The following is a 134,996-nucleotide window of genomic DNA, read 5'->3' as shown; positions in this document are numbered from 1 at the left end:
TGAAAGCTTCTGCGCTGCGCCCATCAATTACTTCAACGTCGCCATGAAAAGGAGATAAATTATTCTCGACGCCTGGTCGGTAGGAACCGCGATGATAGGCATGATCCTGTGTGAAAGCACTCAGCTGCAGCCCGTTCACGGTAGATTTAATCATTCCAGAATATTCATATTTTATGCAAAATCGTAACTATGATACTAAAAACATGAGTCGTCTATTTCTTATACTTGTTTATAAATTTTCCGAGTACTTCTTCTTAGTAATGTCAATAAATCAGCCGTACTACATTTCGAAAATGTCGAGTAACACTTTTATGAAACACTATTTTTTGCCTGCCTTACGTTACTAGTCTTTCTAAAAAGCATTATTTTTAAAATTAGTTTTCAGTTTGCTAACCCGTTCAGAAAAAATTTATCAGTGCGGAACTGTCCACATTGCACAAAACTCGAAATCTTCATCTTAGCTTCTGGTATACGGCATTTGGTAGGAGTGATTTCGTGAATGGAACGGAAGTCGCGTGGAACGGAAATGTGTAGCCACGGGGCTACCATCTGTGGCGGATGATGCGAACCAAAGTTCACAAAGCCAAAGGTAAATTTTATGGTATTATCTATTTAATGTATTTTAACACAAGTAGGGCAGTATTTTAATAAAATTCCGTGTTGAAAATTAGGTCGGAAGCAGAGTTTTATTTTTTTTTTTCGCTTTTATTGGAACTGTTGAATTAATAGTTTAAAATTTTGGTCTGCAAATGGAATGATTCGATAGTCGACGTAGCTGCTCCGGCAGCGAATTCTAGAGGCGGGTGGAGAAACTACTTGTGATTCGCGTCCATAAATTTAGTTGATAACAAAATTTGCGTATATTTATCATGCTCGGCATTATTTTAAAGATATCTTCATTAAATTTCTTGTCCGAGGTTCGTATCATAAATGTGTTTGCGACATGAGAACACATGGTTTCTCTCGTTACCTAGGTTATATGTTACACATCTCTGGCAAGTTCTGAAAGATTCGTTCAGTTTTATTTTAATTGTTATAACTAACTTGTGTAAATTTGAATTTTTTTCACTTTATTTTCGTCAAGTTAATCGTCTGTTTTGCGCTCGTTATCATATGCCAACGCAGTTAAATTAATATTTTTAAATTTTAAGTCTATCAGCACTTAAACCAAGTGAGATGTAAAACGCATACTGATATAACTGATAACCTTTTGGTATGAAATACTCATAATAAAACCTCTGATTACTAAACAAAACCAGAGTTGCACTTAACGCACCCACGTGCAAGAATTTGGACGTAAATATAGACTACGTGTGGCAGAAGTTTTGTGGACTACATGTTTGCTAGATCCGATTTTTGAAATTTATGTTGCGAGGATACTAGAGACGAGGCAACGGGCAGGCCAGTCGGCCCGACGCGCGGGAGGTCCAGAAGAGGCCCCACCTCCCAGGCAGATAACAAAAAACATGCTATAATTGTAGTTAGGGGCTGGGTCGCCGGGCGGTAGTTTCCCCTGGTCCCCGTGGAAACCGAACAACCAAGTTTCGAGAAATTTCGCGCTCTCCACCTGGGATGGACTACCCTTCAGGAATCCTTCCTGGGTGAACCTCAGGGGATTTCCGAGCCAACACCCAAATAAATAAGTAAATTTTAATAGAATTATAGGAAAGTCAAATGTTCTTGGCAGAATAAAGATGATATAAGGTTTCAATAACTTAAGGATGGTGATTTTTTTAAAATTATTTTGATATTGCTAATATGTGACCAAATAATAGGTCTAGAATATAATTTAACCCCAGTAGGGCCTTCGGTCTAGGATGAGTTTTCAGGATATATATATACACACTAGTTTATGTCCCTCTCGAGTTCTCGGCACGTTCCCAGAGCCCTGTCCACGTGTTGTGGTGTAACTAGGGTGCCACTGCTCTCGCAACACTTCGAAGGCCTTCCAGACCTTTCCGGGGCTGAGAGGTGTGTAAACGAGGTGGACCTGCGGATAGGGGCTGGCCGACAGCCCGGTGAGAAAACGATAAAGCCACCCCCGAAAGAAAAAAAAACAGCCACCGCCCAAAACCAATGCGGACAGCAATGTCCAAGTTCCCGCCCCTTGCTCATAATGGTCTCTTTCTGCCTCGACAAACTCTTCCTCCTGAACCATCCTTCTTTTTTCCTGTAACCAACCTGCTCGCTAAATGCATGGTTTTCGCACCCCCGCGTGAAAGATCCCAGTGTTTTCCCGGAGTCCATGCATAGAGACCGGACAAATTCGCGGGTTCAATGACCTCCAGGATAAACTCCAATATCCTCTACACACTCGGGTAAATACCAACTGTTCGTTGGCTGCTGACTTGTGAGTCGTCTCGACTGGGTGGCCTGTGATTCGATACTTCAATGAGTGAGGGTCTCTAATTGGTCCTTAGTCCTCCAGATTAACAGTGGACCAATGGCAGAAGCAGCGCTAAGGTATAATTATTTGAATTTTAGCATAACACGAAATGAACCCGCGAATTTTTCAGGTCTCTATCCATGCGGGTTTGACCTGGGCCCAACTTATCTAGTTTCAGCTGGCCTAATCCCCTCCAATCACGTGATGCATGCTACCCCTCCTGCATTAGGCTTCGAGTCTTTCCCTATCAAGACCCCCTCCCAAACACAATTAGTTTTAATTAAGGTTAGGAGGCGGGGGGCGATACCGGCGGATTTTTGGAGCGACTTGTGAGAGCAGTGGAGTGAAGATGGTTAGTGACACCTCGGCGAGCGATAGCGGGCGACGAGAGAGTTTCGTGTGCGAGGATCGGAGCATCGAGGAGGGAGACTCGGCGCGGGCCAGTGGGTCGTGCGAAGGACCGAGGTGCGCGGTAGGAGACGAGCAGTAGAGAGAGTCACTGTCGGGGGACGCACCACAACGCCGAAATACCACGACGCCGAAATACATTAACGCCGAAAAATGTCATTGCAGGACTGCAACAAAGGTTAGGTTAGGTAAGTTTAGGTTAGGTTAGGTTAGGCTAGCCTAGGTTAGGTTAGGTTGTAGTACATTCTTCGGCGTTACTGTATTCCGGCGTTGTGGTACACAGCAGTTTTCTAGCTGTCGGCGTTGAGGTCAATTTGGTATTCGGCGTTATTGTACGTTCGGCGTTGTGGTATTTCGGCGTTGTGGTAACGACCCCCACTGTCGAACCGACTTCCAGTGGGGAGAGTGAATAGTGGACTTATGAAAGTGTAATTAATTTGTGGACGGAAACATTGGTATTGTGGCAATTTAACGAATATTGTAAATATTAAGTAATATGAAACAAAAACTACCACATAACTTACGTCATTTCCTAGTACATAATTCGTGGCGCCTTACTGTTTGCTCAGAAATATATATCTGACAACATATAGGTTTCAATTTGACAAGCTGGTCAGAGTGAATTTTTTTGGTTAAAGATTGTATTTTAATGTCTTCCTCGGTGCGATATAGTTTACACAATCTCAACTTGATACTCACAGTATCTACTGGAATTTGATTTTTTTTCTGAAAAATTGTTATGACTTTAGAACCTGGAAGTATTTCAAAAACAATGCAGCTGTGTTCATCTTCTGTGAATGGACTTGCATCGCGACTTATGTGTCGGCAGTTTCTCACGCAGACAAGAGCCAATACTGAAGCAAGACTACGAGTGTGCTTATGAAATACAGAAACACGGCATAAACCAGAGCATTTTCACCTAATATCATGGCTTCGGCAGTTGCGGAGTTGTATGTATTCTTGATGAAGTCGGGTATCTTACTGAACAGAAAGAACACAAATTCATAAGATCTATTTCACTTGCGTTTTATTTCAAAGAAAACACTCGATACATCACAAAAGCAATCCGAAGAAAAAGAAGAAGAAAAAAAATTTATTACAGAGTTGCGTCACGCTGTTGTGCAAATGGGCCTAAACAACTCAAGACGGTGGTATTTCAAGTTTTCAGTGCATCACTAAACACTTCGATATCGAGCTCATGCTGATAATTAATTAATATGAATCTTGCTGGGAGTAAGCATGTAACTATAAAGATTTGCTCTGCTGTATAAACGAGATGAACTCTACCATTTCTTGGGCCTGTTTCTGCAAAACGATACTTTCTTCCATACTTATTATTTCTTACAGCAGGGCGAAGTGTAGGATTTCATTTCGCGGGTATTTCGTGACGTCTGCCAAAGATCCATGATAGATTTTGTGTTTTTTTTTCATACCAAAAAAAAAAGTGTTATTTTACGTGTAATACACGAATTAAAAAATTAAGAATTTTAAGTGCGATTAGATAAGTAAAAATTACCCTTTTCACAGTATTTTGGAAAAGGCAGAAGGGGTGGGAAGATAAAAAGAGAGGCTTTTTTTGCACGGTCAATCAAATATGTATTATACCACTTTATAGTGTTAGACCACTGGTTTAAAATTGAAAGACTAATAAGTGCCATTTCACGTACACTCAGGGCCGGTGCAAGGGAAATTAGCGCCCTAGGCGAAAAACCTTAATCCCCCCCCCTCCCGGGCCGGACACCCCAAAAAAATTTTCCTTGCCTCAGTAAACAGGCTGTGTTTTATTTTTTTTTTACTTTTTTACTTATTGTAAATCATAAACAGGTCACCGTGGACTTTAAATAATTACTTATATCAATATAAACATTCCAAACTGTTACAAAAATCCATTTTCATCTAGTTTCAATAATCGTTAAACATATTATATCAGCTGTTATGTGTCGTGCTGCGCCGCCCCCAGCTACTTGGCGCCCTAGGCGGTTGCCTAGTTCGCCTAAATGGACGCGCCGGCCCTGCGGTACACTATAATCTAATACAAACAAAACCTACTGCAAATATTAAGTATAGTAATTGAAGACGACTACAAAAGCAGAAAGTATTTTTCGGCGGATATCCACGCAGGAGCGGGTAAATACGCCGCAAACCCTCCCTGCCACGTATCAGACGCCGGTGTTGGGCGAAGGCGAAGGCGACGTCACAGGAAGTAGCCCCTGGACGCGAACTGCGGCTCGCCGGCACCGATCACAGACACGTGCAGGGGGCGGGGCTTCTTGCGCATGCGCAGTCGAGACGAGGGCCGCATGCGCAGGTACAGTCGCAGCGTGAAGAAGTAGAGCAGCTCCACGGCGCTCATCATGCTGCAGCCCAGGAACAGGCTGAAGATGCCGCCCAGCGAGGCTGCCGAAACACCCACAACGCCCGCGCTCACTCCCTTGTGGTTCACGTCTGTGATGGGTTAATCCCCGCAGTATGGAACTGTCTTAACGGTAGAGGCAGGTATGTCGTGCGAGAAGGATGCCCACGCTAATGGTTTCTTCCTGTGATTGGGGGCCGTCTGCAAGAGACACAATTGCCTTGTTTGGCCGAGCCATTTAGGACGCGCCTTCTTCGCACTGAATGGCTGTGATTCGTGTACTGATAGTAGAAATTCAACCGATCATGAAACATAGCCGACGCTATAGTGTTTTAAAACACAGCTAGTCTATAAATATTTTCGCGAGAAATACTTGCCCTAATTACTACCCAATTCTTCGAGTACATATTTGTTTTTCATCCAAAGATAGAATTTTGGAATAGAATTCTGAAAATCATCCCCGCAGATAATATAAATTTAACATTACCTGCCTTACACTAGTCCCGACTGAAAAACATATATAGGAAAATATTTTTGTATATTAACGGCTTCTTTTGTGAAAAATTACAATTCTACAGCGTTCAGAGTAACTAGAATGAGCTTCATTTTTTTTTATCCCAACGGCAAGATGAGAAACTCGTGTATTTCGCAAGAATGTTTCGTGAAAATATATTTCTCAAAACACTGTATCTTTTCCTTAATGTTTAACGTGACGTAGCTATTTTCAGGCCAACCATCAAAGTGCAGTAGCACAGTTACGACTACGTTACACCAGACATCACACATTAAGAGATTTTTAAAGACCACAACACAGTGTATCCTGACAGAATTGCTACAGTTATAGTCAACGCCCCCTTCCCAAAAAAAAATTCAATATTAAACACTAGTGACTTCATAGGGGAAACTATCTTGTGGCATTCCAATGAATTATAAACTACCGTAAAACGGTGTGAATAGAAACAGTTTGCTCAAATAATTATTATTTATAGTATTTTTTTTCAATATTTTTTATATTTTGTTAGTAATTTCCAATATTATTAAAATTATTCTGATTGAAGGGTTTCGTTTCTAAGTTCCTTTGAATATACTGTTTCTTTTCAACTCGTTGCTGGGGTATACTTAAGGGGGTGCCTCCCATTTCAGGTCAAGATTTTATATTTACAGTAATTACAGATAAACTTGTAGACTTTTTCAATTGTTTAACTTTCACGAAAGGAAAAATATATACAGCGCATACATTTTGCATAATTAGCTGCCAAAGTTACATTTTTAACGTTTTTGGGTTGTACAAACAAGGAGAATTTAATTTATTGAAAAAAATGTAACTTTTTAGGTTTAACTGCAATGCCACTGGCTATTTCAAAAATTGGTTTTAATTTCTTTCAGAAAATATTAATTATTTTTGCCTGTCATTTCAAAATTCTCAAATTTGTTACGATTTTGACAGCCAAAAAAAAAATTAAATGATTTTTTGTGATAGAAATGCAAACAATATCATGAAGTAGCCAGTGGCATTGCAGTTAAACCTAAAAAGTTTCAGTTCTGCTATAAATTAAATTCTCCGAATTTGTACAACCCAAAAACGTCTAAAATGTAACTTTGGCAGCTAATTATGCAAAAAGTATGCACTGAATAAATTTTTCATTTCGTGAAAGTTAAACAAATTGAAAAAGTCTAAAAGTTTATCATTGATTAATACAAATATAAAATCATAACCTGAAACGGGAGGCACCCACTTAAAGGCAGCCTAATGGAAACTGCTGAAAGCAAGATGGCGCCCGTGCGTGCTGGGACCGCGCGGGGCGCGCCTGGCGGCAGGAGCGGGCGACTCACACAGCAGGTCGTTCCAGCTGTTGACGACGTCGCGCCGGGTGCGCAGCGACACGTGCGTGCCCAGGTAGAAGTGGAACAGCGCGCGGTCCGTCACGTTCGCCCCCTGGCTGCGCACGAGAGCCCGCCGCGCCGTCAGTCGTGGCTTAGCAACACTTAGCACAAGTTGCAAACACTCAACTAATAACCGCGTCATAACTTACACACCACTAACAATCGTATCATAACTTACAAACACGCGTATTATGCATGTAATCTACACTAATATTATAAAGCTGAAGAGTTTGTTTGTTTGTTTGTTTGAACGCGCTAATATCAGGAACCACTGGTCCGATTTGAAAATTTATTTCAGTGTTGGATAGTACATTTATCGAGGAAGGCTATATGCTATATTATATTATCAATAACATTAGGGATCCTTACTAAAAGTCCAATTTAGAATCAAATGAGTTGGAGGGGGTTAGATACAACCTGCAGTACACGTACGAAGTGTGTGTTGACAATGCCGCAGGCGCTAGAAGTTTATTAAGCGAAATACCACTCACTGACTCACTCATCACGAGATCTCTAAAACTATATACCCGCTTGACTTGAAATTTAGCATAGTTACTCATTTTGTGATGTAGACGCTCACTAAGAACGGATTCTGCGGAAATCCGATCCCAAGGGGAGTTTCGGGGGCGTAATATATCAAAATTTCCAGTTTTTGGTATGAAATCACCATGGCAACGGCTGTTGCTTTGTTGATGCTTCATTCGTCTCTATGGCAACGACTATTTCATTGTTAGTGCAGTCCTCATCACCGTTGAAATTTTGCGGGTACTTTAAATATCAAAAACTGCCCTTTTTTTCAAGTAGGTATATATATTTTACAGACTTGAAACTTCACATTAATGTTCCTTATGTTACGCAGGATGACATTTTCCGAAAATTAGATCCCATGGGTGGTTAAAACCAGGCAACAGTGGGTACTTTGTCTGCATGAAAACAGGATTTTGCATTGTTCATGCTTTCTGCGTCTCCATGGCAACGGGCATCGCGCGGCAGTGGCGTACCCACAAGGAGGGGCATGTATAATGAGCGGCGCAAGAGTGATCTGCCTGTAGACTGCCGTAGCGAAGTACGGGTACATCAGTTGTACGTTGCGTGCACGAGTCGGGAAACCATCGGTGCTATTCATTTTCTCTCCGGTACATTATACAGCATTGTAATAAATTTTCACTGATTTTTTTTATTTATCATTACTGTAAATGGGAGATACGGCTTAATTTTTTTCCATTAGTATAGCCGTGCGAAGCCGGGTCGGGCAGCTAGTAAATAAGAAACCCGTAGCTTATAAACACATTCAACATAGAAACGTCGCAACTTAGAAACACATTTTCTAACGACATCTCATTTTTTTTTTTTTTTTTTTTTTTTTTGCTAAAACCCACTGATAGTGAATGTTCAGCTGGCAGACACATTACACCTGTTTTCGCCAATAGGGCTTTTTAACTGTGTTTTGTTACACAATAACGAAAATATAAATTTGTTTATACAGGATGAGTCTGAATTCAACCGACAAACATCGAATGCAGGTTCCTCACGAACAAATAAGTTGAAAACCTTTATATGAGTAATAACTGGTCTAAAATGCTTTCCAAGGCTGGTATACGTCTTTGAAGTAGGAGCTGAAAAATAATTTTATTGTATATGTATATAAAGGAAGTATTGAAGATGGAACACTGAACGTCTGGATTGTGTTTAGTTTAATTAAGTTCTACAACCATCTCAAATGGTTTTTTTTTTCTGTAGCAAATTTAGTTAATTGAAATAAGTGCGTGAAGTAACACATAAAAAAAATATTATGTGAAAAATAAAGTTGGCATTCAGAATTATTTTAATAAAATAATTTTGCTACAACGACAAAAATCGCGTTGTTGTAGAACATCGTTCCGTTTATAACAATCCCGACGAGACTCAGAAGCCACTCAGGTAACCGTGCTACATGCTCCTCCCGGTACCGCGCCAGCACGACAGCACGACAGCAGGACAGCGCAATGCTACCGCCATCGATCCGCCATGCTACCGTCCGGGGCAGTCAGTGTGTGACCGAGGTTACTATGATTCGTGTTATCTTTAAAAGATTTGTGCAATGGGAGTGCATGACTTGATGCAAGTTTTTGGACATACGCCATTGCTAAGAACTTTTTCTGTTGAAGAAAAACTAATAAATAAAATAAATAAAAATACACAAGAAAGACAAAAAAAAACACAAATGATGACAATGCAAAAATATTTAAACCAAAATAATTCAGCACAACAGTTGAAACGAGACAAAAACACGACAAAACGAAAAGACAAAAAAAAATACAATAGTTTTACCAAAACAGAAACAAGCGACGTTTCGGGAACTGCTATCTGCTCCCGTCCTCAGGCAGAGACGCACATGGTACGGAAACACACACTTGTTTCTAATGAGTCGCACTTGTGTTTCCGTACCATGTGCGTCTCTGCCTGAGGACGGGAGCAGAGAGCAGTTCCCGAAACGTCACTTGTTTCTGTTTTGGTAAAACTTTTGTATTTTTTTTTTTTGTCTTTTCGTTTTGTCGTGTTTTTGTCTCGTTTCAACTGTTGTGCTGAATTATTTTGGTTTAAATATTTTTGCGTTGTCATCATTTGTGTTTTTTTTTGTTCACTTAGTACTTTTTCTTTGTTTTTTCTTTGTTTGTTGACCATATTTCTGTTTCGGAATATTTTGTGGTGTTTATATTCTTGTTGACAACAGCAATTGTTTGCTTAATTTTGTGTGTTTTTTGTCTTTCTTGTGTATTTTTATTTATTTTATTAATTAGTTTTTCTTCAACAGAAAAAGTTCTTAGCAATGGCGTATGTCCAAAAACTTGCATCAAGTTACTATGATTCGCCTAGTGCATTGTAACTCAGGCGCACCCCACACTTCTGTGGAATCACTTGGGGCGTGTCTCACGGGCCTGTGTGCGCGCATCACGTTTACGTGTCGTCGTACGGGGGGAGGGGGGGGGAGGCAGGGTGTCCACAGTTAGTAATTTCGTACTAGATCTAGTACTTTTATGTTTTTTAGTGGTCTAGTACATTTACGCTCAGATCTAGTACTTTTTTCCTTTAATATAATAATATTACAGTAACACCAATATGTTTTATTATTAAGCCTGATTGTTTTTAAAAACTATGGAATGTATGTGTGTGTGGTGTGATATTTATGTTAGAGCGTTGCAATGTCATAATAACTTCCTAAATTGTTAAAACCATACAAATTATAATTTAGTAATTTTTTTTTCAAATCTAGTACTTTTTTCTCGCCTAAATTGGTACGATAATATTTTTACCTTGTGGACACCCTGTGGGGAGGGGAAGGGGGTCAGCTCCCCACCAATCAGGTCGGCCAACTGGCGTGATGCGGTGTGTAAGCGTGCTGGAATTTCAAAACAAAACACGGGCGTGGCGTGCAGTGTGAAGCTGTGCGAGCCGCTCCAACGAGACCCCAAGAACACGTGACATGCATGGGCACGCTGTGCGACAGCAATACATCGCGTCTCAATCAAAATAACAGATCACAGCCACCAATGTTTGCATAAGGTTTTATAATCGACTTTTTTTTCCTTCAGGCGAACTAGTTTAACTTATCATAAACCAATTGAAGAGAATTTTTTTTTAACAAATACATTTAATAAAAAAAAGCGCGAATAGTAATGCGACCGTCTAACCGTCTTTCAGAAACAAAATTCCGACTTGAAACCTGTGTACTGTCGCGTGTGACACGTATGTGCAAGCTTTGAATATATATACTGTATAGAAGTCGCCAGCCCAGGTTAAAATTTCTAATACGGTTTTGAGGTAGTTGGTTAATTCACCGCCGCAATCGACACCATCTCTAGGACATCGACTTGTGGTGGTCCCTAGCACACAAGTGTCGAACTCTTCAAAACCCCTTCCCCCTCCCGTTGAGCGACCTTGAGCTGCAGTGAATGATAGATGGGTGGTGCGGGGAATGACAGCGGGCGACAGGGCTGCGCTCTAACGTATAAATAACAACTAAGACGATACAGGGCGTTACGGCAGCGCACTTCAGCGGTGAAGTTCCCAAGCTGCTCATCATACGCTTCTGAAAAACGTAGAGTAAATCTTATCCACTCGCGACTTCTATACAGTATATATATATTCAAAGGTGCAAACGACAGGTCGAGGAAGTGTCCCGCTGGTAACTGGTGCGGGGAGTAGCGCTGGTAGCTGGTGCGGGGAGTAGCGCCGGCAGCTGGTGCGGGGAGTAGCGCTGGCAGCTGGTGCGGGGAGTAGCGCTGGTAGCTGGTGCGGGGAGTAGCGCTGGCAGCTGGTGCGGGGAGTAGCGCTGGTAGCTGGTGCGGGGAGTAGCGCTGGCAGCTGGTGCGGGGAGTAGCGCTGGTAGCTGGTGCGGGGAGTAGCGCTGGTAGCTGGTGCGGGGAGTAGCGCTGGTAGCTGGTGCGGGGAGTAGCGCCGGTAGCTGGTGCGGGGAGTAGCGCCGGTAGCTGGTGCGGGGAGTAGCGCTGGCAGCTGGTGCGGGGAGTAGCGCTGGTAGCTGGTGCGGGGAGTAGCGCTGGTAGCTGGTGCGGGGAGTAGCGCTGGTAGCTGGTGCGGGGAGTAGCGCTGGTAGCTGGTGCGGGGAGTAGCGCTGGTAGCTGGTGCGGGGAGTAGCGCTGGTAGCTGGTGCGGGGAGTAGCGCCGGCAGCTGGTGCGGGGAGTAGCGCTGGCAGCTGGTGCGGGGAGTAGCGCCGGCAGCTGGTGCGGGGAGTAGCGCTGGCAGCTGGTGCGGGGAGTAGCGCCGGTAGCTGGTGCGGGGAGTAGCGCCGGCAGCTGGTGCTGGGGGTAGCGCCGGTAGCTGGTGCGGGGAGTAGCGCCGGTAGCTGGTGCGGGGAGTAGCGCTGGTAGCTGGTGCGGGGAGTAGCGCTGGTAGCTGGTGCGGGGAGTAGCGCTGGTAGCTGGTGCGGGGAGTGGCGCTGGTAGCTGGTGCGTGGAGTAGCGCTGGTAGCTGGTGCGTGGAGTAGCGCTGGTAGCTGGTGCGTGGAGTAGCGCTGGTAGCTGGTGCGGGGAGTGGCGCTAGTAGCTGGTGCGTGGAGTAGCGCTGGCAGCTGGTGCGGGGAGTAGCGCTGGTAGCTGGTGCGTGGAGTGGCGCCGGCAGCTGGTGCGGGGAGTAGCGCTGGTAGCTGGTGCGTGGAGTAGCGCTGGTAGCTGGTGCGGGGAGTGGCGCTGGTAGCTGGTGCGTGGAGTAGCGCCGGCAGCTGGTGCGGGGAGTAGCGCCGGCAGTTGGTGCGGGGAGTAGCGCTGGTAGCTGGTGCGGGGAGCAGCGCCGGCAGCTGGCGCGAGGCACGCACAAGAAGGGCGAGTGCTGGAAGCGGTTGGCCCGGAAGTCGCCCGACGACGCCTGCACGTCGTAGGAGACGTCGCTGCAGAGGTCCGGGCAGTCGCAGTCTGCGCCGCGCCGCACCGCCTCTGCGCAGAACACGGCAACACACGGCCGTCACCCGTCGACCCTTTCACGGGGCGAGGCCGACCCGCTGCCTCTGCAACTCCGAGAACTGCGCGGGCTGCAGAGGCAACTCAATTACCTGCAAGTCGTAAACTTTTAGAATAAAAAATTGGTTGTCTGTAAAGTCGGTTTACGGACGATAGTTTAACGTGACGTCATAACAAAACATTGATGAAATTATTGCATACTTTTGTGAATAAAATTTAATCATTTTTATTGAATTATCACCATTTTGTATGGATAAAAAGGAGTGAAATGAAATCTACAATTTAATTGATAAATTTACATTTATTTACACTAATTAATTCAAATATGTTTATTACTTTAACGAACAGATTATTTTAACCATAACTTTTATACATGTTTGCTATTTAACTTCTTCCAATCTGTGTTATTCTGTTAAGGATAGGACGATGATAGGAAAAGTAGGAAACGAATGGGAGTGCTTCATGTTTAATGTGCCTCGAAAAAGTCAAATCGATGGTTGTTCCAATCGAGTGGAAGAGCGATAGATGCGGCGCAAGCGTACAATGAGCGTATCGGGACACAGCGTAACGGGACAATGTGCGTTACGGGACACACTTTTCGTGCGTACAGCCGGCGTTCATCGATTTATTATACGTCACGTCAAAAAAAACATTGGCAACCATGAATTTTTTTTTTTTATTTGTGATCCTTCTTTGCTGGGAATATTCACCATAACTGTTCAAGGTTTTTTTTTTTGCTTTACTTAACAACCAAAGTACTATGTTAAAATAATCTATCTCTTGTTTAAAAAAATTAAAAACTGCATAGCTGTAAAGTATGAGTGACTCAGCAGGATTATCGTAGCTCTAGCTATAGAACTGTATCAAGCCTTTGTCACAACATTGATGATTGGTGTCGGCAAACAGTAACACAAAACTCTGGCTATTTTCATAAAAGTCACAATAAGTTGCATATAATTTGAGGAAAATTTTATTTTTCAAAAATCCTTGTGTATTTGTAATTTTTTTTGTTGAGAGAAAATAAACCATACATCTGAAAGAAGCATAACATACTTAAGAAATTATATACTTAATAATATAACGTACTGACATCGGCTAAGTTCGATATTGCACACAGGATGTGAGGGCTTCACCCGCCATTTTGAACTATTATATTTTTAAGTCATTCTTTTGGTTCTAGAACCATTTCAATGGATATTTCATAAGAATTACACATTATTTTTTGTTGCAAACTTTGTTCTCGATGTAGCGTTTTCTGTTACCTGTAAGAAGACTGGTATGCATTCGTAGTAACATTTTTGGCTTGACTGATGCATTATGGTTACCTACTATAGAATCATGTTCTGTATCTCCACAGGTGGGAAAAGTATATAACTTATTTTACGAAATACATTTTTCGAATACTCTTCTTAATAATTTGTAATTAACACACAAACAATAAGTGAACATATGAGCAGCTACAATATAATAAGTGAAATTTGGCACGTCGCTTATTGCTTATTACCACACAGTGACCATTCAGGACATAATTTTTTTAATACGCTTTTGAATTTAGATTTTAGCTGCTTACCATATTGCTTGTTCAAGCATGGGATGTCCCTGAGATCGCATAGTCTGTCATCATCTGAAATCATAAAAATATAACAAAGATTTCTCAGATATTCACTTGCACGAACTTTCCTTACAATGCTATAGAAATATTTGAGAAATTTTAAGATAGTTTATATCATAATTATTTACCTATTCTAATTTTGGATAAAATTTTGACTATATGTATACACATTTCAAAGTACCTAGCATAATTTTAAAAAAAATCGTGTTATATTTCTAACACTTCTTTTTAATTAATAGTTACAAAAAATATCAAAATTGGTTACACAAATTTAGTAACGGAAGAAATAAGCAAGAAGCAGTTCAGAGTCACTTATTAAATTGATGTAACCTTTCATAAACAATAAAAGGTTTTTTTTAATATGAACTAGTTTTAAGGCGCCTAAGGTGCCCTTTGAAAAATAATGAATATAACAAACACTTTAATCTAATATACACAATATTTATTAACAATTATACTTATTTTGATATTTAATTATTCTTGATCAAATTTCGCCATTGCATTGATAAGTCATCGTTTATCCGATCTCTATTAAATTTTGCAAGCTTGACCTTTGAAACCATGGAGGGATAGTCTATGGAGTGGTTGTCTGCTCTTAAGTTTAAGTCAGTTGGTAAGCAATTATATAGCAAAACAAATCGTAGCTGTATAACGAATAATATGCATAATGTGTTTAATAGCTTGAAAACAACTCCCTAGGAATAATAGCAAAGCTATCATCGTGTAATGAATATCACTAAACAAACATAGTACAAACACATCTGCAAGAATTTAGCATTAAACTTCATTAGAACCAAAAATTGTTTTGCTATGCAGAAGGAAAAAAAAGGGGGGTGGGTTAGTGGTCGTTCTCATTTTGACTTAAAGTATTAACATGGCAAAGATTGCATACACCAACTATGTTACTTCTTACCTACATGTTTAAAACACGAAGATGGTCACTGTTTAGGTGAAATTTCGATAAAACCAGCCCTTAAAACACAAATTAAGGTGGCGCGCGAATAGTACCGGATGGTTATCAGTACGTATTTCAAGTCAGTTCCTCTTTCCTGTGGTCCGAATTATAATGATGGCATGCGAGTCGAGAGAGATACATATAGAAAGATAAAGAGAGATAACTACAAAGATAGAGAGAGATGAAAAAATAAAGAGACAGAGAGTGACGGAAGGAGATAGAGAGGGATATAGAGATATATAGAGAGTGAAACATATAGATGTATAGATAAAGATATATACATAGAGGAGATATATATATATAAAGATTTATTAATAAAGAAAAAATATATAGACATAGACCGATATATAGAGATAAGTAGAGAAATAAAAAGATACTATATATAGATATGGATGCATAATGAGATATAGATATATGTAGATAGAGAGTTCGGGAGAGATGGGGTGATATGGAGAGATGAATAGAAAGAGATATAGATATTTTAAGAGATATATAAATACATAGTTACAAAGAGATGAAGAGAGATAAGTATAGATAGATGCTTTGGATGTGTATACAAACTTAAAAAAAAAAAAGTACATAAAACCATTAAAAAGGCATTGCAAGGCATGCCAGGGATTAGCTTGTGTATGTATACCAGTATTAAATAATAAAAAAAGTATTAGAAAACCAAATGGTTGTTAACGAAGAGCTCGTTGTTGATGGGTGCGGAGGCCTAGCAGAACAGGGCGGTGCAGGAGGCAGGCTGAAGGGAGGGGAGCTGACCGCCGCGGGGGTAGACTGCCTCGCCAGAAGACGCCGGGGACTCGGCAGCAGAGCAGGGCGGTGCATGAGGCGGCTGAAGGGAGGGGAGCTGACCGCCGCGGGGGTAGACTGCCTCGCCAGAACACGCCGGGGACTCGGCAGCAGAGCAGGGCGGTGCAGGAGGCGGGCTGAAGGGAGGGGAGCTGACCGCCGCGGGGGTAGACTGCCTCGCCAGAACACGCCGGGGACTCGGCAGCAGAGCAGGGCGGTGCATGAGGCGGGCTGAAGGGAGGGGAGCTGACCGCCGCGGGGGTAGACTGCCTCGCCAGAACACGCCGGGGACTCGGCAGCAGAGCAGGGCGGTGCAGGAGGCGGGCTGAAGGGAGGGGAGCTGACCGCCGCGGGGGTAGACTGCCTCGCCAGAACACGCCGGGGACTCGGCAGCAGAGCCGTGAGGTGCAGGAGGCGGGCTGAAGGGAGGGGAGCTGACCGCCGCGGGGGTAGACTGCCTCGCCAGAACACGCCGGGGACTCGGCAGCAGAGCAGGGCGGTGCAGGAGGCAGGCTGAAGGGAGGGGAGCTGACCGCCGCGGGGGTAGACTGCCTCGCCAGAACACGCCGGGGACTCGGCAGCAGAGCAGGGAGGTGCAGGAGGCGGGCTGAAGGGAGGGGAGCTGACCGCCGCGGGGGTAGACTGCCTCGCCAGAACACGCCGGGGACTCGGCAGCAGAGCAGGGCGGTGCATGAGGCGGGCTGAAGGGAGGGGAGCTGACCGCCGCGGGGGTAGACTGCCTCGCCAGAACACGCCGGGGACTCGGCAGCAGAGCAGGGCGGTGCAGGAGGCGGGCTGAAGGGAGGGGAGCTGACCGCCGCGGGGGTAGACTGCCTCGCCAGAACACGCCGGGGACTCGGCAGCAGAGCAGGGCGGTGCATGAGGCGGGCTGAAGGGAGGGGAGCTGACCGCCGCGGGGGTAGACTGCCTCGCCAGAACACGCCGGGGACTCGGCAGCAGAGCAGGGCGGTGCATGAGGCGGCTGAAGGGAGGGGAGCTGACCGCCGCGGGGGTAGACTGCCTCGCCAGAACACGCCGGGGACTCGGCAGCAGAGCAGGGCGGTGCATGAGGCGGCTGAAGGGAGGGGAGCTGACCGCCGCGGGGGTAGACTGCCTCGCCAGAACACGCCGGGGACTCGGCAGCAGAGCAGGGCGGTGCAGGAGGCGGCTGAAGGGAGGGGAGCTGACCGCCGCGGGGGTAGACTGCCTCGCCAGAACACGCCGGGGACTCGGCAGCAGAGCAGGGCGGTGCATGAGGCGGCTGAAGGGAGGGGAGCTGACCGCCGCGGGGGTAGACTGCCTCGCCAGAACACGCCGGGGACTCGGCAGCAGAGCAGGGCGGTGCATGAGGCGGGCTGAAGGGAGGGGAGCTGACCGCCGCGGGGGTAGACTGCCTCGCCAGAACACGCCGGGGACTCGGCAGCAGAGCCGTGAGGTGCAGGAGGCGGGCTGAAGGGAGGGGAGCTGACCGCCGCGGGGGTAGACTGCCTCGCCAGAACACGCCGGGGACTCGGCAGCAGAGCAGGGCGGTGCAGGAGGCGGGCTGAAGGGAGGGGAGCTGACCGCCGCGGGGGTAGACTGCCTCGCCAGAACACGCCGGGGACTCGGCAGCAGAGCCGTGAGGTGCAGGAGGCGGGCTGAAGGGAGGGGAGCTGACCGCCGCGGGGGTAGACTGCCTCGCCAGAACACACCGGGGACTCGGCAGCAGAGCAGGGCGGTGCAGGAGGCGGGCTGAAGGGAGGGGAGCTGACCGCCGCGGGGGTAGACTGCCTCGCCAGAACACGCCGGGGACTCGGCAGCAGAGCCGTGAGGTGCAGGAGGCGGGCTGAAGGGAGGGGAGCTGACCGCCGCGGGGGTAGACTGCCTCGCCAGAACACGCCGGGGACTCGGCAGCAGAGCAGGGCGGTGCAGGAGGCGGGCTGAAGGGAGGGGAGCTGACCGCCGCGGGGGTAGACTGCCTCGCCAGAACACGCCGGGGACTCGGCAGCAGAGCCGTGAGGTGCAGGAGGCGGGCTGAAGGGAGGGGAGCTGACCGCCGCGGGGGTAGACTGCCTCGCCAGAACACGCCGGGGACTCGGCAGCAGAGCAGGGCGGTGCAGGAGGCGGGCTGAAGGGAGGGGAGCTGACCGCCGCGGGGGTAGACGGGCGGCACGCAGCCGCACAGCCGCAGCGAGCGGGCGACGCGGCACTCGGCGCGGCAGTTGGCGGGGCTGTAGCCGGGGAACAGCTGCAGCCGGCGCTCCCCGGGGAAGACGCAGGAGCGGGCGGCCGCCGGCACACCGCGCACCGGGTCGTCGCAGTAGCTGGACGAGGCCGTGACCCGCAGCAGCAGCTCGCGGCCGGCGGGCAGCAGCAGCTCCAGCGCCGCGTCGTCCGGGTAGTCGCGGGGCCCGTGCACCAGCGCCTGTCACCACAGCACCCTCCACTCCCTCCACTCCCAACACTCCCTCCACTCGCTCCACTCCCTCCACTCCCTCCACACCCTCCACACCCTCCACTACAGGTCGTGCTCATGGGAGACAGGTCGTGCGCGTGGGAGACAGTTCGTGTGCATGGGAGACAGGTCGTGCGCGTGGGAGACAGTTCGTGGGCATGGGAGACAGGTCGTGTGCGTGGGAGACAGGTTGTGTGCGTGGGAGACAGGTCGTGTGCGTGGGAGACAGGTCGTGCTCATGGGAGACAGGTCGTGCGCGTGGGAGACAGGTCGTGTGCATGGGAGACAGGTCGTGCGCGTGGGAGACAGGTCGTGTGCGTGGGAGACAGGTCGTGTGCGTGGGAGACAGTTCGTGGGCATGAGAGACAGTTCGTGGGCATGGGAGACAGGTCGTGCTCATGGGAGACAGGTCGTGCGCGTGGGAGACAGGTCGTGCTCATGGGAGACAGGTCGTGCTCATGGGAGACAGGTCGTGCGCGTGGGAGACAGGTCGTGCGCATGGGAGACAGGTCGTGCTCATGGGAGACAGGTCGTGCGCATGGGAGACAGGTCGTGCGCATGGGAGACAGGTCGTGCTCATGGGAGACAGGTCGTGCTCATGGGAGACAGGTCATGCGCATGGGAGACAGGTCGTGCGCGTGGGAGACAGGTCGTGTGCATGGGAGACAGGTCGTGTGCACGGGAGACAGGTCGTGTGCATGGGAGACAGGTCGTGTGCACGGGAGACAGGTCGTGTGCATGGGAGACAGGTCGTGTGCGTGGGAGACAGGTCGTGTGCGTGGGAGACAGTTCGTGGGCATGAGAGACAGTTCGTGGGCATGGGAGACAGGTCGTGCTCATGGGAGACAGGTCGTGCGCGTGGGAGACAGGTCGTGCTCATGGGAGACAGGTCGTGCTCATGGGAGACAGGTCGTGCGCGTGGGAGACAGGTCGTGCGCATGGGAGACAGGTCGTGCTCATGGGAGACAGGTCGTGCGCATGGGAGACAGGTCGTGCGCATGGGAGACAGGTCATGCGCATGGGAGACAGGTCGTGCGCATGGGAGACAGGTCATGCGCATGGGAGACAGGTCGTGCTCATGGGAGACAGGTCGTGCGCATGGGAGACAGGTCGTGCGCATGGGAGACAGGTCATGCGCATGGGAGACAGGTCGTGCGCATGGGAGACAGGTCATGCGCATGGGAGACAGGTCGTGCGCATGGGAGACAGGTCGTGCTCATGGGAGACAGGTCGTGCTCATGGGAGACAGGTCATGCGCATGGGAGACAGGTCGTGCGCGTGGGAGACAGGTCGTGTGCATGGGAGACAGGTCGTGTGCACGGGAGACAGGTCGTGTGCATGGGAGACAGGTCGTGTGCACGGGAGACAGGTCGTGTGCATGGGAGACAGGTCGTGTGCACGGGAGACAGGTCGTGGGCATGGGAGACAGGTCGTGTGCGTGGGAGCAGGTCGTGTGCATGAGAAACAGGTCGTTCTCATGGGAGACAGGTCTTGCGCATGGCGCAACAACCAATGCGAGTTGAGTAGGAAGCCATTTTGTGCGGGACTAGAGAACTGTTGACATTTGTCAAACATATCGTGTCAAGAAATTTTCGAGATATTACAATGCTCAGGTGAAATTCCTTTTTTAAAAAAAATAATAAAGCCATTACTTATACGTCACTAGCAATAATTATAAATTTAAAAATATATATGCTGTGGTTATAATGGTTAACAAGAATATTTTATATAACCTTTTTTTAATTTATGTATTCGAAATTTGTTGGCAGTGTTAGTTAGTAACTATGTTAACCACCAAATTATTATCCCGTGATATTTGACCAGCGATTTGTGATCTCAGTTTTTCAACACATAAATGAAACAGTAAGATATCCGTTGCGGGCCGACTTGAGGCAGGTCGCAGTGCATCCAGCATCGGGGCGCGGGGCCAAGGGCGGGGAGACTCACCCTGGCGCCCTCGGAGAAGCCCCCGGACAGCAGGTAGTCGTGCAGCCGCGGGTACAGCAGCACGGAGAGGCCCATGCGGTGGCTGTAGTAGGGCGTGCGCACGACGGCCGGGTCGCTGAGACAAGCCAGGGCCCCGCTGTGGCTGGAGGGAGCGCCACTTCACCCCCCTCTCCCGGGACCAGCATCCTTGCTGGGACGTGTTCCAGAGCGCGTCCAAGCATTAGAACCATGAACGGTGCCCTGCGCGAGGCTGGAAACTGGTTTCAACGGGGACGCACCACAACGCCGAAATACCACAACGCCGAACGTACAATAACGCCGAATGCCAAATTGACTACAACGCCGACAAAATAATTCGCGAAATTTCCCACTCTCTACCCATTGTAGGTAAATGCGATGAATTTTGATGCTCACCTTCCTCCATTGCAATTGTGGGTTGATATCTCAAGGAGCCCGCCTACCCGGGTACACACACGGTGTGCAGAGCTTCAGAAGAAACCACCGAGTTGTGTCTGTTTACATTTTAAAAAAAAATCAGTTAAGAATACGCTGAGGGTGCATGAGTAGTTCTGTATCCGTATTTAGTTTATAAACTATTATATTAGGAGAAAGTGAAAAGGGCTAAAGCGCGTGTTTTAGGAATAATTTTTAAACATGAAATTTCTGGTACAGATTTGAAAGCATTTAAGGGCCTTTCATATCTCCGTAATATAATGTTATGGTTACCGCTTAAAACCTCATAGATTTCCTATGCACGAAGAAACGACTGCGTGCCAGTTCGGAGCCTTGCGCGTAGAGGCGATACCGCGCTAGAAGCACCAGCGAGCGTCACACTTATCAACCCGCCTCTTCAACACAGATAAGTTCCTGACTAGGTGAGCCCCTTAAAGTTTGGTTGTCGTGCCTATTGCACAGCGCGCTTGTACAGTCTGTCGCAAAGAGTCAGAAAAAAAATACCTATGAACTACGTCAAGACTGTTTTGTTTAGTCACTAACAACTACTTCAATTATTTTTTTGAGTACCCAGAGATTATTATATATACCGTTCATCGTTCAAAATGGCATTTAATTTTTTTGATGCGAAGTATTTATTTCACTCGTATAGAACACGGGAACTTTTTTTTTACTAAATCCACGAAATAATTTTCCACGCAAAAGTGAAAAACCTATTCTTGTGAAAGTATGTAATAGCCTGAAATACCACTTCCCATACATTACCTCTCTACGAGTTCACGCCCAATTGAGGTAAGAGTTGCTTTGTTTTTTTTTTTCCTTGGGAGGGGTGGGGTTTAGAAAGAAGAATGGGGAGGAAGCACGGACAATAAACCCAGGAAACAGAGCGTAAATGTTTATTGAGTTATTGTTGAACAGAGAGCGCAGGATGTGAAGCTGGTTCAGACCTAACCACACACGGAGGGGGATCGATAACAACTGAAATCACGTCACCAGGCACACCAACACGTTATTTTCTAGGAAAATATCTATTCCGGACATCTGGACGGCGCGTCGCTACTTGTGGCACGAACACTTCAGTAGATGTGATGATTGGACTACCGTTTGAGTGTAACGTCATTTGGAACCCTGAGCAGATTCCAATCACTTGGCAGTGTTTCGATCGAGTCCTGAAAGTTCCAGCTCAGCGGAAGTAGCATGAGATGAGATCTCTCACGAACAACTCAAGTAAAATAAATTCTAATCTACACTGGATCTTGCCGTCTACCCGGATACCAAATATATTCATAAACAGTATATTTTTGATAGTCAGGATTACTGAAAATGTCGAATTATTGGTCGGTATTTTCTGCGATCGCTAAACGCTAAGTTGTAGAGCAAACACATCTATCTATTAACATTTTTGTGCAGCAAATATTCACTAGCAAGAACATAAGGATAAAATTTAAACCAAAATTAAGAGCTTAAATTACATACTTAAGGCCCGTATTTACACTTCCGAACGATTTCAAACCGCGCCAAGAGCTTCCAACCACCACTTATGAACGTACTGTTCTTAAAAGCGTTTTCGATCTAAGCTAAAATTCTAGTTTTTAACCTTAAGTTCGCTTGGTTGTCTTAAGTCTTTACATTCCTCACGGAATGTACATTCCTTTGCGTCTCACGGCTATGCTCAGAGGTGCACGACAACGAGTCCTTTATTGACTTACACCTACGTCTCAGTTCAACAGGAATATGTTGTTCACGCCAAATATTGAGAGTACGGTTTTGAGTCTCGCCAAATGAACTCTCCGTCTTCGAGTGCTGGACGCACGTGGCATTGAAGACGAACAATTTTTAATCATTTACTTTATCGAATGGCGTTATACAGACGTGGTGATTTTCCGTGGACATTTTCGTGTGGCGACATTTCTTAACGTGCTCCAACTAAGGACCGGAGATTTTAAAACATCCAGTTCTATGCTTTTTTGGACCAAAGTCCTTTATTCATTGGCCACTCACTTGAGATAGTGCTATTCTGGGTTGCCAATAATTCACTACTTCTTTTCAAGGGGGTTTACCATTGGCCCAGAATCCTTCACATTAACTATGGGTCAAACATGTGTATAAACAGTTCAAAGGGAAAACTGTTTGAATTCTAGTCTACTGGAAATAGGTTTGCGAAATGTTCCAACTCTAACTATGACTTTTTTCTGGCTTGCATTGCCGTATAAAGTGTTCACACAGAGATGAGTGTTCCTCGTATTTATCATAAAGCAGTCATAAATTCTAACAAGAAGAGACCCGAAAATTTAAAAAAAAATTATTTTGGCAGAGATAGGAACAGGCAGACGCCATTTTCGTTTCAATATTTTTTAGGCCGGCTATCATAATTTTTCATCGGGTAGTATTGCAAATCTTTTCGTTAAAGCAGATATTACACCGTAAGAAAATTTCTGAAATATAAAATTGTGTATATTGACAACATCATTACGCTTGAAGTAATTCTAAAAATTAAAAATAAAAAAACGCTAATGTATTCGCAGGGAAAACTATTTGTAACTGCTTGTCGGGGGTTGTCGCTATTAATTTTAGGCATTCCAGTAAATAATGAAATTTGCTTGAATAAAGCCAAACATCAAATATTAAACTATAAAAAATATGGTCTGAAACTTTTTAAATCCAGATAGTTTCTAATCGGCTCTATCTCCTCCTCCCACAAAAATAAAACATTAAACTTCACACTAATTTCAATACTCAAGTAACCTACACTGCGTTCATTGGCTGATACAGCAATGATTCGTTAACTTAGTTTACAATAGTGCCTGCAAATCACCTGATTATTTTTTTTTTCATTATTAATACTTGTCAGCCAAATAAACTTTTTATCAACTTTCGTCATATTCTAATGTGCCACTGATATTGTTCGGGTGTTTACATACTCTATACCTAGAGACCGGAAAAATTCCAATATCCTCTACACACTTGGGCAAATACCAACTGTTCGTTGGCTGCTGACTTGTGAGTCGTCTCGACTGGGTAGCCTGTGATTCGACACTTCTATGAGTGAGGGTCTCTAATTGGCCCTCAGTCCTCCAGATTAACAGTGAACCAACGACAGAAGCAGCACTAAGGTATAATTATTTGAATTTTAGCATAACACGAAATGAACCAGCGAATTTTTCAGGTCTATATATATACCTTCTCCTTGCTATCTTCGTACTGTAGTTATCAAATTTCAAATATTTTATTTTTTTTGTTGTTGTCCCGTCGCAAACCTGCCGCGGGTGCGAGAGCGGCGCGACCTGGGTACAGAACAGACCTGGGTCCACCCTCGCGGTAGTTGAAGGAGCAGCAGAAGCCCAGGCAGGACCACGTGGTCGCGAACAGCTGCGAGCAGTTCCTCCTCTGCCCCTCCCACATGCATCTCTCCAGCATCTCCGAGCACGGCTGGCCCATCTGCAGCAGCGCCGGCGCGCACAACACCCTTCCTTCCAACCTCCCTGTGGGAACCAGTTGACAGCAAACAAGAAAACAACATATTGTATGTTTGTGGTTATTTTTTTTAATCTATGTTGTACGTTTCGGGAAACAAAACCAGGGGCGTAGCCAGGTGGGGTTTTTAGGGATTCAAACACACACCCCCCCCCCTTAGCACCAAATCTTTAATTAATGTTTTATTCATCACTCAAACAAATTTCATATTAAAATTAATAAAAATTTTACCATTACAATATTTTAATTTAAGTACCGAAAACTGCTAAATTAGCACTATTTTACACCTTAAAATCCAAATTTTCGCGGGGGAGGACCCCCGGACCCCCCGCTGTAATACGGGGGGAGGGGGGAGCCCATGCTTCTTAACACCCCCCATACACAAATCCTGACTACGCCACTGAACAAAACTGATTATTTCTTGTCTCGCTTACGAAAATTAGAGCATAATAATAAATTTTAATTCATGTTATAATGCATTTTCAAACAATGGAAAAATAATCAAATATTCTAACTTTGGACTTTATTTTGTTTTAATTATGCTTATTAATATTCGTAGTAAATACTGGAAAGCTATACAGGCAACGTTTTACAAATAACTTTATGCTCGTGAAAGAATCCGAACCCAGGATTACTGCGAAAATATTGCGTAGTCACGCAATTCTTTTCATGTAACTGTACAAATATATGTAAATTTACGTGAATATTTTACTTTAAAGAAGTATTGTCAAATCAATATCAATAAAACTGAAAAAATAAAATTATCTATTTGTGATTCCCGAGTTATTGCACATTAAATATTTATTCGTTTAGTAAATTATATAAATAAACCATGTTTAAGGAATGACAGTAAGTCTGTACGTCAGCGAAAAATTGCAAGATGACACTGACTAGATTATTCACACGGTTTATAAAATAATAATGGCGATATATTTTAAGTTTTCATTTTATTGTGATGTTTTTATAAGTTCCCAATTTCCATTCACGCACGTGATTACATTTGCGCAGTCTTAATTTTATCTCCTGTAAAAGACAGTGAAATGCTCATCAGGAAGATGATATAGCCGGCGGCTCGCGGGGAGAGAACAGCGTGAGCCTCGATGAGAGGGCAGTAGGCAGACCTCGCTTTCTCTCTGCTGGCCGCTGCACTCACCTCCAGCATGAGGCCCCGCACAGACTTGTTGTTGGACTCGATGATGTCCTGGAACCTCTGCAGACTGGCCTCGGAGAGCATGTCGTCGCTCCTGCGCACTTCCGGCTGGATGAGCTCTACCAGCAGCTCCGCCAGCTCGTCCACCTCGGAGCGGTTCATGCCCGGTGGAAGAGTCCTGCGCACCGGGGCAACAGTGGCCCTGAGGCTACAGGCCCAATCACTTGGTGACCTGCTGCTAGATGAGCTCCACCAGTAGCTCCGCCAGCTCGTGCACCTCGGAGCGGTTCATGCCCGGGGGAAGAGTCCTGCGCACCGGGTCAACAGTGGCCCTGAGGCTACAGGCCCAAACACTTGGTGACCTGCTGCTAGATGAGCTCCACCAGTAGCTCCGCCAGCTCGTGCACCTCGGAGCGGTTCATGCCCGGTGGAAGAGTCCTGCGCACCGGGGCAACAGTGGCCCTGAGGCTACAGGCCCAATCACTTGGTGACCTGCTGCTAGATGAGCTCCACCAGTAGCTCCGCCAGCTCGTGCACCTCGGAGCGGTTCATGCCCGGGGGAAGAGTCCTGCGCACCGGGTCAACAGTGGCCCTGAGGCTACAGGCCCAATCACTTGGTGACCTGCTGCTAGATGAGCTCCACCAGTAGCTCCGCCAGCTCGTGCACCTCGGAGCGGTTCATGCCCGGGGGAAGAGTCCTGCGCACCGGGTCAACAGTGGCCCTGAGGCTACAGGCCCAATCACTTGGTGACCTGCTGCTAGATGAGCTCCACCAGTAGCTCCGCCAGCTCGTGCACCTCGGAGCGGTTCATGCCCGGTGGAAGAGTCCTGCGCACCGGGTCAACAGTGGCCCTGAGGCTACAGGCCCAATCACTTGGTGACCTGCTGCTAGATGAGCTCTACCAGCAGCTCCGCCAGCTCGTCCACCTCGGAGCGGTTCATGCCCGGTGGAAGAGTCCTGCGCACCGGGTCAACAGTGGCCCTGAGGCTACAGGCCCAAACACTTGGTGACCTGCTGCTAGATGAGCTCTACCAGTAGCTCCGCCAGCTCGTGCACCTCGGAGCGGTTCATGCCCGGTGGAAGAGTCCTGCGCACCGGGTCAACAGTGGCCCTGAGGCTACAGGCCCAATCACTTGGTGACCTGCTGCTAGATGAGCTCCACCAGTAGCTCCGCCAGCTCGTGCACCTCGGAGCGGTTCATGCCCGGTGGAAGAGTCCTGCGCACCGGGTCAACAGTGGCCCTGAGGCTACAGGCCCAATCACTTGGTGACCTGCTGCTAGATGAGCTCTACCAGTAGCTCCGCCAGCTCGTGCACCTCGGAGCGGTTCATGCCCGGGGGAAGAGTCCTGCGCACCGGGTCAACAGTGGCCCTGAGGCTACAGGCCCAATCACTTGGTGACCTGCTGCTAGATGAGCTCTACCAGTAGCTCCGCCAGCTCGTGCACCTCGGAGCGGTTCATGCCCGGGGGAAGAGTCCTGCGCACCGGGTCAACAGTGGCCCTGAGGCTACAGGCCCAATCACTTGGTGACCTGCTGCTAGATGAGCTCCACCAGTAGCTCCGCCAGCTCGTGCACCTCGGAGCGGTTCATGCCCGGGGGAAGAGTCCTGCGCACCGGGTCAACAGTGGCCCTGAGGCTACAGGCCCAATCACTTGGTGACCTGCTGCTAGATGAGCTCTACCAGTAGCTCCGCCAGCTCGTGCACCTCGGAGCGGTTCATGCCCGGGGGAAGAGTCCTGCGCACCGGGGCAACAGTGGCCCTGAGGCTACAGGCCCAATCACTTGGTGACCTGCTGCTAGATGAGCTCCACCAGTAGCTCCGCCAGCTCGTGCACCTCGGAGCGGTTCATGCCCGGGGGAAGAGTCCTGCGCACCGGGTCAACAGTGGCCCTGAGGCTACAGGCCCAAACACTTGGTGACCTGCTGCTAGATGAGCTCCACCAGTAGCTCCGCCAGCTCGTGCACCTCGGAGCGGTTCATGCCCGGGGGAAGAGTCCTGCGCACCGGGGCAACAGTGGCCCTGAGGCTACAGGCCCAATCACTTGGTGACCTGCTGCTAGATGAGCTCCACCAGTAGCTCCGCCAGCTCGTGCACCTCGGAGCGGTTCATGCCCGGGGGAAGAGTCCTGCGCACCGGGTCAACAGTGGCCCTGAGGCTACAGGCCCAAACACTTGGTGACCTGCTGCTAGATGAGCTCCACCAGTAGCTCCGCCAGCTCGTGCACCTCGGAGCGGTTCATGCCCGGTGGAAGAGTCCTGCGCACCGGGTCAACAGTGGCCCTGAGGCTACAGGCCCAAACACTTGGTGACCTGCTGCTAGATGAGCTCCACCAGTAGCTCCGCCAGCTCGTGCACCTCGGAGCGGTTCATGCCCGGTGGAAGAGTCCTGCGCACCGGGTCAACAGCGGCCCTGAGGCTACAGGCCCAATCACTTGACCACCAATTAGAAGGTAACAATCGCTTTCATGGTCATACCTTACTGCGTTTTTATGTGCGATCATATTGTTTTTAGAAAAATACGTGCTTCTATTATAAATTTTTAATAAAAATTATATTTTATTAAACTGAAATAAACTCTTTTAACAGTTACTAAATAGTTAATAGATTTAAAAATTTTTAATAGGCGCATTTTTCAGCAACATAAATCCTTAAAATAAACCAAATGAGCCCTAACTCGATAGGTTCACTGGTAGCCTTTGAAGAGTTCCACTATTCACCTCCTGGCGCCATCATCAGATCAGTTCGATGCTACCAAATATTTATATTTTCATTGTATTACATATAGTTGCAAAGTTTCAAAGCGATACGAAAATTAGAAGTAGGTTGAAAGCAACTTCCAATATTTCTTCACACAGTTCTTTAGTTACAAGTGAAGCTAATAGAAACTGTTACAAAGGATACTAGTCTGCATTAATACTGGATGGAACTTCAATTGTATATTTTTATTCGGATTTGATTGAAAATTTTAGTTAATTAAGCTTAAAAGGCTGACTTAATTTTTAATTTTGAGTAATTGTGTTTTCTCTAAAATAAATATATACGAAACTGTGATGTGTTGTTGCCTGTATTTTTTTAATAACGGTATTTTTAATTGTAACGAAAAAAAATTTAATTTAATAATTATGTAATTTGTTATGGGTTAAAACGATTATTTTTCAAATATTTTCTTTCCAAAATTAAATATTGAGATTACGACTTAGGTCACGTTAGTATATATATTTTTTTGCAATATAAAAGTTGTAACACAAATGTTTACCTTTTTTTTACTTTTGGTCACTAAAACTTGTTTAATCGTTCACAGCTAACTACTACTACTTCAATCCCCGACTGCTGCACAGTTAATAAAAATCTACGTAGTACTAAATGTACCGTAAAATTCTCGTTTCAGTTAGGCCCGTTCTGTAATGGCACGCAGAGACGGACCTCCCGCAACATTCCACTATCGCTTCTCTGCTGCTTCCACAATGCACGGAAACTTAAAAATGGCCAACAATCAATTTGAATTTCAAGGTTACGAAATAATACTTATTTAAAATACATATATATATATATATATATTACGCTTCAAGACCATAGCACGGGCAGAATTTACATTTATAATAAAAATAAACCACACAGTCAAAACAGAACATCAGATATGATTGTACTTGAAACCATTGTTAAAGTATTATGAAAGTAAAGAAACATGGCTGCCACCACGGCATAGTATTCGGCTTCTATTGGTCGCACGGAGCAACGCAAACGGAAGAGTCTGCGTACCGTTGTGGAAACACTGTCTGCGTTCCCGTGTCACTGCAGAACGGCCTAGCCGGAGCTGTGCGCTGTGCTGTGTTGTGGTTGGCTGTGGGAACCACTCATAACATAGAAACACACAACTTAGAACAGTCATAACTTAGAAACTTTGAAAAAAAATCCACGTAACTTAGAGCTGTCGTAAGTTAGAACGATCATAGTTTAGAAACACGTAAATTAGAAACACGCAACGCCAAGCTACGTACCTTAGAATATCATAACTTAGAAACACACAACTTAGAACAGGCATAACTTAGACGATTCTACCTAGTGTATTTCTAAGTCGTGTGTTTCTAAGTTGTGTGTTTCTAAGTTGTATGTTTCTGAGTTGTATTTTTCTAAGTTGTGTATTTCTAAGTTGTGTGTTTCTAAGTCGTGTGTTTCTAATTTGTTCGTTTCTAAGTTGTGTGTTTCTAAGTCTTGTGTCTCTAAGTTGTGTTATTCTAAGTTGTATGTTTATAAGTTGTGTGTTTCTAAGTTGTGTTTTTCTAAGTTGTGTGTTTCTGAGTTGTATGTTTATAAGTTGTGTGTTTCTAAGTTGTATATTTCTAAGTTTTGTGTCTCTACGTTGTATGTTTATAAGTTGTGTGTTTCTAAGTTGTATATTTCTAAGTTTTGTGTCTCTAAGTTGTGTGTCTCTAAGTTGCGTGTCTCTAAGTTGCGTGTCTCTAAGTCGTAACGGCACCCCGTGTGCAGGTGCGGACGCACAGCTGGTCGGAGAGGCGGCGCGCCCCGGAGCGGAACACGCGGTTGGTGTTGCAGACGGTGAGCGCGGGGAAGGGCAGCAGGCGGGTGGGGTAGTGGCTGGTCTCCACGCTGGCGCGGGTCGGGCTGCCGGAGTAGCGGGCCCAGAAGGTGCTGACCATGAGGCCGGCGCCCACCAGCCCCGCCGCGACCACGGCCAGCCACGCCAGCCTGCGGCACGAGCATACATAGTCGCGACTCGACCTCTCATTGACGTGACAACGTCTAATAAATCGATGAACGCCGTCTGCGCGCACGAAAAAGTGTCCCGTTACGCCATGTTCCGTTACGCTCATTGTACGCTTGCGCCGCATCTATCTCTCTTCCACTCAATTGGCCTATGAATCTATTATATTAAATAGGTTAAGGCGGGCTTTTCAAAAGTAGCTTTTAAATTTAGTACTTTAACTAAACTATCATTTCATCACTGTTTTGTTATGACGTTGTCACGTTAAACTATCGTCCGTAAACCAACTTTACAGACAACCATTTTTTTATTTGACAATTAGCCAACTGTGCGGTATTCATCGGCAGCCTGACAACCCAAATGTCGTTAACTTTCCCAAAGAAAATGTTGGCGACCTTGATTAAATTTATTTTTGTCTTTAGTTTCAGGGAATACTTACCATGAATGTTCCATATTATCTATTTTCCAGTGTGTAACAACCAAAAAATTACGTTAAAGTGCTTTATCTTTTTTTTAAACTTAAAAATTGCATAGCCGCAAAAGTATGAGTATTTAAAATCATAATTTCAGTTTCAATTGCAAATAAAAAAATTACACACATTGTCAAACATTTTTTTTACAAAGTATAATTATTATTTGCGATTATACCCAATACGCCATTCCGTCAATACACCATTCCATGAATTCCGAACCAGGAATGTTTGTAAAATTACCTTCGAAGTGAAACTTCTTGGCCGACGGGACTACAGTTTTCGAGCGTTACGAAAATACCGATCGCATGAGGGGAATAGTTAGATTCGTAGTGGAGGAACCGGTAGAGGAGGAGTCGGCAAGGGCTGAGGTATAGAAATGACGCAGCATACTCGTACACTTGCATACTTGCGCAATAGCATAATTAACGCTCGCATAATTATGTGTATATATACACAACCACAGCCAAATATAACAATGTTGGCATTTTTCCCGAATAAAGCTGAACGCCTGTTAGACTGCAACGAGGTATACCTACGCGCACCAGCGGTTTCTTCCTTGTGATTGGCGGCCGTCTGGGAGAGAAGTGGCTGCCTTGTTCGGCTGAGCCACTCAGGACGCATTTGCTTCGGCAATGAATTACTGTGATTGGTGTTTTAACAAAACTCGCCCAATCCCGAAACACAGACGATGCTACAATGTTTTAACTTTCAGCTTGCCTCGGAATCTTTTCGCGAAATTTGCAGGTCTCTACTAATAGTATAATAAGCAATAAGTTTCACTTCCATCGCGCGCGGACTCCACGCCCTTGTGTTTAAGAAATCGCTGTGTGTTCTTCATGTTTGGAAACATGATTGTTCACCTCTTGGCCGGAAGAGGGGAGAGGGGAGCGCACGCACCTCTCGACCCGTCGGCGGCCGTCCTCCGCCACGTACTTGAGGCCGTGCACGCCCGTGCTGGCGCAGAACTCGGCGCAGACATCTCGCAGCGCGGCCAGCAGCCTCCTGCCGGCACAGACCCGCACAGGCACGCACAGGCCCGTCATCAGCACCAGCACGCCTCGTCATCTCACACTTTAAACCCCGCAGAAAGCTTAGTGTGGGTGGGACTATAACCCACAACCCCACAGGAAGCTAAGTGTGGGTGAGACTATAATCCCACAACCCCACAGGAAGCTTAGTGTGGGTGGGACCATAACCCACAACCCCACAGGAAGCTAAGTGTGGGTGGGACTATAATCCCACAACCCCACAGGAAGCTTAGTGTGGGTGGGACTATAACCCACAACCCCACAGGAAGCTAAGTGTGGGTGGAACTATAATCCCACAACCCCACAGGAAGCTTAGTGTGGGTGGGACCATAACCCACAACCCCACAGGAAGCTAAGTGTGGGTGGGACTATAATCCCACAACCCCACAGGAAGCTTAGTGTGGGTGGGACTATAACCCACAACCCCACAGGAAGCTAAGTGTGGGTGGGACTATAATCCCACAACCCCACAGGAAGCTTAGTGTGGGTGGGACCATAACCCACAACCCCACAGGAAGCTAAGTGTGGGTGGGACTATAATCCCACAACCCCACAGGAAGCTTAGTGTGGGTGGGACCATAACCCACAACCCCACAGGAAGCTAAGTGTGGGTGGGACTATAATCCCACAACCCCACAGGAAGCTTAGTGTGGGTGGGACCATAACCCACAACCCCACAGGAAGCTAAGTGTGGGTGGGACTATAATCCCACAACCCCACAGGAAGCTAAGTGTGGGTGGGACTATAACCCACAACCCCACAGGAAGCTAAGTGTGGGTGGGACTATAATCCCACAACCCCACAGGAAGCTTAGTGTGGGTGGGACTATAACCCACAACCCCACAGGAAGCTTAGTGTGGGTGGGACTATAATCCCACAACCCCACAGGAAGCTTAGTGTGGGTGGGACTATAACCCACAACCCCACAGGAAGCTTAGTGTGGGTGGGACTATAACCCACAAACCCACAGGAAGCTTAGTGTGGGTGGGACTATAACCCACAACCCCACAGGAAGCTTAGTGTGGGTGGGACTATAACCCACAACCCCACAGGAAGCTTAGTGTGGGTGGGACTATAACCCACAACCCCACAGGAAGCTTAGTGTGGGTGGGACTATAATCCCACAACCCCACAGGAAGCTTAGTGTGGGTGGGACTATAACCCACAACCCCACAGGAAGCTTAGTGTGGGTGGGACTATAACCCCACAACCCCACAGGAAGCTTAGTGTGGGTGGGACTATAATCCCACAACCCCACAGGAAGCTTAGTGTGGGTGGGACTATAACCCACAACCCCACAGGAAGCTTAGTGTGGGTGGGACTATAATCCCACAACCCCACAGGAAGCTTAGTGTGGGTGGGACTATAACCCACAACCCCACAGGAAGCTTAGCGTGGGTGGGACTATAACCCACAACCCCACAGGAAGCTTAGTGTGGGTGGGACTATAACCCACAACCCCACAGGAAGCTAAGTGTGGGTGGGACTATAATCCCACAACCCCACAGGAAGCTTAGTGTGGGTGGGACTATAACCCACAACCCCACAGGAAGCTTAGTGTAGGTGGGACTATAACCCACAACCCCACAGGAAGCTTAGTGTTGGTGGGACTATAATCCCACAACCCCACAGGAAGATTAGTGTGGGTGGGACTATAACCCACAACCCCACAGGAAGCTTAGTGTGGGTGGGACTATAACCCACAACCCCACAGGAAGCTTAGTGTGGGTGGGACTATAATCCCACAACCCCACAGGAAGCTTAGTGTGGGTGGGACTATAACCCACAACCCCACAGGAAGCTTAGTGTGGGTGGGACTATAACCCACAACCCCACAGGAAGCTTAGTGTGGGTGGGACTATAATCCCACAACCCCACAGGAAGCTTAGTGTGGGTGATACCATAACCCACAACCCCACAGGAAGCTTAGTGTGGGTGGGACCATAACCCACAACCCCACAGGAAGCTTAGTGTGGGTGGGACCATAACCCACAACCCCACAGGAAGCTTAGTGTGGGTGATACCATAACCCACAACCCCACAGGAAGCTTAGTGTGGGTGGGACCATAACCCACAACCCCACAGGAAGCTTAGTGTGGGTGGGACTATAATCCCATAACCCCACAGGAAGCTTAGTGTGGGTGATACCATAACCCACAACCCCACAGGAAGCTTAGTGTGGGTGGGACCATAACCCACAACCCCACAGGAAGCTTAGTGTGGGTGGGACTATAATCCCACAACCCCACAGGAAGCTTAGTGTGGGTGGGTCTATAACCCACAACCCCACAGGAAGCTTAGTGTGGGTGGGACTATAACCCACAACCCCACAGGAAGCTTAGTGTGGGTGGGACTATAACCCACAACCCCACAGGAAGCTTAGTGGGAGTAGGACTCCTGTGTTAATTTTTTTTTTAATTCGACACGACATATGAATGAGGTTTGGCTACTTGCTGCAGTCAGCACTTGTGAACTGGTGTGTTCATCGTGACAGTTGTAGTCGTCCGCGTGAAACAATAAGTTATTTCCTCGCGGCGCTTACAGACCAGAGCCATTTAGTGAATGCGTTGTTGCAACACGGTACAAAAGGACTGTGCTGTATTATTTATGCCTTGACATGCCAAAAAAAAATTGGGGTCAATTGTTCAAAAATTAGAGTTAAAGCAAAATATGGAAAAATCCAGGAAGGTGGCGCCTGCTTCCCTCTTAAGAACCAGGCGTTGCACAACGCGAACTGGCTTCATTTAGGGCGGAATTTTTATGTGTAACATCTTAGCTCTCGGTATAAGGCATTTAGTAAGAAGCAGTTTTTGAATGGCATGTAAATGCGTAACCACGTAGCTGCCATCTGTGGAGCATGGCGTGAACCAGGGTTCATAGAGACGAAGGGAAACTTTATAGTGTTAACGGTCCTTGTCGAAAATCAGGTCCGAACCGGGGTTTAGTATTTTTTTCATGTCTGTTTCGCTCTTATCGGAGCTGTTTCATTATATATTTTAAAATTTTGGTCTTCTAATAAAATTATTCAATAGTCAACGTAGCTACACCGGCGACGAATTCTAGCGCCGGGTGAGGAAACTACGCATGATTCGCCTCAAGTAATTTAGTTGAAAACACAATTTTCATATATATCACGCTCGGTATTATTTTAAATAATTCTACGTAAAATTTCGGTTCTGAGTTTCGTATTATAAGTGTATTTGCAACATGAGAACATGAATTTTCTCGTTACCGAGGTTAGGTGTTACACATCACTGGCGAGTACTGGTAGACTTACTCATATGTATTTTTTTATTTATATTTATGTATTAAGTTTTGCTCATAATTTTAACGCACAGTGTCCAAACTTTAATCAAGAAGAACCATTTTCTGCTCAAACTGGTGGGAAAAAGGGAATGGACGTGGTTTTCTGAAATTTCATCTATACAGTGAAATTCCTCTTGTATTGAAGGTCAAGAGTGAACTTTTCACAAGCTTAAAAAAAAATCAGTAGATTGTTATCATAAACAAACAGAAACTCTAATGCATGAATATTTATAAATGCATGTATACATTTATAATGGCGTCTCCTCTCTCTCACTCAGCCAATGGCTGGATCCATCCTGGTGTTGGGCACATGTGCCTAAGACCAGTAAAAATCTAACCGGTGCTTCGCTGCATGGTTGTGGATGGACGTAAGACCACTGGATCCGATGTCTCCTGCGCGTAAACACCGTAATTTGCTTGCGGCATGCTTACTCGTCTCTAACTCAAGACACGCACAGTTCTACAGCATGTGTGAAGTCGTGTGTGCAGTGTACGTGGGCCGTGACTGCCATACGCCTTGTAGGTATGCACGGTGCGTCACATTGCTGCTCGGGTGGTAGCATACAGCAAGGCTCAACCCCGTGTCGCATGAAAGAGCCCCAGGTGTCTATGCAGGTTTTTACCTGGACCATGGCCGGCAAATCCCCTCCTAGCACGCGATGCATGATGCTACCCCTCCTGCGTGGCCAAAACCCTGCAGGATTAGACTAAATACTTCGGCCCTGAGACGTACCTAGAAGTCTTCAATGAATGGACCTCTCCCAAACACACATAGTTTTAAAAATGAGGTAAGGAAAAAAAAAATAAATCTGTGTTACCAGGGGCCTAGCCAGGGGGGTTAGGGGTTCAACCCCCCCCCCCTTTAGCACCAAATCTTTAATTAATTTCTTATTCATCTCTCAAACAAATTTAATATTAAAATTAATAAAAAAATTTACCATTACAATATTTAAATTTAAGTAGCGAAAACTGCTAAAATACCACTATTTTACACCTTAAAATCCAAATTTTCCCGGGGGAGGACACCCGGACCCCCCGCTTTAATACGGGGGGCCCATGCTTCTTAACACCCCCCCCCATACATAAATCCTGGCTACGCCACTGTGTGTTACTACGCAATTATTCGTCGAGTAGTTGAAAACTATCGTGAAAACCTGACGCTTAGTATTTGAACCTCCCCGTCCTTGTTGGTTTCTGCCGGTAGTGACGGGCACGCCAGACAGATGGCGCAGCGGTTCACCTGTGGCGGGTCGCCAGCATTCTCCCGGGACCCCCGCCGGCCGCCGACTGCCGCCCCGTCGCGTCGCGCGAGGGGCGGCCCCCGCGGGTCGATGCCCCCGTTGCCAGGCGACCCCGCGGCGCGACAACAGCTGCCCGCCCCTCGCCCCTCACCCGCCCGCGAGACGAGTCCACTAACTCGTTTGTAAAAAAACATTTGGTTGCGAGCTTTATTTTCTTTCCTGCCCAACCGAGTTTCCCCGGCGAAATAAACGGGAGGCCTTCTTTTCACAGACGAGAGAGCCAAAACACCGAAGTTCCCCGAAGTTCATGCTCGCTTTTCTCTTTCCGTATCTCTAATGTAGCTATCCTAACCAAATCAACCGTCCACGATGTTTTAAAGTATTCATAATGTAGCTAACCTAACCTAATTGACCATTGGTATCCTTTTATCAACACATTTACAATGAACAAAAAAAAACAACCGGAGATGCACGATCGGGTGTTTGGCTCTCTCGTCTGTGAACATAAGGTTTCCCAAAATAAGCAGGATGAGTCCGTATTCAGCTGTAGGTCTTCACGACAGAATAATTTGGAAACTCCTGCATTGCTCATGATTAGAGACCGGAAAAATTTGGCGGATTCATTTCGTGATAGACTTAAATTCAAACATGTGTACAATTCTGCTGGTTCTGCTATTGGCTCGCAGTTTAACTGAAGCTCTCTGGGCCAATGAGAGACTATCGACCAAAGAAGCGTCGAATCACAAGCTACCCAGTGGAGACGCCTCACAAGTTAGCACCCAATGAACACGCGTGTTTACTTGAGTAATGCAGAGGATAATGGAGGCTATCCTAGAAGTCATTGAAACCGCGAATTTTTCCGGTCCCTACTCATGATCTAAAGTGCTTCCCAAGGCCTCTGAAGTTGGAGCTGAACAACGTGTTTATTGTAAACTATCTGAAGTATCCGGCGTTGCCGTTGGGGTAAACACATCACACAAGGAACATCACTACCGAGTTTCAAGCCTGTAAGACATACACTTGGAAAAGTCCCACTGATTGCACAATCTCGGTGAATCAAGGCTACGCATCAGCAAAACCAGGACTCCATTCTTCAGCTTAGTTTTGTAGGAAGGCAGGTAGCCGCTAGGCAAGACGTGACGGACGCACCAAACGATAGCGCGTTACAAATTCAACGCCATGTAACGTCGGAGTTCAAAGCAAAACTTTTATTAGCGCCTTTAGTTCACTAGAAGCCGTGAGCTTCACTAAGTGGATGGGTTTTTTCCAAGGAGAAAGATATGAAGTTGCCAGACCTTACTATATGACAGTGTGGCGGACAAAGAAATGATACAAACACTCTGTTTGTGTGTCTATGACCTACCTCCCGTGAGTTTCTACTGTAAAACTGAATTTACTTTTTTTCTCACTCCCTTAGGGATAGAATGCCATAATTATATGTCGTCTATGTCACTCTCCGGCCCATAAACTATCTATATGCAAGTGTGTATATATGTATATATATATATATATATATATATATATATATATATATATATATATAGATCCGTTGCTTAGTTTCTGCGTGAAAGGACGAACAGACAAACATAATCTCGTATTTATAATACTGGAATATTGAGCGTCTGAATTATGTTTTGTTAAATGAAGCTCTACAACCACCGAGAAATTTGTCGCTGTATGGAAAATATTTTATTGAAATAATTGGGGGTGCCTTCAGAAGCACTTTAGACCATCAGTCGTATTGATATTTTAAACGTATTTTGTAGTGATGAACCTGCAGTCGAAGTTGGTCGGTCGAAATACGACTCACCCTGTATATCAGAGGGTTCACAATCTGGAAAGTCAGAAAAAAAAATATCGGGAAATTGGAAATGGCCAGGAATTTTACTTTAAATCTTGGAAGATCACCTACTTAAAATGATTTGAGGGGGAAAAGTCATGCACCAGTCTATTTCATTAACTGTTAAAGAATATTTTAGGTGGTGTTTAATAGCATATTATAAAACGAGATTTCATAATTCTGTTTGAAATAAAGAAAGTGGGGAGAGAAACAGGCCAGCTATACGGATGGTGTAGGCAGTATTATCTTTATTTATTTCAGAAAAATGAATCACAGTAAAATTATCTTAAGAAAATAATGAACGAAAGTAAAAATTAGAACAAAGAAAAGTCAGGGAAATTTTATTCCAGGTTTATGGAGACATCTTGTAAGTGTGTGTGTGTACACACACACAAATATTTAAGCAAAATATCTATAATTTGACAGGTATAATTTAGTTTATCTAGTAAATTTAGTCAAAGGATAAGAATAAGTGTACCTTTTCTGGTTCATCTTCTGTGTTCCCTTTCGTGTTCAAGAGGCCCCGGTGTACCAGGCTTCAAAATCCATGTTGTGCTCAGATCATTTCATCAAAAACAACTAGCTCTAGTGTTACTATGAATGATAAAACTAATCTGAACCATCAAACTACCCATTTTAATACTGTATGTTCTGTTCCATTTACAACCACATTCGACTTTCTATCAACATCCAAACAAATGTTGTTCTCTGTAAGCAAATACAATTCCAAACATATATGTTTATTTCACAACAAAAATAAATTGTAGTATCAGATCATAGTTTTAATACTGTTTGCTTTGATCCATTTCTAACAACAACTCTCCACTTTCTATCAACATCCAAAGACAAATAACTACTGTTCTCTGTATAAAAATACAAAACAAGCTAAAGCATACATATTAACTCCATGCATACATGTGTTTGAATTCAGCCATGTCCTCAAACAATTCGGGATTTTCCATGTGCCATAATCACATTTCCTTGCTACGCCTTCGCCTCCAGATGATATCGCTAATCTCCGACGTGCTAATTACTATGAATCGTCAGCTGTTACGAGCCGGAAATTAAGCAATCTCCGGCCGACCCCTCTGGGCGGAAACTCCGCCAATCCTCGTCCGTTGAATGGCTAATGCGAGAATGTGCGGAGGGTTTTTATTTTCGTGGTGGTGGCAGGCGTAATATACTACAGCTCGGCGTAACACACAGTCAGTGGACGTGACACGCTTACGTCCTAAATAAAGATTATTTAGTGTTCAGAGTTTTCATCAGAAGTTTTTTAACGTTTAGCGAGAAAGTACCTCTGCAAAGTTACGTTTAGTTTTCAACATGCTATAGTAAATTCAATAAATACCTACGGTACAAACAAATTAAAATTATTTTTTACAATTTATATAGTGGTATAGAGATTAATTAAATTAATTTTTTACTAAGATATACAAATTGTTGACTGTATGCAATTAAATAAATGGGCGAAATATATTGTAATAGTTCAGTAAAAACATTTTTAACTGATAAATTTGCAGTATGATCTTGATACTGAAAATAATTTCGCATACTCTAAATGCGAATCATCAAATTTAAAAAAAAGTATTAAAATATTCCGTTAAGAAAAAAGTATCGAAAGCATTTGAAAATTAAAAATGATGATATTGAATCGATAAAACTTGTATTTTTTTACATAATAAATATCATATTGCAGAATAAAACTATGTAAACGAAAAAATAAATATAGTGAAACAGTCTATTATTTGATTAAAGGGTAGTTCGTTCATTTAATTTATTGCGAAAGCCATCAACAATATAAGCACTCAGAAAGATCACAAGAGGACGCCAACAGCATGCTTGTTCGCCGCGACAGCCGCCGGGACTCTTCAAGGCGCGGTCCCTGCGGCTGGACGTGACCTCCGCCTGCCGGAGACCAGCAGGTCCCACAGCCACATGGCCACAGCCACCACGGTGATCCCGTTTATAGTGTGGACAGAGGCGTGGTAGTTCCCGGCCGCCTCTACCACCTTGCCTGCGGGCACAGCATTGCCAGAACACTTGCAGTGTGGTCCCCGATATTCTCTACTGGCATGTCTGCTGGCGCATTCATACCAGGACACTAGCGCTGTGGTCCCCGGCCGCCTCTACCACCTTGCCTGCGGGCACAGCATTGCCAGAACACTTGCAATGTGGTCCCCGATATTCTCTACTGGCATGTCTGCTGGCGCATTCATACCAGGACACTAGCGCTATGGTCCCCGGCCGCCTCTACCACCTTGCCTGCGGGCACAGCATTGCCAGAACACTTGCAATGTGGTCCCCGATATTCTCTACTGGCATGTCTGCTGGCGCATTCATACCAGGACACTAGCGCTGTGGTCCCCGGCTGCCTCTGCCACCTTGCCTGCGGGCACAGCATTGCCAGAACACTTGCAGTGTGGTCCCCGATATTCTCTACTGGCATGTCTGCTGGCACATTCATACCAGGACACTAGCGCTGTGGTCCCCGGCCGCCTCTACCACCTTGCCTGCGGGCACAGCATTGCCAGAACACTTGGAATTTGGTCCCCGATATTCTCTACTGGCATTTCTGCTGGCGCATTCATACCAGGACACTAGCGCTGTGGTACCAGGCCGCCTCTACCACCTTGCCTGCGGGCACAGTATTGCCAGAACACTTGGAATTTGGTCCCCGATATTCTCTACTGGCTTTCTGCTGGCGCATTCATACCAGGACACTAGCGCTGTGGTCCCCGGCCGCCTCTACCACCTTGCCTGCGGGCACAGCATTGCCAGAACACTTGGAATTTGGTCCCCGATATTCTCTACTGGCATGTCTGCTGGCACATTCATACCAGGACACTAGCGCTGTGGTCCCCGGCCGCCTCTACCACCTTGCCTGCGGGCACAGCATTGCCAGAACACTTGGAATTTGGTCCCCGATATTCTCTACTGGCATTTCTGCTGGCGCATTCATACCAGGACACTAGCGCTGTGGTCCCAGGCCGCCTCTACCACCTTGCCTGCGGGCACAGTATTGCCAGAACACTTGGAATTTGGTCCCCGATATTCTCTACTGGCTTTCTGCTGGCGCATTCATACCAGGACACTAGCGCTGTGGTCCCCGGCCGCCTCTACCACCTTGCCTGCGGGCACAGCATTGCCAGAACACTTGGAATTTGGTCCCCGATATTCTCTACTGGCATTTCTGCTGGCGCATTCATACCAGGACACTAGCGCTGTGGTCCCAGGCCGCCTCTACCACCTTGCCTGCGGGCACAGTATTGCCAGAACACTTGGAATTTGGTCCCCGATATACTCTACTGGCTTTCTGCTGGCGCATTCATACCAGGACACTAGCGCTGTGGTCCCCGGCCGCCTCTACCACCTTGCCTGCGGGCACAGCATTGCCAGAACACTTGGAATTTGGTCCCCGATATTCTCTACTGGCATGTCTGCTGGCGCATTCATACCAGGACACTAGCTCTGTGGTCCCCGGCCGCCTCTACCACCTTGCCTGCGGGCACAGCATTGCCAGAACACTTGCAATGTGGTCCCCGATATTCTCTACTGGCATGTCTGCTGGCACATTCATACCAGGACACTAGCGCTGTGGTCCCCAGCCGCCTCTACCACCTTGCCTGCGGGCACAGCATTTCCAGAACACTTGGAATTTGGTCCCCGATATTCTCTACTGGCATGTCTGCTGGCGCATTCATACCAGGACACTAGCTCTGTGGTCCCCGGCCGCCTCTACCACCTTGCCTGCGGGCACAGCATTTCCAGAACACTTGGAATTTGGTCCCCGATATTCTCTACTGGCATGTCTGCTGGCGCATTCATACCAGGACACTAGCGCTGTGGTCCCCGGCCGCCTCTACCACGTTGCCTGCGGGCACAGCATTTCCAGAACACTTGGAATTTGGTCCCCGATATTCTCTACTGGCATGTCTGCTGGCGCATTCATACCAGGACACTAGCTCTGTGGTCCCCGGCCGCCTCTACCACCTTGCCTGCGGGCACAGCATTTCCAGAACACTTGGAATTTGGTCCCCGATATTCTCTACTGGCATGTCTGCTGGCGCATTCATACCAGGACACTAGCTCTGTGGTCCCGGGCCGCCTCTACCACCTTGCCTGCGGGCACAGCATTTCCAGAACACTTGGAATTTGGTCCCCGATATTCTCTACTGGCATGTCTGCTGGCGCATTCATACCAGGACACTAGCGCTGTGGTCCCCGGCCGCCTCTACCACGTTGCCTGCGGGCACAGCATTTCCAGAACACTTGGAATTTGGTCCCCGATATTCTCTACTGGCATGTCTGCTGGCGCATTCATACCAGGACACTAGCTCTGTGGTCCCCGGCCGCCTCTACCACCTTGCCTGCGGGCACAGCATTTCCAGAACACTTGGAATTTGGTCCCCGATATTCTCTACTGGCATGTCTGCTGGCGCATTCATACCAGGACACTAGCTCTGTGGTCCCCGGCCGCCTCTACCACCTTGCCTGCGGGCACAGCATTGCCAGAACACTTGCAATGTGGTCCCCGATATTCTCTACTGGCATGTCTGCTGGCGCATTCATACCAGGACACTAGCGCTTTGGTCCCCGGCCGCCTCTACCACCTTGCCTGCGGGCACAGCATTGCCAGAACACTTGCAGTGTGGTCCCCGATATTCTCTACTGGCATGTCTGCTGGCGCATTCATACCAGGACACTAGCGCTGTGGTCCCCGGCCGCCTCTACCACCTTGCCTGCGGGCACAGCATTGCCAGAACACTTGCAATGTGGTCCCCGATATTCTCTACTGGCATGTCTGCTGGCGCCACTAGCGCTGTGGTCCCCGGCCGCCTCTACCACCTTGCCTGCGGGCATAGCATTGTCAGAACACTTGCAATGTGGTCCCCGATATTCTCTACTGGCATGTCTGCTGGCGCATTCATACCAGGACACTAGCGCTGTGGTCCCCGGCCGCCTCTACCACCTTGCCTGCGGGCACAGCATTGCCAGAACACTTGCAATGTGGTCCCCGATATTCTCTACTGGCATGTCTGCTGGCACATTCATACCAGGACACTAGCGCTGTGATCCCCGGCTGCCTCTACCACCTTGCCTGCGGGCACAGCACTGCCAGAACACTTGCAATGTGGTCCCCGATATTCTCTACTGGCATGTCTGCTGGCACATTCATACCAGGACACTAGCTCTGTGGTCCCCGGCCGCCTCTACCACGTTGCCTGCGGGCACAGCATTTCCAGAACACTTGGAATTTGGTCCCCGATATTCTCTACTGGCATGTCTGCTGGCGCATTCATACCAGGACACTAGCTCTGTGGTCCCCGGCCGCCTCTACCACCTTGCCTGCGGGCACAGCATTTCCAGAACACTTGGAATTTGGTCCCCGATATTCTCTACTGGCATGTCTGCTGGCGCATTCATACCAGGACACTAGCTCTGTGGTCCCCGGCCGCCTCTACCACCTTGCCTGCGGGCACAGCATTGCCAGAACACTTGCAATGTGGTCCCCGATATTCTCTACTGGCATGTCTGCTGGCGCATTCATACCAGGACACTAGCGCTTTGGTCCCCGGCCGCCTCTACCACCTTGCCTGCGGGCACAGCATTGCCAGAACACTTGCAATGTGGTCCCCGATATTCTCTACTGGCATGTCTTTTGGCGCATTCATACCAGGACACTAGCGCTGTGGTCCCCGGCCGCCTCTACCACCTTGCCTGCGGGCACAGCATTGCCAGAACACTTGCAATGTGGTCCCCGATATTCTCTACTGGCATGTCTGCTGGCGCATTCATACCAGGACACTAGCGCTGTGGTCCCCGGCCGCCTCTACCACCTTGCCTGCGGGCACAGCATTGCCAGAACACTTGCAATGTGGTCCCCGATATTCTCTACTGGCATGTCTGCTGGCACATTCATACCAGGACACTAGCGCTATGATCCCCGGCTGCCTCTACCACCTTGCCTGCAAGCATAGCATTGCCAGAACACTTGCAATGTGGACCCCGATATTCTCTACTGACATGTTTTTTCTTCCTTTTATTTACCGAGAATAGGACCGAATGACAGAAACAGCAGTGCGGAAAAGGCCATGTGCAGTCCGATGGCCGATGCAAGCCTCTCGATGGGCACGTATGAAGGTATCACAATGTTTGTGTACACGTTCCTGATGCCCTTGGCAATGCCCAGGCCTGCCCCCAGGACCAGCACCGACCTAAAGCTGTTCAGCAGCACTAGGACTGAAACAAAGACAGTCAGGTATCAAAATACTGCTATCTTTTCTATAATCTACAAAACATCTATCTATAATGTTGTACATATTCTTCTGTTAGAAGTTAAAGCACCAATTAGGGTAATATGTGTAATTTGTTTAGATCGATATATTTTAATAATTCTTAAAATGTACAACCAGTTTTTTTTTTTTCATTTCATTCATGATACAAAAATATACGTTATTTATTTTATTAATTTTAATACTTTTTTGGAAGGACCCCAAATAATATGAATTATTTTATTATTGACGAAGACTCCAGCAGTATACATTGTTTGTATTTACACGTGAATTTACATATACCCACAAATAAATATTTTAAAACATTTTAGAATCTCGTGGTCATGGAATCACCACTTTACATTTGAGGGGGTTTTTTTCCTTTCGCCAGCTTTCAGCAATCTGTCTGTACTTCGGTTTCCATGATATTAGTCAGTTCAAGTGAAATGCAAATATTTATAAGTATAAAGGGATAATTATATTGCCATGTACCTAAATTAATATGGCTTTGCTCAAAACTTCCAAGTGCCACGAATATTTCACATGGAGTTGACTAGTCTTTAAAATTTCTAATTAGTAGAGTTTAAAACATTAATTCTACATTTATGACACCGATGACCCAACGAAAATCCGGTCAGTGACTTGCTAATCACATTACATCCAAAATGAACAACATTTTCGGACTTTTGGCGAGTCATTTAAACACAGTACCTAACTTACGTGATTTTAAAACATTTCACAATCCTGGGGAAGCAAACAACTTACTTGATCTGAAGACAATAAGAAAGATGATGCTGACAAAATAAACAGTCCTCAAGTTGATCTTTAGTCTCTCCATGGCGAAAGGAGTCAGTAACCTGGCGAATATATCGATGATCGCCATGGAGGACATTATCGTGGCCACTTGCCCAGCTTCGAAGCCCATGCTAGCCAGGATCAGAGGTGTCATAATCGAGAAATTTGTCTCCGAAGCAAAAGCCAGCGACATGCTCACGATCACGTTAGCATACAGTGCATTTGTCATAATTCCCAGGTCTAAAACTGTAGAAATCTTCGAAAGAAAAATTGCAAGGATGCCTTTGTTTTCAATATGATCTCCGTCACTTCGGTCTGATGTTAATGTTCTTCTCGGTGGTGGCCTGCAATTGAAGAGGTAAGTTTAAATAGTTACACAAATATACTTAAATATACATGTAGTCAGTCAAGAAATTATCAGTATCTCAAGTTAGCAACTTGGTGCCTTCATACCACTATATTTTAGATTAGGGAAATCAGATTTTTTAGTCTGCTCACCGTGTGGAGATAAAATTACTGCCAGCCATCACAAATAACACCTGAGAAGTCTGGAATTGTAGATGGCAGTTTTCAGAAATTCAGGACATGATACCATTGAGGAAAAACACTAAGACGATTTTGCATCAAAATGTTAGTGGCATCTTGGAACATTTTGCATTTTCAGCTTAAAAAACCGTTGTTCAGTAAAAAAAAAATAGTAGTTTTGTATAATGCCATATTTTAACTTGCATTTCGGCGAACTTTACCAGTATCATATTCGCATGATTTTTACATTGAAACTTCTACCCATTTATTTTCATACCAGACAGTAATTTATTAATTGCTATTGAAAGAAATCGTGCATGACACATTTACGAAAACCAACTGTTTGTCAAATTTTACTATTTATGAAATAAGGTCATTAAGAACCATTATTTCCATCAATACAGAAAAATATAACTGAGAGTGTTACCTAAACCTTGAGCAGTGCGTCTTGAACAGAAGCCTAAAATTGTAAAATATATGTACTTTTTGACATTAAATTCACTTACCGACTAGGTTCAGCATTGTTTTCTTTTATGGCTTTGCCATCTTCCGGATGATCTCCATGTGAAGCCAACAACACCGTTGTCTCTTCTGACCCTTCTTTGCTCGACATGGGTGTCATCTTTAATGAAACATCATTATTAGGCTTAATAAACGGTTCTGTATCGCTGTCTATTTTCTCATCATGGGTCACCGTACCTCCATTTTGCACCAGGTTTAGTGATTTCGTAAAATTCTGAGATTTATTGACTTCATTTCCTTCATCAAAGTTTTCATTCTTGTTAATTTCATCTAAAAGTTATAACATAATTAATTAGAGAATGTCATAAGTTAGGTCATAAGTAGAATACATACGAACTAAACTAGTACATTTATTTCAAAATATTAGAAACGTTTTTGCAGTAGTTTTACATACTAAAGCAAAAAAAAATGCCCTTTTATAAATGCAACATTACACTAATAAAGATAACAATAACTTAGAAGCAGCGGCACACATTATTTATGTTGCTATTGTATCAGCAGCATTAAAATTCTGGAAGAGTGAAAATGTGCATGTATGTATGTTCTATTAGTGTCGGCTTGATAAGATTAATTTAAATTTGAAAACGATTTTGTGTTGATAAACATGCTGAGGAAATTAAAATTCTAAATAATAATAATAATAATTTTGTGAATGAGTATTTTTAAAAATATACCTAAAATAATTGTAACCACAGTGGTTCCTCGTCTTTTCTTTCAGTTCTTGTTCAGATTTCTGTTTAGAAAAGTGGTGGACGTGCCGTGGTCCGGATATCTCGTGTGGACTCGGTGGCCACACAGTACTGGTACACCTCTAAGGTAGGACAGTGTGCTAGACGTAGCAGGTGACCGACAGGGTTGCCCACCCAGGGGCGTAGGAACCGGGGGAGGACAGGGGGGACGTGTCCCCCTGAACTTTTTGGGTGGAGGGGACTGTCCCCCCCAACTTTCTAGACCGTGATATTTTTATTTTATAATATTATTCTGCCCAACTTTATTTGTAATTACTTCACTCGTCAAATTTTATCTTAAGGAAATAATAAAAAATTTATCATCGATTTATACAATGGTTAGATACAAAAACTGCTTAAAAAGTGCTATTTTGCACTTATAAAATCAAAATTTTTCGGTGGAGGACCCCCGGACCCCCCCCTCCCCTTAATAAGAGGGGAATGGGTTTACATGACATCAAAATCATTATTTGTCCCCCCCTAACTTTATGAACACAGCTGCGCCAATGTGCCCACCTCGCGACGGTGCGGGCGGCCGCCGCGGGTCCACGTGTTGCCGGCGCCTCCTCGCGTGGTGTCTGACGGGCTGGAGCAGCGCGGCTCCGACCAAGGCCTGCAGCATCACGCCGGCCAGGACGAGACCCGCCCCGCGGGACCCGTAGCTGCCCATCACGGCGACCATCAGCTGGGGCAGCAGTATCGCGCAGGCGCCCACCGCCGTCATGGCGAGCCCCATGGCCCTGCTCTTCCTCGCTTGGAAGTACGAGTTGATGGCCACTTGCGAAGCCTGAAGCATCATCCCCATCCCCAGGGCTGCCGACAGAAACTACGTCGCTTGATGGCACTCGCGCCCGATCGGGATATTCTGCATTTGGACAGCTGGACACAAGGGTGCAACAACAAGAGGGGGCAAGGGTATTCTCCCCCCCCCCTCTGAAACCTTGAAGTGAGGGCAAACGGGGGCAAAGAAAGTGCTGTGTAATCAATTTTTAGATAATAAAACTGCTTAAATAGCACCATTTTCCACCTTGAAATACAAATTTTCCCGGGGGAGGACCCCCGGACCCCCCGCTTCAATAGGGGGGATCGATGATTCTTTATAAAAAGATATATTGCCCCCCCCCCCTTTTGGAAATTTAGTTGTTGCGCCCCTGGCTGGACAAGATGTCACCCTCACCTTCCCAAGGAGATCACAGTGGCCGCGCTATCAGATCCACTCGCTTCTTACTCAAGGTGTGGTAGAGCTCAGATTCTCGGCGGGGTGAAACCCAAATATATTTTAGGGGACATGGTGGATGTTGCCGTTTTCCAGTGTGTTTTCTTGGAGTTCTAGATTTTCTCCCAATAATGAATTCATAATCAATGCTTCATTCTCATATCATTGCCCCTCATCATGTCTGATGACCCCTATATTTATCATCGAGATTTTAAGCACTAATTAATCCATTCCCCACTCAGCTTTCCTACGTGTTCCATTTAGTGTCATTTATGTTTAGTAAGCTGTGCAGTGTAGATATATTACGAATAATACCAACAATTTAAAAAAAACCTTGTTTGTGAGCTTGATTTGGAGCAACTTTCAACTTTTTATGTGCGATATCAGGCATCTTGCAAACAATGTTTTTGCGAAGAACTTATTTTCCTTTCAGATGTGTTCATTTTTTTATTAAGTCTATAATAATTAGCGGCCTTTCGAGGTACTTACAGCCACATCCCTTCCAAACTTGTTTCCCCCCTCATTTTGATATAAAGCTCCGAAACATTCAATATTTCTCTAGGTACTACCTGCGAGGTGAAACCTTTTTTTAACATTTCTTTTAATGTGCAGACTTTTTACCTCAACCTATTCCGGCATAAGGAAGTCGCTAGGGCTTATCGCACGTCCATACAAAGAGGTTGCAAGGAATTAAACCCAACCTCTTACACAACTGAAATTTATGAGCACACAGTCGGCTTGATGTGGTTCGGAGACCATGATGATGTGGAAGGTCCTATCGCCTCCTAGCTCTTTGCGTGTCCATGTAACAATCTTACTGTATTTACTTAATCATAAAACTTGAAAACGAAAAACAAAAATAATTGCTTTATAGTAGCGAACTTACATGCGATAATGCCATATGCGACCACAATCTGCACTAAGGAAACTGCAGCTGATGTAAACACAAGTCCACCCGCGTTGAGCGTTGTCCCCAGAACCGCCATCTTGCGGTATCCAAACCGTCGAATAAGGGGTCCGTTGAACAGTGCTACACAAAGTTAAACATTTACAATACTCTTGTGTCTATACAATAAAATATAAATATCTGGTGATCATGTACACACAAATAAATAAATTTCTAGTGTCATTTACTTTGTAGGATTTAAGTCTTTTATAATAAACTTTACGACGAATCCAAATAGTAGTCCGTAAAAGAAATTTTAAGTATTAAAAAAAGTCCAACTAACAAGTAACAAAAGATTTCATCTTGTTTTAGATACAAAATTACAAACCTTCATAAATATATACTTACTTTTTTTTACTTGAGGTAGTATTTGTAATATACTAAGGAGAAAATAAACTTTTACCCATTTTAAAATTTTTGCTAATGTCGAAGGTTCATTTTGGAAACAACCCCTTAAAACAAAGACTGGGTGTATTGTATTTGAATATTTACTTTAAAAAATTATTATAATCAACAAAGAATCCTTGAAAAGCTCTGATGGCAAAAGTGATGCTTGTGAAACCACCACCGGGGATCCATTCGCTAACTTTCGCCATTTAAAATCACAAGCCTCAATTATCAGCTTCTCTTAACAACAACACTATCCATAACTTAGTATTCTCAAAGCACTGTTGTTAACGAAAACGAAATGACAATTAACTTTTGAATAAAAACTGCTACATATATATATATATATATATATATATATATATATATATATATTTTTTTTTTAATTCTGAACGAAGTACATTATTTTCTTTATTCTCGGCCACATTTCGTTTTCCGCATTTATAGCCTTTTCCAAGCCCAACGATAACCAGAAATGTTTCAAAACACTGCCAGTTAAAAATAAAAATAAAAGATACATTTGAAACGCAGGTTTCTAGGTTTAATATGTCAGTAGCGAGAGAACGCCACCTCCTACCCATTGCTTTAGGCAGCAGGGTGCTGGATAAGGTGACCGTAGAGCTCAGGGAATTGTTCCGAAAAATACTTAACAACAGCAACACGGATGCTTCGACGACTTCGAAAAAATATCACCTTAAAAAGTAAATGACTGTACACCCTGGTCCACTGCGAACAGTGGCGGATACAGAAAAATCTCAAGGGGGGGGGGGGGCGCAGGTCTACCTCTTCCACACACTCCCTTCTTACGTCACCTTGGTTGCTTGGATGCAGCCAGAGATCTTTTTCCAAGCTCTATCCGTTTCATTTACGTCTCGCCAGAATATTTACTGTTGTTGACACACGTATTTATCCCGCCGCTAAAAGACATCTTGAGCTATTGGTGTAAAACTAATCAAGTCACATGAAAAGCTTAATAAAACTTTATTCAAACTGTTTCCAAGACATGAAGTCGTTAAAGGTAAGTGTATGAATGTGTATTGTATAACATCGGCGGCCGGGTGCGCGCCCTCCCCTTGCCAAGAACCATGCTTGGTGCTGGGCTGCCCTGGTCAAGGGGGGGGGGGGGGGGTTGCCTCCTGCGCCCCCCCCCCCCCTATGAATCCGCCACTGACTGCGAACGCCGCTAAAAATGCGCATCCGTACCGAAGCCAAATCCGACCGCGGCGTTGATATTCAGAAGGACAGATATCTCGGTCGGAGAAAGGTTCAGCTCCGCGAAGACATCTCTGTAGACAAGACCGAACACCATCGGCGTGGTCGCGCTAGGGCCCTGCAAAGAAAAAATAAAACATTAAGCGAGTCTTTCAGTGATTTAATGCAGTTTTGCACTGTTGGAAAAGGAAAAAATACCGAAAATCAATAAATAAACAAATAAATATATAAAAGAAGATAAAAAATTCACAGAAAACAAGACTAAACCATCTTATGTCGGACAAACGGAACCTAAGAAGAACTAAACAAGTGTGATGGACAACACAACTTTAACAGCACGGAAAAAAAAGTGTTCAACATATATATATATATCATACAGCACAAGAATTCCGTTGAAGGAAAAAAATAATATAAGAACACAGACGAATACAGTGGGCTAACAACGTCGGTCATTGTGAAGTGCTTGGCGTTAGATATAAAAAAAATTGGTTGTCTGTAAAGTCGGTTTACGGACGATAGTTTAACGTGACAACGTCGTAACAAAACATTGATGAAATGATTGCATACTTTTATAAATAAAATTGAATTAATTTTATTGTATTATCACTATTTTGTATGCATACAAAGAAGGAGTGAAATGAAATATACAATTTAATTGATAAATTTACTTTTATTTGCACTCATTAATTCAAATATGTTTTTTACTTTAACGAACAGATTATTTTAAGTATAACTTTTATACATGTTTGCTATTTAACTTCTTCCAATCTGTGTTATTCTGTTAAGGATAGGACGATGATAGGAAAAGTACGAAACGAATGGGAGTTATTCAAGTTTAATATGCCTCGAAAAGGTCAAATCGATGGTTGTTCCAATCGAGTGGAAGAGAGATAGATGCGGCGCAAGCGTACAATGAGCGTAACGGGACAATGAACGTAACGGGAAAATGAGTCATACTTTTTCGTGCGTGCAGCCGGAGTTAATCGATTTATTAGACGTTGTCACGTCAAAAATGAAATGATTCCACTTTTCTTAAAATATTACTTGCCAGCGGATACTGCGAACCGCGCAGGAAGAAGCAAGCAAATGAATGTGTCGGAGGATCCTGATAGCTTTCACAATGATCTCGGATGGATGTCCTCGTGCTCAGTAGTAGGTAATTATAGTATGTTCTGGGACAGGGGCTGGGGGCGGGGGATTCAGGGACTCGAGGCGGCCATCTTGGATTTCGTTTCCTTTTTTTGTTGTATAGTTTCCATTTTTTTCTGTATAGTATCCATTTTTGTTATATAGTTTCCGTTTTGTTGTATCGTTACTGTTTTTGTTGTATAGTTACTGTTTTTGTTGTATAGTTTCCGTTTTTGTTGTATAGTTTCCGTTTTTTGCTATATGTTTTCAGTTTTTGTTGCATAGTTTTGTTTTATGTGTATGCATTTTTCTTTTTTTGTAATTTTGTTTTTGTAGCGTCCGAGCTTATTTCAATAAATATGATTATACCTACATACTGCTTATTATTTTTAATATAGAACCTTTATTCCTCAAGTTAATCATATTAAAAAGAGTGAAATTATACGCAAACATTAAAATATCTGCTTACATGCAGCTTTAAAACACGAGTACGCAAACACGGATCTGTGAGGACTCTGAAAAATTTCTGATCCGCTAAGATGGAGTAATAAAATTATCATTATTAAAACCATCCATCCACAACGATAGTATTGATGACATATATTTTAGTTTAAACCTATAAATGATTATGTCTTTAAGAAAAAATGGTTGTCACAGCAATTAAATTACTGTGGATTATGCGGATTTTTAGTCTATAAGGTTCATAATAATGTTGGTAGGTTATAGAAACTCTAACTTACATACACTGACGTACTTTAGAAACCTACACCCGATGATGACAGATGAAATCAAAATGGCGATCTCCGCTTAAAAATATGGCTGCCGCCAACAGACAACGATGGTATAATTATGTTATAATTTAATTAAATAATTTTTAATATTTCTTTAAAAATGTTTTGATATTAAATTTATTATTAAGATATCGACGTAACGAAAATTGCAACGTGTAGGAGTGGGGGGGCTCGATGATGGCATCGTAACGAAAAGTGCAACATACAGAAGTGAGGAGCTCGATGACGAAGTCATCAAGTTTTTTTAATAAATTTTAATTTTTTCATTAAAATCGAATAAAAAATAAAGATTTTCAATATGGCGGACGTGAAGTCATAAATCAAAATGGCGGAATGTTCTAGAAAAACAAAATAGTGAAATGTTCTAGAAAACCAAATGGCCGCCGGGGTCAATGGTCAAGGTAAAATCCAAAATGGCCGCCAGAAGTGACGAAATCCAAGATGGCTGCCTCGAATCCCTGAATTCCCCGCCCCCAGCCCCTGTACCAGAACATACTATAATTACCTACTATCACCAGGGTAAAGGGGGAAATATCTCGACATCGAAGGAGTAACAAAGTGACCGCGTGACGAGAGAGTGAACAGCGCCCCTTCTCGCCTGGCCTTTGGGAGCGCCTGGGGCGAGTCGCACCAAGGACCCCGGCGGGGCGGGGCGGGCGGCAACCCCGGACTCACCACGATCAGGAAGTACGCGAACACCACGACCCAACCGTAGCCTCCGTCGGGCGCCGCCATCTTGGGCAGGTCCTTTCTCTTCGCCTGGGCCTCGCTGGACTCGGTCATCTCTCCTGGGGCACACGAGACATCTCGCAGTCATCCGGGTGTCGTATACTCTACGATACCAGGGACCAGGCCCTACGTCAGTTTGAGGAAGGGGGGGGGGGGGCACAATCCCCGGGGCTTGGGTTGTCATGGCCAGAGTAACGTTTTTTTTAATGAGGTTTTGAAAAGTAGTACATTAGTTAGTGGTAAGATAACCCGACAAAATTATTTTCCCCCTATCCCTTATGTTTTCTCGACGACCCTTCCCGAGACGTTGAAAACATAGCTTAAGATAAATTATTTAAAAGTGGTATCACAAAATGTACTAAACCAGGTGGGATTTGTAGGTGTAAAATAAGACACCGTAGGTAATTTGTGCAACGTATTTTGTGCAAAAATAAACATGTGAGTGTTCCCCATCCGTACACCGGAATTCCTGCTGTTGTCCAGTAATAATATAGCTACGGGTGGTAATGATGTAAGCGTCGCCATATTGGTGACGCCACCAATATTCTTATGGGGTACCAAATTACATTACGATTATAATAAATGTGTGTATAGCTATATGTTTTGTTTAGAGCTGCAAAGCATTTATGTCCTTGTACTTGTTTTGTGTTTGTTCTTATGTAGCTGCGTGTGGTTATATGAAATATGTCCCTGGCGATAGCTAAAGAACATAAAACGCTTATACTTGCTTAGTAAATAGTGGATATACGTCAGAAACTGGGACAGTGAAGTGAAGAAGGTGATGATATTTACTTGCGTGGTTGAAGACACCAACTATTCGGCTGGAGCGTAAGACAGAACTGGCGGTGCATCTCGACCCCGTGTTTTTTTTCTGTGTTCACAGACCGCATTACTCGTCGCGACAGAAGATAAGGAAATAGGTTTGCCTCAATCCGAAAGTCAACATTTAAAAAAATGCGAGGAACGAAGTGCAATCGACAAGTCGATAGCAAACAAGTCCTCTAGCAAGTTTGTAATCTAAAACGAGTTCAGTAACTGACAAAGTTCTCGTCATTAAGTTTTTATTTCTTATTCTGTAAAATGGCGTAGTTGCTAGACCTTGAATGTAAGAAAAAAAACCACCTTAATGTGCAGTGATAATGTTAAAAGAATGTAAATTTCCTAAGTGTTTTATTTGTGTTTGTGATATACTTAGCATAAAAACTATACGATAGCTTCTAAAAAAATAATGATTTACAATAATATTATTATATTAAAGAAAAATTTACTAGATCTGTACTAAACCACTAAAAAATTTATAAAAGTACCAGATCTAGTACGAAAGTACTAACTGTGGAGACCCTGCGCGGGCCGCGGGCAGCGCTCGGAGCGGCGCGCAGCGGCCGTCCAGGGAACTAGCCGGGGCGCGCCGGAGGAGACGGACACTGGCCAGGCGCCTCTACTGCCGCGGGATGCAGACGGTGAGTGCTGTGCTCCAAGTAGGGAAGCAGTGTGGCAACATGCACCCGTACACATTAACTTTCGCGAACATCGGGGGGCTGTACTAAGCGTGTCATGTGCCAAAGTAAACTTTATGGTAGTGAAACTATCTTGGAATAAAGTTTCTAAATTTAAATTCATAAAAAGGTTATGATCGCATTTTAAAAAAAAATAGCTATCCAGTTAAATTGTGTGGGAACAAACAAGGCGTAAAATATATTTAACATTTTGTTGATACTCTAAAGCATTACGAACATAGCGCTATCGTTGAAGTATTTTTCAAACAAAAAGTTGCAGTCCTATAGATAGATTAAAACAAAAATTGTGAAACATTTTAAATCTTATTATAACACTAAGTATATGTATGTATATTTGTTTTGACTTAAAAGACATAATTCAGTGATAAGTGCTTCAGGTAGGGAAGTATTGGTAAGTGTAGTCAATCCCGTTTACGCTCTCTTCGCTATTAGAGTTTTAACTATAATATTGTAAAGGGTTACTGTAGGTGTTGTACTTGTTAAACAGTCTAATTATATATGTATATATATGTATGTAACTGATATTAAGTACCTACCAGTTAAACCGTTTGATTAATCATCTTCGTAAGTCATAACGTTCCCTTAAAGTAAAATGATAAAATTTAAAACAGGGTAAATGCATCATGGCGCCTACCAACATTCCATATTGTTATTAAAAAAAATTACTTGATGCTTAAATACTGTGTGACAGCTGATAACATAAGAATGTTTAGTTACAGGTACATTTTTTACAATCTTCTCTAAATATTATAAAATAACATCGCTATCGGTTTCTGTCTGTTTGATCGCTTACATCTAAATTACACAATAGATTTTGATGCGGTTTTGACCATAATTTAGAGAATTTAGATATTTCATGTAACTAATACATTCATATTAAATTTAAAGACAATAGAGAAATATCGATGTTTTGTATTCAAAAAGTTTTTAGGGCACTTACATGGTTTACTCTGACATACATGACTGATACATCAAATTAATATACAGCAGAATAGGTCTTAAAAGGACTACAGAAAATTCCGCGATAGCATATGTCTAAGGATGACCCGCGGTAACAATTTTTATCTTTCACAATTGGTTTGAAAATGAGTTATTTGCGAAGATACTCTGAACGACATAGTATTAATCATCATCCAATTAAATTAGTTATGGGCAGTAGGAGTTAAATGTATACAGTCTTTTAAAAACAAAAAGCTGACGATGACTTGATACTTATGAAATCTAAATGATGCCTTGGTTAGTAGATCGCATCCGCACGATTCCGGTACGGATCGCTAGTAATTCATAATATGTAAATCGTCTTTATTTACCGTAACAGCAGTTGTAACGTATAAGAACATTTAAGAACTTTAATAATTGAATTCCCACGGTTTTGTGGTCTAGAACTTGAGTCAAACGCTTCTAACCAATGTCAGCTAACAAGCGGCAAGAAACTTAAAGGTACAGAGGACAGGTGGAGTCCTGTGCAGGGGCGTAGCCAGGGGGGGGTTTTAGGGGTTCTAACCCCCCCCCCTTAGCACCAAATCTTTAATTAATTTCTTACTCATCACTCAAACAAATTTCATATTAAAATTAATAAAATTTTTACCATTACAATATTTAAATTTAAGCACCGAAAACTGCTAAAATAGCACTATTTTACACCTTAAAATCCAAATTTTTCCGGGGGAGGACCCCCGGACCCCCCGCTTTAATACGGGGGGAGGGGGGCCATGCTTCTTAACACCCCCCATACGCAAATCCTGGCTACGCCACTGGTCCTGTGTATACGTTCCAATCCTTCGCGGTCGGTATGGAAGGTGCGCAACAGATAGGAAACAAATACTAATATAAAAAATAGGTCGAAGTTCAAAATAATTAAATGGAACGAGCGTAAAAACGCCAAAAGAAAGGGGCTACATAAATTGGCCACAAAGTCTTATTACAAATATGCAAAAAAAAAAATTGAAACAAAAAAACCATCAAAGTTGAATTTACAAAGGCAATATAAATTTAAGAAAATCATCTCCATGGCTTCTGCTTTAAGCAAAGAAGAATTACACAAGAATGTAATAATTACCATTAATGACGAACACAATAAATTAAGGATGCAGCATAAGCGTGCAATTCAGGGCACTGCTATAATAGCTATTCACACATTGTGTGGATTAATATGAACTCTAGATCAAACATTTTTCAAGAAACATTAGGGATCGTCCATTAATCACGTGAGGCTCGAAAAGGGGGGGGGGGGGGGAAATCACGAAATATCACAAGGGGGGGAGGGGGTGTAGAGAGATATCACGTGTATTTTTTTTTCTCGCCCGATTTCTACTAAACCGAAAAGCGATGCGTGACCTTGACTCGCCGTAGCCAGGCAACAATATCCCCGCCCGCCGCAACATGAACCACCCGGCTCGGCTTGCCAGTCGCTAGTAAGACCATTGAATATATATAATGTATAGAAGTCGCGAGCCCAGGTTAAATTTTCTGTCCGGTTTCTTAGAAGAATTGTTGTAGTTCCAAGCTCCGCCGCTGCGATCGCTTTCATCGCTGGGTATCGGCTGTATACGCCCCTGGCGGTATTTGGCAGAACTAAGTTAACCAGCCCAGTCGTGACATCATCCTTCACCCCCCCCCCCCCTTTTCGAAAATCCCAGACCAACGATTCAAATTACCCGGCAGGTCTTATCAACATCGTTAGGCGACCTTGAAGAGGAGCTTCCCTTACCGTCGTTTGAGAATGATGAAATCCCAAAAGAAGCTAGCCACGGAAATCACTGAATGATGGGATTCTGTACCCGAGTGAAGTGAAAATTAGCTATTAAAACTTTGTATTGGGCCAATAGTCAGTGTTACGTTCAAAATATGGTTTTATTTTAAAAGTAAAATACTTATTTAAACTATATTTCGCGTTTGTACAAATTTACTTTTAGATATTGGCAAGGAAAATCAACATACCTTAAACAACCTTCTCTTATTCAACGTTATCTATTAAGTAGTAAAAGGGGTAGATATTATTTAAAAAAAAAAAAAAATGTAACCCACTAAATCAGTATTGGCAAGATATATATAAATTCAATATTAAAATACGCACATTAAAATTTTTTGTAATTAACTTTTTTCGGTAATAAAAATTCAGGATGATTTTGGTTTAATTGGTTTACGTATATTGCTATATTTTCTAAATCACATAGAAAAGGGAAAACAGTGCATCAGTGAAAATTCAAAAATTTAGTTTAAGTAATACTAGCCATACCAAAAGATCAATATGCGAGATAAGAAATTTGGTAACTGCTCTACATTTCAAATAAAAATGCACTGGTTTCATGAATACTGAAATGTATGCGTAATAAGGCATATTATGTTATTATACTAAGCATGACTATAACTAAAAAAATTACAGTAATTTAAAACGATGGCAGTCTTAACATACAATAAGTGCGCGAGTCTTAGTTTATTTTTTAATTGGCTTCTTCGTCAGATGGAAAAGAGTTAAGATTTCATCAAGGAAAAATATATTCTCAAAGTCACTAAACCGGGAGATAGAAAATAAGGTAGGTACTTAATTTTAAATAAAAGTTAAAATAGACTTACGCTAAACCAATTAAAAATAAGTCGTAAAAATATTTTTATTTATTAAATATGTTCTATACTTGACAGTTCTTTATGTATAATTCTTCAAAAATCTTTGAAATTTAATACATATTTTCTTAAAATGGTAGAATATCAGCAATACCCGGAAATTACGTGAGCAAAGCCACGGGTTATTAGATACACTTTTATTATAAAATAAAAACAATTATGCATTTGTAGTTCACGAATGTGATATTTTGTTTATTGCTTCACAACATTCATTTGCCAGTCTCAAATTTCATTGTACCACTTGTCAGAAATGTCACCAAAAATGAGAGATAGTTTTTTTTTGACGAATTTCAATTACGAGGAAACCTTTCGCAAGACTTTTTTCTTCGCAGTAGTCACTGGGACACCATTAATTTAAATCCACTAAGATAATAAAATTGTGTGTATAATGATTTGTTTTTGTATATTTATATAACTTCCCAACCAATTTTTAATGATTTTCATGTGAATAAAAACTTGTAAAGCAATTTAATTAACTGTGTCATAATACTTCTGATTAGATGGAAATACTAACTTTTCATCAGTAATGTACGACGATAAAAATATTTATTATTGCAAAATAATATTCACTGTTCAAATGCAAATTTAAATAGATTATTCATACATGTTTCCTGCTAATTAATGGTTTAAAATAATAATTTTTTAATATAAAATCATTTTTCTCTTGTGTTAAAATGGGTTGCTAAAATGAGGAATTATAAATACCTATGTCACTTACTAAGTCCGTGCACAGATTTACACAAAACAGCAATGTAAATAATCTTTTTTGGTAGTTTCTAATTTTGTGCCCTGGATAACATGAATTTGGTTTAATTCATACCAAAGTGAATTTTTTGAACAACTTAAATTGATGTCATAAATAAATATTTATTTTATATTAAAAATCCACAAACAGTTTTTAAAATATAATATTTATCACGCCAGATGGAATAATAAACAAAAAATAGCTCTTATATGTTGTCTGTGTTTAAAGAATTGTATTATATTTCATGGAAATAATATTTACCTTTCGGTTATTAAAAGAAAATATATTTGTATTCAAAATACTTGCGCATCGTTTTTACGAGCATTCGCAATAGCACGCAAACAGCACACAGATAGCACACACGCACAGAGATAGCACAGAGCTTGATGCTACATTCACGCACAACACAACACAAAATAATACCGGAAGCATTCAAAAAAGTTTTTTAAATGTAAAACTCCCGTTCACAATTTTGGTCACTGAAGTTGGCATACGTGACGTTTGTTTAGATTCGTGTGTTGTTATTGTGGTACGGTTTTCGTTAAACCCAGAAATATTTTAAATATTTCAAAGTTAATGTACAAAACACAATGAGCATTCAAAAATATATATCACTGTTTATTTCAAATCCGGCTTCTTTAACACATTCAGACCCAGACTTCCAAGCATTTAATTTAGCTTCTTCATTTTTGTATCCTGCGGATCCCCTGTCATACAAAATATTTTTACTTTCTATTACAGCTATCAAAAAGCTATCAAATGTGCCTTCCATTTTTATGTTATCGCGTGTTTGAAAACAATAACAAACTACTCAAGTCAAGAGCACCAATACTTTCGTGACAATTTTTCTTTTATAAGCCCACTCGAGTAGTACTTAAACTGTTTGCTGATTGGCTACCACCATGGTCGCGCACAGAAAATAACCTAAAAGTTAAAAGTTAATGAACTTTCTGTGCGCCGATCCTGTGCTATTTTTCTGTGCGCGTGCTATTTGCCAATGTGGCAGCTCATATCTAATAGTGTATGTTGAACTTCTGTGCGTCTGTGCTGTTTGCTTGCTATTGCGAATGTAGCCCGGGCTTAACTTGTGTATCTAACCTCAAAGCAAGGAATATAAAGAGTGGGAACTCAATGCTATAACAAACACTCTTATTTTCTTTGGAGATCCGGGAAATGTGCGTTATTTATAAGCAACCTAACATAGTAAATCGTTAACTTTTCAGATCTATGTTGGCAAAATTGATTTTTTTTGTGGTCATTCGCTACTGGGAATATTCACCATATAACGTTTAAGATTATTTATTTTGAATAACGAAACAACCAAAACATTATGTAAAAATGCTTCATCTTATGTTAAAAAAATTATAAACTGCATAGCCACAAAGTATGACATCATACCATTAGTTTCTGTTACTAATAACAACACGTGCACGCGTTTGAACAGTCATCGCAGCCATAGTTGTTTCATAGCTACCAAAATCATTCAACGTTGTCAAGAATTATTCCAAATTATGTTTAGCCATTTTACTCAATGCGCCACTCCGTTAACACAACATTTTATAAATTCTGAACTACGAATGTCAGTGGGAATGTACACTATACTGTACATTCCAATCTGATACGCTTTAAGAAATTTCTGTAGTTTTCTTATTATTAAAACTTAATTTTTGATGTTGGCATCTTTTAACCGCACTTCTTTTTTTTTTTTTTTTTTTCGGTGGCCGTACTCCTCCAATTCAGTTGCGCCCGCCGGTATCTAAGCGCTCGGATTTCAACAAAAGGCACCGCCTCTCGATAGAGTGAAACAGAGAATTACGCGCACGACCTTGAAAAAAGCGACGCTACAGCGCTCTGGCGTGGAAGCTGGTAACTACGAGTACCCTCTTGTGGAAAGAAGAGCTGTCTAGCGGTGGAGCTAACAACTACCTCAGTTTTGGATCCGAAAATTGGAATAATAAATCCTATCCCCTCGCGACTTCTATAAGTTATATATATATATTCAATGGTAAGACTGTGATTTTGGCGCCGAATACATGCGTAAATCACATATAAGCCTTTCCTTTATTATTTTTATGCCAGTGAGAATAAACCTGCAACCTAAATGTGTGTCTGGACATTTTTATCACTGTGCTTAATTTTTCAGAATTAAATTAGATTATACCTAATTGAAAGATAATATTCCGAATTTTTTAAAAATATTTTGCACCAAAAAATACACGTGATTTATTGGGTGAGGGGGGGGGGGGGGGTGTTTGTCTGAATACTCACCACAAATCCCTAGGGGGGAGGCGGGGTCAAAAAGTTGCTAAAAAAACATCACGTGATTAATGGACGACCCCTTACGTGATGAGAAATATGGGTTCAAACCAAGGGCGTCGCCAGCCGATGGCCTAGGGGGAGCAAGTTGTGGGAAAAGTATGTTTTTTTTTTTTGCATTTGGCTACATTATTTTATATCTCTAAGGCTCTAGGGGGGGGGGCCATTGCCCCCCCTAAGCCCCCCCCCCTTCCCCGGGAAACCCTTGGTTTAAACCTCTAATTATGTAATTCTTCAGTTACTAACCACGTGGTAGAACAAAGATCGTGATCCACTCCAAGGAGAAAAAAGCAAACAAGGCAATAAACAGGTTAACCACTCATACACAATGCACCACTGTACAAAGAACAAACAATTTACTTATCTCTGGAACAAACAAGACTCGAACAGGTAAAAAATGCGAGCGAGTCTTTAAGTAGGTACTCGCCAGTGTTGTGTAAACACCTAACCTCGATAACGAGCTAATTAGTGTGTTCTCGTGTTGCAAATAAACTTATAATGCGAAGCCCGGACACGGAATTTTACGTAGAATTTTTTTATTAAATAATGCCAAGCGTGATAAATATACGAAGAGTAAGTAGGTACCTATTCATTCTAAGGAAAATTGGTTTCATTTATTTATTAAACCTAACTGTAATTCTGTATACCAAGATGGTATTTTTGATTTCTCAGGGCTTACCGAACGTGTCACATGTAAATGCTTCACTGTTTAACGTGTCATTTCCCCATGGACCGGAATTATCATCGCCTGCGTTTTTGAGGTTATATGTACTTCATTTGGCGTACTGAGGGTGAAATTTTAGTATACCTACGCACCAGAAATGCAATGAAATGAATGCACATCACACAACAGAAATTTAACGAGTTGAAAGACCAATGTGCATCAATGCAGAAACGTGACGTCTAACAAATCAATGAACGCCGGCTGCAAGTGTCGCGTTACGCACATTGTCCCGTTTCGCTGTGTCCCGTTACGCTCATTTTATATTGCTCTTTGCTAACCTGAACCTCCTAGCATTGCGACCGAGTCCGTGGCGTAATTCTGTTTTCATGCATTTCAATGTAACATTTTCATTGCTCTTTGCTAACCCGTTCCTCCTAGCATTGCTGCAGAGTCCGTGGCGCAAATATATTATTTTTGACTGCATCTTGGTGTTGGGCAGGGGCGTAGCCAGGGGGGGGGGTTTTAGGGGTTCAAACCCCCCCCCCCCCCTTAGCACCAAATCATTAATTAATTTCTTATTCATCACTCAAACAAATTTCATATTAAAATTAATAAAATTTTTACCATTACAATATTTAAATTTAAGTACTGAAAACTGCTAAAATAGCACTACTTTACACCTTAAAATCCAAATTTTCCCGGCGGAGGACCCCCGGACTCCCCGCTGTAATACGGGGGGGGGGGGGGGGGGGGCGGCATGCTTCTTAACACCCCCCATACACAAATCCTGGCTACGCCACTGGTGTTGGGTAAGCCATTTTCCTTCACATCATCCTTGAAACACTCCCATTCGTTTCCTACTTTTCCTATCATCGTCCTATCCTTAACAGAATAACACAGATAGGAAGAAGTTAAATAGCAAACATGTATAAAAGTTATAGTTAAAATAATCTCTTCGTTAAAGTAATAAACATATTTGAATTAATGAGTGCAAATAAAAGTAAATTTAACTTATCAATTAAATTGTAGATTTCATTTCACTCCTCCTTTGTATCCATACAAAATAAAGATAATTCAATAAAAATGATTCAATTTTATTCATAAAAGTATGCAATCGTGTCATCAATGTTTTGTTATGACGTCACGTTAGACTATCGTCCGTAAACCGACTTTATAGACAACCAATTTTTTCGTGCGTGCAGCAGGCGTTCATCGATTTATTAGACGTTGCTCAAAAAGAAAAGAAAAATTCTTTATGATCAGCTGAAGGGCCCAAACTCATCACTGGATCCACCACTGTTAGACCTCCAAACAGTATATTGGTTCCCCTCTTCCTGCCAGCCTGCATAATGTCAAAGCCAAACGCAGCCAGCACTGCAGTCGGATGGCGTTTACTAGCACCGCGACACAGCCGCCAACCAGTCTATTGTATTCATCCATCAGCACAGATAAGAAAAGTTTCCACACCCAAACATGTGACGAGATTAAAACGAAGTTGTTGAACTGTCTCTAAAGCTCGCCGATATATTCCGAACTCAAAATATGCCTTTGTTTGATACCCTAAAGACTACGACTTCTCAGTAGATTTTCAAGTTGATATTCGACATTTCCAACTAATCCATCTGCTAATCACAGTTGGATCCCTGCCTAAGCAACGCACAGTAATTTCAGATGGTCCCTGCATCTGTGCCCAAACGACATGCATAATGCAGCACGAATCATTATTTGCATTCCAAGTGAGCAAAATTAAAAGTGCATGTTAAATTTATATGTTTATACTGAAAGAAAAAAAACACAAGAAGAAATATATGATATTTTATTTTATAAAATAATATATACATTGCTCTTGGAAATAAGAGAGCATTTTACAATCTAAAGATGTGAGTTTAACAACAGACTAGAACCTCTACCAGTAATTGTTGAACAAATTATGTGCAATGCTGTACATACTAACATGTAATGTGCACAAACTACAACTTAACAAAACATTGTTGCCGTAATCATGACCACAATATGATGTCCACCACAACTGGAATCTAACTTCCTACTTCCACAGAACATGGCACCATTCGTTTCAGCAAAAATTCCCTTGGTACCTCAAATTGTCACAGTAATGAATGACTTCATAGACAACAAACAAATGCAAATGATATCACAGTATATAAAAAAAGTATAGGAACTTACAAAATGGAAAATATTCACAGCATAATTGTATACAGCAAAATTATTTGCATCACCCAGCAAGTATCGAAACTAAAAAGTTAACCCTACAACACAGTTCATTATTTTAAAGTTGTTCACCTCATCTGAAACTGCCTACAGGCTTAAACAGGCATTTCAGCAGAAAGGACAAGTTCCTTCAAACATTAAACATAACCACAGCTGTTACAATCCCGGTTAAATTTAACAAATAAAAGAACTGAATATCTAATATTAGATTAAATTTTTATTTCAAATAAAAAAATAAGAACATAATAAAATAAATATTATCATCTCAAAAACCATATTTTAAATAATCAAAAATTTTAATTCTATTTACGTTATCACAAACACAAACCATATTATTAAATATATCTAAATTTTATACAAATATATATATAAATAAATATAAAATACTAAAACTGCATAACAAATAACTTATATAATAATTTAAAGGAAAATACAAATCTATGTATTCCATAAAAATTGTAATGCACCCAAATACACCCTTCAGTGCAATTATAAATTGTGACATATTTATTTCATCCTCCTGGCAAAGGCAACACAAGAAACCGAGTAACTACGAGATAACTCATCTAGGATACCCAGCTTGAGAATTGGGCACCAATATGATACAAGGAAGCAGCGGCTACTAATAACAAAATGACCAGAATATCTCGCAGCAAGCCAATTAAAAAACCTTTTTCAGCACAGCCTATAGTGTAGATAAGATTTCGAAGTACCTATTTATTTTGGAAATTTTTTTAAATTTCTATTAACTTCCCGAAAATTTTAAGAACATAATGAAGCCTACAGAACATCCTATATGTTAACCAATATTCAAAAAGGTTGGTTGAACATTTTTTCATATTACATGCAGTGAATATATTTTGAATTTTTTTAACTTAATGCATCCAGCACTGAATGTCTTAATGAATTTCATATTATGTCTAATAAGGTAACAATGCAATTAATTTTTGACCTCCAAACCCTTTTTCATCCCTTGCACTAATACGTGGTTTTAGGAAAAGAATTAAGGTAATATTAAAATGGTTATTAATAAATTCTGGTGAATTTGATACTAAGTTTTTTTTAATCTAACCCGTGTTTTTACGGTAATAGTTTCATCAAAAATTGTTTCAGCCAAAGTTTTTAGATAAAAGTTTAAAAGTTTTACATAAAATTGTAATGGATATGATAGTTTATGTATTAAAAATAGTAATGACATTTTGTCTTTATACCCTAATTTCCACCCCTTGCAATAATGATTTGTAACATAAAATTGACTTTAGACAAAAGCTTTCAACAATATTGAAAAAGTTAAACAAAATTAAACATTAATTCAATAGAGTACATTGTAGGGAAATGTTATTTATTTTATTATTCGAAACAGTTTTTTTTCAACCTCTTGCAGTAATGGTTCGTATTATCAAAAATTGTTTCAAACAAACATTTTAGCTATAAGTTATAAGATTTACAAATAATTTTATTGGATAGGGAGTTATATATTTTTTGTCATTCAACCCGTTTATTCCACCCCTTGCAGTCATGGTAGATTGTATAAAAATTGTTTCAAACAAAAGTTGTAATTCCAAGTTTTACAATAAATTAGAACGAATTTGATAGTGCACATAGTACGAAAATTATGAATTTTTTTTAATCAACCCTTTCTATTTTCAATTCTCTGGAGCAATGATTCATATATTCAAAAATTGTTTTAAAAAAATTCTGATATTTATATGTTTTAAAAAACAATTTGAATGGATTTAGTAGTGTGCATATTAAGGGAGTTAAGAATATGTAGTCTTTCAACTCCATTTATTTTCCACCCCTTGCAGCAATGATTGGTCATACAAAAATTTATTTCGGACGAAAGTTGTAGGTTATAATTTTAGGTTTTACAGTAAAAAATAATGGATTTAATAATGTACAAGGTACAGATTTTGTGATTTTTTTTTCATTTCTATCAATTTTTTTAACCCATTGTAGCAATGGTTTGTCTTATAAAAAAATTGTTTCAAATAAAAGTTTTAGATAAAAATTATAAGATTTATTAACACTTTGAACTAATTAAATGGTGTGCTTATGAACATACATGATTTTTTTTTGTCCTCTAACCCTTGTTTTCTCTAACCTCTTTCAGTAATGGTTGCTCGTATCAAAAACATTTTACCCAAAGTTTTTTTGTATTACTCCGAGTTATAATACAATTAAATGCATGTAATATTCAAGAGCAATTTTACCGTTTTTCAAAAACCTCCCCCATTTCTACCCCTTTGGTCGGATATTGCCCATTAACAAACTCGGCCAAGATTTTCAGTGTTTGTATTTTATGTATCAGTTTGGAAGTGATATGTGAAAAATTATGGCAGTTATATCTAAAAATGCTATAATAATACATATGTAAAAACTTTTGAGTTGATGGTTTTGGGGTCTAAGGACCATGAAACAAAAAAAAAAAAAACCTATGTAAAAATTTTCCGGAAGTCGCAGCTTGGTAACAGCTACAATAGGTAGCATTTCTTCGAAATCTACCTAAAAGAACGGACTACACTCAGAGAAGCGCTCAGTGGATGTAGTGTTCGAGGAAAACTACAAAACAGCCATCAAGCAGAATATATTTCTTCACCTTGGTTGGAACATGGTTGTCTTGCATTGAGAACAAACACATTCCCATCACTACTGCACAGCAATGGGCACATACCTTGTCACCACAACAACTTGCCACAAAACTTCAGCAATGGCAATGAGGGATGAAATGTAACCTTTTTTTCTATAAAGATTACACCAAGCTTCATTAAGCGGGATATTTTATTCCAAAACTGCCCTCCCAGTAACACCAATTTTGTACCCTGTCTACATTTATCCCTTCAAACAGAAAGACAATATACTGTGTATTTACATTCTACAATCAAAACATTGCCTACTTTCAGCATCATGGACTCAAAATCAAAATAACAAAACCATGCACTGTTTAAGCTTAATGAATAGAGTCAATCAAAGTATTAAGTATTACTAGCAATCAAAATGTTGACTGACTCCGCAAAGGTGAATTCGTAAAAGTCAACTTTAGTTTAGACTGAAGAATATGTCAATCCTGATCCTAATGAAAATACTTTTCTGCTACAGTGCCTAATTATTGTTTTCTATCCTGTAGCTAAGTGAAAGTAAATAGTAGCATTTCTTACCATTTCACCCAGATAACAGAGCTAGCAAATATTTACTTGTTTTTAAGAACACTTTAAATGTAAAATCAGGTAGAAATAGAAATATGTAGTTAATTTAAAGAATAAATCCTATGATAACCATTTAACAAGATGGTAAAAGTTCTGCATCACATATCCATATTTATCCCTTGATCCTAATGACATGATCCTGTATACATTGATCCTGTGGTACATAATGCTTGCCGTTTTAATTTAGTATGTCAAAAGACACTGGACATGATAAAAACTTAAGTAATAACAATGAATTATGATTATAAGTAGACTGTGAAAATAAATAGTTCCACAAGACATGACATAATATGTTTGTATTCCAATAGTTGAGTACTTGTTTGGTCCGAATCTTTCAACGTACTAAATAGAAACAGCAAGCATCATATACCACAGGATCAATACATACAGGAAAATGCCATCAGGATCAAGGGATAAACTTGGATAAGTGATATGAAACAATTATCATTAAGTTTACTATTCTAAAAAATAATAATAATAATTTTAAGAATTAAGTAACTATGATAATTAAATTGACCATGATAAAAAATAAATTGGCTTAATGTGTCGACATTGGGGCTATTAGAGACAATCCTTATGTCCTCTCTTAACTTCCATGCATTATTTTAATATTTTAATGGTACTAAACCCAAAGGCACGGACTATTACACAATGTTTTCATCACTATACAGTCGTTGTTATTGCATTTACGTATGTCAATAGTCAGAAAAATAACATTTAAAAGCCAGCATAAACTTAAAAAAAATTACTTTGGGTAATTTTTTTACTTTTATTTTGATACTGCTTAAAAAACTTTATCCTTACTTTAGGTACTTACCAAACTAATTTAAATACAGTAATATTAAATGTGATGGTATAAACACTAAATACAGAGTATTCAGAGGGATTATACCTAGCCATCTTTTATTTTTTAACAATTGCCACAGCTTGCAGTACAGATATATAACTTAACGTCATGGCTCGTCAAACCATAGCACGCAGATCTGAACTCTAGGTGAAGTCGGCACTCATGGCCTAGTGCGACCGTTAGGTCAACTAGAGATGCTCATGTAAACCAATGAGTGACTTCCTCCTGGTGTTTATTGCTGGAACCTGTTTATTAATACCTGACAACAGCTTGAGAAAGATTCACAACAGTTTCTTTACACATTTTTATGACAATAATTAAGACAGATATTTGAAAACAGATATCAAACAAATATAGAATCCATTATGCAAGGGAATGTTCCCCTTAAGGGGATTGGTGCACCAGCATCGTATTAAAAAAAACAATATATTTGTTGATGATTCAGCTGCTAGAGAAGATTTGAACCATTCTGGTGTAAAATTTATTTATTTATTTTTTATTTTAATTAAATTATTGCTGATTTTCGGGAATTTTTTAAATTCAAGCTTTATTAATAAACTATACAGAATTCAGTGGTAAAACTTTCGCAGATAAATTTTCAGACACGGGAGATATGACTGTGACCATTATTTTATCTGTAATCATTATTAATTTAACGTATTTACAATTTGAATTTTAATAAATGAGCTGCTACGAAATTGCGTGATATTCATTTGCGAATTTAATAACATTCGCGTTTTCATTTGTAATTCAAACGCCAACATATCTGTCGGCTGAATGATTGACTTCATTTTAGTCTTTAGCTTATTGCAGTCGGACCTAAAGTAAAAATGTAGCTGTAGAAGTTTGAGCAGCGTGCAAGCTCGGATACGAGAATTTATGGAGCGCGCTGGACAGTAGTGACACCTTGCGACAGTTTCCCCAACTGTTTGCAGCCAGTGTTTTCTCTCGTTCCCACCCAGCCACAGCTGTCTGCTGTTTACGAAGGGGAGACGGGATTTCGCGCGAAACTGATATGAAGGTGAACGTATTCATTTTCAGTAGATAAGAGAACGTGTTTGGTCTATCTCGGCGTATAATTGAATGGTTATACCCTGTTATTATTTATAACAGTGATTTAGCCAGATGTTTTTTGTTGCAAGCGTGAGATTTATTCAGGAATAAAATGCCGAAGAAACCTCCACCAAGCAGAGTACACAAAAGAACAAAACTATCGAAAGCCATTAGAGCGCTTAGAAAAAAGAATAAAGAAAGATAAGAGATTATTTTATTATAGCTTTTTTAACATACATTTATTTTTCAGAGTTGCGAATGTACAACGCAATGGACGCGATGCGACAACAAAAAGATGTGTAAAATTGTAAACATGCTTTTTTTTTTCAGCAATGCGTGAACCATTCATAAACTATACTCAACATGTATCCGTATAATTACGTTTGAATTTTTTTTATGACAGGCATCAATGTTAAAAAGTTTATTAAGCCACAATAGACTTTTTTTCAGAAAAATGAGTGTAGCAGAAAACACTCAACATAGTCTCACACAAAATCAGTTTACATGAATGCAGTTTTAAGAAGTAAGCTACGTAAATAATAGTTAAACATTATTTAATATCTGCTGGTAACGTTTCCAAAGTATCAGCTTCGCCTTCATTCACGAACAATATTCGTGGCCTTATTTATTTATTTTGCTGGCGTTTCGTTGGTGACTGTTAGGACTGCAAAATTAGTAAACATTTTTCACCCTATCCTGAGTTAAATCTAAGTGTGCGCGGTTAGATGAGGACCTAGATGTGTCTCATGCTTACGCCTTTACACTCTACTCATGCGGGTATTAACCATGCGCGTAAGGGCGCGTTGCCAATGACCTGTACGATAGTCTCAACAATCCTCTACGGACTCGAAAAATGTCACCTGCTCATTGGCTACTTGACTTGTGACAACTGTTTGTTGTAATGCCTGTGATTCATCGTTGATTTTGTTGAGGAGTTTTCAGTGATTCAGATCCTCCCATTTAACTGTAGCCGAATTGAAGAAGCAGTACAAATGTTACATGCTTGAATTCATAGCGAATGGAAACCACAAATATTTACTGATGTAGTGGTTGGTAAAAAAAAAATATTATTCGTATCGCGTCCATCGCTTCGCGCCATGTTGGCTCCTATATTATTATGGGTTTACAAAATATAACGATTCATTTACGACACTTAAGATAAGGTGTGTAGGATTTTAAGAATTCACTTGAATTAATATTTAAGAACATATTTCAGGATAACTTGTGAAGACGCTCGTACAGACGGCACCGGTTGTGATGAGTCATTGTTACCAGAGCAGGTGTACACGAAGTGGCATGTGAAACCTCAACACAACTCGAAAATCAGTACCGTAAACCGGGGTAACTTTGGGACTGGGGGTGTAAATTTGGGACAGTGAGTAATTTCTGGCTTTAGGATTTCTTGTCAAGGCAATGTATTTAGAAGTGGCACGCAATCATCGCTTCTATATTCGCTGGTATGTGCTACTATCTCATGGCATTTATTTGAAGCTGTAGTTGTACTGGTGGGACAGAGGCAGTGGATTTGTTTTCAACCACATGTTGTTAATATTTTTGTTTTTGTGTAAACTTTCGTACGCACTTTAAAAACGGCAAATACTTCACGAAAGACAGGTATGTATTTGAAGAAGTACAAGCCTTGACATCCATTTAATGTGATGCTAATGTTTTTGATACTTGCATTTTATTTTATAACCTCAAAATAGTAAATTTTCATCACTTGGTGGGGTAACTTTGGGTCTGTCCCAAAGTTGCCCCAAAGTTGGCGTAATATGTTTTACTGCATTTTTTCTTCATATTTTTCAGAATAAAGCGACCAACCATGCCAATAAATCCCGAACGTGCTCTTGGTACACGGCCATATAAAAATTACACAGAGGAAAACTTGAATGAAGCCTTGCAAGCTGTACGGAACAAAACATTGTCGATTCGCAAAGCTTCAACAAAATATGGTATTCCAAAAAACACTTTGCACCTAAAAAACCAGGAAAAGCATTTTAAAGCTGTCGACCGAGCTCCTGTTTTCACAAATGAAGAGTAGGTAATTGCAATTTAAGTCACATTGTAGGCGTGTCTAACTATGGATTTCCTGTGGATATGTTTGACCTTCGATGTGTTGTCAAGTCCTACCTGGACCGCTGTGGAAGAAAGGAGCTACGATTTTAAAACAATTTACCAGGAAATGATTGGGCGGAAGGGTTCATGCGACGGCACAAAGCAATATTAACTCAGAGAACAGCAAAATAATTTCTTACTCTAGAGCAGCAACAGAAGAAAAGGTTGTGAATAAGTTTTTTGATAATTTGTAAAAGGAGCTGATAGGAATTCCAAAAGTGAATATTTGGAATTACGACGAAATAAATCTTGTAGACAATTCTGGAACCAGAAAAATCATCACGAAGAGGGGAATTAAGTACCCTGAGAGCAGGGGTGCAACAATTAAATTTCCAAAGGAGGGGGCAATATAACTTTTTATAAAGAATCATCGATCCCCCGTATTGAAGCGGGGGGTCCAGGGGTCCTCCCCCGGGAAAATTTGTATTTCAAGGTGGAAAATGGTGCTATTTAAGCAGTTTTATTATCTAAAAATTGATTACACAGCACTTTCTTTGCCCCCGTTTTCCCCCACTTCAAGGTTTCAGGGGGGGGGGGGGGGGGGGCAAATACCCTTGCCTCCCCCTGTTGTTGCGCTCCTGCCTGGGAGGATACAACATTTGTCTAAAGCGTGCACATCTATAATTGTTTGTGGAAATGCAGCAGGGGATGTAGCACCACCTAATGTAAACTATAAGGCGGAGAAGATTTGGACAACTTGGACTGAAAACGGACCCTCGGGTACTCGATACAATAGAACTAAATCTGGTTGGTTTGATGGGCATGCTTTTGAAGACTGGTTTACATCTTTAATGTTGCCTGTTCTAAACTACCAGGAAGGTATGGTAATTCCAGACTGAATTTTACTCTGAAATAATAAAAGTTCCCTAACTACAAGTGATTTTTGCTGCAAACGTAGATCAAAATCTTCCAGGATGCGATTTGCTTAGGTAAAAATGTTAGTATGATCGACTCTTTAATTTCTAAATTATAAATAAATAACAACAATAGAACATCCCAGAAAGTTGTGATAAACTGACGATATTGCGCGAGTAGCAGACCCGTACGTGACTACAGAGAAAGGCTATTTTCCTCGACCGTTAAGATTTCTGGGACGAACACCCTCTCACAGCTAGGGTCATAAAATACGGTCAAACTCTTGCAAAAACATCCACCACCGCTCTTTGCCACTAGCAATTTAACGAAGTCAGCTAGGCGCAGCACTCCAATAAATTAACCTAGAAAAAAAACACTAAATATGTAATTCTATCAATACATTTTACAACACAACTTATGTTTTATTTATTTTCTGGAAAAAATAATATTATCATACGAATTATGTTATAAAAGTGACAAAACTCAATAAGTAAATTTACGGTGTATCTTTTTTTCAATTGTTATGAAGTAAACTAATTTTATACAATTAAATATATATTTTTATACTATAGGCTACATTAAAATTTTGCATAGTTCTGATCGAAAATAATATAATGTATTAGAAATAAAAAATAATTATATTTTTTGGTATTAAAATAATTTTTAATAATAAAATTTTTGTAACAAAATACGAACACACATATATAAAACTAGAGGTCCTCTAGAATTTTTATGTACAAGTTCCAAGCAGAAATTGTTTAGCTATTGTTAATTTTATTGTATCAAAAATCATTCATATAAGAAAAAATAATATGTATATCTCAATAGATGTAACATGAATACACCCTATCATATGCATTAAATATATTTTAAGTATTCCTTAAATAAGACCAAGTTTATTGAGTGTCGCAGAACGCAGCGTGTTTCAAAGCACGCCGGCCGTGAAAGATCAGTACGGCCGCAGTACACTGCAACGCTCAGGCAGCTTTAATGAGGCAACTAATTATGCTAGACTCTTTATAAATATACTATCTTAAAGCTAAAAGTATAATTATAAACATTTATTTAGACATTTTATCGCATTGGGCTCTTCAAATCGGCGTAAATCGTATTTTTATCTGGGTGGCAAAGATTAAAAAAATATGTCGTGAATTAATCTCTTTATATCATATCTTAAATATTAAAAATTTCATTTTTTCTTACATTAATGGGTGAATTACAGTTTCTCGATTATTTTGGTAAGTTTACGGACAGTCAAAATTAAAAACTGTATAAATGGGTAGCATTTCAATGTTTTTAATTTGCTGTCACCTAGGACTTAAATGCAAATTTTCGGTTATAACGCACAAGGTCTACAGCGGTAAACTTTCGGTATGTTATTAAGCACAGTCAACTCTACCAGAGTACAAAAATCTGGAGTAAAACGAAAGTCTACACGGGGAAGGGCGGCTACCTGATCCGAGAATGAAGGATAGGGCGAGATGGGAAGCGAAGATAAGAGCTGGTTATCGCGGTTCTCTTTCCTTCCGTGTTGGAGAGAGAGAGAGAGAGAGAGAGAGAGAAAGGCGATATTGTGGAAGACCTTCGAAAGATTCCCGCTAGATGGCAGGCCTCAGAGCTGCAACATTCGACAACCTCCCCTCACAGAAGCTCTCTCGCCACTAACTTGCCAAATCTCACCCGCTAGCTTATATACGTGCTGGCTGGCCTTACAGTAGTAATAAACAAGCATTTATGAAATACTTAAGCTCATTTCCAACAAATTATGACGAATGACTGTTTTTTGTCCTGCACCAATCCCCTTAAATAACAAAAATTACTTCTATAGAAAACACTACAAATAATAAAATTATTTTTCAAAAGTATTTTACATTTAATTAAAATGAGAAATATTTCATGATTAAAGATCTAAAAAAATCAAACAAAATTTAATATAACTCTATATAAAGTATATTACCTACATTAATACTGAAAATTTGAGATCACGCCAGATTGTCGAATGACAGCAGAATCTGAACCTAAAGCATGCAGCACAGCCGCTAATATGAGAAATTCTTCATTCTAAAACTTTGACTGAAAGGATTTAGACCCAGCGAGCTGGACTTCACCGCCTCATTCGAGCTCCTTGTCGAACACGAAGATGCCCAAGCCTTCGCCCACGCGCCGGATGTTGGTAAGGTGGTCTGCTATCTGCTTGATGGAGTCCACTTGCTCCTGCAGGTACTCCGTCTCCAGAAAGTCGCACAGGTTGGCGTCGTCCTTCTCCGTCGCTATCTTGTGCATGGACAGCAGGCTCTGTAACCCCCATCACCGCTACCATGCCTTCACGCTCATCTCAACACTTGTAAAACAAACCTTCCTTCTGTGAACATCTCATCCCGCGAGGTCATTAAAGACAATGAGAGGTGATGGAGATGATGTATCACTGAAAGAGTGAATGGGTGGGGGAAACAGGAGTACCAAGAGAAAACCACAGGTTCACAGCAATGTTCACAACATTTCCATTGTGAAAAATTAGTGTGTGACTCAGTTGGGACTCAAACTGAGATCACCTTAGTGGGAGATGAGTGACCTGAGCTCAATTAAAGCCTGAATTATATTGAGTTTACTAACTAATCACCTGTGACTCCAATCATTCGTCACTAACACACTCAATGCAAATCATTGACATGCAACTCTCTGCTCCCTTTGCTCCAGTATCAGGTTAGGTAGTCTACTTTCCTCGCTACTCACTTGCCATTGATTGGCTGTTGGAGACACAATAATTAGACATAAACATCCACTCACGTCGTTGACGGACTTCTCGAGCTCGAGAGCCGCCGTCATGGCGTCCTCGGCAGTGCCCCACTCGTCCCTGTCTGGGGCCTTCACATCCTTCAGCAGGATGCGGCCGCCGCGCTTGTTCATGTACTTCATGAGCTTGATCGCATGCTCTCGTTCATCCACCGACTGCTTCTCAAAGAACTTCCGCAGGCCATGGAGCGCCACATCGTCGCGGTCAAAGTAGTAAGCCTACAAAATGTTTCAACAATCATGCACCCACTGAAAAACTGCATGAAAAAGGCAGAGTTCACAGTTTAAAAAATAAAATAATTATATAGAACATAGGTAGTGTCTCAAATCAATTTAATGTGGTTCTCGGCAACCTCCGTTAAGCATAATCTTAGATAGCACGGATATAATTTTAAAAAAAAAAAGCACCCTTATTTTCAGTTGGCCCAATGGTATAATTATTGGGGTGTTTTTTTCTGTTTTCTTTGGTGTAGATTTTTTTACGTCACTCCATGATTCACATAACCAGTAGATGACATCTTTGACTAATTTTTTTTAATCTTTCAACAACATTTTATCGGTCCTCAAACAAATCTTTCCACAAACTTTCCCAGTATGGTACCTACTTTAGATCAGCTGTGATGATATGGAACCTCTATTAATTGAGGGCTCGGTTAGTTGAGACACTACTGTAATTAAAATATGACTTCCATGATTATGTTACATTTTGACTTATAACTACTAAGTACCTGGAAATCAATAAAGTTCAAATTATCGTCTTTGTGAACGTTACATATGTTCTAGCATTAGGAATAACGTTTACCAATCAAAGACAATGTGCGCAGGAGCTGTAAAAAAAACAACTCAATTCAGTAATTATTTTTATGTACAGCAACGTTTGCGAGAAAAAAAACATTTTAAAATGGGGTTTTTAAGTTATTCTCATTCCTTTTCTTACGAGATTATTACAACATTCTTCAATATAAGTATGTATATCTTGTTAAATTCTTCAAAGATTATTTTCTACACATAAACTAGAACGTTTCGTGAGTGAAAGGTTAGTTAGGTTAGTTCAGCTAAATTTAACTTAACCCCACTGTATAACAATGCGTAATGTTAGATTAGGTTACTGACATTAAAATACTTCCAATTATAGCCTTGACAAACCTAAACAACTATTCAGTATTCATTGTACATACCATAGACAAATAAACGTAGCTTGCGTACAATTCCATATTTATTTGAGAATTTATTGCCACTTCGCATTCTTCGGAAAAGTTTTGACGTACTTGACTGTTCGCCATTTTTATAGGATATTGTGAAACTTTAATTTAAAATAGAGTTCTTAGTACTATGTAATATATATGAAATGAAACCATTAATTGCATATATAAATCTTTATATAAATATACTGACTTATTTTTACTTGAACACCATACTAACTCCGCAGCAGTCAAATGCCACTCCGACTCCAGTAAATTCGATTTACACTTTTCTCTCTCATGGCCACGTATACGTAATACAGCCATGCAATAGTTACAACAATGTGAATTACACCCAAAGAGCATGTAGATAGTGATTACAGCCAGGAAAAACACATGACATCGACAAATCCTTGACTTCTATACATGTGGCTGTCATTTGCTTACGATTTTTCATCTAGTCAAAATCAGATGTTGAAATTGATTTCAAGGGAGGGTTCCTGGAAACGTGACTGGAGACAGCACTGATTAAATGAAAAAGGAAAACAGTGAAACTGTGTTGTTTTATAGCACTAAAATATCCTTTAAATGGTGCTACTACAACACACAGCCCGTTGCGTTTCAGTGCCGGAGCATTGACATGCATGAGTGTTATGGTTACGACTATGGTAGGTAGGTGGATTTAAATGTCCAGGGGCGATACAGTGCGAATGTTCGTGGGTGGTGATACGAGGTTACAATTTCATTGGTACTTTAAGTCCATGACGTAGTACAAGGCAAATGCTCTAGGACGACAAAACACATGTAACGAACGCTGGGCTGCAGGTAAACACTCAAAACATGAATAAGTAAAAAATTAGGCCTTGGAAGTGTCAGCCCAGAAAACAAAACAAACAACACTAATTATTAGGGATGGGGAATATTTACTGTACCGGTGACTTTGTCACGGCGACTGCAATGTCACGTGTCATGGTGGTGACTTTAGCTATAAGTAACAGGGCAAATGTCACGTCTCTTCGTGCTTGTGGCTGCGATGCGTGTCACGGGTCACGTGTCGCTACGAGTGTGTCATCGCGGTGCGAGTCGTTGCGGCGTGGGTCGCAGGTCGCTAAGAGTACCGGCGCGGTTGGCATGTCACGGGTCATGTGTCACTGCAGAGCGTGTCACTGACGCAAGTCGCTGCGGGCGTGTCACTGCGGTGCGAGTCACAGGTCCCTAAGAGTAACGGCGCCGGGAAATTAATGGTGACTTGCCGCAGCAGCAACAACACGTGACACACGAGTACTTTCTCGGCGAGGTATGCGACACTGGTGTGTCTAGTTACTCTGTTCAAAATCATTAGATGATTCACAAATTTTGTGAATCTGAACTAAATGTTATTGTCCAAATTAAAAAAAAAAAGCCAAACAAACACTGTTAATTCGGTGAAGTAGGATATTGCCAAGTTTTCGTGTTTTGCGTATTATTAAAAAATGTGATGATTAATGTTATATTTTAATAAAAAATATTTTATTTAAAAATATTAATAAATAATATAGAAGATCTTTATTTCATGCGTAAAAATGCATAGTTAATAATTCCAATAAACTATGAACTAATTTGGTTTATCAATGATTACATGTTGTATGTCACATATATAAAAATATACAATTATTAGGAGATTATGTTACACTATATTTATTAATAAAAAAACTCCGGTTTTACATTTTAGCACCAAGGTCACTAACAGTGACAATGTCACGGTGACTTGACCCTGTGACTTTCATGTCACTGGTCACGGCATGTCACAGGAACAAAATTTGTCACTGCTCCCATCACTACTAATTATCACAGAGGCGCCCAGACATCGTACAAAGGAATTTACTTATAACCTACTAGCAACTCTAGGAGACTATGTGGATCGGGGGTGAGTAATCAAGAAATAACAATAATGCTGGTTTGATTGATATAACTGCCCTTTAACTAAAATAATTTACTTAGCTCTTTCTTTTCTTTTATCTTCATCTTTTAGGTACACATGTATTAAAATATATTAATTACAAAACAGAAGGGAGCCCCGGGGCAACAAAATACATATAAAGGTAAAACAACCTGACGTCGACCCAGGTGTCGACCCAGCTCTCACAGCCCGTTATGCCGCACCAACGCCTTCTCCTGCCCTGAGTTGCGTGTGCGACGACAGTGTTGTGCGGCTTGAGCAGGGGGGGGGGGAGGAAGTGAAAATTAATGTAAATACTTAATAACCGGACGGGACGAATAGTTGTATATATTTTTTAACATTACTTATTGTAACTTGTGTATTTTATTATTTGAAGGGTCGTGTTTTCTTTATTGTAAATAGTTTATTATATTGTATGAAATGTTATGTAGAATAAGTTCTCACGTGTTCACCGGGCGCCAAAGCCGTGGCTTCCGCCTGTGACCAATCCGCGTGTTCCGCGGGCTCGCGAGGAGGGGTGGGACGCGGGCGCTGGGTCGCGCGAGGCGGGGAGGGAGTCAGTCGGCCGCTGGGCGCTGGAGACAGCGGACGTGTCTGCGGCATCGCTCCAAGACGGTGAGAACGGGCGCGGTGTCTCGCGGGAGTTCAGGCCTTGCCGAGAGGAAGTAATTCCTACCTTTCAGTCGTGTTGTCATTTAGGCGAGTGTGTCACCGAGTCATTTAGTCGCGGTGTGCAGTCAGTCACTTCTCTCGCGTGCGTGTTTTCTCTGGTGGTTTACGAGTCACGGAGTTCTATTTGCGGACTGGATTTTCGCCATCGTTTGCACGGTAATTTACGGGCCCTCCCGGGCACCGTGTTGTCTGGTCAGTCATTCAGCTTAGGGGGCGAGTCATATAGAGTTCAAGTCTTAGCGACGCGGGTATTGCTCGTCACGAACGGGGCATCACGTATTTTTCCCATACAGTAACAGTGCGCGGAACCGGGCTTCGCCCTACAGGATCAGTCACAGGCGGGAATGCGGCAGCCCCTTGTAAAGGGTTTGATTTACCGTATTTAAAGAACCTGGAAACTGTCTTTGAGTGTGTCAATTGCTATTCTGGTGACTAAGTACCTTGGCCACGTGGCCCGAACCCCTCTCTACCGAACACTGAGTAGCCGGCAAAATACTATCATTCAGGGGCTAGTCGGCCAGGCGACGACAAACCATATCTCTTAAACTTGACCCTGGTTTTACATGAGCTCACAGGCTCAAAAGAAAGACAATTACATTATGTTTTTAATTTGCTTTTGAAATTGATTTAACCAAATCCTATGTTCTGAAAACTGGCGGTCTTGGCACCGGAGGTTTCTGTAGATTGAAGTCCAGAAGAATTCATTTTATGTAGAAACTTGTATGTTGACCGGAGAGGGGAGAAAACTTGTGACTGCATGAGGCCAATCACGGACTGCGAATTTTGGCAGAGAAGTTCCATTCTAATTTGGTGTCCAATTCTTGAAGCTAATCTTGCAGGCTAAACTTGCACCCTGCCTGTAACCAAAGTCCCAAATTGCTTAGACTGGTTAACAGGCGGCTAAGGCTGGGCAAATCTAAGCCCAGGGAAAGGCAAAAAGAAGGGGGGGGTATAGGACGATAATTTACCCAAAATAGCGGGTTGAAGTCACGTTAGCTGGCTCCAGGAGTAGCGTAGGCAACTCCTGGCGCGGAAGTTCACGGAAACCATGACGAGAAAGGTGAAGAAATAATTTAAATAAAAAAACTATCACGGGCAGCCAAATTTAAAAATAAGAAAATTAAGGCATCTATGCCTTGACGTTGGGGACTACATGACATAGTGTCAAGTCTTGGAAGTACAACTGAGAATCGCGACGCATGGTCCGTACTGACCAGAAGCTGCCCGCTGAATGTTCAAAAATGGCATCGGCGCACCTAATTAAAGCAAGTAATTGCGCCCACCCAAGAAGGTGGGGCGGGGGTGGTGATGGTCCGAAGGTAACCGAAAATGCCCGAAGGGGCGAAGCAGACTGTAAAACGCTCGCCGCGCTCTTGCGCGAGTCGCAGGTGGACTAAGATCGCAATCGCACCGCTACTGCTGCCAAAGTCGATTGTGACAAGCTGTCTCTTATGGGAGGAATGAATAGTGTGCTCTGTCGGCCAAGATGAGAAACTGTCTGGAGGGTCACAGAAACATCCGTTAGAGTGCACTGGGCGCACTCGCAACCAGCAGACAGAGCAAGGTTAGGGATTTTTCCTGCTGCTGGGCTTCGCTGATGGCTCTGTTGGACAAGGATGGATGTCCTTGGAGAGACCATGTACCCTGAGCGGGTTCACTGGATGTCGATGCTCCGGGTTGAAGTTCCCAGGAAGCCACAGGTGGGTGATGAGGGAAGGGGGGTCAGAACTTGCTAAGTCGCCTTGGAAAGGCGTCGTGTGGACTGTCCCGAGGCGTTGCCGAGGACTGTAATATGCTCCTCGACGTGCTGCCAAACAACTTACCTATGCTTGCCTCCGAGAAATGAAAGTTGCTAGCGGTGGGCTTGGGGTAGCATTCGCCAGCACGAAAAGTCATACTGTGACAGGGAGAAAACGTGATGCAAACCGCGGCCGAGATGCTGCGATAACCAATGGTCAGCAAAAGGTATCTAATTGGGCCTGCGAACAAGCGCAGGTGCACTGGGTTGCACAAAATTACATCGGAGAGTACAGTAATGGAAACAAAATTAAATGAAATTAAAAATGCAACTTTATTTTTGTGGTTTCCTTCTTTAAAAATTAAAAATTAAATTTAAAATTCAAAACTTGTGCCCGAAAATTATGATAAACGACACACACCGAATAATTAATATAACAAAATACACTAGGCTTACATAAGCACCTGTGTCAGAGTCTGTGCGCGAATACTAGATGGCTGACTTGCCTCGCGGAGAGTATAATCCAAGTCCATGATGCTATGTGTTTGTGCGATGACGAAGTTACATAGAAAAAGACAAGTCTCTGACTTAAGGCATGGGTGATGGCTTTCACGTACACATTTCTCACGTGGGTGGACGCAGCCTACACAAATTCCGATGGAAGTGAATTAGTTACATAGAAAGTTTTGTGGAACATTTACACGTTTCGTCCGAGAATGGCCCAGTGCGGACAATGATGGAAAGTTTACAAGCAAATTTTTCTACCAGAGGATGGGTGCGAGCACGTGGCTCGTCGATTATGAAGGTAAAAGACAAAAAAACTCGGGCATTCGCGGTTGCGAATGGTACTATTACATTACGCGATGAGTTCTTTAAAACTACACCGAAGGTGGAGTCGGCCATGGGGTCGATGGGAAAGAATTGATAAAGACTTACTATGTGTCGGTTACAAGCGATGAAGACAAAGTATTTAGGACCCCGTTGTGCGCGGTCGTGTCCGACACCTGAGCCGGGCAATTAACGACTGACGCGGCTCCGACAGCTCCACGCCACCGATCGAAGGACATGTTTCCCGCGTGAACGACTCAGACTGAGATTTGTGACAGTCGCACAGTCAATAATCTTTGTTGCATTATGCAAGACAGTTGACTATAAGATTTTGACTAATAATTAACAATTGAAGAATTATACAATTAAGTTTTGGAACTTCACTGGCAGACTAATATACACCTGGCAATGGCGGAAGCATACATTAACACCCGATAGCCGCGCAGGTGGCTATCGATGCATCAACCTTGAGGTCGTTCTCCTCGCTACACTTCCCTGCACCGCCGATGTGTTCGTGGCTTGCACACGCTATAGGGGTGGGCGACTTTGTGGCATAACAGCCTGTGCGACAGAGGAACACTGGCATCCAAACGCAAAATATAATGAAAATCACTAATAATGAAATATTATCTGAATCGTATGGAAACACGAACAATCAATTAAGAAACTGATTTAATAACTTCAGATACAGTTCAACAATTAAATATTTTGTAGAACCTTGATCCGCTATAGATCACTATTGGCAATTAATTTTGGCTACATAAATAAATCGTGTACTGTACATCATTCACACATGGTTTTTTTAAACATATTTAGTGTTTGAAATATGAGCCGATCTCCGTGGCGTAGTCGGATGCACACCGGCTTACAGTGCGAGGGGTTCTGGGGTCGATTCCCGGGCAAGGTATGGGTGTTAAACGTACAGATATTTGATTGATGATATGATAATTAAAGGCTTCGACTAAGAAAAGGCATCTACTGCTTGTTGTGGGCGGAAGCCGATGACCATTCAACCAATAAAAAAAAAAATGGAATATGATATTTCAAGATCCTTGACTGCTGTATCTATGTGATGATTGTGTTGTTTATGTTGTGATGAAGACGAATAACCTATTTCAAGGCCCCGATAATGTAGATTGTAGATTTCTTAATATTATAACTGATTTGGAAGCAATAGTGTCCGTATACTAGTAGTCTGAACTTATACTATATACATACTTACCTTAACTGCAATGTCAAATAAATATCCTCGTGTACTATCTATTCAGTCTCATGTTGTGTCAGGTTACGTGGGAAATAAGAGTGCTGTTTTTCCTTTACAGGTAAGAATTATCTGATTGCATCATGTTTACGTAAGCTGACCGAAGATTTAAAATGTTTTTAATGTCTCAATTTCGACCCTTATGAGGCGAGAAAGAAGAGCACCAGCAGACGGTTATGCTTCGAAAACATTGGGCCTCATTTAGTATCCAGTTTATATCAAAGCTTCATAACGCTTATTTTAGTAATTATAGAGCTTTGCATCACAAAGACATTAAATTCTTTCTAGTTTTAATATTTTATTTTAAAATACAATTGGATATACAATAATTTATTTTATTTTTATTTATTTATAGTTACGTTCCGTCGACCATGAATGAGCAAATGCTCAATGGTGTAGAACATGTCAGTATATACAATACAATACAAAATAAAAAATAAATCCATAACATAGTAAGATAAAAGTTATAAACAATATCATGATTATATACACATATCACAATTAAAGGGATAGAGCATACATGTATTGTACACATATAATATTAAGGTGTCCGTACACAAAGATATTTTATACATAAACACACAGATATACACATAACATAACTATTATATATATATATATATATATATATATATACATACATACACACACACACACACACACACACACAATTCAGATGTTAACACACAAGTTATGATTATCAATACAATTTAAAAATTCATCAACAGAATAAAATGTTTTTGAGATAAGATATTCTATTAATTTATATTTAAAATTTTTACTTTTACTTTTACATAGTTGTTTTAAAGTTAATGGAAGATTATTAAATAACTTCAAAGCAGTATTATATATGCCTTTCTGCTGTAAAGTAGTTCTTGCCCGAGTTATATGCAAGTCATCACATTTTTTAGTTTCGTATGGATGTATTGCTGAATTTGGCTAAAAAATATTCAGATTTTTATTTAAAAACACTAAAACTGAAAAGATATATTGACTTGGCAATGGGAGAATACATAGTTTATTAAAAAGTGGTTTGCATGAATCTCTTTGCTTGCTATTACAAATAATCCTTATGGCTTTTTTTTGTATTATAAAGACTTTAATAGCTTCCGAGCTATTTCCCCATGAAATTATACCATATTGCATTAGTGAGTGAAAATACCCGAAGTACATTAATAAGGTTAACAATTACCAACCGTCAGAGCTAATGAAAGAACTGCGGTGGGACAGTCTATTTGAAGCAAGGTGGACAGAGAGGATGGTCAAATGTACCAAATACTGAGGGGTGGAAGGGTGGGGAGAGCTGGGCCACAGGGCAGAGAGAGGACAATTTATAACAAGGAAGGAAAACTCAAGAAAAGTCTCTAGAGAGAGAAAGAGAACATAAAGAAGCAAAAACTCACAGGTCATAAGGATGATAGGGGATTTGAATAGTGTAGAGGAGAAGGTGACAGCGAGGATGTGATGCAGTTCAGGAGAAGGGTAAAGGAAAGGTGGGTGGGACTGTTTACCACCGGATGTGTAGTGTACCCAACTGCTGCAGGAATTTGATTGATTTCCTCGCCCATTCATTTAAACAATGATTCTAAATTCAGATCTCATCTGTACATCAACTAGTTTGTAAACCTTAAATCAGTTATTTATTAAATTCCTCAATTGATTTCAGGGACAATTTACAGCTATCATAATAGCCTGCTTTTAACAATATATGACCACTTTTGAAATCAAACCTGTGCTGCAATATGTGTTTCACCCAAGCTTCAAATTTCTGTATAAATATGCCTTATTTCAGGTTTTGGGTTTTGAAGTAGATGCCATCAACTCTGTTCAGTTCAGCAACCACACCGGCTACCCTACTTGGCATGGGCAAGTGCTAAACGAGACTGAATTAGGTATGAGTGTAAGCATAATGGGAAACAACTTTGCTGCTATAAGCCTGGTCATGGTCATTCATACTTTGACATTGTGAAACTTATATTTCTATGATCTTAAATATTTGGCTTCTTAGCCAATTATTTCTCTCTAATTTTTGTGAATCAAATGCAAAATTTAACTGGTTTCCAATTTAAACATTAGCCAACACTTTTGTTTTGATGATGATAAATTATACCTCTATACTTCGCTTACTTTACTATTAACTTGACAGATTGGTGGACATTCAAGTTCTTTTATACCTAAGAAAGGGTATAAATATTTTTCAAAGGTGTTAATAGCAGCATGACTGCATCACTGGCAGTCATATTGTTCTATGTCTTGGAAGGATGGTCTGATGGGTCTTGGACAACTATCGTAGAACTGGCTGGTGTCTTGGTCAGGCTGAGGAATGGGCTTATTGAGATGATGTGAGGTCACGTTGCAACGGAATGCTGTCAAGTGCTGGAAACGAGAGTACCATGTACCAAGTGCCTTACCTCGGTGAGGTCTGCAATTTGACCCTTTGGGAAATTGTTGTCAGTGTTGCAGGTAATTATTCCATATTGTGTATCCAGTTTATATGAAAGCTTCATAATGCATATCTGCAAAATAAAAAAAATATTTTGATTATTGAACTTTTTCATTCAAATTACAAACACATTCAATTGCTTACTTTATTTTAATATTTTACGTTTAAATACAATTGGATATGTCACACAGTACAATTTGCTGCTGGGAACAGTGTTCCTCAAAGTTTGTACATGTTTTCAAAATCATATATATTTTGGTAAGTAATTGGACAGTTTTGTATCACAAACGCAACCAATTCCTTTCTTTGTCTTAATATTTTATTTTAATTTGGATGCGCAATAAGGTACAATTACCGAGTTGCTAGTTTTTAACATGGGTTTGCATGGCAGTGGGGAAGTGGTCTGAATACAACACCTCAATGACCCCCTGTTTCTCATATTTATTATTTTACAATGCAACTTGCTTAGCTGATGTGGTTTGGACATTATCTGTTGACAAGGTTCCAAGTCTGGTTACCTGATCTGTAGATATTTTTGCCACATCTGCCCCCCTTCCCCCCCCCCCCCCCCCAAATTCAGAAGTAAGTTTAGGTGCCCAGCCATATTGTAAACCATAGAGTAAAACAATTGCTAACACAAGGTACTTATTACAGAAAGGTTTTGGCTTTGGTCATCATGTTGAAGATCCACAGTATTTTCAATGCAAACAACATAAAATATTGAAGTTATGTGAAGAGACTTTACATTTTATCATAGACTCTTTAACGGTTTCTCTACTTGACAGTTCAGTAAATTGTGTTCTTAATCACCAAGTATTATTGTATTCCAAGGATCATTAACATTAACCGCTAATTTAATTTATTTAGTCATGTAACTAGTGTGTGGTTTTGAGTGTGGGAGTATTATCATTGCTTATGAAACATTTCCATGTGAATCAGATGAACTTCTGAAGGGCTTGCGGGAGAATGAGCTTGACAGATACACTCACCTCCTGACGGGCTACATTGGCTCTGCCTCGTTCCTGATGCGCATCGCTGCACTCGTTAAGCATTTGCGGACGGTGAACCCAGAGTTGGTATACGGTGAGTAGAGAGCAAGTTGCTTTATCCTTTCCTCTGATTCCACTCACTGTAGTTCCATTTGTACAAGTTTTGAATGAAAATTTAATGGTTTTTGGTAGAGAAAAAAGTTTTTTTTGTGTACATTTACGTTGCTTGTTACAACTGTTATTTTAAAAAAATAAACAATCTTTGTAGTATCGTGCAGAAATGAACTTTTTAATTTGCCAATAGATATTTTATTTGGGCCGTACAGCAGTAATTCTGGGCTAAAGAAAATTTGGAAAAGTATGTTATTTTTATTTTTTTTTACAAAAAAAATTGTTCCAGAACTTCAACCAAGTTAATTAAATACATGGTGAAATAATGGCAAATCTATGAGAATATTTAATATATTGTAATATGCGATCCAAGACAATGTTATCATAAGTACCTTCCTTTTTGAATATTATATTTCACATGCATTCACATGCCAAAGCTATTCAAGATTAGACCTTTGTATTTTATAACAGCGATATAGTCAGTTAAAAATTGAATGTTTCGTGGCTGAATGTTGAAGCAAACTTGTTTATTCAGGTCGAGGTGGCAGATAGATTTTTTTTTTTAATGTTGCAGTCCATGGTTGTGGCTGTGATGTCTATTCACGTAGCGAGTGCCTTCTGCTGTGGAGGGTGGAGCGCGGTGCTGTTAGCGATGGCTGCCGCGGGCGTGTGTTGCAGTGTGTGACCCGGTGATGGGGGACAACGGGCACATGTACGTGTCGCAGGACCTGTTGCCGATATACAGGGACACCATCCTGCCGCTCGCCGACATCATCACCCCCAACCAGTTCGAAGTGGAGTGAGTGTTAGCAACTCAGACTGCTCAGGTTATGTACAGTAGACCCCTCTCGTAATGTTTTTCAAGGTAGCAAAAAGGGGGAAAAAAAACACAAGCATGAAATATTGCACTGTCAAAGTATAGAGCCATATCTCAAAAAATGTGAAATTGAGTTAAGATCGCCAATGGAAACAACATCTGCCAATCTTACCCATGTAATGAGGCCATACCTGAATTTTGAAAAATAACTGTCAAAACACGATGTTGCGATGGACGCAAGTCTGAAATTTAACCATGTTTCGACGTTAGGGCCGTTCCCGTGGTTCGGAGTCGCTGCCCAGCTGCTCCGGTAGAGAGGGTACGTGCCACGTGGCAAGGGAACTACCCTAACTCTGGTGAAATAAAAGAGTTTATGACGTTAAGCTGTGTTTAATGCACACGTCACACACTGTACATGGGCTGTCACGGCTCCCATCTGTGACAGTCCATCAGGGCGAGGCCCGGCTCCACGCACTTTGAGCGCGACACGACACTACCAGTGACCTGACTGGCGGTGACGACAGTGACGCGACTGACAGTGGCGTGAATGACGGTGACGTGACTGGCAGTGACGCGAATGACGATGACACGAAATACTGTGATGTAACTGCCGACGCGAACGACCGTGACGTGACTGATAGTGACGCAAATGACGATGACACGTAAGACTGTGACGTAACTGCCGACACGAACGACGGTGACGTGACTGACAACGCGAATGACGGTGATGTGACAATGGTGACACGACTGACAGTGTCCGTTCGACTTTCGCTCACAACTTCGCGACCGCACTCCCTCATCCCACTCGGGCGACTGACTCGACCCACGCTCCGCGACGTCTCAGCGGCCTTCCCCCTTGCCGCGCGCACATGAATCCCTCCTCTTCCCTTCGTGTGCGAGTGCGTGGAGCCACATGGTCACAGGCGGGGAGACGCGACTCAGTCGCCCGGGAAACACATCTACAGGTACACAACAAGACAAATAGATATTTACACCCTCACATAATTACATAAACAAAACCTTTGTTACACTTTTGCGCACGGGTGCCGGCGCACACGCAAGCCTGAAGCAGCAACGGGCAATAATGGCCTCAGCGAGCCAGAGGAGCACTTGGGACGACGTCACATGTTATTGCAATAATGTAGCCTCTTGTTTAATTGTGTTAAAAGTTTCTACTTTTGACCTGTGGCCGTATTACTTTGACAGTATGATATCAATTTAGCACTCGTCAGTGTTTGAATTTTTTTTTCACCAATGGACAAATTTCATGTTAAAACCATTGATTGGTTCAGTGGAGGCTCGAATCTGCTTAAACTAAGCCAACACTTTTCCTTAGACTTCATGGTGCTCCCAGCTTCTGATCTCTTTGTCCATCAGACACACTGCCACTTCTCTGTCAAATTGTCTCACAATTCACAACTAGTATAGTATTTACAGTGGAAATGCCTGTGTACAATTCCTTGGCCACCGAGTTGTGTTTTCTGTGTGGATTCCTATCTATGAATGAAACAAATTGAACTATAAGCAATATCAAAAGCTTTATATTTTCTTTTCTTTTTTTGCCATTGCAGAATGTTTGGCAAATTAATATATTTTATAACTACGTACGTACATCTGTAAACAAATCCAGATTTGCAAAGAATGGAAGGATTTGTTATTTTGTTTTACAAGATGAAGATGCCAACAGATACACATCCGAGAAAATATCTATATTGATACAGTATACAGTAGAATCCCGCCGATGCGACCCCCCTCTGATGCGTCCATTCCGTTTATACGACCGTTTTTTGAGAAACCGTGAAAAATTTGAGCAGAGAAAGTCGAAAATTTGAGTAAAATCGGATGAAAAACAAGTCTGTTACACTTTGTTGGGCACTATGTGTTCACGTTTATCTTTGCGAGCGCTGTACTGTAAGCAGGCAGGCATACAAAAGGCGGTTAAAAATAGATACCACCCCTCTAGACTGTCCACGCTAGCCAATACCGGTAAACTGCGCACATCACCTGATAGCATCTACGCGCGCGTCTATTGCCGTCCCGGTCCCGTGCCTTTGTCTTGCGACTGGTTAGTGATCTTGCTCACTTGTGGATTTGCTACTCTCGCTTGTTGATTCGGATTTCTCTTGATTTTTATTAGTGATTGTTGACGACTTATTAAGCTTTGTTTCTTGAACACCGATTTGGTTATACTACTGGTTTGGTTTTGTGAATAATTGTTGACGACACACGCATTTGTTTTTGGATTTTGATTTGGTAACATTGTTGGCTTTATTCTATGAACGATCGTTGACGACACGCAGTTTTACACGGATTTTGATTTGCTTACAATTTTGGCTTGATTTTGCAAAGCATTGTTGACGATTGTGACTCGTTTTTGAATTTACACGGACTCGTGGATTCGTGAAAATGAGTGTAAAGCGAGCCAGCTTGTCGCTAATGAAAAAATATGAGATTATCCAGCAATTGGATAAGAAGACAATTTCCAAGACGAAGATATTACAGCAATATGGCGATAGCGCGAAATAAAAATCCGCATAACACGACGTCAGAGTAAAATTTTTGGTATAAAACTGCTGCTGCGGGGTGTCGCCGCATCGTCGGATACATCCTGTGAATGCCGCTCGGGCAGTGTCTAGCCGAGCTCGGCGCGTCCACTATCGCAGGAAAAGCCATCTCAGCTGTCATGTTATCTTACCCGCCTGCACGAAAAGCCGCTGTGGTAGCTGCTGCGAGAGCGTAAGAAACTCGTCCGGCCAGCATTCTCCTCCCCTACCACACCACGTGCGACAAAAGCCAGGTTGTACAGTCCATTCTCGGTAAAATTAATATTTGTATGGGCTTATACGACTGTCCTTCGCCGCTAATAAATACTTTATAAGTTTAAGTTATTATGGTACAATTTGTTTATTAGTTACACAGCCGTTTCTGCTGAAAAATCACTAATACCTCGAATTTTATTGAATAGAAAAATTTAGCAGGGCCGTAAATATATTTATTTTACTGTATAGTTACTTTTCCATCTGCATTCCCACTTTTTTTTTATTTTTTTTTTATATGCTGTGAAGGGACGAGGAAAAGATAATTGCTTGAGCTGTCAAAATAAACATCGCTGACGGCAAGGACGGGAGCACATCCTGTCGGTCTGTTACTGTGATTATCTACTCCAAAAACATGTCACAGCATTTCAGGATAGCATTGTTCTTATATCTTTTGTTTATAGCCGAATGTTTTCTACCTGATCCACACAAGTTCCTTCGCCACGTTTTGAACGAAAATAACCACCAGCCGGCTAGCATAGCCGAACATACGTGACACGAATTCCTTTAGCGCGAGTATTTATCGGAACCCATTGTTCGGGGTATGCGAGTCCGAGGTGTAATATGAATTTAAAAAGTTGTCTTTTTTATACCATATACTATTTGAATATGAAATCTATGCGAACAAAGGCGATTTATTATGTATTTAGATATTTGGGGGGGGGGGGGGGGGGTAATAATTGGCCCGAATTCTCTACGACCTTTCCGTTTATAAGTCCGTTTTTCCGGCAACCGTGAGAGGTCGCATCAGCGGGATTCTACTGTATAGAATATAAAATGGTTTTCAAAAAATTGTTTGTGTGTATTAATTGTTAGAAACAAAATTTATAAGCAGGAAATGCATCATTTGTAAAATGTTAAGCACATTTTCCTTGTGGGGAAAATGTTGGGACTTCAGAAATATGAACATTATAGCAGAGTTCTACTGAATTCCTAAAATACTAGCAGTTAGCATATCTGAATTGTTTTAGTTTCAGGACTGTATGACTTTGTATTATAAACCATGCATAACATTTAAAACACATGTGTATTCTAAAATAATTTAAAAAGCTGTTCTTTATATGCAGGGGCACAACAACAGGGGGGGGGGGGGCAAGGGTATTTTGCCCCCCACCCCCCTCTGAAACCTTGAAGTGGTGGCAAAGGGGGGGCAAAGAAAGTGCTGTGTAATCAACTTTTAGATAGTAAAACTGCTTAAATAGCACCATTTTCCACCTTGAAATACCCCCCCCCCCCCCCCCTCCGCTTCAATAGGGGGGATCAATGATTCTGTATAAAAAGGTACATTGCTCCCCCTTTGGAAATTTAGTTGTTGCGCCCCTGTTTATATGCATAAAATGTGGTACAAACTTAATGCTAAAGAAATTGCTTTCATTTAATTTAATATTTATAAGATTACGCATTTTGTCATTAATAAGAGTTCAGTTTTGATTGAAAATGCTGATTAGTTTCGTGATTTTAATTTCATTTTGGTGCTTTGTGGTGTATTAACTTCAATTTCTGTGTTATATTTATGTTGTAGGCCTACTGATATTCTTTTCTGTGTTATTGGGGTTTTATTAAAGTTCACTATATATTCTTGTCCCTATGTATGATGTATATCAACCTCTGTTGAATTATGTCGATATGTGTTGATGATGGAAAAAACAAAAAAAAATTTAAAATAAATATATAGTAGGTAAGTATTCTCAGGAAATATTCCATGGAAATTTTCCCACTCACATGTGTAGCCATGTGCGCAGGCTTCTTACGGGGCAGAAGGTGTCTAGCATCGCGGACGCGTGGGAGGCGGTGCGGTTGTTCCACGAGAAGGGCATCGACACGGTGGTGCTGAGCTCCACCGACCTGGGCACTGACGAGCAGCTCCTGGCTCTCGCCAGCTCCACCCAGGGTCAGTGGCGCCACCTGTTCCAGCCGACCGCGCCCGGCAACTGCCACACGGCTGTTCTTTTTGTTTGCCTAGTAGAGTTAAACCTTCTTAGTTGGTCATTACTAGAGACCTGCAAAATTCGCGATTTCTAATCCCTAAAGAATAAGACTCCATGGTCCTCTACGCACTCGTGCAAATTACATCTGCTGATTGGTTACCAACTCGTAACACCTGTTGACCGGGAACGATCGTGATTCGCTAATTCTTCTGTTAAAGATTTTTCATTGGCCCGGAGTCATTCAGATAATCTGTTGCCCCAATCACTGAAGCAAAATAATGTCAAAAGTATTAGGACTCTTATCCTATCGTGAAATGAATCCCCGAATTTTACAAGGTCTCTAGTCATTACTTATGTAAACAGTAATTGCTCTGCTATATTTTTGTTCAATTTACAGATATTATTGTTTTATTGTTTTTAGTAGAGGTGGACAAGTCTGTGAATTTTCGGTTCGAGTTCAGTCTAATCGAGTTCAGTATTTACACCTTTGAGTCGAGTCCAGACTTGATTAATATCTAGTTGAGCAGTTACTGTATTTTTTATTTTATTTTAAGTGTGGAGTATAAAAAATTGGGTTATACTATAATACTAAGGATAAAAATAAATAATGCATGCAGAAACATACCAATAAAGGTTATATATCTTGGTGTTTGTAAAGTAGTCTAATATTTACTTAGGTAAACTAACAAAATAACTCGGGTGAGTGTGGACCGCCTGTGGTAGCGCTGTGTCTCTTTCAACTTTGCAGGTAGCTCGGAGACGAAGCTGAGCATAAACTTCCCCAAGTTCTCGGCCATATTCACTGGGACGGGGGACCTGTTTGCGGCGCTGCTGCTGGCTTGGATGCACCACTCTGGCGGCGACCTCAAGTTGTCTCTCGAGAACATCATCTACACGATGCAGGCTGTTCTTGCCAAGACGATGAAACATTCAGAAGGTATTCATTAAACTAAGTGGAGGTTATTAAAATATTTTTAGAAGCTTGGTTTTGTAAAATTTCGTGTCATAATGTAAAAAGTAGTGTAATAAATATTTGTCAAGAGCATGGTTTCCCCCCCCCCCCCCCCCCCCCCCTCTTACTTTCAACTTTCTCTACTGTCGCACAGGTTTGGCACAGGGTTGGTCGATTAGAGGATTGATGTACCTAATCATGACTCGGTAGACTTTCTGAACGCCAGTAGTAGTCACTGATGGATGAGCGGAGTAAAAATAAACAGACTAAAAGTTTTACTTGACCTGATTAACCTCAGTTACTTTTTGTAAATGCCTTTGGAGTGTTTTTTGGGTTTACCATGCAAACCACCAGACAGGCGGACCATGCTGGGATTGGAACCCGGGTCTTCTAAAATGCGAGGACAGTGTTGTAATCGCTGCACCACCGTGCTCCGTGCATCCTTAGTGTTCTGTGTTTGGCTGGTTTTTTTTTACCCCTACAATAAACATAGTGTAAAACATGCATACCTTTGCCATTTCAGCACCAAACCTACAAATGAACTTCAAGATTACTGGTTTCAAATATGTAGGTTAGACTGCCGTCAGTAGTAATTTGGGAGGGTTATAAAATCTGTTCCTTGAAATTTAAATGTTTTTGTCAATTTTTTTCTGTGTTCATAAACAATCATCATGTGTTGCTTTTCAAGTGACACTTTAGAAATTTTAAATTTAAGATAAAGACTTTGTTTTATCTTCGTTTGTCCCATTATAATATTTTTCCTTGGGAACGGTGTGTGGGCGACGCAAACGTTGGCTTTTGCCACAGCCTGCTGCGAGAGAGGTTCGCCAGCGACTGCGAAACACAGTGAGCTGAAGCTGATCCAGAGCGTCAAAGAGATCAAGGAGCCGTTGCCGACCATCCTGGCCGACAGGCACTGACGTGACGGCCGCTGGTTCCTCGAGGTAGTGGCGGAGGTGAGCGGCAGTTCCTGCAGTGAATCAGGGCCCTATGAGTTTGGCTTGGTGATGAATATTCTTCAGTGTGTGTGTGTATATTAGGGGGAGCTGAATTGTTGCCCGTTGGATGGGCAGCCCTTCAGGATTTTTCTGACAGTGGTTAGGTTAGGTTAGGTTAGGTTAGTTTAGTTTAGTTTAGTTTAGTTTAGTTTAGTTTAGTTTAGTTTAGTTTAGTTTAGTTTAGGTCAGGTCAGGTCAGGTCAGGTCAGTTCACTTTACAAACTAACCACTGTCAGAAAAATCCTGAAGGGCTGCCCATCCAAGGGGCAACAATTCAGACAACCTTTCAAAAACACCACTGTCAGAAAAATCCTGATGGGCTGCCCATCCAAGGGGCAACAATTCAGACAACCTTTCAAAAACACACTGTCAGAAAAATCCTGATGGGCTGCCCATCCAATGGCCAACAATTCAGACAACCTTTCAAAAACACTACTGTCAGAAAAATCCTGATGGGATGCCCTTCCAAGGGGCAACAATTCAGACAACCTTTCAAAAACACTACTGTTAGAAAAATCCTGATGGGCTGCCCATCCAAGGGGCAAGTTTTCAGGATTATTTAAACTCTTAAAGGAGCGTGTTTTCAGAAATTGGATGAGCTGCCCTTCCAGTCTCTGTACAAATAAACCACTGTCAGAAAAATCCTGAAGGGCTGCCCTTCCAATGGGCAGCAATTCAGTCGCCCCTGTTTATTATATATATAAGTACAAAACATTTATTTAAACTTAACTTACCTTCTCTTTCAGAGCATAGACTCACTTTTTGTTAATATTTATTATAGCTGTAAAATTAACCCCAAATATGTTCCTGATAACACTAGTCTTATAGTGCCACAGTTTCACGGTCATTTAAATCCACCTTGTGCACATTTCACAAAAAAGTATGATTTTGTCTTTAGATTAATTTATAATTTGAAAAAAATTAGAAAACCTTGTAAATAAACTGAATAAGCATTATCTTCGTATATTCTGTTATTGTTATTTTTACTGACCGTACAGTACATCAGATTTATGGCATTTTATAAACTTTGAATTTATCTTGCTTTATTAATAATCTTATATATATCAATGCATTTTTTTTTAATATTATTATTTTCTTTGCTTGGTATTATATGGTATAGTTATAACACTTTTTATTTATATTTTTAATTTTATCTTGGTAGTATTTGATCTCTGGTTGTGCTGTCCTTTATTGTCGTGTTAGTATATGATGTTCATGTATGTTATGCCTATTAAATAAGGTTTTTTCTATAATCTGTAGATAGGCATGTTTTGATTAAATAAATATTAAGGATAGTGTACATGAAATTAAGCTGTAACATGGTCATCGAGGGTCATATCACGCATCCCTACTAAGGTGATTTGGTTCATTTCCTGGCAGCGGGGCTAAACCCAAATTCTTCACATTAAACTGTCCATCTGAATTCAGTCTTATGTTAATCTGGAATGCACATTTTGGAGGTTATAAATTGCATCTAGTTTCTGGTCAAAATACCCATTGAACACATTTTTTTTTTTACCAACTACTAATGTGGCTTCTCTACATGTTTCGTCATGTTTTCCTAAATCTTACTTTACTTTGTCTCTAACTAACGGAACAGCATTTTATACTACACTAATTCTAGTGTTAACCTCTGCAAAATTTAATTCCATAAAACTTTGAGTCTGTGTCAGGTCATTTCGTAATTGTCCAGTTTCTTCTGAAAATTTGCCTAACGACGTAGTTAGTACTTGGAGAATATGATCTAGTCTTATCTATTCTGTTTTTCTATTTCTTTCCTAACCTGTTTTTCCTTAGCTTTCTTTTCTTTCCTAGCCTGTTTTTCCTTAGCTTTCTTTTCTTTCCTAGCCTATTTTGCCTCAGCTTCTATTTCTTTTGTAGCCTGTTCCTGCTTTTCTTAAGCCCGTTCCTCTATTTCTTCGCATTTCTCCCTTTCACGTTTTTCCTTGGCCTCTTTTAGCAATTTATAATTTGTTCCATGCCCATTACTGGCATGCTAATCGATGCTGTGACTACTTCACTAGTATCACTAATATTATTGGTGTTCACTGCCTTGGTATTCTCGTATCCTGCTCGCTCCTCGAAACTTTGCATCGCCTCTCTTCGTATTTCTTCATCGTTATCTGTCCAGTCCCTCTTGGAATTCTTTTTCAAATTAGACGTATTCCCTTGCAGAAAATAATATACGTTATCTTTGCCGTCCATTTTCCAGTGTTTATAGTTTTCCAAACTTTAGTGTTCACTGTTATGCTAAATAAGGTCCTGATGTATGCTTTAATCCCCAAACAAATCAGTTTATTATTTCGTACCCCACATTGGGAGCCTCTTTCTTTGGAAAAACTTGCTTTAGCAACAAAGTTTCTATTGTAGCTTTCACAGTGTTAATGAATGTGATTCTGTTAATTAATTTCTACACTTGTGATGTAAATTATTTTAAATATTTGGGCACCATACTAAACATTTATGAAATGTTTAGTGATATTTATTAAGACATATGTATTATAATATTTATGGGGCTTTAAATATTAATATTAACTGTGATTCTAAAATTGCCTTTAACTGGTGCTTCCAACTTAGTTTTTCTGAGAATAATTTTTATTGTCCGGGTAGTTCATTGCATAATAAAACCTAGATTTCATAATATTAAAAATGTTTATGAGATTTCAATGTCCTTGCATTCATAATTTGACTTAGGAGGTTTTACAGGCCTGAGTGTCAGTAATTTATGAACCAAAGTCATCTAAAATACCTAAGTCTCAAAGTTCAGACTTGGAGGTTTGGATAGTAAGCCAACGATGTGTAGCTTGCTTACTAGCGCTAAATGTAACTAGTTTTGATGCGTTGCAGCTCCAGAACAGGTGAGTAAGCCTCTGTTGCTCATTTCCAGGGCGAAGTGGATCCCCCACCGTAGTAGGGTTCAACGTAGCGATGTAGCTCCGTGTTGCTTGGCCTGCCGCCTGATGAGACACCTGTTCGTGGTGTAGTGGCTTGAGGTGTTAAGGTGCAGCTTAATCTACAGTATAATAGTTGGTTAAAATGTTTACAGGGTTTGATAAGAGAAATTGTTTTTAAGAAGTGTTAAAAATTTAATGACCAGAAATTTAAAATTACTTATGTCATGAACTTAAAAACAATTTTTCTTGCACAACACACACTTTTAAACTTATACACTACACAGAATGTACGCAAGATATTGCCAGTAGGTAGGAATATTACATTATATTTTTAGTAGCTTATTTTTTAGATGAGTTTTATACATACCTACATATTAAGTCAGTTCCTAAAATAGGTTTGCCTATCTATATGCCAATTAGTGATTCTCCTTCCTACATTGGATTTAATTCATTGATTACTAAGATTCTAAAATTAACAATTTTTAATTTTCGAACCTGTCTGGATCTGTTTACTGAAATACAAAAACTTTTTTTTATTTAACAAATATTACAAGCCAGCTTATAAAGATAGGGTATTGTTATTTTAGTTATGAAGAGAGCCAAAGTGACCAAATGATTGCATTTATGCATATAAAGGCTGGTTTGTGTATAAGATGTTGAATTAGGTATTGTTAATTATGTACATAAGGTGGGAGGAGATGTTTTTTGATACCACCCCCATCTCTCTTCTCCCCAGCATCTTTCCTTCAACTATCCCTTCATTCAAAAAGCCACCGAATATATATTGTATGTGCTTACTGATTGTCTGGTACTAATTGGCTAATCAGTGGCCCACATGGAACAAGCTGTGTTGATTGGCGGGTGCTGTTGGTCATTCAGAGACAATTGTTTTTCGTTTTATGCTCATTCTGCTTCAGCAGCTTTTGAAGGCGTGTACTAAAATTCTGTTCGAACACACCATTCCTCCCAGTTTCTGTTTGAAGGATATTTTTTTAAATATTTTCCTAGTTTCTGGTAGTTTGAGTTAGTTTGTTATTAAATGGGTCATATTCAGTGCGGTGTGGTGCTCTGCACTAGCTTCTTCGCTGAAACCGGACTTGGTAAGCTCAGCCTTCACGGTGAAGGGTGCCTCGGGCAGTAGAGCTCCACAGAACCTCGGTAGATGACTGTGCTGAAGATGGCATTTGCAGTGTCTGCCAAAACGTTGGACATTATCCTTCATTCGTGAAGCTGCTAACATACACAAAGGTGGCAAATTCAGTATGTGTATTAATCAGAACATCACATCAGACATCATATATCATATTAAATGGAACAAGAGGTAAATAATAAATAGTTAAAATAGAAATAAAGTTCATTATAGTATTTATGCTGTAACAAATTTTATTATCCTAAGAAAGCCCTGTAATGGTAGATAAATTTTAAGGAATTGATGGGATTGTTTCTGATCCACCAAAAAATATAATGTTAAGTTGTATAGTACACCCACCCCTTGAAGTAACACTATATTTTTTCCAGGAAAACAAGATTGCTAATCAATATACATATTTTGTTTTGAAATCAGATAAATGTGCCTGCTGACTACCATTTTAAAGACACTGCTCCCGGTATAATCAATTTACAGTTCAGATATATGTCTAAATACATTTGAAATCCATTTAAATAAATGTTGAATAACATTTTGAGGTTTAACAACCTAAATTTAAATTTAAAAAAAATACTTGTTTACACAATACGGCTTGGGCATAGCATTCCTAAAAATGCGCTAATAACATTTCTGAGTTATAAAATAATAACGTTACTAATATAGGTGATATATTTCAGTGCCAATAAGAATTTAAAAAAAACCATATTGTAACTTTTTCTATTATTAGGAAAATTGTTTAACCTGTTAACGTAACTCCCGACTCTATTGTTTACTATTATTTACCACTAGCACATTCTAGTATGCGCGAGGTAGAGGTAAACTAGCCCAGAAAGCTTCAGTCTGTTCTCTCCAGAGCTGCTGCTGACATACGGGATGGCGTAATATAAATGTCGTCAGAGATAAATATGCGATGAAGGAAGCGAATAGCTATTGAGGAAAGAGAAAAGTATTGTTTGTTGATCTGTCACATTAATTTGTTGCATTGTATTTAATGCTACACAAGTGCTACACACATAAAAAAAAACAGCGCTACTTCGAATTTATGGATGCGAACTGTTGGCGTCATTAGTTCAAAACCGCACTAAACGAGCAGCGTTACTTCAAGTGGTGGGTGTACAGTAAATTTAAAAAAAAGTCATAGTATCCTAATTGATAAAATGTATATCACATCCAAGGGCTTCCATATTATTTTGTATGATTAATGTACACTAGTAATATTAATATGTAGGAATAATTTTTTTGTGATCAAACAGAATTTTAATTAGATATTAAATATATTTTTTAAAATCTATTTTATTTCAAACATACGCTTTAAATGAAAAGCAGAGTATTTTATCTTGCGGTGAAGTAGCCAATATAAATTCTTAAGAATGCATTTTTATTTATTTAAAGATTACAGTGAAACCCTAATTTCATTCTAAACCATTATTTCCAAGAATTTTTGTACTACTATGGAAACATGGTTTGTATGTATTACACTAAAACACTACTTTTGCATTTTTTTGTTTCTTTTACATTTTCTTTGTAGATCTGTATGATATTAGTTCGAGCATTATTCTTTTATTTAAAATGTTCAAGAATTCAGACCTTTGTAAACACTTGTAGTTTTTAAGTAGTATTTTTGCACGCTGTGTATGTTAAGCAGTGTTAGCAGTTTGTTGGAGATTTTGGATTTCATCATTTTAAATGGCCACAAGCCTAAGTGTGTGGAGATATTCCTGTAATTCTTGGCAGAGCTCTTTATAATAGGAGTTTAATTAGAATTACTTTAAATGGAAATTTTTTGTAGTAATGTCATGTTTATTTGTTTTATTTTTTAAACTTTATTTTTATATTTTGGTTGTATTAATACTAATTTTATATACATGAAGAGTTTTAAATTTTTGTAGCCCTTTGTGCTTTTGTAATTTTAGAAACGTTTAACATAGTGTAATAAATATTTTGTAACCCTGTAAAATTTAATAATGTTTTATTTTACCATAAATTGCCTTTGCAACAAGAAAATTTAATAGTTTAAAGTTGTTGTTAATATTATTCAAATGTTTTTGTTGTTGAAAATAATATTATTATATATATGTATATAATGTTGTCATGTATGTAAAATTTGTGGAGTTATGTAAAAAAATACATTCCATTTGTTGTATACCAAAAAATATTAAAATTTTTTAAACAAATATTGTGTTTATTATTTTAATGCAGATTGTTGTACAGAAAGTGTGTTAGTAATAAGGACCACTTCTTCAAGCATTACCCCAGAAGTTGGGATGAATAAAGATTGCAAATAATTGGTAGGTTGGGTGCAAGTGGCTGATGTACTGATATTTCCGAGTGTTGAAATGCACAGAACTGCAGATAGGATGGATGGTAAGACTAAAGGGCTCCTCATGTTTGCATTGGAGATAGAAATAAGACAAACTTGTTCATTTCAGAGGTGGAAGTAATGAAAAAAGTAAAATTTACAGCTACTGACAGTTAATCAAGTTAGCTGGGAGAAGAAATGAACTAATAGTAAATAAAAACCAGGTATCTCGTGGTATGTCTGTTACCTTTAACAAGTTAGGTTTTGAATTTTTTTTTGTAAGTTACTTTGAGGGATAACAATCCCACTGTAGTTAGGTAAATTGTTTAAGTAAATTCCATTAAAAAGATAATGTATTTTGGTAGTTATTAACAGGGACCGGAAAGTTACTTTTAAAAAGTAACTCAGTTACAGTTACAATTACTCCATTGGAAATGTAACCCTGTTACAACTACAAGTTACACTGCTGAAAATAAACCAGTTACAGTTAAGTTCTGAGAATAGTAACTGTAAGTTACTTTGTGAAAAACTATAAATGTGATACGTAATATTGTTATAATTAAAAGCTAATAAAACATATTGTGTTTAGTAAAGATATATGTTTATTTAAACTGAATAATTTTAAATTAGGTGTTAAATTACATTGAGTAATTAGTTCACACTACTAAATAATAACACTGATATCAAATCACCACTTTTTTAACCACTGCTTATTGATCTTGAGTAGCAGTTGCTTCTCAAAACTTGTATTGCTTAAATTGCCTCTATTTGGGCGTAAAACTAAATTTGCACAGCTGAACAACCATTTAGCTGCAGCACTTGTTGGCATTGCTGTGTTCAACTTAATGAAAAGTTTTTTTTATTTGAGCATAGTCATTTAGTGAAGAAATGTCCTTATTTCTACACTCCAAAAACCATTGTAGCTCATCTTGTTCTCCAGAATCCTCCACTGGGCTCCTCTTATTTAAACCAAAGAAATCCTCTTATTCCTAATCACATGACAATCAAAATACGAGCGCAGGCTAGCCAACAGCAGTTTTACAAGTACAAGCAATACCATCGCAAATAATATGCTTGTCGGGATTTTCGTTCTGGGATTGAAAAAATTAACAAATCGTTTGTTCAATAATAAATACCTTAAACAAATGTAACGCAATAAGTAACGACAATTATCTTTACTTTAAGGCGAAAAAATGTAATTCAGTTACAGTTACAGTTACTGAAAACTTAATATATTGCGTTACCACGATCGTTACCATATAAAGTAACTGTTACAAATAACGTCGTTACTAGTAGCACGTTACTTCCAGTCCCTGGTTATTAACTGTCAAACCTGGCCAGTTACAATTAAGGTTCAATTTTAAAATGGACTTAACAACTTCCTTGCTTCATGACTTTAGACTATAATTTTTGTAAGTAAGAGAGTCTGAGATTGATTTTAAAATGTTCTTAAAGATTATACAAAAATCACATTCCTTTGGGACTTAGCTGCTGCACGCCGGCCGATGCGGGGGCCTCAAAGCAGGTTACAGGCAAACGCAGCCAGTAATAAAGGTGCATCTCAGGAGTCAAGGAGAAAGGCAGCCCAGAAAGGAAGGAAACTGAGTCGAAAAGGTGCTGTCATCTCCGAGACCGGAAAAACTCCACGCTGTGGGGATAATCCAGAAGCTACATCCCAGGTGGGCCGAGAAAGCTCTGTATCATAGGCAACAAGGAGAAAGACACGACCGCAGAAAATTACTCTAAAACACTACATGTTGATATGGAATAAAATAAATAGCGAAATTAGCTCCCTTTTCACTACATCCCTTGTTCTCTTCGGAGAGACTTCCGACACAAAAAAAAAACTGAAAACAAGATAATGTAGATCCAACCTTCCGTGAGGTTACAAAGAGACTCCCTGGAGGGAGGTGGTAGCTCGCATAGTTAAAGACGGTCCCAGACCTTGAAAGGTTGTGGGGCATAATAGTTTCAACTTAAGTAGAAATGGCGTTGCGCTGGAGAACAGCGCAATATGGCATAATAATGTACAATTGAGGGGGGGGGGGGGGAGAGAGAGAGAGGTAGAGTTGGACTAGGTGCCGAGAGATGGTGCTCCCTGGTGGCAGAAACCAGGACTACCCGAGGCCTTAAGAGCGTTCATCAGAGCAGCAAGTTCTCAGCTCGCGCCTGGCATCTGCATTTGGGTATGTGAGTGTGTGTGACCGCGAAGAGAGCGAAAGGAGGAGACAAAAATGTGTCAGTTATCGCTCTCGTACGGTCTTCTCCACACCATTCACGAGGTGTTATCTTTCTTCCCCCCACCTTGCGGGCCCCTTGTCAAGATAAACCCTTCCCGAGACCACGGACGCACAATAACAGTTGCAAGCCACAGCCACAGTGCTACGCATACGTATATATGTACACTCCAGCGATTCACTCATCCTATTTAGTCTTGTTTCATATTAGTATATTATAATCACAAAAGAAAAAATTGTGTTATAATACATACCACACTTTAACTTGAATACATTTTGAAATAGTTGTAATGCGAAGCTAGGAACTATGATAGAAAATGTTCCAAATTAGTTAATAATTTCTATAAGTGCAAATATTAATTTTTGACGTAACAACGTCTAATAAATCTATGAACGCCGGCTGCACGCAAGGAAAAGGATGACTCATTATCCCGTTACGCTCATTGTACCTTTGCGCCGCATCTATCTCTCTTCCACTAGATTGGCCTATGAATCTACTATTAAGTATATTAAATAGGTTAAGGCGGGCTTTTCAAAAGTAGCTTTTAAATTTAGTACTTTAACTAAACTATTTTTACGTGATGTCTAATAAATCGATGAACTCCGGCTGCACGCACGAAAAAGTGTCCCGTTACGCTGTGTCCCGTTACGCTCATTGTTCCGTTACGTTGTGTCCCGTTACGCGGTGTCCCGTTACGCTGTGTTCCGTTACGCTGTCGACGAGTGCAGTAATAATAGCTTATGTTACAATTGACTAAAAAATTATAGTGAGTCATGTAATTGATGATAGATATTTGATTACAGTTTATTTATATGAAAACTTGTTCATAATTATATTTAAACTTTATAGCTAAACACCAGTTTTTAAAATTAATTACAAGTCATCTACAAGTTAACTGTTTCGTCGACTGTTTATAAAGTGAAGTGAAAAGTTAATGTGGTTTTCATTACTAATAACAACAACAACAATTTCGGCAATAAAGGTTAATTATTCTTGCATTTTAAAAATCTGATTACTAGTATGATTTCAAGTGTTTATTCTTTTAATATTAAAATAAAAATGATTCAATTTTATTCATAAAGTATGCAATCATTTCATCAATGTTTTGTTATGACGTCACGTTAAACTATCGTACGTAAACCAAATTTACAGACAACCAATTTTTTTATTATCTTTAAATACTACGGACAAAATACGATAATCTAAACCCCCTCGTCTAAAGTCAGACCTTATTCTCCATCTGTATATTTCTCTAATCTCTGGATGTGACTGAATTTAACATGAAGTACATGTCGCCAAATTACAAGGTTTAGTTTCCTCTATGAGAAACAATGTAAAATCAAAGTCGGAGATATTAACATTCCAAATTAGTTTAAATTCATTTAATTTGCTTTATCTGGGATTATATAAACCAACTCTAGACTAGCCTAATCAATTACAGAGAACTCCAAGTTAAATAAAACAAAATATAGCTTGCACAGGCTTGTCAGTTAGGGTAAAGCACTTTACGATAAACATTTCTACATTGATGATAGTTATAGAAAATTACTTCACAATAAATGGTGCAGCAAATTGAAAATTATAATATTGATGTTACGTTAATTAATCAGGAATAAATCTACAGAGCAACACGTCGTTTGGAGTACCTACTAATATTTCAAAGCACTTCACATACATATTTACACTGTCAATTAACAGTAACTTCATACCATTTTAATCCTTCTGTAGTTCCAAACATAAGTCAAAGGATATCGTGGAGTTATTCGTCCAACCATAACATATAGTCATGACACTCCATAAATGTCTTCATTGTCATGGCGTTTGTTGGTAGGTAGCAGTAGAAATAACCAGTAGATCCTTAGACATAACTCTATATTCTGAGTTTGACTATCATAATGTATACCCAGGTTCTTCAAGGTATTATGAAATTTGAATTATGGGGCTCTTGATTTAGATATCCCTCGCCCTGAAGTTCGTGGTCCAGCATATCAGTCGAAGCAAGATATTTCGCAGGACAATTATAGGTCCGTAGTTTTCACTCTAAGATACACGCTGAAGTCGCCAACAGTTCTTTTTTCAATCTTCGTAGTAGCTTAGTTCACATTTTATACGATTAAGTACCTATATATGGATCATAATTTTAATCAATTATAATCACCGTACATAATACAGTATTACTGTATAAAATAACAATGATGTATTTGCTTCTTTCAAAAAAGAACCAAATTTTTTGCGTTTTCAACAAACAATTTTGTTTATCATATATAAATTAGTAATACCCAATTTCAGCCACAAGTACAAATAAAAAATACGTAGTGTTGATAGCAACACAGTTCGCATTTCGTAAACAAAATGGCATTTAGTATGGAACTAAATGTCACTTGTAATATGCGTGGCACCCACGCACAATTTTTATACATGATGTAATTAGTGCGTTAGTAACGAGCGATAGTCATTCCTGTGGACTACCTCGACCTCGGTTTCTCAGTTACTTCCACAACGATCACCAACAGAAGGACAATGAAAAACAAAAATTACATAAACTACAGCAACACAGAGGTTGTTCTTGGTTTTCCTGTTGTATAGCACAGACATTTTATCCTATGAAAACAATTTTAATTTACATAATTGCATGATTAAGTACCAGTACATAAGTTACAGTGGTTTTATTTTTACCAATGTAGGCTAACAAGAACACACGGCAAGGAACACTGGTCAAGATACATTAACACAATCACATATACAACATATACACAATATAACAAACGACGTGAACATAAATGAGATACAGTAGTGCACATTTAGAGTTGATATAGTCCTACAAAATACAAAAAAAAAACTAATAATGTGTTCCAGAATTTGAATGTAAAAGTTATTATTCACATATTTGTCCAGTTAAAATTTCAATATTTTCTGGAACTTAAAAGTTACATTATTGCAATTGAACTAATTTCTGGAATTTGTGGAATAAGTTTTTGGATATTCGTTGAAAATGAAGCGTCAACTTGTAGCAACAATCATTTCAAAATAATTAATTCGTGCAGAAATATGATGTAATTGACATAAATAATTAAGTTTTTTTTTTTTTTACATTGGTAGCAGCCACCAAAATCATTAACACTATCTATGAATTGGAATTTTCGAAGTGGTAACAAATACGATATAGCTGTTTAGTACTTGGTCACCAAGTCTTGGTGCTACATCTAAACACATTCGTTTGTATTCATTGGAGGATTGAAATTCTCTGTACACCCTAACAGCCTAAATTTAGACACTTAGTATACCTTACAGTCTAACAACCAGTCATCGTGCGGCTTATTACTGCATTCAAAATTGCAATTAACTTTGCATAAACTTACTTACAACTTAATTATGCTTATTTTCTTATATAGTTATCCTTTAAAACACATTAAATTAGCAGAGTTAGGAAAATAGAACATTTACAAATTTACAACAAAAAAATTTTTCCTTTGGTTATTTACGAGGGTGGTAATACTTCCTCGTAATCTTAGCTTACGCAGCAACGCCGCGGCGCGCCGGGTCAGGAAGCAATATTTATTCGTCTCCTCTTTGACGCTTATTCGCATTCCAAGATAGGAACCGCGAGTATCTCTTGTTCCATTCTCACACAGATAGGGCAGTCAGGCGCGCCGAGCAGTATGCTATAAACGAGTGCAGTGCCTTCGGTTTAGGAAGATTACTCGAGATTTGTCGCGGTGACAATGGGGGACAAAGCGACAAAGTTTCTGGCGAGGAACTACAATTTTTTCCTATTAAAACATAATGGAGATTTGTCTATATTTCTTGGCTACAACGCCGTTTGAAAATGGCTAAAAATGGTAATTACAGTATGCTTTTAAAGCAACTTTCAATTGATATTTTCAAAATGTTATGCATTTAAAATGTTCACCAACATTTAAATTCTTTTAATGCGTCAACAGAAATGCTAAACGTGTAAAATTATAGTAGTAATCTTCCGAATCCTGGATGACTGTATTAGAAAGTTAACTCCATCTGATGCACGCTCTTAATTTAATTCGTGAACAGTTCGACAGGTGTCGGCACCCAGTCCACGGCAGGGGTAGTGGTCGCCGAGTCCTGTCAGAAAGGAAAAACAGGGAGGGTGGGGCGTGATGCTTGGAGAGGGGAATCATGCCGACGTCGTAGAAAGGTTTAGCCGAAAAGAGGGGGGGGGGGGGGGGGAGAGAGAGATTTGAAAGTAGGGCGGGAACGTTGCTTACGCAGACCGGATGCATGGAGCCGTGTGACTGGCGCGACGAGATCGTAGTCCAGACAAACTAGACGAAAAAAGATACTGAGTTTGCATTGATACCCAACAAGCTGGAATTTTGTATAGGTCTTGAATACGTCATTATGAATGATGTGTCAAAAGTCCCAATCGATCCCGCTTGTGCGTTATTTTTTATTCGAGGTCAAAGCTGTTTTCTACGTATATCTCTAAAACAAAATAGCTACCGTAAAAATGGAGCAGGCAAAGTTTGTAGATCGTGAAATTCTGTACAAAAATGTATCAATACGTTTTTCCCTACGAATCACCATTCTCGAGTTATCGCGATTTCAAGCCTCGAAAATACTAAAATGCGCTCATATGCGGCCAGTATGCAAAATCGGGTCTTCCATTTGAAGAAAAAACTATTGGAGTGCCTATTGGTTTTTGTGACACACACACTCAAATACGGGTAAAATATACAATTTTGAGTGAATCAACTATCCGTCTCTAATTCCATTGGTCGGTTGGCCATGAGTAACATCTGCCTGCGACACTCCATTGTTCGGGTAGAAACCTGCGAATACCTGCTTTTTTTCAAGGGATATAACTGTAGGGGGTTGCGGAAGACTGCCATACTGGAAAACTACCATAATGACAGAATTCCACCTGGCCTCTTTGAAAAAGACGAAAACATACCTACCATAACGGAAAACTGCCATACTTTAAAGGACGAGTCTGAATTCTTCCGTATTTTCTTATACACTCCATGGAATGAGTAGGCCTACAGCAGTATTGCTCTCGAAGTAGTGTATAGAATACTCGGTAGGTAACGCTGTCAAACCCTCTAGGGGTTTCTCAGGTTAACTTTAAGGCCTACAGATAACGCTTCTTACTGTCATAGTTGCAATCACAAATCACTGCATAGATCGCGCACTAGTAGAAACAAATGTTTCCAAAAATGTATTATAGGGAGCAGCACTGTATTCTTCTTACGACGATTTGTAAAAATAAAAAAAAGTGGTCTGTAAAGTCGGTTTACGGACGATAGTTTAACGTTACAACGTCATAACAAAACATTGATGAAATGATTGCATACTTTTATGAATAAAATTGAATCATTTTTATTCAATTACCTATCACTATTTTGTATAGATACAAAGAAGGAGTGAAATGAAATCTACAATATAATTGATAAAATTACTTTTATTTGCACTCATTAATTCAAATATGTTTATTACTTAAACGAACAGACTATTTTAACTATAACGTTTATACATGTTTGCTATTTAAGAGTGGTATATACCCCTTTTTAAAACCAGTTATACATGCGTCCACTACTAGCCTATTTTCTCGAGAATTATGATAGCTACAGCTTCCAGATTATTAATCTGACGAGAAAAGTAATGCAGTTTTTCCAATATAGTTTTATATTTTGGAAATCGTGACGCAAAATATATTTTAAAAAATGGTAAAAACAAGCAATTTGTTGATGAATTTCTAGTTATTCGATGAGAAAAACGAAAATTTGAATCTATATTGGAAAAGATTATATTTTTCTGAACAAAATGGTATATTACAAGTATAAGGTCACAGCATTAAATATCATTGTATTTGGTTAGGAAAACAGGCTAATTTGCATGGATATGTAGGAACACCCTACCTTAAAAGCCGTCACAGTAATTGCAGTCCTCGGGAGGTAATTCGCGCCGGTTTTTACAGGTTGATCCATGACAGTTTCCACAAGCCGAAGAACATGGGATGCCGTGTTTCCTACAACTGCAGTTGGATGCACCGCAACCATCTTCGTTGCAAGTGCACCTGATTACCTTCAAAAGGCATTCCAGAACTGTTGGCTTGTCTGTCGAAATTGGCAAATTGTCTCCATCCCCATTCTTCTGGATTCATCTTAATTCCCTTCCATTCTTGTATCTGATAGAAAACCCTTAAGAAATGGAAACGAGCTGAAGCACTAGTTGGAGGTAACTGTTCTGGTTGTACACATTTGGAACTAGTAGCTGCATTCTCACTTAACACTTTACAACGCAAAGTGTCGAGTGTGTCACTTCTTGACCCATTGTACAGGCGTACTACAGCTGTTCTGCCGATTTTACAGTGTCTTCTTTTGACACAATGGGAATACTATCTGAAAATACTTTCGCAAGTTGCCTGAAGGCACTGTCATTCTGGAGCAGATCCAATATTTTCCCCTTTCCTATACCATAGATGTGTGATGTCGTGTCACATCCCATGAATGCATGACAGAAAAGAATATTACTACAAATTTCATCACCGAGCTTCAGCTTTAGCTCCTTAATGTGATATGTTTTCTTCTGCCTTTGTTCACTTTTTAAACACAAACAGTTATGTGATTGTGAGCCAAAATAGTAGAGTAAAAGGACAAGTAAATCTGTGTATGTTCCTATAACTATTGTCAACTGTTCTTTTGCACATTTTAAAGCTTCTTGGACAATGTAAATATCTGCATCACCTGGTGCTTCGACAACAGGACATTTTCTTCGCGTACATGTATTGCTAATAACCTTAAAAATTGTCCTTTATTTCGCTCGTTCAAAAAAAACATATCTTTACGGAGTGATAGCTGCATTTCTCCTGTGAATTCAACTACAGGTGATGCATTACCTCTTGCTCTTCTAATATGTGCTGTGTCTTTAGTACTGTGAGTTTTCCCATATCCATCAAATACAGTAGTTGCTAATCCATAATTTTTCAAGATGAAACTCACGTACAGCTGAGCGATCTCGTTGTATGTTGCAGTATGGGACCAAGGTAACTGATGAAGTAAATATCCTCCGTCAATGACATATTTAATTTAATTTTATATATTTTATCGTTTGCAGAGTTATAACACATGGATACATAAAATCACTCAGTACAAGGGAATGGGAATTCAATCGTATAAATAGTAACTACATATACCAGGACAATAGTACATAAATTTTAAGCACATTTTGATAAAGGTCAATTATATAATGCAATTTTGTTGCCCTTAATTTAATTCACGATTTATTTTGAAGTACGGTGCACGGTTTCCGTTTTTTTTCTTTCGATAACTTTTTTCCGGGACATTTCCTGGAAAACAAAAAAAAAAAACAATCAAATGTTGATCTGTGTTAAATTCTCATATATTATGAAAAACATTGTTTACTTTATCTTTTTCCTAAACCATTATGCTGTAAAGTGCACAATTTTCGATTTATTTCATTTTTAATATTTTTTCCAGGACTAATCCCGGAAAACGACGAAGCAGAATTTATAATATGATTTTCTTGAACTTTGGATATGTTATGGAAAAGATAATGTTCTTTAATTTTTGTCTCTACAGGTTTTGTCGTCAGATGCACCGTTTTTGAGTTATTATTTTATTTCGCGTTTTTCCGGAACAAAACCCGGGAAAAAGTTACCAAAAGAAAGTGGATTTCGGTGGATTTTGGATATGTTATTCTACGAATTTTTCTGTGAATTTTGATGTAAAAAAAACTTTTCTTGCAATTTGTCCATGTTTTTTTCATATCTTTCCTGGACTATCATGGCGAGTAGCTTGAAAAGAATCTTCACTCGGTAGCAACCTACATTGTACAAGATTTTTAAGTCTGTTGATTCGTTCAATGGTTCGTTAATGCTGTTTGTGAGCTTTCGCATAATATAAAAAAGACGCAATTATCTGTTAGTCGGTACGCATGAAAAAAAAGCAAGACAAACGAATCGGTAAGTTAGGGCGACTTTATTTAAGTGCGAAACGGAAGAAAAGAAGAGCAACAGCTCTGATGGAGTACCAGAAACAAAGGTAAGATATAGCGATACCGATATTAATTTTTCTTTTATTAATGTAAAAGAACACCAGAGAATTCCAAACCCGGCTAAAAACTATTTTAAGAAACATATGTTACAAATTAGTTTGTACAATGCATTAAATTTTTTAGAAAAATCCGAAGAGTTGAAGAATATGGTGCAGCACAGTAACTGATCCCCAAACGGCTAACTTGACGGCTCATTTTTCTTTACCAGGATCAAGCAACGCAGAGAATGAAAATATGGTTCTGAATCCTGATGAGGAGTAAGTAGCCAGTGCTTTATACTACACAAACTGCGAACTGTATTTAACGATAACATTTAGAATTAGCATTTTATTACGTTCGGAGTCTAATGAAAGGCTTAAATTTTTCATATAAATAATTTTCAGTCCAGTAATTAACTTCTATGGATTTGTTTTTGGAAAAATATATATAGGCATAGTGTTACGGACAGAGTAAAGAAAAGTTAGATACTCGTTATTACTTTTGTATGTAAGTCATTGGAAGTTATTATGGGTTGACGACCATACATACGTCATCTATTATCAATTTCAATTAGTAATTATAAAAAGTGAACTAATAGGGCATTAATTCAGTCCTAGAAAAGTCCATGTGATGTGAAAAATACTAGTGCTATTATAAAACAAGCCGAAAGATAATTAAATAAATCAGTATGGGCGAAGTTATGAGGGTGGGGGAATAATTGCGAGAATGGAAGGCACTCACTGTGTTCGGTTCCAAAAGACAGTTTCTTCATCCCTCACCTCATTTCCCTTGTTTGAGCGTGTCTCAGTTTACAAATGCGTTCGACTATCAACAAATTATTGTTACTTGTGGTAGCCGCTTGGCTGGAAAAACGCCAGGAATCCTTACTGCTGTATGTTGTAATATTCAAGTGCGTCATTGAGTGATTGTCCATGTTTCCTTATAAAAAATATTGAGTGCGAAAAATTTTCCCCTTGTAGGCTTTCTAGTAAAGGACGATATACAATATGGCTCTCCTGCAAACAAAACATTCAGTAAATATATGATGACATAAATTATTATTGTTCCACGTAGGCATTTCTTGTTTTTGAATGTTACTTGTTTGTATGCAAGTTTGTACGTGCATGCATGTGTATGCCCGTATCTCGTGCTGTGCCTACATTCTGGAATTAGACTTGTCATATTAGTGTACAATAAAACTCTCTTACATCATATCCCACACTTACTGATTAGTTTGCGAACAGTGGTAGTGTTTATAGGCAGGATTATAGAATTAACTGAATATGTCACTACCTTTAAAGAGTAATTCATCAACATTTTGAGCGGAACACACAACTATAAAATTGTACTCAAATATTAGAGCCAAAATAGGAAATTTCGTTACTTTTGGAATTTTGATACTCGACATGTCACAAATATATTTTGTTTTAATCTTTGCAGGACAGTCACCAAATCGTACGCCAAACTTCAGCCACCAATCAAACTGCTGGAAACGGAAGCCGGTGTTTTTCATTGGTCCACGGAAGTGTCTGACACCATCATCATAGAAAACATCAACATCGTTGAAAACTTAATAAAATGGCGTATGAAATGAGCAGTGTTCAACAGGAAAGAGAGGTATTTAGAACAAACATTTATCACTGATTTAGAATTTTTGTAATAAAACGTTTGAACCTATTTGAAGCCAACAACAACCTGCTAGAACCTAGTAAGAGCCATAATATACTCTCATGACATACTTAATCTTCCAGCAGTACAACATGGCAGGCAGTCCGAAGAAATAGTCATCAAACAGCTAGAAGACCAGGAAAAAATTAATATAAGTAAAGCTGGTCTTTTTATTGACCAAGAACACCCATTTCTTGCCGCAACATCCGATGTCCTTGTTGGCGAAGGCCGTCTCGTAGAAATAAAGTGTCCTGCTTCGGCATATGGAATGGACATAAATGAAGCCATGCGAGAAGGCAAAATAAAGTATTTGAAATATTCTGAAGAAAGTCCTACTGTCATTTCATTTAAAAAAGATCATGAATATTTCTATCAAGTCCAGAATCAGCTTCACATAACCAGAAGGGATATTTGCTTGTTAGGCATCTGTACTTCGAGCCAAAAGAAATTAAAAGTACCTATTGGAAATTTTCAGAGACGACACATTCTGGAAAGAAAAAATGGAGCCAAAACTCGTTTTATTTTACACACTATGCGTTCTTCCGGAATTAGTTGATCCTAGACACACAAGAAATATGGAAATTCGGGATCCACCGCACATAACAGAGGCTATCAGAAGCCATAAGATAAAATGCATGGGAAAACGAAGATAGTCCAAAACAAAACCGAATATTACACCCTGATTACATTAAACGTGAACATTTTTCAAGCTTTTGCAGAACTTTCAAGAAAATGTTGGTCTTGGATAATCATTCAAACTAATTTTTATAGTGACCTGTTTGATTTATCAATCTAAGTCGCCTGCTCACTTAGCTTCATAAACTGTCACCTTTCATACTGGAAATTATTCTTGCTCATTGTTTCCAGAACGTTTAACCATGACAATCATTTTCATGAACCTTCATTTTTAGTATGCCAGCACCTACATGTGCATAAGAAAGTATAGGCCGTGTGGTCACGTTCAGTGCCTACCTAGAAAATCATTACCGTAATTATGTTGGACATGTAAAAAAATAAAATGTCTTACCTATAATGTAAATTTTAAAGCTGAGTTAATCTTTCCAGAATGGTTTAATGCTCAAGTGAGAAATGGTGCTTTAAAATTATAGAAGACATTGCTTGTTTAGCTGAATAAATACTGAGGTGGTCGTAACTGTTACTTAGTTTGAAGGAAATAATTCATTTGGCAGCCAATTGAGAAATTTGTAAAATTTGTAAATGAGAAACAAGAGAATTTCCTAAAAAGAGTGTTCGGTATGCATAAACTTCTTGTCTTGTAAGTCCTAACAAAAAGGAGAAACGAAATAAATTTCGTTAAATAATGTATAATAGCGACCATAAAAATATTTTGCTTCAGTGGTAAGCAAAATTAAATTCTGTGTTTTGTTGTTTTAAAAGTGTGTGTGCATTAAATCAAATACTATAAATGCCTGTCTAGTTAAAAATATAAAGCTTATGTACATTTTTTGTGCGTCACAGGTAAAACCAATTTGTGTGTAATTCTACTAAACTTGTTTAAATAATCTGTTGTCGTTTACTGTATCGGATTTGTAAAATTATTTCTATTTAAGCATTTGTTTCTCTTAAGTACCTCTCTAAAGGCCATATACATACTTTTAAGATTGTTGGACTTTTCTGCAAACAGTTTTGAAAAAAATTTTGTGATGTAAAAATATTTGTGTTTGAAATGTCTATTATACCGTACAGTTTTTTTTTTAAATTTGTCTTTTTTGGAAGTAAATCGTGCGCACGTTGGTTTAATTTATAGTGCTCTTTTTAAATTTCTTTGTCTTTTATAACATAATGAACATTGTCTATTGGTGTGAAACAAAATGTATGAATTACATGTGAAATAAATACATGTTTTTTAATGTGTAATTATGTAACGATTTCTTGTATAGTGCCTTTTTCTACCACGTCCAAATAAAATATATGCTACCTGCATGATAACTCATTGCCATGACACAAGTGAAACAATTATAAAGGAGATTATTCCATCTTATAAAGTCACGAACACTTTTTTTTTAAATAATACATAATATGTATGTATTTCGAAACGCTTTTACAACTATCATTGACAGATGCGAGTTATAAAAAATACATAACATCGATTCGGAAAATATATTTAACTTCGGCAAGATTTGTTTGCAGAATAAGGTAAGTTCATGTTTCTTGGAGGATATGTAACGTTTAATATCCACGTGACTTCGAAAATTACGATGTAATGTCACTTTTCCCATTTCATGTAAAAGTTTGTGTTTTTAGCTAAAACAAAGTAATGCATTTTATCTTTTTTTTTACTTATGAACTACTAAACACGCGTAAAAAATATGCTACCATTACGATAAACATACTTTTCGCGTTATTTGACACTTGAGTTGAATGAAACGTGTGTAGCCACTGTTAGCTCGCGCGGCGCTCCGCTCGTACGGGGAAGGCAGGCAGCAATGCTGTCGAGACATCCCGACCCGTACCGCGCCGTCATGAGGAGGGAATGACCATGGAGTGAGGGAGGGTAAACCGAGTCCATCCCCTCCACCGACATCATTTCGCCAGGACGCGCTCCTAGTAGGCCACTCCTCCGAGGCTAAACTCCGCCCAGGCTAGAAGTATTTTGTGCTGCTCGCGCCGGATTCTGAGTAGCCGCTTCTCTATATACCAATCTGTGTTATTCTGGATAGGACGATGATAGGAAAAGTAGGAAACGAATGGGAGTGTTTCAAGTTTAATGTGCCTCGAAAAAGTCAAATCGATTGTTGTTCCAATAGAGTGGAAGAGAGATAGATCCGGCGCAAGCGTACAATGAGCGTAACGGGACAATGAGTGCGTGCAGCCGGCGTTCATCGATTTATTAAACGTTGTCACGTCAAAAAATTGTAGATTTCCATTATGGTACTTTTCATCCAGTTTTGACAGAGGAGATGGAAAAGTACCATAATGTAAAACTGCCATAACCAAAAAAGGACAAAGGGGAATCCTGCCAAAATATATTATACATTCTACTGGAATAATTGAAAAAAAATTGTAGATAATGATTTAATGAGTGCACATCCTAAATAAATATTTAAGGGCTTTCTTATGTAATGTTTTCATTATTAGGGGGATAGAACACAAAAATATTAAGGTTTTTAATATCCATATTAAAATAAGTCTACAAAATGTATTTTTAAGATGCTGAAATGCGAGGAAATATTTGTATGTAGTGTAGAAGGCACAGGTCAAGCAGCACAGGCGCTCAGGGGAGACATAGGCTCGTAGGCCTACATGGAATGTTGGAGGGCTTGTGGTCTTTCAAATATAAACTCTGCTAAAATTTGAGTGTTTTTTTTAATCAGGAAATAAAAAATATTACTATTCGTAGCATATTATTCTGCTTCATTAAAACTGCCATATTAAATTGAAATTCAGTTTTTTGTGCCTTACAGCTCCTATAAACGAATTATGACACATTAAATAATATCAAAAAACACATTAACACTGATACATACTTTGTGACCAAACACGAAACAACACAACACACAGATAGATAAAGTTCGTGTTAACTAATAGGTTACTTTGGTTTCCACAAAAATCTTAAACAGAAGCTAAAATGGTGTAGGCCCTATACAAAATAAATTTGTGGATTACAAAAGTTAAAAATAACTTTTTGCTGAAGTTTTTTTTTACCAATGAATGTTTCTAGATTATTCAAAATTAGTTATAATTTTTTACACATTTTATAGTTACTAATGGTTTTAATAGTGTCACTAATTATGTAATTGCAAGTTGGAATTCTAAATCCAAACCGAGATATTATGTCTGAACCAACAAAAATGGCAATAAAATGTAAATAAAAGTGCATCACTTATTGAATGTCTAATAAATAGAAAATGCAAATCTATACTAATATTATAAAGCTGAAGAGTTTGTTTGTTTGAACGCGCTAATCTCAGGAACCACTGGTCCGATATGAAAAATTCTTTCAGTGTTGGATAGTACATTTATCGAGGAAGGCTATAGGCTATATTATATTATCAATAACATTAGGGATCCTTACTAAAAGTCCAATTTAGAATCAAATGCGTTGGAGGGGGTTAGATACAACATGCAGTACACGTACGAAGTGTGTGTTGACAATGACGCAGGCGCTAGAAGTTTATTTCCTATTGCCTATTAACATTGTTGCCACGCACTAGATGCCTTATCATTCTTAATTTTCCCATACAAGTAAAAAACACCCGTGTGATATTAACAACGAAGCATTCAGTACCCTCATATAGAATACATAGAGATAGTGTGAGATATATATGTAGATATAAAGAGATAAACACAGATAGAGAGATACATAGGACTATAGATGTAGATAGAGATAAATATATATTTAGAGACATGGATAGATTATTTGTATATGTGTAACTACTTCAAACATATTACAAAACAAAACTGAATGAGGCATTTCAATGCACGCCGAGCATTAGCTAGATAATGGAATCTTTTCAATATTAGTAATCCCTTATTTTTCAGTTTTTTTTCTATATTGCTTTATAGAGTCTATATTACATACAGACCAGGTAAATAACTATAAACTGGCAGAACAACGTCTGTCGGGATCTGAAAGTGATATAAATTATTTTGCACACTTGACATTCAAATTAAGAAGACAATTACTAACTACATCTGATCTCTAAACAGTTCCCCTTCACCCTGTGTTCAGCCCGGGCAGTTTATATAGGAATGTAGCATACCCAAAATAATTTAAATGCCTAAAATTTTTAAATATTAATTTAAGAACTTTTTTCTGCATTCTTTAAATTCTATTCTAATTAAAATTAGTTGATGCAGATAAAGTTATAAATTTAATAAGACCTTAAGTTCTTAATGTGTTGCTAGCTAGAAGGTCTTAAAAAAAGGACACCCCGTTTAATGTCATTGCTTACTATGTGATAATTCTGATTAATAAAATTATTTTTTACTAAAGGTTATACAATGAATGCTATCGTAATTTAGAGACGTTTGTTAACTTGAAAATCAGATCTGGACAGCTGAAATATCATGCTGAATAGTTTCACAAACATATTTCTCAATTATATATATTTTTTTCATCAGCAGTTTTTCTTGATCAAAGTTGGAATATCATTTATTAAATATTGAAGAGTAGGTGAAATAAACTACTACTTTGCGGAACACCTAATACCACGAAATTGCATTTGATAATTTGACTGAAAAGCGTATATGTGTAAGATAATTAAAACATATATTGCTTGACGTGGCCTAAAATTAATAATTTTTCAACCATAAGATTGTTATGGAAAGTATCAAAAGCTTTACTCGTTTTGAAATAAATAGAATATTTTATTTATATCTGGATGTTATACTGGTACTCACTCATATATATATATATATATTGCATTTGAAAATTTGACTGAAAAGCGTATATTTGTAAGATAATTAAAACATATATTTCTTGACGTGGCCTAAAATTAATAATTTTTTAACCATAAGATTGTTATGGAAAGTATCAAAAGCTTTACTCGTTTTGAAATAAATAGAATATTTTATTTATATCTGGATGTTATACTGGTACTCACTCATATATATATATATATATATATATAATACGTGTGTGTGTTAAAGACGTGATCTTCCTGATTGAAAACTATGTGGTTTTTCAGAAATAATATTTATGTGCCTATAAATATTCTTTCGTCGAAAATAGTTTGTGACTAAAATTTAACATTAATATTTCAAGAAAATATATACCAATAAATGGTTGAACACACAACATCGGTATACAACCACTCACTGACAGATACACAATTAAAATATTTTATGTACAAAATGAAAAAAAAAAAATGTTTTAAATGTTTGTTTGAGCTTTATTTATAACATATTGGAATAATAATGCTAAAGTTACTAAAAACTAAAACGCTACAAAACTACAAAAAATATTTTTGCAAAACTCCGTTCCCCCGGAGAAACCCCCGGAATGGCCACCGCATGGGGAGCCCAAGAAAAGAAACGGGCTCCCCATTTGGAAGCCACCTGGAAGGTTTTTTTCTGTTCCACCCACCGTTTCTTTGGTAGCCTGACTTGTTACAAGGGATTGTATTCCTACCAGAGAAAATGCCACCATTTAGTCTGGGCAATCCGCCTTGGAGGAGCCGGGGCGCGAACCCGGGTCCTACAAGTCACAAGGCAGGCGCTCTACCCCAGAACCAGAGTGGTAGAGCGACTATCCGCAGTCTTCTTAACACTGACATTCTACATCGTTCAACATGAATTGTGTAATTTCATAACAGTGAAATATAATTTGTTTGACTAGTCTGGCAATTTTTATAGTTGATTTCCTGCAAACAAACTTACAGTCCCGCTGTACAATAATTATATAGAAATATAGACTAGTAAAAACATAAGTAAGAGCTTGCACTGCCGATGGTAAAGTTATTTTGAAATAAATGTTAGATATTTAAATAGTGTGTTTAGTTAAAATGTGTGTGTGCTTACAAGCATAAATTTATTGCATAAACATTTTATTTATTTGGTTTTAAAGCCACAGAAAAGTTAAATTTTTAAATCACTTTTGGCTTTCTTTTGTTTTACCGCGCTTAATATGCACAGCTAATACTGGAATGCGTTTTCAAAATCTTAAATTAAGTATTAAATATATGATAGTGTTGGAGATATCAAAATAAAAGATACATTTTCATACTGACATCGCCGTAATTTCAGGTAATGATAGTACTGACCTTAAAACGATCACTTTGTGAAGACTAAGAATTTAGATGACGCTAGTTTTGTGATATTTGCTTTTATATTTAGAAATATTCACATTATTTTAATACAACTATATTTTATTGAAACGTGCAGTACTCCTGAGTACAGAATTCTTGGTAATAGCTTACCTCAGGGTTAAGCAGGAGCATAAATCAGAGTTTAGCAGGAGCGTAAATGTTATATTGCATACAATGAAACACTCAGAAACTTAATTAAATCATCAGGATGAGTACACAAAGTGTTTTTTTTTTTTTTTTTTTTTTTTTAAATATTTGTGCACAAGTGACATCGCTATTTAATAATTTGTAATTTTAATTGTAACAAAAGTTGGAATACGGTGTTTTAAATATTTTGGTTGTGTAATATTTCTACGTGTAATAATATAAAACATGTATTATGTTTTAACTGTTACAGTATTAAAAGTTTATTTAATGGTTGTGTATGTTTATTTCTGCCTAAATTAAATATTTTGTACAGAGTAAAATAACCTTCAACAAGAGATTTTACTTTTCTTATAATTTTGTTGTTTTAAATTATGTTCGAACCTTTCCTTCAGTTTAACAACTTTAAGTAGATATAATAATTTCGCTTTGAAACTAAATACTTCATACATACTACAATTGGTATTTTGAGATTATTACGAATTAATGTTTTTTGCAAACGTACCTACGGGTTTCAAATACCAAATAAAACATTTTCTTTCTTTTTTTTAATGGTTCTTGTAATATGGGAGATTGATTTTATATATATATATATATAAAATCAATCTCCCATATTACAAGAACCATTAAAAAAAAGAAAGAAAATGTTTTATTTGGTATTTGAAACCCGTAGGTACGTTTGCAAAAAACATTAATTCGTAATAATCTCAAAATACCAATTGTAGTATGTATGAAGTATTTAGTTTCAAAGCGAAATTATTATATCTATATATATATATATATATATAGTTTGGGACATAAACCATTGCTGATTACAATGTATGTCATGAGAAACCTCCATAACAGGCGAAAATAAGAGAACATCAAATCATATAAAACATAGGCAGCACAGACGGACAAAGATCGACGAGAGAGTAGCAACTAGAACAGTAAATAACTCACAGAATTGAATTTTCAGTACTTTTACAAAAAATTCTATTGGAAACCAGTTGACAAGGAATTGTTGTGCAATACTAAACGAAGTATATTATAACTTGTCCATCACATGGCTGTGGTTATTTTTGCATATATGAAATACGGTTTATTGCTGTATAACTGAGTATTTCTTACAAAAATTAACAAATAATTTTATACATAAATTGATGTGTTCATCCGGCATAGTTTGTTTTTTAAACCATGGGAAATATAATCGATCGAATATACAACCATTTGGCTTTCTTTTGTTTTACCGAGCTTAATATGCGCAGCTAATACTGGAAAGTTATTCAAACAACTGTTTGCAAATAACTTTAAATTTTGGAGGTACTGGGGCAACACAAAGCATAAATGGTACACTATTTTGTAGTGATACAGTTATTTTCATGTAAATGTACCAATTGACAAATATGTAAGTTTACATGAATATTTCTGTTCCATTTACAAAATAAATTTACTGTGCACAACGGCAAACACAATAACTAAACGATGAAACGTAACAGGTAAAAATTAAAAAAAAAAAAAAGGATATACAGAGACGCACAGGTGAACACAGCGATGTTACAAAACAGCGACGACAGCACAGACGAACAAAGTAAGCCACAGTTGAGCGAAAAAACAGGTATTTTGAAAACCACAACGATGGTAGCACAGAATAATACAGTATGTTTTTCCCAAGACAACAGTTGCGACGTTTCGGGAAAAAGATCTAAGCGAAGTGATTTTTTTCCAAAAAAAAAAAAAATGGAAATTTTGGCGATTTTTGGCTAATTTCGGCGATTTTTGGCAAATTGAAGGTCAAACAAAGGTCAAGGCCAAAGTTCAAGGTCAAGTTCATCCAAGATGGCCGCCGTGACGTCAGAATCCAAGATGGCGGACCGGCTCCCGGCTCCACACCCTGAACCCTTTGTCCCAGGAGCCCCTTTTCTATACTACTGTTGTGTTTTGTTTTATTTATGTGTAGTTTACACTACCGTTAACATAGCACAGGTATTAGTGCAGAGAAGCTTACTCAGAGACTGTTTCTGTAACAATAAGTGTCAAGAACGTAATAAAAAGGGGGGGGGGGGGGAAGTAGGGTTGCCAGATTTATTTAGACAAAGAATTTGATTTCACAAAAATTACAATGGCAGGTTTTTCAAAAAGCACTCAAGGGATCGTCAACTGGCCTAAAAATGTATTTTCAAGCATTATCTTTGTAAAAGAGTTTCCGGAGGACGGACTGGCTTCTGCCCTCCCTTTCCACAAATACTGGCTACACCCATGGTAAATGTGTAAACAAAATCACATGTAGTTACACGCACTAGTACACGATATACTTACTCGAAACACGTGTAGCATTGGGCATCAATACAAGGCAATCTGACGATGAGAAAAGATACACTATCGAAGTTTATGGACCGAGTCGTAAGACACTAGATTCATATTCCAGAGAACACAGGTTCAAATCCCGGCTGGCCATTGTCATACCATCTTAAAGTCTAAAATCAACAGCGAAACATATAGGTACCAGAACAGACGAAAATGTCTGTATCATCTTGCTTTAATATTTTCCTAACTATATAGGCTTCGGCCTGAGACACACTTAAGAGTATTTCCTACCTAGACCTACCAAATAGGTACACTTAGTTTTAATTTAGGTTAGGAAAATAATTCTGTTCAGTGTAGCTCACGACTCAGACGTGTTATTGAGAACCGACAACACTGGGCAGTACAGATTGCACGTTCACATTAATTTTGATATTATGCCATCGATATCCCATATCACAGGCCAATGATAAATAAAATTTTCGTCGAATATTAATTTAAATGAATAGTAAGCTACCATTTAGTGTCTGTTTTGAATTAAAATTTTTAGTACGTAGTCACTGTCTCGTTTTTATTTTTCTTATTTTAAACCATTACACTAAAAGTGACTCGTTGACATAGACGTTTCACGCGAAACCAACGGCCGCGAGTCCCGATACAGCCCCACAGGTTTTTTTCTGCTGATTCCTGAAATAATTCTAGAAAATTGGTAGGATGCTTCCTTACTGTAGGCCATGGCTTATTCCTTTCACATTGTCGCTCTACTGTGGCGTTGTGTTTGGCCGTCTGCATTGACCTCGCTATTAATCTATTCACGGATAAGCAAGCATTTCAGAATAAGAATAAATATATTATCGGAAATAGGCTATTCCTCTAGTTAACATACATTAAAATGATTTCAAGGCTTTCATAAATTAATATTCTGAAATGTTTTCACTTAACCAGCACATTTGAGTATTTCTAAATGATTTCGTAGTCAAAGGCGCAGTTAAAATATAGGCCTAATTTCACAACTACTTAATCAATAAAACTTAAAAAGCAAACGTGAATCGTTCTCAAGTAAAGAAGCCTATAACAAATATTCCGTATTCACAGTTCTCAGGTTGGAAATGTTATGATGGTTTTTACTATTCTTAATGGCCATAGTTTTTATTTAGATCTAACTTATATATTAAAATACTCTTCTAGTGGTTTCTCAACACATGCGAAAAACATAATGCTGGAATCACAATATCCTGAGACCGCCCCGACACGACAGAAACAACACCACAGCCATTAAGAAGTGAGGTCGTAGTGAAGTAAGACCACGAAAATTGAACCCCAATAGCTCATCAGAAACATAATGTGGGTATTATTAATGATGTAGTAATGTAAACATATTTTTCTGTGAAATCATTAATACTTAAGTTTATTTTATCGTTCTTTTGATAGACATGATGTAAAATAAAATCAATTGAATTGCCACCTCAGTACTATAAACGGCTATACACCTGATGGTGGCAATATGTCGTGGCATTTTAAACATATGATATAAATCATGCAATATTTTACTTACTTAACTGTCGGTTTCCAGGCAATTATGATTTTCGGTCACTAGATTGCATTTCATTTCAACTAGTGACTTGGAGTTAACACGTGAATTAGAATCACAAGACGTTGTTTGCTGCTTATTCCTACAAATTCTTTCTAAGATAACAGACATAATTTACTCATGTAGTTCGAGTATTAGGACTGTATGGTTGCGTTTTATCTTATGTCAGTTTACCATTATGGCACTTTTCCGTCGCCCCCAGGCGGAATTCTTGCATTATGGTAGTTTTCCAGTATGGCAGTCTTCCGTTGCCCCCCGTCAAAACAGGCGGAATAGGGTCACAATGTAAAACTACCATATTTATTTAAATATCGTGTTTATACGTATATAGTGCTGCTTCCTATAACCCATTTTTTTTAAACATTTGTTTCTACTCGTGTGCGATCTGTTGAGTTGATTTATGAGAACTATAGAAAGTCACCATCAGAAGCGCTATCTGTAACCTTTTAAGTTAACCTAAGAAACAACTAGGGGGTTAACAGCACTACCTAGCGATGTATTCTTCACACTACTTCGAGAGAAAAGCAGCTGTATTCATTCCATGGAGTGTATAAGAAAATGTGGCAGAATTCCGCCTCGTCCTTTTAACATATGGCAGTTTTCCGTTATGGTACTTTTCCGCCTTTTTCGAAGAGGCCAGGCGGAATACTGTTATTATGGTAGTTTTCCATTATGTCAGCCTTCCGTCAGCCCAACTATAGTATCTCCAGTCAGTTCTGAACGGTTTTTCGTTGTGAATAGACGTGTTTGTAGATGATATTTTAATTTTAAACTGTGTCGTTACAAAATTTTATAAAAATGTCAGATGTTTGCTTCATTTACAGTGAATCTTTGACTGAAGGTGAAATTGTGGTTGTTAATCGTGGAATGAAAACTTTGATCGATTCGAGTAATGAAAGGAGTGATGGGTTTTATGAATACTTGAAAGACAAACAATCTGTAACAATCCATAAGCAGTGTCGTAAAGTGTACACCCGGAAGAGCCAGTCTGTACCAATTATCAGATTGTTTCGAAATCTATAAGGATATAACTGATATCTCTTTCTTCTTGGAGCAGTCTACACAAATCGATCAAGAAGTGGAAGAGATGAGTGATCAAGTAGAATTTGATGATGAATAATAGTGTAATTTTCTTGTTGCTAGAATTTGTATTAATAAAATATTGTTCAATCAAATTTTCTAGATCGAAATATATCGTGGAATATTAATACTAGGGAAACCAAGTTAAAAAAAAAAACCGCCGAGTACACTACCTCAGAGGTGGTGCGGAAACATGTGCATATATTTTTGAAAATACGACATTCCTACGGTCTGAAGTCACGATATCTCGAAAGCGGTACTTCGAAGGGAAAAACGTATTCATACCTGTTTTTTAAATAATTACGTGATATACAAACTTTGTCTGATCCATTTTTACGATAACTCTTATCGTTTCAGAGATATACTCAAAAAAACAGAAATTGGTGACCTTTGACCTCGAATAAAAAACAACGCACAAGCAGGATTGATGGGGACTTTTGACACATCATTTGTAATGACGTATTCAAGACCTGTGCAAAAATTTTGCTTTTTCAAAATCAAGTCAAACCCCGAATATCTATTTGGTCTGGACTATCGGGAGGACGGACGTAACAAAAGATGCAGCGCCTGTGACGGGCGCTTGAAACAGTAAATTCTATATCTACCACAAGCATATCTACACAATCTGGAGTAGCATGGTTGGGATCTGCCATCTAAAAGCTAGCAATAAAAATCGTGCATTTTGTGCCCAGTTAGGCTTGGAAAATATATCAGACAAGGGTTTTCCACTCACGAGTCCACTTCACGTGTCACAATGAGTGGGCTCCCGAGATATACCCTAGAGAGCATTGTTATCTTCCAGTGAAAAGCCCTACACTCGTTGAAAGGGTGCTAGAGTGCCTCGAAATCGACATCCGTTTACAACAGTGGACAGCTCAACTGAAAAATAGCTGGCAAGCGTAGAAAGAGATGAAAGAACCTTTGCAGGAATGGTAATAGTACTCACTAGTTGGTCAGATGTATTTTACAGCTTGGTATATGTGAGTTTTGAAAATCCAGACACTCTAAAGTACAGCCATTTGTATGAAACAAACACTTTTCCTTTACCGCCGCCATTTGGCCCAACAGCATTCTGAACGTGGAGAAGCAGGCGAGAGAAGTGTTTGCCGCAGGTGTTTGAACAATGGAGTGTTCTGAAGTCACTTCCCTTCTTTCGACCGGCAAGCGTATCGTCCTCCATAGCTTAGTCTGCAGTGTGCAATTTGATTGGCATTTATTCTCTTTTTCCAATGCACGATTTCTGCCATTAGCGCTGTCTTTTCGGTGTGTTTCTGTTACCTGATATACGTCATAGCGCACAAAAGTTTTAGACACTCTTAAATTGTGAAAAATCTTTTAAATGTATCGGAAAATTGCATTTTTAAAGGAAAATTTGGAAATAATTCACAAAGAACATATCTGATATTTCATTTTTTTTTTACTTATAAGAAGATGTAAGTGTAAAACGCCGTCTTAGTTTCACGCGTATTTGCCAACAAATGGTTTATATTACATAATAATAACAATTTGGGCTCTGTTTAAGAATAGCATATAGTTTAATGGAATGCCTTGTTATTAAAAGTGACCGACTGCTACTAATAGTTTCTCCTGTAAAATAATTGGTTTATATTGGTTTAACGGTTGTTTATTTCTTTCAGAATTACTCTAAATGTAATAATACTATCACTAGACCCAATTTTATAGTCTTAGAAAAATCAACAAATGACAAACTTAAAAAATATATATCAAATCATTTTATAATTATGTACAAAATAAGATTTTTCATGTTAGAAAGCCGGTAATATCACTCTTGATGACAGTGGGCGCCATTTTATCTGTCCTGCAAACTATCGTAAGCGTAAGAAACACTATAGCTCAAATGTGTAGCGTCCGGCCAGACGAACATTCATAATTATTACTTTAATATCTCGAGAGTAAATTGAAATCACATATTTTTATTATTATACTATAAGGTATTTATTACCATTACAGTATTTAAAAAAAAATTATTGAAATCTTTCTTAAAAATTTATTTCTAGTTTGCATTACAACATTCTTTTACGCCTGTTTAGGCCTACTACTTGGATACCTAAATGAGTTCCTGATTTATGACTTTACTTTAGATTGGCTATTATTATTAAATAATAATGTAATTAACTTAAGCGTGATTTGGCTTAGTTGTTTGTCCATAAATTAAGGTAGTAAAATTTACAGGGTTTGAAAAATATCGTATTTACAACTATGTTTTAATAAAGTACAAGTACGATTAAAATTGTTTATTAATTAATTTTACTTCACATATGTTGTATTTTAAGTAAATTAGTTTAGAAGTATTCTAAGAAAAGAACTCGTGACACAAAATGTTCGAACATTTTAAAAGGTTTTTATAAGAATTGTTATAATATTAGTACCGTTATACAATAAAGTTTTAATTATAAATATTCTGCGATAAAAAATATTTATATTCGACTAAGAATTATATTCCGTCATTGACCGTTTCATTTCCATTTTCAGTACTGATTTATTGCTGTTGTTCATATTTGATAGTTGAGCGATTACATTGTTGCAAGACTTATGCAAAGCTACTCCGATATTAACTTTTTTGTTGCTATGTTTTCGAGAAACTATTAAGGTTTCTTCGATCAAACACCATATATTTTTGTCCGGGTTATAAAATAACTACATAGTAACTGAAGCTGCACAGAAGGTCCAGGTATCTACAGTACACTCCCGATTATCCGCGAAATTAAGTGGCAGGGCCACCGCGGATAGTGAAAATCGCGGATAATCCGCAAAAGAGCCGGAAATGGGAAACAAAAATGGAAACATTAATTTCAACTTAAAAATCTAAACATTTATGTACAGTAAAAGTTACAATTAAAGTACAAATTTTTAAATAATGCTAAAATTTTAGTATTTTACTGAGTAATTAACATACAATATATTTCAGTAATGTAAAAAAAAGTGTTCAACCATACGACTAGAAACAAAAGCGACAGAGACAAAAATAGCAACGCATGCCAGTTTACTGAGTGAGTTCCGAGAAGGCCTGTAGCGTTTTACTGTATACTTCACACAATACACTCGTCAGTAGAGTTAAAATTTGCTCAATTGTAATAAAATACAGATTTACATATTATGTGGTGTATTTTTTCGTAGCATGCGCGGATAATAGGGAGTTTACTGTATTTGTATTCCAGCCTATGGCGAAATAAATCAGCAAAATTTTTCGAACTCTACCAATGGACAACAGACACAGTCGTATTTGTTTACAAGTGTGTGTTCACAACGTGAGTTCAGAAAACGAGAGCTATAAAATAGGTCGCCATTAGGGCCATGAAAGATTCCGAGACTAGCTGAAAGTTGAAGCGTTGTAGCATCGTCTGTGTTTCGTGATTGGGGAGAGTTTCTTCCAGGTATGTACATGACGATTGTTGCAACACTAGAGGTGGGTTGGGACAGCAATTTTCGGTATCAGTCCCAACCTTTTACTGATACAGTAATGTACCTAGATACATATGCGTGCGCAGGACTTCAGTATTGGTGGTGCCAGATTACACAACAGCCCTGTCATTCACGGATCCCGAGCCTAAAGCGGGGGGTCTGGGGGTCCTCCCCCGGAAAAATTTGGATTTGAAAGCGCAAAATGGTGCTATTTAAGGTGTTTCCGAACAAAAACATTAAATACACAGATGTAAAAATTTTAACATTTTTTATGACACATTATGGCTTTGAACGTTATAATCACCAGGAAAAGTAGTAAACTATTTACAGTTTTAGGCTTTGTTGAGCCAAAGTAAATTGCACAAATTGTTTGCACGAAATTCATGCTGGTGACTTTGAAAAACCGTACTATGTTTTCTGAAGACGCCAAATAAATGCTAGAAAAAACATTCTCAAATGTTAAGTTTTAAAATCATCAAATGAAGGGAGTTTTTGTAACAAACCTAAAATATGTAAAATATTAAAATAATAAAAATACACAAATAAGAGTGGGCAAAAGTTTTAACTTTTGGAATACAACAAAAATGTTTTGTCGGCGACTGCATATAAGTCATCGAGTAAGCCTACCTTTAAACTAACTAAACTCTCTCTCTATTTTTTAAATAAACCCTGGCGGACGGCGGCTATTATTCCGTGCGCCTGCCGAGTGGAGTGAACAGTGGACACCGAGCGCGCATTCTATGTAATTCGAGGAGAACTAGGAGAAGTATTTACATTTCAGAAGTTTCGTAGCCGCGGCCCCCGTGTACAACACAAGTAATTGCAACTGGCTTGTTTCCGTGTGTATAGTTGGTTCGATTGATAATTGATATACTGATAGTGTTATGAGCACATATCTGTAACTCGACACGATTGGAAAACATATTTTTTTGGAAATAATACGGATTTTGGTAAGTATGTATTATTTCTGCTTGTAAAAAAGAAAATAACGTTAACCCTAATGGTGGTGCCAAGGCACCTGTGGCACCTACCGTGCGCACGCCTATGCCTAGATACAAGTCTCTGATACTTCTGTATCAGACGGTCCCAGGAGGCAACAAAGCTCCGCGTACGCAGACCGTGCGACCGGAAGGAGAATCTGATACATTATTTATCACGCCTGGTAATTCTCTATCTCTGATACTCTCATGCCCGCCTGATACAACCAGTATCAATCAGTTCAACATTCACTGCAGTTCGTCCTGGCCGTGTATCACCATGTACATTGTTGCGGGCTGTCATGCTTTGTAGTTAGTTATCTTTATAGTGAAATAAGGAATGGATAAGTGCACGAAAAAGACTTCATTTGTGTGGAATTTTTTCACGGAAAATAATGAGTTTGCTAATTGTAATTTGTGTAAACAAAAACTGAGTTATAAATCATCGACTAATCTGAAGAAACATTTGAAACGTAAACATTGATATAGTATGCTCACTAATGTACCTATCTGTTTTTTATTTTTGATAAAATCGTGCATTTTTAATGTATAAAAACACTAGTTACTAATTGTTTTCGAAAAAAGAAAGTCCATATGTTGATTACATCTGTTATTAGTGTCAACTGAGAATTTATTTGCATTTTCATAGCTGTTAGGTGCACAAATATAAATATTATATCTTGTATTAATGTACTTTTTAATATTAAATTTTCATTAGTTTTATTATTGAACGAGACGGTGCACGCACTGCGCACTGAGCGTACTTTGAAGTAGGAGAATAAACAAAACGACTTGTAACCAGGGCTGCCACTCTGATATTCATGAAAAACCTAGATAACCTACAAAAAAACCCAGACACATGGGTAAAAAACCCAGATGCGTCTAAAATGCTATCGTTGAAAATGTTTGCGTACTAATTCAAAAATATAAACATAACTGGTTTTAATATAAAACAATTAATTACCTTACAAGACTGAAAACGGTTAAATACAACCAATACAAGAAAATTACACTGCAGCAAAATGGCTGTATAAGTAATTCTTGGACCAGTACATATCATAAAAAAACCTACAAATATATACATGACAAAACAGGTAATTGTTTTTATAAAACTGCATCATGTACGTTAGTCTTTATTCAGAGTCTGATTCTACAAGATTGGTTTGAAGGTTAATTGTTGCATTGGTTTTGTGTTCTGCAAGCCTCTTTGAAGAATGTGTCTAATTTAATATTCGACTTAGCTTCTTGAAAACTAGTTTTGTGTTTATATGTATTTTTGTGTTTATATGTATTTTTGTGTGTGAAACACATAGACTTGTTTGCATTTATCAAACAGATATTGCAACAGATACAGTAGCTACTACCTTTATTATTATTTAGGTATAAAAATAATTAAAATTATAAAAAACCTAGAATTGTTGGAATTCATTATTTAAAAACCCAGAAAACCAAACACCATTGGAAAAACCCAGATCTGGGTGGAAAAACCCATGAGTGGCAGCCCTGCTTGTAACAATATCGCTTTGCGCCTCTCCTTCAAGGCTTCAACGCCTTCCCCTGCGCTTCCTCCCCTACATTCTTTCCCTTCTTTATCCCTTATTCGTCGTTCCTGCTCCCTCCCCTTTCACAAGCTCCGCCCAAGTGACCGTCATCTGCGATCGGGTACTGTATTCATTGGCCGTGGTGTTGTTCCAGCTGAATTCTCTACTGATACTAAAGTCTCTGATACTTTTCAAGTGTACTCGTTTGCCGTTCCTGATACAGGCGCGTATCAGTGCCAAAGTATCAGGTTGATACTTTTCGACCCACCTCTATGCAACACCAGTCCCAGTGATTCAGTGCGGAAGCGAATGTGTGCTGAGTGGCCCGGTCACATGGAGCCACGACTTGTCTCGCTAGACGGCCGCCGATCACGAGGAAGAAATTGCTGGTGCCGGTGTACCTTGTTGCAGTCTAACAGACGTTCACATTTTACCATTGAGATCCTTAACCCAAGCCCGCACTGGTGTAATTTGTTTGCTACGTAGAACAGATTGTATCGTCAGTATATAGCGTCCACTTACATTGACAATCACTTTTTTTTTCAACTATATCGTGGTCATTTAAGTACTTTTTTTTAGTTCAATCTCCCCCAGTTCGTGTGGAAATAATAAGTTTTTCCATGACACACGGTAAGCTGGCGAATCGATCGTAGAGAAAGTAAACGTACACGCGTAGACTAAAGGTATCTATTTTACCTCTATTTCTTTGTTTATCTGCTTTACAACGGCAGTAAAACATTTTTTTATATCCGAAGTAGGCTACATACATAGATTATCTTTCAGGGTATTTTTATTTCACCTTCGATTGTCCGTACTCCTGCAGTCACGCGACACATGTAGTTTCATTCACGCACGGGCTGTATTCCGAAATGTTCTTTTGTTGTCATGGTACTTCACGCAGTTGCGTCAAAAATATATTCTCATTTTGACTTCTATAGCCGTCGAAAATTACAAATTAAAAACAAACACACACACAAACTACTTATTTAAGGTCATGACAGTGTTATTACAATAAACAAAACTAACAGATTAACCTGTCATTGAAGGGTTCATTTTCGATTTCGAAAAAAAGTGTTGATATAATGCACTAGCTCACATAGCATGAGATTTTTCATTTTCTAGCCCCCGTTTCTTAATTTATGAAAGAAAGAAAAAGTAGCTAGCGACCAGGTGATAGCCTACATCAAATTACAGTTAACAGCATGATCGATGTGCTACAAAAAATAAAATAAACAAACAATGTGTATTCGAACTAAACTACAGCAATGGTACAGCAAAGATTTAGTTTTCGTCTTACCTGAAATGTGTCCCAGATTAATGAAATGCAGGCGTACTTAGTGTACAAAGCTATGTTTGAGTTATTGATTACTCTAGTCCTTAACTGACCGACGCTGTTGTTTAGCTAGCTATGGGAATTTGTAACCATGTATACAAAATGTGCGGAAATTGCTGGGCATAAAATTAATTGGGAGGAAGAGGGGAATAAAATGCCAAAACAAGGAATTTTTGACGTGACAACGTCTAATAAATCGATGAACGCCGGCTGCACGCACGAAAAAATGTCCCGTTACGCTGTGTCCCGTTACGCTCATTGTACGCTTGCGCCGCATCTATCTCTCTTCCACTCGATTGGAACAACAACCATCGATTTGACTTTTTCGAGGCACATTAAACTTGAAACACTCCCATTCGTTTCCTACTTTTCCTATCATCATCCTATCCTTAACAGAATAACACAGATTGGAAGAAGTTAAATAGCAAACATGTATAAAAGTTATAGCTAAAATAATCTCTTCGTTAAAGTAATAAACATATTTTAATTAATGAGTGCAAATAAAAGTAAATTTATCAATTAAATTGTAGTTTTCATTTCACTCCTTCTTTGTAACTATAGAAAATAGTGATAAAAATTATTCAATTTTATTCATAAAAGTATGCAATCATTTCATCAATATTTTGTTACGACGTTGTCACGTTTAAACTCTCGTCCGTAAACCGACTTTACAGACAACCAATTTTTTTTTTTTTTTTTAAGAAACAAAAATCCGGAAACGCAACCCTGTAGAGTTTCAAGTGTGAGCAGCGGCGTGCAAATGTGTTGTCTGCGCGCATCAAGGCGTGTTGTTGTGTTGTAGATTCTAGGTATCCATCCGTGTCAGCTCGCTTTTGACAGTTCAGATGCCAACTGCAGACGCCTCGGATAATGAATGCTAATTGGCCAACAAGACGTCCAGTGTTTGGCTCGCAAGAATAGCTTCTTCGCTGCTTGTGTATGCTCTTCACCCAAATGACCTCTTTGCATGTCACTTTACAAATGATGATGCCTCGTGCTCATGTGCCAGACACGCAAAACTGCCAACAGTTGTAAACATGAATGACTTATCTTTTGTAATCATGCCAAATATTTCTCTGATTCACACTTACTAAGAGTATATTTATTTTGCTATTCACCAATTTAAACTTTATTTTTTATTTTTAAAAAGGAGTTGATAATACATCGCATACATTTTCTTGCTTTCTAACAAGCTTTATGGGCGTGACCAGGCAAAGTTTAAGTTAAATCTCGTATGTTTGCAGTTATAAGGTAATAAGTAGTATTAGCTGCTTACACATATTCTTACTACCACGCGGATTAAATAGGCGAGTCACAATATATTAAAATTTTATATTTTTTTTGAAAACTTATCGGTAAAGTTAGGTATAAACATTTCAAGTTTAAGTAACTTACATTAATAATTAAGGAGGAGAGATTAGCCCAACAGTTTATATGCAAAAACAAAAGTATCATTTATATAGAAACTTGGCCTTCTTTAAAGTCGAGATAGCACATTAAGAACTATTCCAAGTTTATAAAAAAAAGCGTCTTTTGACAGTATATGAGAGTTGTCATACCCAAAATTAAATTATATCGTTACGCCAATGACAGCCAGTCACGATTAACTTCAGACCTTACAGTAAGTTATACTGAGTGAGTCTGAATTCGACGACAAACTTCAGCTGCAAGTTTGTCACGACAAAATAAGTTGAGAACATCCATATGACTTAGGGCCTAAGTGCTGCCCAAGGCTGGTGTACGTATTTGAAATTAGCGCTGAACAACATTTATATTTTAAATAATATAGAAAGTATTTATTAGCTGTATAAAATTTAATAATCTATAATTATTAATAAATTTGTTAATATATATTTCATATATTATTTATAATTTGCGTTAACCCTTTTTATTTCCCACATATATCTGTGACATGTTTTTACCTACACTTATTTCAATTAAATAATTTTAATTCAGCGATAAAATTCATTATATTAAACATATTTAAGATAATCAGGGTTTTATCTTGAATACTTTTTTTGTTATCTGCAATAAAACATTTTGTTCATCTCCAACTTCAAATACGTAGCCTATATCAGAATTGGGGAGCACTTTAGACCATAATTTGAATTAAGTTTACAACTTATTTTGTCGTGATGCACCTGCAGTCGAAGTTAGTCAGGCTCTATGTTTTCTCGGCTTGAGACGAAGCCAATTTTCGAACATTTCTCGACGGAAAATGGTTGGAACCAAGATGGCGTCGGTTCATTTTCGACCGCTCCCACGTGATGTGAAGGGATCTGCTGAGTAGGAAGCAGTGCACCACTGAGACGTGGATGTCGTCAGCTAGCGCGGATCCCGCTGGGCACTTCACTCGAACCCCAGGCTCGTGCCAGCGTGGACACAGATTTTTAAAACCAAGGGGCATTACTTGTTAGGTGCGGAACTTATAACGTGGTGTCTGTTTACGAAAAGCGTTTACGAATACTCTGAGGGCAGATCAGTAGCTCTGTTTCCGTATTTCGTATTTAAACGGTATATTTAGGAGAATGAAAACGGCGTTTTCAGAATAATTTTAAGACACGAACCATCCGAAAAAATACTCTTGAAAGCAATAAAGGGACTTCCATTACATCGTTAGCTTCATTTTTTTCTCCGCCATATAATGTAATGGTTACCGCTCGAATCTCATTGTTGTCCCATGCATGATGAGAAGACTGCGCGCCAGTGCAGAGCCTTGCGCTTAGAGGCGATTCCGCGCTAGAAGCACCAGCGAGCGTCGCACGTATCATCCCTCCTAACACGGGTACACCACGGACTAGGCAGGCCCCTTTAAGCACAAACGAGTGTGCATTTAATGTTTCTCCTGAATCCGTCATTCGACCGTCGAGTTACAGGGATCCAACTCTGCATAATTGTCAATTTGATTCAAGTAAGCTTACAATTATTTAGGGCGGTATTCCAAGACGTTTGAGTAAGGTAGCGAATACGCACTGCCTTGTTGGGAAACTGTAGCATATTCAACACCTAAACCCTTATTTTTGTGTCTTGGAATACGGCACTTATACTATCGATACCGCCCCGATCTGTAGGTCATTGAACCGAGGACCAACTGGATACAGAATAACAGCTTGTATCCCTTTTGTACCTCGCAATAATCAACAAGTGGTGGTATTTTAGGTGGAGTTTGGGGTTTGGCCCGGAGTTTATTTGAACCACGAAAACACCTGTTTCCTCGCCTCTAGAGGGCAGACGTGTCTATCGACGTGACCATCTGCGGTCCCTCGGAGATAACCGCCACTTGGGCAATTTAGGTCGTCCTGGGAGTTTGGTGACCTTATTTCGAAGTTAAGGTCAGTAGGCATGCGACTGTGGCATATTTTTGGAGCGCTCCACTACGCGATATGGTGCCCTTATATAAATTCCTACTGTACTTAACTTAATGGATGGGTTAAATGTGACCTTATCTGTCGCGATTAAATGGTGGCGCTATTAAATAAATTCTACGAAAGTTCAAAGCAAATGTTAATAAAATGTCCTTCAGGAGTGGATTATATGGTTATTAAACATGAATTGTTAATATAACATTGAATGTTAACTCATGGTAAAATTTGTGTGTTGTAATTCAATTCCATCATAGCTTGTGAACTGAAAGAAAAGATTAAGTCTTTGCAAAAGAAATATTAATCTTTTATTATATCGTAGGTCCCTGCATTTGAAAATATTTCTATTTTTGGACTGTCAGTGTTTCAAAACAATCGGGGCATTTATTAATGAGCTAAGAAAAGGCAA

The 134,996-nt window shown here is 39.9% G+C and overlaps 3 protein-coding genes across 4 annotated transcripts; 1 reads left to right on the top strand and 2 right to left on the bottom strand.

The window, feature by feature from the left end:
* Positions 1-39,681: 39,681 nt before the first annotated feature.
* Positions 39,682-54,615, bottom strand: LOC134542434 (monocarboxylate transporter 7-like). Its single transcript, XM_063386670.1, has 9 exons — positions 54,504-54,615; positions 53,119-53,231; positions 50,516-50,642; positions 48,866-49,009; positions 47,280-47,576; positions 46,020-46,305; positions 44,959-45,332; positions 43,970-44,161; positions 39,682-39,935 (listed from the first exon to the last, which is right to left on the bottom strand). The coding sequence occupies exons 2-9, from the start codon at positions 53,224-53,226 to the stop codon at positions 39,790-39,792; spliced, it is 1,674 nt and encodes a 557-aa protein (XP_063242740.1). The 5' UTR covers positions 53,227-53,231; positions 54,504-54,615; the 3' UTR covers positions 39,682-39,789.
* LOC134542435 (pyridoxal kinase) lies at positions 54,460-100,019 on the top strand. 2 transcript variants are annotated; one of them, XM_063386672.1, is made up of 8 exons: positions 54,460-54,632; positions 84,548-84,647; positions 86,138-86,281; positions 86,977-87,097; positions 91,674-91,822; positions 92,608-92,796; positions 93,619-93,767; positions 96,697-100,019. In XM_063386672.1, the coding sequence occupies exons 1-7, from the start codon at positions 54,624-54,626 to the stop codon at positions 93,729-93,731; spliced, it is 825 nt and encodes a 274-aa protein (XP_063242742.1). In that variant the 5' UTR covers positions 54,460-54,623; the 3' UTR covers positions 93,732-93,767; positions 96,697-100,019. The 2 variants fall into 2 exon arrangements, with proteins under 2 accessions (XP_063242742.1, XP_063242741.1); XM_063386671.1 differs by lacking the exon at positions 54,460-54,632 and adding an exon at positions 82,530-82,816.
* LOC134542436 (soma ferritin) lies at positions 73,060-76,637 on the bottom strand. The gene is made up of 3 exons (XM_063386673.1): positions 76,315-76,637; positions 75,131-75,355; positions 73,060-74,638 (listed from the first exon to the last, which is right to left on the bottom strand). Exons 1-3 carry the CDS (start codon positions 76,417-76,419, stop codon positions 74,456-74,458), a joined length of 513 nt encoding a protein of 170 aa, XP_063242743.1. The 5' UTR covers positions 76,420-76,637; the 3' UTR covers positions 73,060-74,455.
* Positions 100,020-134,996: the final 34,977 nt, after the last annotated feature.

Source organism: Bacillus rossius (genome assembly GCF_032445375.1).
Source record: "Bacillus rossius redtenbacheri isolate Brsri chromosome 4 unlocalized genomic scaffold, Brsri_v3 Brsri_v3_scf4_2, whole genome shotgun sequence".
Lineage (NCBI taxonomy): Eukaryota > Metazoa > Arthropoda > Insecta > Phasmatodea > Bacillidae > Bacillus > Bacillus rossius.
Note: the sequence above shows the minus strand (reverse complement) of the source record. Positions and strands in the feature narration are given on the sequence as shown.

What these genes read in the sequence shown, in the direction of transcription:
- LOC134542434 (XM_063386670.1), bottom strand. Translation starts at nt 53,226, where the DNA reads ATGACCGAGTCCAGCGAGGCCCAGGCGAAGAGAAAGGACCTGCCCAAG. An exon ending in CGCATATGGCATTATCGCAT is followed by an intron (nt 47,577 to 48,865) that starts GTAAGTTCGCTA and finishes TTCTGTCGGCAG; the next exon opens with CCCTGGGGATGGGGATGATG. An exon ending in GTCATTCGGTCCTATTCTCG is followed by an intron (nt 39,936 to 43,969) that starts GTAAATAAAAGG and finishes CTGTGCCCGCAG; the next exon opens with GCAAGGTGGTAGAGGCGGCC.
- LOC134542435 (XM_063386671.1), top strand. Translation starts at nt 82,727, where the DNA reads ATGTCAAATAAATATCCTCGTGTACTATCTATTCAGTCTCATGTTGTG. An exon ending in GTGCTGTTTTTCCTTTACAG is followed by an intron (nt 82,817 to 84,547) that starts GTAAGAATTATC and finishes GCCTTATTTCAG; the next exon opens with GTTTTGGGTTTTGAAGTAGA. An exon ending in GAACCCAGAGTTGGTATACG is followed by an intron (nt 86,282 to 86,976) that starts GTGAGTAGAGAG and finishes CGTGTGTTGCAG; the next exon opens with TGTGTGACCCGGTGATGGGG.
- LOC134542436 (XM_063386673.1), bottom strand. Translation starts at nt 76,419, where the DNA reads ATGGCGAACAGTCAAGTACGTCAAAACTTTTCCGAAGAATGCGAAGTG. An exon ending in GCTACGTTTATTTGTCTATG is followed by an intron (nt 75,356 to 76,314) that starts GTATGTACAATG and finishes AACATTTTGTAG; the next exon opens with GCTTACTACTTTGACCGCGA. An exon ending in TCGAGAAGTCCGTCAACGAC is followed by an intron (nt 74,639 to 75,130) that starts GTGAGTGGATGT and finishes TGGGGGTTACAG; the next exon opens with AGCCTGCTGTCCATGCACAA.